Source organism: Agelaius phoeniceus, chromosome 9 (genome assembly GCF_051311805.1).
Source record: "Agelaius phoeniceus isolate bAgePho1 chromosome 9, bAgePho1.hap1, whole genome shotgun sequence".
In the NCBI taxonomy this organism is placed as follows: Eukaryota; Metazoa; Chordata; class Aves; order Passeriformes; family Icteridae; genus Agelaius; species Agelaius phoeniceus.
In genome coordinates this window covers 27648083-27792261 of record NC_135273.1, presented here as the reverse complement: position 1 = coordinate 27792261, position 144179 = coordinate 27648083, and the positions used below count along the sequence as shown (strand labels likewise).

Below are 144179 nucleotides of genomic sequence, written 5' to 3'. Positions count from 1 at the left end.
CCCTGCTCTGGGCACTGACCGCAGGGTCCTGAGGATGACACCAGAGGAGAGAAACAGCCCCTCCCAAGAGCATCCCAGGGCCTGAGCTCGGAGCTCCAGCTCCTCTGGTGCCTTTCCAAGCAGCTCCATCCCTGTGTGGGCTCCTTGGGTGCCTTTCCAACAGCTCCATCCCTGTGTTGGTTCCTCTGGTGCCTCTCCAAGAGCTCCATCCCTGTCTGGGCTCCTCTGGCTGCCTTTCCAAGCAGCTCCATCCCTGTGGGTGCCTTTCCAAGAGCTCCATCCCTGTGTTGGCAGCAGCTGGAGCCTCCAGTGTGAAGTGCCCCGTGTGGTGCCTCGCTCTACAAACAAAGCAAACCCCTCTCACCTTCCATTTGCTCCTCTGCTTCCATTTTGGCCAAGGTCAAGCAAAAATTTGATGAGCAAAGGATATGCTGCTGGCTTTCTTCTCTCATATCTGATGGAAATATTTATCTGAAGGTTTCTTACTTAGATCTCTACAGCAATGTCTTTAATCCATTATTTTTAAGTCCATCACTAACAAAGGGTTTACAAAGACCTCCATCTTTCCAACAAACTTCCTGCCCCCAGGCTGCTAAAAATGCTGCTGCTCTGCCAATAAATTCAGTTCTCTGCATTTTCATTATTCTCTACTGCTGTCTTTAAGACATTTAAAGACATTTAAAACACTCCCCCAGTGGGAGTGCTTCTTTGTATTTTCACTTTTTTGTGTTTTGTTTTAGTTAAAAGTCTTGACAGCTTTAGGCCAGATGTCTTCAATATTTTTCATTTAAAATGTGACCCCCTAGTAGATAGCTTGTGCTGTTTTTCCCCCTACTTGACTCAGTTCCTGCAAAGATTACATACTGTACCTAAAGAAAACTATCCAAGATATGTTACCTATTGACTGAAGTGTCATGACAATGCTGAGACTTTACCATGAAAGTGTTTCTGCTACAGATCCCAAATGGAATTTAGTTTGTCCAGGGTCCAAGCATGCCTGGTTAATGTGTATACTTTTTTGGTTTTTTTTCTTTAAACAGTTAATAATGCTCATGTCCTCTGTGTTTTTTAATTCAAACTGGGATTAGAAACAGAACTGCTGTGATGCACAGAATGTAATTTAAATCTTGAAGTTTCAGGGTGTCCCAGATGGTCATATTTAGCTCTTGGAGCCATCACCATGAGTGATGTACTTTTGTACTGAGTCTCTTGGCTGCAGGGCTCATGACCTGTGGAACAGGTACCTCAGGGAGGGAGTGAGCAGCCTCCCTCTGCCCTACTGAAAAAGCATCTGCAAACCAAGGCAGTGCTGCTCTCAATCCTCCCAGCTGGGGACAGATGCTTAAGAAGAGCCAAAGCTCTGCAGAAAATAATTTCTTTGTGTTATGTGAAATAATTTCTGGAAAAGAAATAGAAGCAGAGGACAAACCCCTCAGCTGATCAGTCCACCCCTGCCTTGTCTCTGTGATTCTCCTTTTCATAATTGTGTTTAGTCAAAGTACATTCAGCCACACAGGATGTGAAAACTAAATTTTTTGGTGTCTGGGAGCTGGATGTGCAGCTCAGAGCTAATCAGCTCAGAGGAAGTTCAGCCTCCCATTCCTCATGTCTGAGGTCAGAAGGAAATGGCTTGGTGAGTTTTGTTCTTACGGAGTTGAGTAGTCCTGGGGTAGACATTTTTGGGTCTCTTTTTGGGTTGTGCATTGGAAGTCCTCAGCTGTTATTTATTTGTGTGTCACTGCTCCTTTTTGAATCCCTGAGTCACAGCTGGGGACTTGGGCAGAGGCAGCACTGCCTGTATTTATGACTTGGCAGTAAGTTAGCACTTTCTATGCAAGAATATTCTAGTGCTTTGCAAACATTAATTACATTTTACAGACCCTCTGAGGAAAGATGGAAAGCTAACTCTGCTTTTGGAAGACATGCTGATTTTGTTGATTGACTATATGCTGAAAGAAATGTAAAATCAACCTTTATGTTGCCCAAATATATAACCAATGTAAAGTTAAAAGAAAAAGCAGCAAGATTCCAAACCCTGCCGCTCTAGCGCCAGAGAGGAAAAAATGAAAATCAGTTTGTGACTAGAAAAGAGTACTTTGATAACTGGGGATATCACTTTGCATATGCTACCTGATGGGTCTCTTTTTTGTCCATATATATGACACTTTTTTGTCTAATTATTCCTGACATTTCTTTTGAGCTTTAGTTTTGTTTTGTGTATACATATTGGAGAAGAAAGGTCTGCCAGTCCCTGGGAATCATGTATAATTCAGAATAGCTATTATCCCTTTGATGGATAGAAGGCATATTTAAAACATAGGTACAGAGCAGCAAGAAAAATAAGAAGCGGGGGAAAAAGAAATGCAATTAATGTGCTCAGCATATCACATACAGATCCATGTTCTCATGTTCAATAACTGCCTGAAAGCATTAAAGATGCACTGGGAACTGCCCAGCATGAGGGAGAGGAGGAAGCTCGCAGGAATCCCTTCAGGGAAGTGTGAGGTAGCACAGATCTCACAGCCTCCTCTGTCCAGTTTGTGCTGTGGAAGCCAGCACTGAGCTCCTGCCCCTCTTCCCTGTGAGCTGAGCCTGGAGCAGCTCAGTCCTTGCCTGTTGTCAGGACCCCCCCTCCCAGCCTGCCCAAGCCAGAGACACTCTGCTCTTCAGGTTCCAAACACAACAGGGGAATTGGCAGATGTTATTAAAACAGAAGCAGCTTTTAAATGGCACGTCTGTTTAGTTGTTCTTTTACTACATTTTACTACATTTGTGACACATTGTTCCCTTATTATAGCTTAGGCATTTCTTCTAATGACAATAGAATCCTTCTGGGTTTTCAACACCTGTGCAAAGGATGTGGTTACTAATTTGGAATAAGAGTCAAGCTGCTGGAAAACATCTCACTGGAGGGTAGATCCATGTTGTGGTTTTACAGAAAGAAACAGCTCTTGGTACTTTTATGCTTTTTACTCATAGGAAAAAAGATGTTACAGAGCCAATGTACTCTGATTTTACTCATTTAATTAGAGATGGAATAGTGCATTGGACTAACTAAATTCTATAAACTGAATTAGTGAAACAGGTGCTTCAGATGGTACAAACACCAGTGTAACACAATACATGATCACTCTAAATGGGGAGCCTGCCAAACAAAATCATATTTTTGAGATGGTTGTGGAATGAGAAAGTTATAAGAGAAATTTCTTGCTCAGTTTGTGACTACATTTTTTTGGTGGAAGGATGGGTGATTGAGCTTTGGTTGGGCCAATAATGTATGTGTGGCATGGGGCAGCAATCTGTGGAGGCATTTGCTTTGTACTGGGAAACATTACAGTGGCCATAACTGACAAATGTATTCCTGTTGGTCTGACTCCTGAAAATTCCTGCATGGCACTCAGAGAGACTTGGCATTAATACCCTGAGCAAGCTCTAGCACTGCAGCATTTGAAGCAAGAAATTCTTTGTGAAGTACAAGGTGTGTAGAGTAATATATGATAAGTTATTACATCAGCTTCCTTGGGAATTTAGCCATTTCTAAATTGTTAAATTGGAATGAGTTCCTGTGTTTGTAAGCATGGCCTGAAGTTGGGAGTTCAGGCCCCTTCAGACTGGGCTTGTGAACTTCTCATCACCTGCCAGCCCTGGCCTGATCCAGGTTGAGTTCCATGCAGATTTTATTGTGCCTTTATGTAGGTCCCAGAAGGAAGGGGAAACATCTTCACACATTAAGGTTAGAGTAATGAGATGTTTTTGTTTTACAAGGAGCAGACTGAGTTCATGCAGTGGCTGAACATGACTGTGCAGCCTTGATGATTTGCTGTGGCTTAGCTGTCCTATCACCAGCTTTTGTGAGTCCTCATCCCGTGGCCTCCAACTGCACTGCTCTTCACAGGACATAGAGCTCTTCTTGCTTCAGCCTCTGAAGCAAGAACTCTTGATTTTGAGTGTTTGTGAACCATGGAATGGAGTGATTGTGAGGCTGAGAGTGCAAACCGTGGGCTCTCCCTGCTGCAATCTCTGTTATTGAAGCGCACAACTCAGCAGTGGTTTTCATAAAGTCAAAGCAGGCAGGGGATAGCTGCATGTTCTACAGAACAGCAGTCTCTCCCAACTTATTTGTAAGGCTGGAGATGATAATTAATGAAGAGAGTAACACTGAATTTTAATTGGGCTGTAATTATAATACAGCAATTTATAAAGTGAGACTTTCAAGACTGTTCATCCCCTACAGCATTTTGTTCCTCAGCTAACTATAAAAGTTAGAGGGAGATAAATAATGGGTTCTGAAATGTACTTATCACAAGTGGGTCAAGTGTATTTGTGTGCATGGGCACCATTTATTATGATTTATGTGGAGGAATCACCTCCATGTCAGATCTGATAGCCTGAAGACCAGGCATTTGCTAATAAAGAGGCAGAGCTGACACTGGAGCAGCACTGGACTTATCAGAAGTCAGGAGACTTCCAGCTGATCCATGCCCTGAGACTCATGGAGAATCTCAAATATGACCCCCAAAATTGCCAAGAACATGAGTGGGATAGATGCAGGGATTTCCTTCCCCAAAATATTACAAGCTCCATCTAAAGGAAACTTCAGTGCACCTAAATTTGGATTGGTTGAGAGAGAAAACAATGAACCTGATGTAGCTCCACAGATAGTGGTGGTCTTAATTGAGCTTTAGATGTCAAGGAACTGCAGATCAAATCTCTTCCCCTTATTTGGATTTTTGTGTTAGCAGCATGAACAGTGGTGGCTTTTACTGCTGCAGGAAGGTGTCAGAACTTATGAAAGGGAAAATCAAAAAATGTCCACTGCTGGGCTAGCTCAAGAGATAAGATGTTTATTTCAAATACCAAACCATTTGAACATCTTGATCTTAGCTTCTCCTGTGAGATCTCTAATTTTTCTTGCCTCCAACTGGGCTAGAAGTGTTAGAAGGGTAGATTTTCCTGTGGTGTGGAAGAAAGATGCAAGAATGGTGCTATTACTTGTTTCTGCCTTTATTTGTAATATCCCATCTGCAAACTCTGCTTTTTCTCAAGTAAAGGCAGTCTCTAGGAGAAAAAGATGGAAAGATGGCCAGCTGGTCACAGTAGGGGTCAGCATTAAGGATTCCTGCAGGAGGAAGGTAAAAAGAATTACCTGTTCTCAGGTAGAAAATATCCCAAGAAAAATTGTGATAGCAAAGTCCATAATCCAAATTGAAATATGAAACAGGTCAGGTCTAGAAGGCTGTAAAGACCCCTGCCTTCAGCTAACTCATTAACAAGCCTCCCATCTCCCACAGGAAATTTCTCTTGTTTACTGAGTTTTCAACCCTGAGATTACAAATAATGGAGAAAAGTAAATACCCAAGCATGTTGGAGCAGGCTTTTAAACCTGAGCTTGTAAAAGCAAGTTGAGGAGCTGGAGTCCCATCACTGCAGATTTTCAGGAGAAGTTTGGAAAAAAATCTGGATTGGAATAGCAGATATCCCATGGGAGATACCTAGAGTTGGTAAATTATAGAGGACATTAACAGACCTACTTCTCTATGATTTGTGGTTAACCAAAATTTTCCCATTTCTTGGGCTGTATTTTAAGATCTTAACATAATTTTCCAGCAATTGATAATGAAGGGATTACCAACTGAGTTTTTCTGGAAACTGCTGTGGTTTAGTTTTAGTAATGTCTCGAAAGGAGTGAGGAGAAAAAGAAAATATCTACAAATGCCTCAAGCTGAATAAAAAATGTAATTTTAAATTGTTGGCCTGATAGGAATACAAGAGACCTTCATGAAAGACCTCCCTCTCTCTTCACTCACACACACATACAAACTTCCACCACTAATTCTGCATCAGCCACTTCTGCTTCACACAAGGAAATATCCCACTGGGAATCTTTGCATATAGCAAAAAATAAAGCTATGGATACACAGAAAGCAATATAGGTGGTTATTGCAACTGGTATTTGGTATGGTTGCATTTTTTGTTACTCCCATAGAAATTAATCATTTCAGTACAATGTGGAGTCAGAGGCATCTTTTCTGTGCAGGAATTGAGAATATCTGAAGTGACTGACACTTGGTGGAAGGAAAAAAGAACAGAATATAAATCTCTCAGAGCTGAAGCCTTCTACTCAATAAAGTAAACTGCTTTTAGGAAAGAAAAACATGTTTCTTTGGTGATGCTTGATTATGATTTTCTTTCTTGTCAGCTGGCAGAGGGGGGTTGATGTGTATTGTTTTGTCTGGGAAGGGGTTCTGCCTCTTCTCTACCCGCAAGAGCAAAAGTGAGAATTATCTCAATTTACCATGGAGAACTTAATGAATTCAAATGGCACAAACGTGTAATTTCCAGCAAGGGCTTGTGTTTATTTCCTTGGTTCATGGTGTCATGAAGCTGTGTCTATTCTGGAAACTATCAAGGCTATGCAATTTGGCTGCTGATAGAAAAATTTCCTTCCGTCATGTTTCCTTTCTCTCATGTAGAAGCATTTAAAGTTATTGAAATTAGTAAAAATGCTTCAGTTTGTTTCTTCAGATGTGTCAGTTAGCAACAACTCAATTTGCAGCTGCCACTCATGTTTAACCAAGCAAGTGAGCCAAGGAAACAAAATTGTGGTTGTTTGTGCTGACTGGTTAAAATTTGTGTTCCTGGTGCAGTTTCCATTCTTTCAACTTCTACAGGAATTAGTCAGGCATGGACACTGTCACATCTAGATGGGCTTTCCACAAAGAGGAAAAGCTTAATTAGGCTGCAAGTAGGAGCAGAATGTATCCCACAGTCCCTGAACCACTCTGAGGCACTGGGTGAAAATTGGGATAAATTTGAGCTCACACTGTCTTTTATGGTAAGCACTTAATAAGTACACACTAAACACAGCCAGGTTTATCACATCCTCCCTTGCTGAGGCTTCCAAAAATGATATCCAAGAATTGGACTAGGTTGGATGCTCTGATCTCAGTTAGTGCTGGGGAAAGCATTAGCTCCCTGAAATGCCCCAGGACAGGCTCTCTGCCTGTGTGCTGCCAGGCTCAGGGGTGCTCTGTGAGTCTGCAGCCCCTGAAGACCAAATCCGTGATTGGCATGATAAAACAAGATAACAGCATTGCCAGGAGATATTATTGAGAAATCCAAAAATACTGCCTGCAGGTGGTGTAAAATCAAGCTTTAGAAAATGTTGGGCTGTGGTTAAGTCAGACTGATGAGGATAAAGACCCTTTGTACAGAGGGAAAGCTAGGACAGGAAAGGCAAATATGATTTGGAGTTGAAGAGTGGGTGTCTGATGTCAGACTGCTGCTAACACAGCCTTGATCTTCCAGCTCTCCATATCTCCCTGCTTTTGATCACTTCTAGCATAAAAAGGTCAAAATGTTGCACTATTGAAGTCTGCAGTGCCTATAAACATGGGACAACTGTTACTTGTAAGCAATAATCATTTTGGTTATTGCAGAATAATACTGAACACCTTTCAAAATGCATATACACGTAAATCTGGCATGCATATGCATATTTGAAATCATTGCTAATCAGTTTTAATTGCTCAGGTCTGTGCTTTTAGGGTGTTTCTTAATGTTGCTTCTTATTCTTTAAAATTCTACAACAATTTGTTGGAATGCTATCGTCATCTTTGACTAGTTTAATGAGCATAGCCCATATGGAGAATCTAATATTCTGCACGTTCATGCAGGAGACAAAAGCCAGCAGTAAAACCCAACACCATGGCAACTTTTTAGCAACAGAATATCAGCAAGAATTTTCCAGGACTTTCTAGGACTCTGAAATGGTTAGTTAAGGAAAAAATGACAATGAGATTTTTTTTCTGTTTCCCACAGATGTAATTTCTTTCTAAATTATTGATTTTGTCTGAAAGGATTTATTTTTTTTGACAACTAGACTATGAGAAAGTGATAGTCTACCTATTCTTACTAAAACAATATGGGGTACTGGATTTATTTTAGTCTGGAAACATGAATAAAATGAAATTAATCTCTGGGGTTTTTAGTAACAATATTTTAAATATCTTTCTTTCTACTATTACTTTCGCAGAAAATATTTAGTGTCAATTTATTGAGGGCTTTGACATCTTCAAGAGAAGTTATTTTAAAAATGCAAGTAAGGAAGGTTTAGACATAGGAATTGGCTTATAATAGATTATTTGTTAACATACTGAAGCTACTCTAGAGGAAAGATTATAATCACCCTGTTAATTTAGAAATTTTAAAAGTTTCCTACTTTTTAAAATTGTTCAGATTGCTACCATGAGGTATTTGTGTTTGTGTGAGTGTGCTTTTCTTTTTACTTTTTTGATTTTCTGTTGATTTTGTAATAAAGGCAAGATCATTTTGCAGCAATTGCTTGACAGTGGTAATAAGTGCCGATAGTGGTTTGCCACAGATGTAAAGGAAGGATTTGTGTTTCTAGAATTGGAAACCTTAATATGCAGATCACATACAAGCTTAGAAGTCCTTGAGAATGGAAATAATCATGTAAAACTGAAGTTATTAAAGAAAAGATACAAAGGCATGCATGAGGAAAACAAATTTTAAAGCTTTCCTCAGAGCAATGTTTTTGTCAGAAGACTTTCTTGCTGTGCCAGGCCATGCTAAAAGTCAAGAAGAATTTGTGTCAAAACCATGGTGGAAAAATGTTTTGATAATAGAAGATTAGCTTTGTCTTGTTCTTTTGCTGAAGAAGGGCCAAAATGATTTGTAATAATGTGAAGGGCAGATCAGAATCAGAGCTGGTGACAGGATCAGAGGCCATGTGATTCACAGCCTGCCAGGCTGTTACAGATTTCCCAGATCTGGCTGGGGGGCTCTGTGTTACAGGAACCTGGGGAGCCTCTTGGATGCTGCTGTTTCACTGGGCTGGCTGATAGAGTCTGCAAATTAATTAAGGGTACAACTGGATTGGCACTGAGTTGGAATCCTCACAGGAAAACAGTCAACTTCCAACCAGATTGATTCTGCCTCCAGAAGCTCTGTTTCCAGGTACAGCCCAGAAGTCAGCATATTTGCTTAGGAAATGATTTTATTTTTGAGTAGTTGTCACAAGGAACTTGCTATAAAATTCTGCTGGGAGTTAATATTCTTGGGATTTAGTTTAAGACGCTGGTCTTGGCAGAAACTTGTTATGCAAATAATATCCTCCAGATGTGAGGTGTACTATGGAAAATACTAAAGAATGCATCTCTATGAGTGCAGCAAGAATGTGCAAAGTAATCTATGCAATGTCTTTTTATAACAAGAAACATAAAATAGAAACACACATTGAAACCCAAAAATGTATATTATATAGGTCTCACAAAGCTTTGACACAGATCAAATTTTGAACAGGGATTTTTCCTGATACTTTTCCCAGAATTAGTTCCTTATAAAACAGTGTAAATTACTCAGGGATGGATTCACCTATAGAATCCATGCACTCTTACTAGGTGGGCACAAGAAATGAAGAAAGACAGACCTGGATAGAAAAGAGCTCTTGATGTAGTGTTGGCTTGGTATTATCCCATGGTAAGTCAGAGAGGTGTGAAAGTCAAGAAAATAGCAATGAGATCTTCTCCGTTTCAAGATGATTTTTATATAATTTGGACACTGAAAAAGGAAACTCTGATTATTTGTTTATCCTGAAAGAGCAGTGCATTCCTCAGGGACAGGTTTTGTCTTGAAGCAGAGTGGCAAGGACCCTGAAAATATATCCAACATAGCAGTCAGCTTTGAAATCTTCAGAGCTCCTGTTGCAACATGTGAAAACTTTGATCACTTTTTGCAGCAATTCTAATACTTTAGGAAAACAAGTAAAATAGCCCTACACTGTAATAGGGCTTAAGGCTCAATCATGCTTCAGAAATTGTGGTGATTTCCACCCTTTGCTGTGCCACAAAGCCCCATCTCAGGTCAGGATGTGTAAGAGCCTAAATGAGGGATGCAGGACTCCAGGCACTCTCCAAAATGCAGTTTATTCCATTCAAGAGCTTCCAGCAGCCCAGGGTGGTGGATGACAGAGCCTGTGCCTACAGCTGTCAGCCCCAGCTGCAGGCAGCCCTGGAGACCCTTTGGTTTTGGTTACATTGCATTATAGACTTTTCTTTGTTGAGCATCTTCATGCAGTAGAACCAATCTATACCTTAACTCTTATCTATAGCCTATCATAACTACTGTAATTACCATATTCCTGTTATTACTGTTCTCCAATCACTAAGAGTTAGTGCATTACAGTTTAAGCTAGAAGTTGTTTTTCAGTTTTCTTGCAGTGGAAAATTCTGAGGCCTTTATTCTACTTGCCACATCAGCAGGCTTGTTTGCCTGTGCTATCTTGCTGCTTGGTAAAAACATCTTCTTGTTTGGGGTGGGTTTATCCTTTGCTCTAAGCCATAAAAACCCCTTCTAACTAACACACCCTTTGCCTCCTTGGTTATCCAATAAGACTGGCTCAGCAATTCTTTTCTTCTAGATCAAAACTTGCTTTTATCTCTATTCCTTCATCAGACTCTACATTTAAAAATCTTTGTGCTAAGCACACATATCTGTGAGACTTTCTTGTCAAACTTTCATCCTTCCCAACAAGGATGTAGTTGTTAGGGAGGAGGAATGAACATGGTAGAGGCTGCCAGGACAGAGCAGAAGTGAAAGGAAGAGTTCAGTGGGGAATGCTCAGTCCCAGCTCACAGCTTGTTTAACAAACACCAGCTCTGCCATGCCCAGGGCTGCCCCAGCAGGGTGGGGATCCTCACCACCACCTCTGCAGCCTCAGCCTCAAAGGTCATGACTGAGAAACCTTTTTAAGAAGGCTGATGAGATTATGTCAGAAATAGTCCAAGTCCAAAACTGTTTATCAGCAATATTTTGCAGTTTTTCCACGTCCTTCAGTGGATCTCTAAATTGGTCCTACACTTAACCAGAACTCATGATGCACTTTATACAAAATTCTGGCCAAACCTGCTCATAAACCATTACCTAGAATATACCCTTATCTACCTTAAGAGGGTTTTGTTCCTCTCTACATCATAATTTAAGCATCTCCATTTTTTTCATCCTGTTTTTTTATTATTTTAGCACAAAAAGGAAGGTAGTTGTAACTCAGTAAACACGTTTTTATGCAAAGCTTTTATATCTATCCTATAAAGCTCTCATTTGTTTCTTTCTTCTGCAGGCATAAAAGTTTGCTTATTAAATATAATAATAATAATAATAGAGTAGACATAAGCTCTTTCTCAGCTGGCATTACTTCAGATTCCAGTGTATTTTTCCCCAGCCTCACTTCATTATAGCTCCATTTCCCAGTGCATAACCAGCATGTGTCACACTGGATGAAGTCTGGCTTCAGAATAACATGTCAGTAAGATGATTGCTCTTGGAACACACAGTGACCTTATTCTATAATTAAATGCAAAACCTGTGTGGAAAAAATTGACGTTAAAAGTCTTAACTTATGCTCACCAGAGACTGGTAGTGCAGAGACAAATGCTGACATATTAACCTCAGTTGTTTAGTTTTGGCACCAGAGGACTCCTGCCAGGGGTTGGGAAACCATGGGCTGAAGTGGGGGTGGATCCTGTCCTACAGAATATGTAATGGATAGAGCCTTATTTGACAAAACTTTTGTAATTTAATGATCATAAAGGATATCAAACCTTAGAATGCCTATAGAATGGCATTTTGAGATAAGTTCACTGGGGGGAAGTTTTTCTGAGATAAGGAAAAAAAAAGGAGGGGACTGTGCCATGATTTCTGGGTTCCAGAGCACATCCTTAGTTCTTTCATATTTCAATCATGATGGAAGATATCCTAACAGAATCAGTCCAGTTTTAAGCTAAATGCAGAATATATTGCAATATTCCCCAGAAGTAAAATGTGTTTTAGGAAAGTTTGGAATTTCTTGTAATTTCTTTAGAATCACCTGAAAAAGTCTGAAATTAGATAAATAATTTTAAATAGTAGTTTCTAACCCAACTTTTTTAGTCAATACTTCATGAACATTTAGGTAAGTGAACTGGCTTTCTGCAAGGTGAACACGAATGAATGAAATTATTTTTAAAGCCATTTAAAATGTATCATGTTTTTCAATTTCCCTTTGCTGTCCCCTGACCTTCTTAGTAGAAGTGAACAAAGTTTGTATTCATCTGGGACAGCTTGTAGACTTCCAGACCTGAAGTTTCTGCCTTTCTTAATCTGTAATGATCTAATTTTTATCTTGTAAGGTTACCTTCTTCCCTTCCATTTACTCAGTTCCCACATCAGCCGTAGCCACATCACCCTTCAAATCTGCCCATCATTTCAAGGCTGTGAGGTGCAAGCTCCTGAGACAGCCCCAGGATCTGATTGTCTGATACCCTCTGTGTGCTCCTCTCTTGAGCTGGCTCCCTCACTCCCACAGCCACATTTTCGTTCTGTCTCCCGAGACAAGACATTCACTTTTGATCTCATCTCTGTCTTCTTTATTCACACACAACTTTGGGTTTTCAGAAAGGTCATCTCAGCCACCTGGCATTTGGAGGAGCTCACCTGATTTCCTTTTTGACCTAGAGTTACACAGTAAAATAGCAAACAGCAAAACAAGTCACCTCAGTCACCAACTCAGTCAAGACCACGGTCCTCTGAGATATTCAGTGAGAGTTGTAGGGTTTTTTCTCCCACTACCCTTTCAAATCCTTAATTTCTGCTCTTTGACTGTTTTAGGTTGAGGAAGCCTAGTTTTGTAGCAGGTTCAGCTTAGAATGCTGTATGTTGCTGAGCACAGTCAGTAGGAAGTGAATGGCTTTAGTCAACAGGTATTTTGGGCAACCAAAATAACAATGAAAAAAGAAGCATGAAGCTTGGCTGAGCCTCACTGCTATCAGAGTTCATTTTGGTTTTGACATCAAAATGCTCTAAATGACCAAGAAAATGATCTAGGAGACACCAAGAAAATGCTATGAAATTTTCTGTGACCTTGCAAGCTCCTTTCACTCCCTTCCCTCCCATCTCAGCAGAAATCTGAAGCTGTATCAATGGCTGAACTCTGAGAGTCCTCTGGGGCAGCTTAGGTAAGCCTGGAGGGTGAGATTTTGACTGGTTCTTAAACTGCTTCTCACCAGTAGCAAATACTGCATTTGGTATTCTTTTAAAACCCTAGGAAAGATTCTATGTTTTTTATTTTTTACTGCCACTTCAGGCTATCAGCCCGGGGTCTCCTTGTCCTCCCTTGAGCAGGACACTGGCTGAATAGAGGAGGTCACCCTGAGGGAGGGACACTGTTGTCACCCTGCCTTGCTCTGGGGCATTCCCTGAGCATTGAACCCTCAGGTACTACAAAGCCCAGCTGGTGTAAACCATACTGCAAAAGGTTTTAATTGGGCTTTCAGTAAAGGAGCTGGGCATGCAGCCCTGCCCTGAAAGTCAGCTGGCTTCTGTGTGATCAGACCTCTCAGGAGTGAGTTTCTCAGCTTGCAGGCACAGTCAGGGTTTGATTGGCCACTTGAAGTTCCCTTGGGTTAAAACTTTGCCTCTCCCTATCCAGCCAGCAGCCAGTAGGGAGCAATATTGCACACACATGAAAAATCAGTTCACTAAACTGTATTAGTCAAAGGGGAATTAGCCACTATAATTATTGTTTTCCTTCTCAGTACTGCTGTAATAACTAAGCTATACATAAAGGGGTTTAAGCTTTGCTAATTTTTTCATTCTTCTCAATACTTGCTTTTTAGCTGTGTGTAGTCAATGGCTTGTCAAACCTGAAGCTGGCTTATTTGGTCTTACATATTTGAAATTATTTATTCACTAAGAACCCACTAATGGGATGTAACACATAAAAATTAGATTAAAGAAAAAATCCTTTAATCATCTAGTTGAATAAAGCTTTCTGCTTCTATGATGAATTTATATACGCTCCCTATTTTTTTATAAACTAATATTATTTTCAGAATTCAGTTTGGATTAGTTACCACAAAGGAGTCACAAAATTGTAATGCATGTACATATTACATTAGTACTTCAAGATCTCCTTCAACTCGTGTTTTTGCCATCTCCTTTATCAAATTCAGTCCAAATTTTTCCCTGATGTAATATTTATGATATAAATATACATGTATATATATATATATGCACATATATAAATATATATATAAATATGTATATAAAAATCTACGAGGTGACTCAATTTCTAAAATAAAACAACTTATACTATAATGCTTGTCCATAAAGGCAGTTTTCAATCTGGAGCCTTTCAAGTAAAGAATGGATGATCCAAATTTATTAATTTATCCAATATATCCTGAAGTCTCTGAACATGGGAAAGGAAAAAAAAAACCAAAACTGGCTACACACTAAATGTGTCTATATAGTTTTATAATTTACTATCTGTTTGAGTCACCCTTAATAAAAAATAAAAATCCCAGACCATAAACCACCAGTGGTCTGTTCTGGAGCAGAAATGATTCTGGAGCAGAAATGCCAACATCTCTGCTGGTTTGTGTCCAGACTGTGGACATGCCCTCTGTCTCCCTGAGAAGTATTTCAGGTCTAGCTTTAGGATGTGAGCATCTGCAGCAGGGGCTGGAAGCTCATCCCTCTCCTGACAGGAATACACTCACTGGAATAAAAGAGCAGTAAGATCAGCTACATTACTCAAGATTATTACTTTCTGCCACATTGTGTATTCATACTATAATTTACCACCACAGGAGATCCAAGGAACAAACTCAGGGTTTCACAAAGGCCTTTGTGGAGTTGTGGCTGTAATCAGAGGCAGCTACACCATAATGAGGGCAATCAAATCCCACACTCCAGCATGCCTGGGGCCTGCACAGGGGACTGGAGGGACTTCCCTCCTCTTCCCCACCCACCCAGGAGACACTGCACAGCTGGTTGGGACTTACATGGATTTAGGATTTCATTCATGTGTCAAGAGCCAGGGGCTCCTGAAGGCTAAGGAAAAGATGAATGGGATAAATGTCCATCAAATCCATGACAAAATTTCCTTTGCTTTGGGAATTCCTCACAAATTGTTGAAGGTGTATTGATTAACTGATCATCTACCAGAGAAAACATAGGAGTGGCCTTTGAAGCAGAGAGAGATACTGCAGAAGGGGAAAAGCAAATGTGGAAAAGAGCAAATTATGTCAGCAGAAATAGACATTATCATGTTTTTGCTCTTCCCGTGGGAATCTTTCACTGACTTCCAAGGCATGCAGCTTTCTATCTCCAAATTTCAGGTGATTCCTTTCACCTTCCACATGTTAACTCTTATGTTGGTGTACAGTGCTGCTATCAGCTTTGGGATATCATCATAAAGCTCACATATCCAAGAGCATCTGGCTTGCTGGGAGTGGAGGAAGATGTTTGGGCAAGCTGCACTGAATCCATAACAAACAAAGGCTTGCAGGGTCATAGATGTGCACAACTGGCTGAAAAGAGCAGGGTGTCCTTGTTTGAATCCTCAGAGCTGGGCAGCAAAGCTCAGCTCTCTATAATGACTTCCCCTGCTGCCCCCATGCCTGTTGGCCACCCCCCCAGGGCAGCACATCTGTTCCTTCAGTGTGCCTTGTGGTCAGCCATCTCTGTCATATTCTGTGATGTTCCTGAATAAAGGCAGCTCAGTCTTTTGCTCTATTTGCTCTATTATGCAGGATTTTCTTTTTTAGGCACTGATCTTTATTAAATTTTAATCTTCTGAGACATGATTGATACAATGACTGGAGAAAATAAAAGAAGACTGCAGGGCTTCCTCCTCAGGTCAAAAAGCTGTGAAAGGATGGCTGGGTAACGTGAAGCAGAAAAGAGCTAACAAATCTCACTCGCTCATTTCTCCTGTCTGATGAAATCCTTGCAAAAACTCATTAGCTAAGCCCAGATTCTTATTGTCTTCATCAGCCTACCTAGGTAAAGGCCAGGGAGAGCCCCAGGAGGGTGTGCTGGCCAGCAGAGTTTGGGATGCAGGGTCTGCTGGAATGAGGCTCTGCCATCTGCTAACGTGTGTGACAGCAGCATTTCCCAGGAGGCTGTGGGAGCTGGGAGGTGTCTGTGCAGTGCCTACACAGGGGAAAAAATGAAACCTGAAGTGTCCTCAGTGTTTTATTCTCAAAGTGAACCTTTTTGTAATGAGGGGTCCTGGCTTCTACCTCTTTCTCAACATTTCCTTCTATCAAAAAGAAAGAAATATGGCAGAGAAGTATTTTCAATATATAGCAAGACAAACGTGAATAGGAAAAGAAATCAAGGGGCATCTGGCCAACTTCTCTCCTACTCCCACTGCAGAATTCTGGCTTTTCTCTCTTTTTAAAATGGTTTCACTATATTGTTCAGGAGAGGGATGATGAACCACTGAAAATAATTTGGGATGACTTTCTAATAAATCAGATTTATGAAGAGATCTAAGAGTAAATTAGTATGAATTTTTCAGGGAAAATTAATCTTGAAAAAAACTGTGGAAAAATGTACCTTTCTGAACTTTTTGAGATTTTCTTCCAACAACAACCTTTTGTTTGTCCTAGGTTCCATCCAGACTATTAGTTAACTTTAAAAAGTAATAAAATAAGCATCTTGAAAAATTCCTTCAGCCAAGCCTGGTTTACGATATATAGGTATGGAGATGCTTTTATTTGAGGAAAGGTCAGGTCCTGTGGGCTTTGAGCACTCCCAATTCAAACTTCTTTCAGAGGAAGTGAAGGGTTCTGAGAACCAAAGAAAAGCCACCAGCACTCTCAGGAACCTTCCCTCCGTTTAACATCATCTCTTGACATTAGCATGGCCTCACTTTGCAGCCTGGAGACTCCATTCTCCACTCCAGCCTGTTTTCAAACAGGTGTTTGCACTCAGGCTGAATTTGTTGGGGTTCCAGATAGATGCCCTTGTGACTGAGAGTTTGACACTCATAATGAATTCATGGAAGGGGAGATGGATGTTCCATGACAGGGTGGGCATCAGCTGTGTTTTTCTGGCCTGCTTGCAATGCCTCCTGTGTCATGGATGTCTCCCAGCAAACCTTCCCACCCACTCTGTGCTGCTCAGGCACACTGGGATGGCTGTGTGCACCCATAAAGGCACAGAATTAGCTCACAATGCTCAGTTTAAAATAAATTGCTGTGCAAGAAGTCAGTCAGGCTCTGACCAGAGTCCAGGACCTGCTTTGACAAGACAGCAAAGCAAGCAGCAGAAATACACTTGTTTCCTTCATGTTCTTGAGTCCTTTCTCCTTTGTATGGTTTTTGAATTGTGTTTAACAGTGGAACTGCATCATGCTATAGCTTCTCTTTGCCTCTGAGGAAAGCTCCAGAGGCTTTACTTGGACAAAAGCTAAAGATTTGTACCGTGAGGTCTAGGGAGAGATTCAGGGGACTGAAGTTGACACTAAGCACCTGGAGAGGTGAGAGAAACAAAGCTTGAGTGGCAGAGAACATCCTCAGCATAAAAAGAATGAGAAAAAAAAGAGAGATATTGTCCCCAGCAGGGATGATATGGGGATATGCTGGGTCAGGTAGAGAGGCAATCCTGAGCTAATTTCTCCTTTTAGCTTGTGGTATTATAAAAGGTTCTTTTGAAATTTTTTTTCAGATTTACGGTAGTTTATCTAACCAAGCTGGTTGAATAAATAGAACTGTGCTGCTTCATTTACTGAACTAAAAAATATCCCCAGCCTACTGTGGTGCTCACCTCCTTATTGGTGTAATAATCACTCACAATTAAAATCATAACCCCAATACCTAATCCATGTTAGCTGGCATTTATTTTTCTCACGCCCCCCTCTCAGGGTCAGCAGTGCTCTGGGCCAAAGCTGTGTGTGTGTGAGTGTCCCAGAGCCCAGAGGGTGGCAGGGTTCTGTCTGCAGGGCAGCCCAGCTCTGTCCCTGTGCTCTCCCTCGCTGTCAGCACGGGACATTGCTTCTCTACCTTGTGCATCCTTACTCCCAGGCTGCCATGGTGATTCCACAACGTCAGCTCAGAGCCTTAATGCAATGAGAAGAGAAAGAAAAATAGATGTTACTGCTGTCTGAAAGTTCAGAACAGCCACGTTATTTTAACTTAGCAGCACTATGAAGTCAGAAGCCACTTGGATTGCAAAACAATCCATGGGCTGGTACATGTTTCTGATGTACTTCATGCACAGCCTTTATGTATAGCACAGATACATTATAAAATGACAAAATAGTTTGACACAGTGAATAGGCAAATGTAGAGGAATTTCACATCGATTCCATTCCATTTACAGCTCATAAATTCACTTAACATTTCCACACACTTCTGGCTTTGCCAGTGCACGGCATGAATGTTCTGATTCTGAGGAGATGCTCACAGGCTCTCCCCTCAGCCTGCAGTTGAGGCAGTGGGGATGTGTCACTGTCGTATTTTCTGAAAAATCCCTTTGCCCAGGATTTTTCTCATGGGAAGCTGAGAAGCCTCAGAGAGAAATTAAAACAATATTATCTCCTTTGCTTCTCCTGTGTTCTGCTGCTTGGGAATGGGCTTTCTTTGGAGATTGTTTATCCAACATGTGAATTGTTTTTACTTAATGACCAATCACCATCCAGCTGTGTTGGGATTCTGAGCTAATTTCTCCTTTTAGCTTGTGGTGTTATAAAAGGTTATTTTGAAGTTTTATTTTGGATTTACGGTAGTTTATCTAACCAAACTGCTTGAATAAATAGAACTGTGCTGCTTCCTTTACTGAACTAAAAAGTCTTCCCTGTTTAAGGAGGAGTCAGTCACGAGGTTTTCATTAGTATCTTGTTAAGCTTTTTCTAAGTATCCTTTCTCTATTCTTTAGTATAGCTTTAGTATAGCATAATATAATATAATATAATAATAAATTAGCCTTCTAAGAACATGGAGTCATATTCTCAATACCTCCTTCATCCTGAGGACCCAGGGAAAATACCAGAAAATACCTGAGGACCCCAGAAAATACCACAGGGATGGAAATATGTAAATGGCTTTAATGCCTTTTCTGGAGACCCAGAAAATACCCCAGGGATGGAAATATATAAATGGCTTTAATGCCTTCTGTTTGGTCAGCAGAGCCCAGAGCTCAGGCAGGGAGCCCCCAGGGACACAACCGAGGGACAGTGCAGCCACCCCTGTGTCAGTGGTAACAGATGGGGGCTGCAGTGGGTGCTCTCCTGTCCTGGGAGCAGGAGTGGCATGTGCAGCCCCCATGCTGGAGTGCAGCCTGGGCCCCCAAGGAGAGCCCCTGCCCTTGCAGTGAGCCATGGGCTGTGTTTGGCACCCTGTGCTGCCAGGTGTCTCGGTGCAGGGCCGTACAAGCCGGGCTCCTGTTTTGGGAATGCCATTATCATTATCAGTGCTCTGGAAATGTGTAAGCTGCATATGTACAGCCAGCTCAAAGCCAGACCAAGCAAAGGTTAATTGGATAAAGCTGTTAGTGGCCGTCGTGCAAGGCAGACAGGAATGTCAGGTTTCAGTACGTGCATGTTCCCCTCAGCAGATGCAGAGGCTGGTCCTACCACTTCTGGCTAATAGCTCATCTTGTTTCTTGTAGGAAGCATAACCCTGTCTTCCATTTAACAGCAAGGATGGAAATTGCTGGAGTGAGAGAAAAAAACCACCACTATTTTGATGTTTTCTTTAGGAGGAAAATATAATTGTATGAATGCACTAATTTATACAGAATTCTGTGCGTAAGGACAGTAGCAAAAATCAGATACATTTTCCTAAAACTATGGAGAGCAGCACATTATTGAGTTAATATGGAATAACCCATAGAATAATCTGTGAAACCTATTTGTGTTTATTTTAAATGTCTCTTGCTTGATATATAAAATCAAAATGCATCCTATACCACAATGTGAATGTTACATATCATTATATTTTAATTAGTTAGAAAGGTTTACTTTAGAAAAAAATAGTTTGATGAAATAAACCCATGTGATGGTTTTACATTGCAAATACATTTTGCTGTTTTATTAGGCCTGTAAATTCATCTCAGTGGCAGCTAAACAAACAAAAGTTACATGTTTATAGCTTCCAGAGCCAGTAATTTAGAATAAGAAAGTTTTAAGCTCCTTATGTGGATGTAGTGAAGGCCATGATATTTCAAGGTGATTTTGAGGGCAAACACTTTTATAAAGATTTTGAAATGCCTTGATAGGCTAATCCAGCTCATGGGTGTTGCATATCAAAAATAATCCCTTTCCTTGGAGCTGTGTTCCTCCCACAGCTGGCATCCTTGCTGCACCTCCCTGCTAGGTCACTTTTGCAAAGAACCAATGTGAAGATAAAACTTTTCCACCTTCAGAGCTGTTTCTTACAGGTCAAAGCTAAAGGATTTTATTGAAATGTTATGATGAAAAGCACACTACATGCTATGTAAATTCTTAGGTGTGGATAAGCAGAGGTTATCACAGCTACTGCTGTGAATCTGGCACCTTTTAAAGGAATATTTCTTTTTTAAAAGAAAAAAGCAAGAATTACAGTTAATTCTGTCCTGTACATTGCACTGGGAGTGATATATGAGTCTTATTAGTACATACAGATTTATGAGAGACCATACAGCCCTTGAGAAGAAAAATCTCCCAAATTATTGCATTTTACCTCTCTAACCTTTGCTTTTATGCAAGGTTAGACTGCATATTTAAAAAGAGTACTTGTCACATGCTTTCTTTAAAGATTAAGACTGCTGAAGGCTGGGCTGAATTTGCCACCCTAAGCACCTTCAACACTGCAAGGAACATGAAGAGTTTGTCTGGTCATGATTCCAATTTGCCTGAGAGAGGAGAAATGATTGCATTCTCTGGTACTCACATCCTCATTCAGGCAAAGACAAACTTTTCCAGAGATGTTATTTAAAACATTTAAGCAAACTTTTCTTAACCATTTGGTTAAGTAGCAAAGAAATGGAAGCAGCAAAGAAAGAGTTAAATAATTGTTTATTGTACTGGTGGAAGAAGAAATTAAGTGTAGAGCTACTGAAGAAAAGGAGACAGTGGAGCAAAAGGGAAAGGTAGAAGGTGAGAGGAATTGAACTGAATTTCTTATTTTACTCTCAGTAATTCTTCTGTTCAGCATAAAATTTTGAAGTGTATTGAAAGTCATCAACTATGGATGTGGGGAGATTCAATAAAACTAAGTTCTTATTGGCAGATAAAGAGAAACTTTCTGAATCCTCAGGAAGGTTGTTAGGGGAGTGTGTCAAAAGACAAGGTTTACCTAAAGCCTGATCATGAACAAATTTAGGCAACTGGAGGTTTAATGAATAGGATTGCTTTTAAAATTTAGCTTTTCATAATAATTTTCATAAAGAAATGCTCAGGCATCCTCCTTAGCAGCGAAATCAGTCCTTCCCATTGTTATGTTTGCCCAATTATCCCATCATAAAAAAACCAAACAATATTTGAGAAAGCAGCAATTTTACTTGAATAGCTTAGAAAATATATATTGACAATATAATTTGATTAAAAATAAGGGATAATTTGGTTCCAATAATAGCACATAAGCAAAGGATAACCGTGGGGTACAGAGTGCAGGGCTCTGGACCCTGGCCACCCCACGTACGAGCTTGCCAAGTGGAGATTCCCCCCTTTATGCCATGTGTCAATGCCATCTCCTCCCATTTTCGATTCATCACACTTCTACCTTCATCATCACCTTTACCCTGCATGCGCCACCACTCGGTTGGGTGGTCACACCACTCTTTGGGGGTCGTTTTTGATGAAGGCCTCTCCTCTTCCTCGATGTCCTTTAACTCACCTTTGGGTTACACTTGCGCTCCAAGCCAGTACAATGTAAGCCAAGACCAACCTATTACTACATTTAAGCATCAAAGTAATAAATCTCTTGTAGGTGGCATTTTCCTGGGACCCAAACAGATTTTCCCTTCTTTCTGTTAATTTTTAGTAACTGTTGTCTCTTGCTTTTTCCTGTCCTTGAACATCTGCAGGAAAGGGGGGGAGTGGAACCCCTCCCCTCCCTTTCTTTCCGTGGCATTACAACTTTTAACTGTTTTATTATTTCCAAATATTAATTACTGAATCAATATTGATTACTGTTTCAATTTTGTCAGCACGAATCATACCTATTTACCACCCCATCCAGTGAGAGCAATGGCAGCAGTGCTGCTGGCTCCTGGGCCAGGCTGCTGCAGGGCTCACTGCCCACAGGAGAGGTTTGGTAAGGACCCAAGCACAGGGGAATTAGTGATTTAGCCGAGATGACTCCATGATTCCTAGGAAACAGCAACTCATTTCAAGGAGTACAAATGAAGAAAGCTATTTCTTATAAGATTGGTTAGTGCTTCTCTTTAATGATCAATTCATACTAAGGTTAGAACTAGACAGAAGGAAATTCAAGCTTAATCTCATCTTGACACAGAGTAATTAGGCAGTCCTCAAGAGCAGATGGTTTTGTATTGTAATTATAATGCCCTCAGATAATCACTAAAACAATACTCACAATTACTCTGTGATGTGTCTTGACAGATTCATGAACTGAAGAAAACTTTCCTAGGTCCCTTACTTCTGCTGTGTTCCTAAGTTTCATTTAGAAAATGCACTTGTGTGTATGTGTGAATGACTTCTCCTGTTTGAATTCAGTTACTAGAAGTGACTGAAAGAGTAAAATCTTAGATTTGTCCTGTATGCAGGCACCTGGGCCTGCAAAGGCAGTGTGCAGAGGATTATGTGCACAGGGCACAGTGCTCTGCTTTCCAAGAAGACACACACATCCTCCTTGGGGCAACAGAGACCTTGACAGAGTGAGAGTGGCTACAACAGTCCTCTGTTTATCATTTCCTTTCTGATTGGGAGCACAGAGCCAGAGCCTGGTAGCTTTCTAGAGCCTGCCCCCTGGCAGGTATGAGCTGTCAGCCTTGACCATCTGAGTTATTTCTGTCAAAGAGCAACTCATGTGGGGGCTCCTGGAGTGATAAAAACCATCCAGGTGTTGGTCACCAGTAACATGCAATGATTCAGGTGCTGTTTCCCCTCTCTGCTGGTCACCCATGGCTGGCAGTGATGGGGCTCCTGTGCCACCCACCTGCTTCCAGATGGAATAATCTCCAGCTGGACATGGCAGGGCTCAGATTAGGGAGGCAATGCTGGGCCCTGCCATCAACAATCAGAATTATACCCCAGTGCAGACACTGACTTGAAAGTAGCAAAAGCTTGTGGTGGAAATTCCCCGGATGAGTGCTGGAAGTGGACTTAGAATAATCTCACTGAAAATTAAATAGAAGTGCTGTCTAGACACCTTGTTCTAAAATAATCTTTTATTCTGTTGACAATTTAAGTGGATTTTCTAGTCAAATTGCATTAAGCCTGAATTTAACTCTGTGCCTGTGAACATATATATGAAATAAGGCACCAGGCTGGAAAAATCAGTGTTTCAAATTGTATCCAGCAGAGATAGAGCATAACAACCCTATGTCTTAATGGCTTCAGTGACAAGCCATACTAAGGTAAAGTGGAAGTTTTTTTATTCCTCCTGAAAAAGTGAAGTTATTTGTAGGTTATTTTGGTAGGTGTTCTGAATGGAGTGCACAAAACTGCAGTGATGTAGCTGACAGGTAATAGGAGGCAGATATGGACTATAAAAGCAATCACATTTCCATCACAAGGTAGGTTGTAAAATCTGGGTTTTTTCTCACACTGTTAATTCAAGCAGCACCATCCCCTGGATCAGATCAGAAAGTAGCTGTAAAATACACATTCACTATCAGGTGCTGCTTTTAACTCCTTGGATGTAAGATGTCTCAGCTTATCCATTCTTGTTGCCCTCCAGAATCCAGCTGTAAATAATGTGGATAGTCATGTTTTTGGTTTTTTTTATTGTCTGTCAATAATAATGTATTTATTAAATGATTTATAAGAAGCCAGACCTTTCAAATGCATGGTTTTAGTAGAGAAGGTGAGCATAATAACTCAATTTCTTTTATGTGCTCAGATGACAGTGCTGTGAATTCTCTTATCTCTCAGCTTAATTCAAAGGTAATTTTCACAACTTGATTTAGGCTGGCACCTTCTCCAGATGTGTTCATTGAGGTAATAGATGGGCAAAGAAAAACAAATCAATGCTCACATCATAGTACATGCTATATTTGGCTCAGGTTAAATTATATGTAGTATGCTAAGTGCATCTTTCTTGCCCTGAAGAAAAATAAGTGGGAAAGACAACCCTTTTGGGGTTGAGTAATTGCATGGAGCATTTTCTGTAGGACATTCTGCAGCTTCTTTTAAAACTCCACAGAAATTACTGTAGAGGAAAATCTACACATAGAATGAAAATGTGAGAGTGCAAGGGAATGAAAGGCTCTTCTGATTAATGGGGCTTGTGGGTGAATATTGGTGTGGTGTGTTCAGATGGCACTCAGCAGCCCAAGTACAGGCTGTGTGCAGCAGGGATGTTGGGGAGGCACTCCAGTGCTGCACTGTTTGTGGTTGATGCTGCCTGCCAGGAGCCTGGCAGTAAATGCAGGGGGCATTTCTAATGCAGCAGTGGGTAAATGTCCTCAGGGACAGACAGGCAATGCCCTGACAGAGGTGTGTGAGCAGTGCAGGAGGGGAATGGGACAGAGGAGCAAAGTGAACTTTCTGAATGAAGCACAGCAGAGCAGGATTTTATTTTGCAGAGCTCGTGTTCCTTTTGTAAACACACTGAGGCAGCTGAGCATGGTGAGAAACCCCAGAGCAGTTATTATTCTGTGTTTTACAAACCTGCTGGTTTGGAATGCATATGGTCATTTCAAAACCATGGCTTTGGCAGAGCACTGTGGCCACAGGAGGATGATCATTATTACATTTGCTGTTGTTACCATGCCAGTGTGGGACTGCATGAGACACAAATCCCAATGCAAATCTTTTATAGCCATATTGGAACAGCTAAATAAAAGGATTTTTTGAACATACTGAACATTACTGTTCCAAGGTATTTTGATAGAAAATGTCTCCTGACCACGTGAAACATATCACAACTACAGGTTGATTCCCTCAGAATTTCATTGAGAAAAAGGGTAATATTCCAGCAAGACAAAACATTACACTTAAGCATTGCAAAACAAACCTCTTCAAATATAATTTAAAATGGGATAAAAATGAAATATAATAGGGAGGGGAAAAGGCAACATCAGAAGGAAAAGGAAAGTGGGATGTTTGGATGAGATGCAAACATTCCCTCATCACTGTCCTTGCTCCCTTCATTGGGAAACATCCTTATATCTGACCTGATTTTAGAAGAGAATGAGAAGTTACATATTCTAGCAAAAAACCCTAAAAACCGAAAAACAAAATCCCAAAAAAAACCAACCAAAAAAAAAACCAAAAAAAGGAAAACAAAACCAAAAAAGCACACATGTTTATCTTTAACAAGAGGATGATATTTCTTTCAGTGTTTTTCAAAATGATGTCGGTAGTCTAATCTCTGCAGATAGTTCATGGAGCCCTTGAACAGGATTACTCACTGTGCTTGTTTCCAGTCTCATCCTCATGGGTGAAGGTGAGCAGTGAACATCAGGTTGAGGTCATGTCACTGCAGTTGGGTATTAACCCTTTCCAGGCAGCTGTCCATGGAGAGCTGCACCTCCTGACCAGCAGGGCTCTGAGCCAGGACTGGATGGGTGTCCTGCCATGGAGCAGCTGGGAGGGGGCCAGAGACAGTCCCCTGGGCAGAGGCAGAGGGCACAGGGCAGGGCCAGCAGGGCACAGGGCACAGGACAGGGCCAGCAGGGCACAGGGCACAGGGCAGGACCAGCAGGGCACAGGGCAGGGCACAGGGTACAGGGCACAGGACAGGGCCAGCAGGGCACAGGGTACAGGGCACAGGGCAGGGCACAGGGCAGGGCCAGCAGGGCACAGGGCACAGGACAGGGCCAGCAGGGCACAGGGTACAGGGCACAGGGCAGGGCACAGGGCAGGGCCAGCAGGGCACAGGGCACAGGACAGGGCCAGCAGGGCACAGGGTACAGGGCACAGGACAGGGCCAGCAGGGCACAGGGCAGGACCAGCAGGGCACAGGGCGCAGGGCACAGGGCAGGGCCAGCAGGGCACAGGGCCAGCAGGGCGCAGGGCAGGGCCAGCAGGGCACAGGGGAGTGCCGGCAGGGCACAGAGCCAGCAGGGCACAGAGCCAGCAGGGCACAGGGCCAGCAGGGCACAGGGCACAGGGCAGGGCCAGCAGGGCACAGGACCAGCAGGGCACAGGGCCAGCAGGGCACAGGGCACAGAGCCAGCAGGGCACAGGGCCAGCAGGGCACAGGGCAGGGCCAGCAGGGCACAGGGCACAGAGCCAGCAGGGCACAGGGCCAGCAGGGCACAGGGCAGGGCCAGCAGGGCACAGGGCCAGCAGGGCACAGGGCACAGGGCCAGCAGGGCACAGGGCACAGGGCCAGCAGGGCACAGGGCACAGGGCCAGCAGGGCACAGGGCCAGCAGGGCACAGGGCAGGGCCAGCAGGGCACAGGGCACAGGGCCAGCAGGGCACAGGGGACAGGGCACAGGGCCAGCAGGGCACAGGGCACAGGGCACAGGACAGGGCCAGCAGGGCACAGGGCACAGGGCCAGCAGGGCACAGGACAGGGCCAGCAGGGCACAGGGCACAGGGCCAGCAGGGCACAGGGCCAGCAGGGCACAGGACAGGGCCAGCAGGGCACAGGGCACAGGGCCAGCAGGGCACAGGGCCAGCAGGGCACAGGACAGGGCCAGCAGGGCAGGGCCAGCAGGGCACAGGGGACAGGACCGGCAGGGCCGGCAGGGCCAGCAGGGCACAGGGCCAGCAGGGCACAGGGGACAGGACCGGCAGGGCCGGCAGGGCCAGCAGGGCACAGGGCCAGCAGGGCACAGGGCAGCCTCTCCCAGAGGGCAGGGACTGCACTACAGCAGTGAGTTCTGAGAGCCATCCCTGGTGTGCAGAGTTAATCAAGTTCTGGCCCAATTAAACCACGCTGCTGCTGTTATGTCTTTGTGCCCATGGTGTCCAAGACAATAAGCTGCAATAAAGGGGGGCTGGCAGTGTGGTTTTATGCATCTCTTAGCAGGTCAGATAACTGAGGTATATGAGTGCTGATCATGCAGAGAGACAAAAGACTAAGATTTGTTAACTTTATCCTTCCTGCCAAGTTAAATTTGGTACCTGTTTGACAGTGCTAATTAAACCATATTTCATTCTTTTCCATTCCATACTAAATAAATACTTACAAACAGAACTATTGAACAGCTGAATCCTATCTAAAATTACTTCTTTGTCATATATAAAATTTTGTGATGTGTAAAATACTGTAAGTCAAAAGAAAAGTTTCTCTTTAAAAGAGACTAGAATGTATTTATGCTGTCAGTCTCTGAGATCTCTAATGATCACCTAAACACACTGAACTAGGCTTTATTTGTACTTCTGGCATTGTGTGAAATTCAGTAGTGTTCAACGACACATGTAAAATTTTCCCTCAATGCCTTTCACAGTACTCTAGAAATAACCATACTAAGTTGTAAACAAGAACTGTAACAACATAAAAATATTTAAGAAAGTGATGTAGTTTTGGACAAAGATAGAACTGAAAGGCAGAAATCATTGTTAAATAATACTTAATTCCTAGTTTATTCCTATTGAAATAAAATCCAGAGCTGACTTTAATTTTTCTCTTTATTATGAGAGAGAGCAAGGGTGTTATGATGGCATATTGTACAATTTTCTTGTGATTTTTCCATACTGCTATTTCTTTGTAAGTTCAGAATTCATCCAGAACCCCAGTTTGGCTTTCTTTTTGGGTTGATTTTGGGTTTTGTTTTCAGTGTTTTCTTTTGTTTTGTTTTCCACGCAAGTTTTCAGCTTGCTAAAGGAAAGAACTTGTAAACCAATTCTAATAATTCATCAGGTCATAAACTAAAGAATGAAAAGACTTTGGACTATAATCACTTTTTAGTACTGTGATCTCATGCTTCACAAATAATCTTGTTCATGAATTGTTGCTATTTACATTTACCAGTGTAACACATTCAGTGCAAGGCTAGATTATTGCTCTCTGCTTGGAATTCTTTTCCAGTTTTGCACCCAAAATGATCTTAGAAAAAAATAGAAATGCTTTTAAAAGTGGACCAAATAATGGTGTTGTAATAAGGCCATTCAGGTACAATTAGTCTAAAAGCAAGAGAACAAAAATTTTATTAGCTCTTATGAGATCATAATGTGGCTCTTTGTTTTTATTCTGTCTGTGGTATGCATAGTAAGTAATTCCTTATTTATGTAGTGCATTTTTTTAGTAACCACTATTACCTCCTAATTCTTACATCAAACACCATAACATCTGCTTACTAAAATCATTCTGATTTTCCCCCTAAGCTACTCTCCCCTTTCTTAGGAGAGCATCACAAAAAAAACCAAAACAAACCCAAAGCAGAACTGAATGGCCTAATTTTTTTATCTGAGAGTGCTGAGAATTTATATTTGTTCTTAGTCTCACAAGGAGCAGTGCACCCCTTTAAATTCTCTTACTGCTGGAACCACAAAGCAGAACCAGCTGCCAGCACAGAGTGGCAGGAGATTTCTGGTTACTTCCACTTTGGGCTTCTGAGCCCTGGAGATTCCTGAGGGTTTTGTCTTTCACTCTGCAGCTGCTCAATACTTTGGGGACCTGAAAAACACCTACCAAGAATCTGAAACCTTGATACCTGAAAATAGGTACCCTCTGAGAAATGGGAACCCAGAACTGAAGGCTACCTAAATCAAGAGTCCCTTTTCCACAGCTCAGAATCCATTCAGCTGCTTTAAACCTTTTGCCCTGGCAAGTCCATCTTTAATTTGTCCACAGATTTAGAAACACAATGCATAAGTGAGAGTCCCTTGCAGGGTCACCATAACTGAAAACTGATTTCACTGGTGAAAGCAGTGAAACCTCCTTGTGGAAGGGTCCATATTGGCTCCCCCTGAGCAGTTTGGACACCAGGGAATGTCTAGAATCTCTTTCTTGGTTCTGCAGCATTCCCCTAAATTTGTGTCATAGAAATGCTGCTCTCCATATCTCAACATTGAACTGCTCTGAATCCAGCACCTAAAGTGCACGAAGTACCCAGATGAGGGAGGGAGGGCAGGAAGAGAGATGGAATTTTGTTAATAACAATAACAGATTCCCATTAAAAAATCACATTTTATGTTTGTTGAAACTATTGGAAGAGTATTGGTTTCTAATGAAAATACTTTGATTGATTAAACAGAGAATAATTGGAATATTTTTTGACCATCTAACTAGGCAGAAGGAGAGGCCACCAGATGTTGAGGAAGCAATCTGCTAATGGGAAGGATTTGCATTAAAAGGTGCCTGAGTGACAGAGTGGTGGAGAAACTGTATATGCAAGTCCTGACAATTTAGCAGGTTAGCTCTGTGTATTCATGTGACATGTATAATTTAGAAAGAAACATTTTATATCCATTGCTAACTGGTTTTATGATGATTTGCTAAAGAAATCTGCCATCTCTAGTTACACTAGAGGTCCATTCACCTGCCTGACAACTTCTCTGTGAACCTGGTTAGCCTGACAGTGGGAGAGACCTCAGAAAACTCTTTTACTATCAATGTACACAAAAATATGTGCCCAAATAATTTCTAATAGAGGGAAGTTCAATATCAGTTCAGCCCTGCTGGGAGATTCCAGAGAACCAGCTCTGGAGAAACCTGTGGAAGAGAAGCCACTGTGAATGCTGCTAATTGTGCTAAACCTGCCTTTTCCTTGTCCAGTTTGCTGTCACTGATTAGCAGAAATGCACTCATCTCAGACTTGGGTGTTTTACTAAGAAAGGGAGAAGGAAAATCAAAACCAATTGACCTCTCTGTTATTTAGGTTATGACATCAAGAGGTTTCCAAGGCTTGGCACGTTTGCCATGCCAGCTGTAGGCACATTTTGATCAGATTGGTGGCTATCCTGACAAGTCATGCAAACCTTACAATGACACAAGGGACTGGATATGTGTTGTCAGATGCTATTTTCTGTTCTATTTTCTCCCCTCTTACCCTGGTCCCTTCTCTCACTTCCAGGATTTTACAACATCTGAAATGACAATGTCAGAAATTGCACAAAACTGCATCACACAGGATGTTGCCACCGCAGGAAAAGATGACTGAGGCAAGCTCAGGCTGTCTGAACATCTACAGGAGCACTGTCATGTCTCATTCATTCCCTGATCACAGCTGCAGGACCAATGATTTTTCCTAGCAGTGTGCTTTATTTCTTGAGAGGAGGCTTATTTGAATGAAAATACTAATACAAGCAAATTAGTTTTGGGCATGCTGAACTGAGATAGAACCTTTTTGCTTTCTGATTTATTTTCTGTTCAGTAATTCAGGAGATTTATATGCATTCTGTCTCTGATGGGACTCACAGGAGTGTGCATTTAGAATGGGTAGCCTCCTGTAGCCCTGAAACTCAATTTCTCACACCAGGGTGCTGATGTGCTGAAACCAGACACAATGAGGCTCCTCTGCTCTCTCCTCTCCTCTGCAGAGTCTCTGGCATGGGCCAGAAAGACAGGAATCACCTTTCTGACCATGCAGCCTGACCTCAGGCATCCCACAAAGCTCTTGTCTTCCCACAGTATCCTTTCTCTCCCATGAGCTGTATTTGTTGCATTGTCTCCTTGTTCTGTAACACATTTTCTCTCTGTCCTTTATCAGCTGTGGTTGTTGTGGCCTTTCATGGGCTACAGGAAAAAGAACACAATAGACACCAAGAGAGGTGTCCTGGAGCTTCCACACATTCATTCTCAGCACATTTCTGAGCCAGAGGTGGGCAAAGGGCCATGATCTGTACAGAAAATGCATATGGCAGGGGAGTGTCACTGCAGCTGCCAGACTCAATAGCATTTACTCAGGGAACATTTATGCATTAAGTGGATCACTGCATGCAATCTACAAGGGTACACGTCTCAGGGGTGAAAGGAACACTGCTGTTAGGGTCATTGTGTTGGTTTCCTTATCCAGAAAAGACACAGCAAGTGTACAGTGTTGAAGGGGCAGAGGAAGTCCAGTAAATGTGGAATAATAGGTGTCTGGAAGTATTAGATCAAGTCAACCCACTGGACAAGTTTTATAGTTATTTCTTATTCCTTGAGTTTACTGCTTCTGAAAATAGTTCAAGTCCTGTATCACACAAGGCAAGAGGCTGCTGTCATCTTAAATAGCCCAAGGAAATGTGAGAATTACAAAAATAAAAATTAAATTAGAAAAAGAAAGACTAAGTAAGACAAGCTTGCATTCAGATCAGGGGTTTTTGCTTCCCTCTAGCTCTGACTGGGGAATAGCTCCAAGTGAAGTCAAGATATTGATAAAATTAAAGGAAGAAGGGGAGATTGAGTAATTTAATTTCATTTTCTAATTAAATATGTTCTTCTTTGGAGGTAAAATATGTTAGTGGTTAAAAGAATAACAGGAAAACTAACCCTGAGGTAATAGAAAGGTGTTGAAGACCACATCATGATTCCAGCAAGTCTGGACAGTGGGTGACAAGGCCAGCAGTCTGTTGTAGGAGCTGGAACATGGGAGCACCCCTGCTCCTCCCTGCTCCCAAAGATGCAGTCAGAGCCAGATTCTGGCCAGCTATTTGTCTAACAATGCTTTTCTTTCTTCCTCCATCCACCAGCCTTCATCTGGTGAAGTTTCCATGGTTTCATTGTTGAAGATTGAAGGCTGCTATATGGCTGCCATAAATCAGAAGTAAATGTGTTTACAGTGATGCAGAAATTTTAGTGAGTGCCTCTGCAGACAACACTCCAGAAACACAGGAAAAAGAAATTATATAACTTAAAAATGGTTTTAAAAGAATTTATAAGAAGACTTGTATGCAAAATTTTAAACAATCATTCCTTAAGCAGGAAAAAACCATCAGAGGCATTTATAACGAATCGTGAAAGATGTGGAGGAATGGTTTTTGGTGTTGGCCAAGTTTCTACTGGCAAACAGTAGACACTTGGCCAAACAAGTTGAAAATGGCTTTTCAAGGGCTTGAATGAGTTAAACATGTGGTATCTAAGTCTGATGCCTTGGCTAAGGTTACCCAAACACTGGTTTTTGGCTGATAGAAGATATTCTATAATCTAGCAGATATGCTTTCATGTGTGCTCATACCTGTTGTGCCTCTAATCCTATTTTGTGTTCTCCCTTTGGTTTTTTAGCTAATGTCTCCATTGGTTACTGAGGGAATATTGTGAGGCTTCTTGGCTTGTTCCTGACTTCTACAGGATAAATCTACACTGACTTTCCTCCAGAAGGTAAGTGATTTTTTTTCTGTTTGACACAGTTGCCAACTAATATTTTTAGGGACTAGATATATTTGAAAGTTACCTCTGTTGAATTTGAATTGAAATTGCCCACTTGCCAGAAATTGTTAGTGAATGGGCTGGAACAGACACACGTAGATACCGACAGTGCAAGTCCTGGTTTAGCTGGAAACCAGAATGCAAATGAAGTAAAAAAAGATATCACTTCAAAGAAGGGTCATCTTGGGAGCTGCTGACTGTCTTTTCCCATGTGTTGCAAGTCAGGGCTTGCTTGTCCAAGAAAGAGAGACAGGTTGTTAAAGAGTTGGCTTTATCTTGCTCATCACATATCGGTTGTAGCGAGGGACTGAGATGAAATATTCAAGGCGCCAGGCCAGCAGCAGGAGTGCTGGCAGCGCGTTCCCCAGCAGGATTCCCCAGCGCCGCACAGTGAGACACGCGGAGCGGCTGCTGAGCCGCGGGGCCAGGGGGCTGCAGGACACACTGCTGCCTCCCGAAAGGCTGCAGGGACCTGCTGCAAGATGTGCTCCTCATTTGGCTGTGCCTCTCCTTAAATAATACATGTGATCGCTGCTTTTTCCTGCCCTACATGGCTGGGAGCGCTGGGCTTTCCTGTGAGTTGGGGATTTGAGCAGGCTGAGCTGGGGTTGATTGCAGTGAGAGCTTTGTGATCACCTGCTATGCTTATTCACATTATCATGATGATCTGACATCTTCCAAAGCCTGTATTTTAAATAAAATCATGGTACGCATTTTTTCGTCAAGGAAAAAAGTATATGCTTTCAGGAATAATTTTTAAAAATCAAATTTATAATTTATCTCCTTTTTGTTGCCAATCATTTTGAAATGGATGTAATACAGTTATTCTAACTATAGGTTGAGTTGCTCCCATGAATAATTCTTGGCTTAGGGTTTATTTCTTCTGTGAAATTCAAACAGACCAGGTAATTTTCTGTTCTCTGTCCAGCTAAAGTCTTCAGAATGATCCTTCTGGCAAGTCCAGGAGAAAGTTCAAACTCCTCTTTCTTTGAGCTCATGATGAATTTAATTCACTAAGAAAAAATACACGAGTTCACACAGGAGAACCAAACACAGTAGAAATAAACTAAAATCTGACTGCCATCAGCAGCTATTAGGATGTAAATTATTGTTAAAATAGTCAAATCAAGAACTGGATGATTTAGGGGAGATATTGCTGAGCTAAATACAAGATACTGGGCTCTCTAAAATATTAACTTGGCTAAATTAGGTCAGATCATTAGCTGATTCAGTGCTGTCTCTTTATTTAAAATCTCTTGATAGAGCTGTGGTACAGGAATGATATACACCTGCATATCTGAGCTGTGTCTTGCACTGCACTTCCCAATGGTACTTCAGCATTAAGGGGAAAAAAGCAGCTACATTTTAAAAAGGTTTCTACCATAAGGAGTGGACATATCTATGCAGACTTGCAGGATGTCTATGTAGTACCTGTATCTGTAGGTACCAACATTCCTTGTGTTGAAGGTAAGAGAATAATTTCATGGCCTGCCATGATAAGGAAAAAAACCCTGAAATTTGAAGATACTTCAAGATATGGAGCATTAGCTTTAGTCCTGGGAGAGAAGGATTGCAATAAGGCAATTAGAAATGCATACTAAATTAATTAATCCCACAGCTTTATCACACAGCTGATATTTTTGAGAAATAATTTGCAGGAAAATGTTTCCTCATGTTCACCCACATGTGGGATTTTCTGTTCAGCAGCATTGCTGAACGGGGGGGTTCTGAGTGTGCTCAATACCATGACAGGCGTGTACCAGAGATGGAAAGCCACATGAATAGCCAGCCTGGTATTCTACAATTCCATGCTATGTTTTGCTTAATGTCATGGATACAGAAGATTAAATTCTGGGGTAAAATCTTATCTATTTCTACACTTTAACTTATATTTTATTTTATAACTCTAAATGACGAAAGGCTTTTTTTTTTTTTATTTCAATGGAGCTTATACTTTCTTTTGATTGCAAATGACCACAGAAAATAGACTTTAAAATTGACAGTTTTCTCTCTATAAAGCTAGCATGTTTAGATATATTTGTGGTTCTTTGCTGTGAAGTTACACAAAACTTCAACTCAAATGACATTAGGCATCCAAATGGTAAGCATTTAATCCAGCCAAATGTAAGATGTGTAATTCTCAGTTAGCTGCCTAGCAGGGAGATGGGAATGGCCCAAGCATCCCCTGTTTTCCACAGGGGGAGATGAGCCCCTCCTGTGATATTTGTGTTCTTCACTGGCTTGGAGGGAAGCCTAGAGGAACTCCCTCAGGTAGAAATCTGCCCCAGCTGAGGGAAAAGGATAGCTCACATTAAAGCTATTAAACTTCCTTCCCCCAGGGAGAAAAGGAAACCGCAGGATCATTTATGAGTCCTGTGTATGCATATTTGCAGAGAGGCACACATGTGCCTCTGATGTTTGCCAGGCTCTGAACCAATTTACAATAATTGCACTTTACAGAGTGGCAGGGCTGGGCTGGTACTTGGGGTTATGGCATACTGGCACTTCTCCCAGCCTGTCAACATGTACAATTGAATCTTATTTTTCATTCCTGCTCCTGCTGTGAAAAATAAGCCTTAAAAACGTTTATTGAAGTGCAGAGTGATGCAGCAGTGTCCGCCCACATTTGCAACCTGAGCCAGAGCCAGTGAGAGATGAGAGCTGGCCCTTCCATTTCCACCCTTATTGTGGGGGTTATGTGACAGCAGCACAGGAGTCAATATTAAGTGCTACTTTGCAAAAGAGTGGGGAGGAATCACAGCAGGAAGATTTACACATCCATCTCTGAGTGGCCCTTCATTGCCATGCAGATGGAGCTGGGTAACAGTACATCTCCCTCTTCTTGGAGCCATAAATAGCATCCCTGCATGCCACTGCATATCCCACTCATCTTACACTTAATTTTTAGCTTATAAATAGATGGAAAGCCCGGATTTATGGTTTGTTACACTGTTAATATCATTTCTGTATCTGCTTAATTTGAACAACATTTTTACTACCTTTTGTGCTAGATTTTCTCCTAGCAGAAACTTATCTTTACTGTGTTCTAAATTAAACTTTCATGCCTTTTCAGCCTGCACACATTTTTTTAGTCAAGGATTATACTGGAAATATTAAGGAGTTATTAGAAATTATGATTAATCAATTTTATTACAATAGCACTTAGAAGTCCCTGCTGAGACAGGAGACCTATTGCACTGGGCACTGTAGGGACACATAAAAGACTGAGTTTCTGCTTCAAAGAGCTGAAAATTGGACCAGAAAAGACATGTTTCTCTTGGCTTCAAGGGAAACTGAATAAGGGATTTTGCAGTATTCTTGAGCAAGCTGGAAGCCCCATGTTTCATTGAAGCCTTTTCTTTTTAATTCCACTGTTTCATAAAAAATATATAATGAATGAAGCTGTATTGAATTTTTAGTTAAAAGAATCTCAGTCTATCTCTGCTCTGTCCCCCCACAGCCTGCTCCTTTTGCTCTCTTCATTCTTCCTGTGCAGGAGCTGTACAACAGCCCTGTGTTCTCTGTTCAGCAAACCTTTTCAAACAGCTGCATTTGTGTCTTCTCATCACATTTCTAATATTGAATTTTCACGTTTCAAAAGCCATTTTACTTCTCATTCTTGTTAGCTCTGTAGTTATGGGAAAATAGTCAAAACTTTCAAAGTAGCAAAGAAAAGGAGCAAGAAGGGAATGTCCTCCCCTCTGTCATTCTCCTCTCTATCAGCTCTGTTAGCAGAGGAGTTATCAAAATGCTGTGTGAGAACTGCAATGGTTAAAGACTATGCTCTCTCTTACCACTAACCTTAAATCAGTTTTCTTCATTGTACACCAGGAGAAAAAAGGCAGGGTGCAGAGCTGCAGGTTATTGCCTCTGTTGATGCAAAGGCAGAGAGAAATCTACCTTGGGAGACAGAGTAGAATAGCCAAGTTCAAAAAGTAAATCCTCCTTTGTGCTTGGGTTTAGCCTGATGCTCCCAAGGCTCCTGCTCTGCGTCTGGTGAGTTGTCCCTCTAAGCTCTCTCCCACCACCCTCAGAAGCTGGGAAGGAGCTGAAATGAGAAGGTAAGGAGAGGGCTACCTGTGGGGGGCAGCCCCAGAGGGTGCCAGGCAAACTTTGAAGGGACTGATTAGTGCAGACAGTGACAGAGGAAGTTCCAACCAAGCATGATTGCTGCCAAGAAGAAACGACCTTGTTTTAATTTGACTATTGTTCCCTGATAATCTGTGAGACTGGAGTGGAATTCAAAGCAGCATTGGTCTGGGCATTAATCTGAGCACAGTGGTTCCTTGCAAGTTGCTCTGATCTCCAGTGCCTTTAATCTTGCAGTAAATTTTGATTTGATTTCTCACTATGATATACCTCCCCATGGAGGGGGACAAAGGAGAGCTGAGGGAAACTGCCCAGGCCAGTGAAGTATTGGAGGACCTGCTTGAAGCCATTGTGAAGAAAAAAAATACAGCTTCTCAGGCACTGTAATCTATTTTCTCTTATGAATAACAAGCTGAAGGCTTTAAATTGAGTAAAACAAGTGGCTAAATCACCTTCTGAAAATGAGCTACTGAACAGGAACGCAATCTCTCCCATGAATTTCCGCAGACAACAACCGAGCTCCCTGCAGTCTCTATGACACAAAAACCTGTTATTGTCTTTGTATGGAACCTGGTGAGTTATATTGGCTGTCTCAGAAACTCGATCAGGACTCTTTCTGTCTGTTTCTGGGCAGCTGGCTTTCAGGGAGTGACCAGCATCTCCCCTCTAAGTGTGAGTGTCTCAGTCCCAAGCTGGTTGCAAGGCCCATGATGCTCTCCCAGGCAGAGCAGGGCTGGGTTACCCAAACCCAGGCAGCAGGACTGGGAGCCAGCTCCTTCCCCACATTCCTTGCTGTCAACATTTTCCTGCTTCTCCAGGGGGAGGAAAGCTGCAGCCTTCCACGTGCAGCTGTGCCAGGCTCTGGCAGAACTTTGTTCCAGGAGGGGTAGCCCAGCTTGCCCTCAGCTGGCAGAAATGTGGTTGTGCCCCTCTTCCCTTCAATGCAGCACATGCTGTTAACAGCCTTGTCTTTTACTCAGTCTAGTGAAAACTTGGGATCAGTTGGGTTCTGCCACTTCAGTGCTTTCTTGGGAAGTACAACCAGGCAGCCTCTTGCCAGCTGCTCAACTACAGAGCCAAATGGAGCCTCTGAAAAGATTTTAGACTGTGTATGTTTCTTCCCCATCCACAAATTCTTGGAAGGTTAAAAAAAAAATTTAAAACCTTTGTAAATTGAATGATGCTGCTGTGATAATTTTGTAACCTTCTATTCTCATTCTGTACAATTTCCAAACAATGAGCAATTCTTTAATGGAAAATTAATTGCAATCTTTCAACACTTTTAAAATGCTTTCACTCTTTTTCTCCCTCCTGTATCAGGAATTTTATTATAATTGATATTTCCCACTTGTGTTGGGTGAATTCACATCTCTTTTTCAAAAAAATTAAACCAAAATGAGTGGGATTATTTCTTAGTGATAATCGTGCCTGAGGTGAACCTGTTACTATTATGCTTATGGATTATTTAGGAACTAGCACAACAGGAAGATGGACTGCTCTCAGCCACTCAGTCAAACTGGCAGCAGCTGAGGCTCACAGAGGAGCCCTTGGTGCCAGGGTCCTGGGCAGGAGCTGGAGAGCCATTTCTGTGCCCTGGACACCAGCTGCAGCTCTGCTCTCCTGTCCTGGGCCACATCAAGGCACTCCAGGCAGCTGAACTGTCAGGAATGGGATATTCAACCCCAAGTTTTAATAAACAGGGTAGCTCAAGACAGATGTCTGGATTAAACCTGAAGCCCAGGTGAAAGCAGGAGGTGCCTTCCAGGCACAGGTGCAGGAGATTTACAGAGGAAGAAAGGATAGTAAGCATAATAGGAGGAGTGGATTATTTTGTTCATTTATTTGATGCCTTAGAGTCTCTGTGTTCTGCTGTTTGCAGGTTCTTGGTGCATGCCTCCAGGTAAATTTTCATGGTACTCCTCTCCCCACTTAGCCCTGCTGTGTTTCTTTGCCCTGTAGCACCAGGCAACAAAACTTAATAATGGAACAAACACAGCAATCACTTTAAACTAATGCTGCCCCTCTTTCATTATTCAGTGAGTTACATCCTGGGCTGCTGATAAGGGTGATCTTGGAAATAAGTTCAAATGCATATTTACATTAAATCCACACTCTGTGTGTGTATTTAAGTTAGTCATTTCAGTGCCCTTCTGTGCACTCAGTTCTCCTCTTAGGAGAAAAAAAATCCTCATTCAGTGAGGACATGAATAAAAGGAAGAGGGAACAGGCACAAACATGAATTCTTGAAGGAGAATTTTATACACATAATGTGCATCTTTAAGCTCAGCTTCTTCCATTTTGGAAGGTTTGCATCAGCCTTATGCCTAATATTGTCTTAATTTACAGCTGCAATTTGTAATATTATCCTACCTTCAAAAACAAAGTATCTTGAGGATAAGTTAAATCAAGATAGTGCTATTATTGTTTGGTGAAATATTTATAATTAGTTGGTGTCATGACTTAAGAAAATAGCAAGGCAATCCTAGTATTCTTTTCTTTCTTCCCACAAATGTTGGGAGAATGAGTGTGAATGGCAGAATTGGCAAAATATTGAGCTTTCAATGAAGACAGTAATGAAATAAATAGGCAAGCTGATCACAGTATGAAGACATACTGATCATTCCCTTGGCATGTCTGGATTTAGTACTAATTATTTATGATACTTCATACTGTGATAATGAATGTTCTTTGCTATGCTTTGGAAAGCTAATGAAGTTCTACTGCCAGATTCTGACACCTTTCTTTTTAATTATCTAGCAGTTGTCATGTGCATGGCCTCCATGATTTAAGAAGGAGAACCATGTCTCTCAACATGGAAAAGAGGGAAAAAAAAACTTTGGCCATTCAAAAAAATTGGACAAATACATGACATGGGACAATCTGGTTCAAAAAAAGGGTTTGCACTGATGTTCTGTGAAAGCAAGGAATAGACCTATTTTGATTCAAGAGAAGTCTTTCTGGAAGAGTTAATCAAAAAGAGCTCCAGCAGAGGACACAAAAGCATTTAGAAGAGGCACAATGAATTTTGACTGCCTTTGAATCTATTTATCAAAGCCAGAGCTGTTCCCATTTCAACGCAGGTGGAACAATAATAAATATCGAACAAAGCAACTCAATCTGTATTCAGAGCATTTCAATGCATGGAAAGTTAACTGCAAAAAGAAAGCAAGCTTGCAGAGTCAGACCTATTGACTCCTGCTACTTCTATTTCTCATTGAAAATGAGTGGTGAATGGCACACAGAGATCTGCAAGATATTTACATTATTGCCATTAACATATAACAAGAAGCACATTCAGTAATGTTACTTTATTATTTAACAGAATCAATAATCTTGTACATCATAGGAACCTAATTCAGCTGTAAACCTTGTCACTTTCTTTCATTCTGAGTGACTAACTTTACATGTCAAATTTCAGGCTCAGTAGGGCCATGTTATTTTCCTACCTGGCACTTATCCCTCTAGGAGGGACTTTTTTGCCATGAACCCTGTACGATTAGAAACTGCTTCTTCTGTGGAGGACAGGCAGCAGGAAGACTCCAGTTTCAAGTGGGAAGTGCTGGCTGACAGAGGTACCATCCCCTGTGAGTAGGCAAGTGTGGCACCAGTGACTCTTCCTGGCAGTCCTCATTCACAATCTTTTTAAGACCACAGTGTCTGTACACCCTTCCTCCCTTGGATTTTTCTCCCACTGTCACTATAATAGATACTTATAGAAAATCACTGGAGAGAATTCCACCTGCCTCGGGCAAGGCACAGCTGAGGCTGATGCCTGCCAGGTACTCAGCAGAGATTGTCCTAAAAACTCTCCTTTAGAGGCAGCCTGGGGTCTGCATAATCCCTACTTCAGCCACAAATCCAAAGCAAGTCCTTGATGACATAAAGGGAAAGCAAATGAACAAAACCTGGATGTATTGGGTCATTATAAAATGCAGTTAAACACCTAAAGGACACTATCAGATCACTGACAAAAATAACTAATGCTCAGCAGTTTACTGCTGCTGCTGTCTGGACAAAATCCAAACCACAACTTCTCTCGCCCCACCTCTCCAAAAAAAGCCCAAACCAAAATACACTACCTGCCCCTCAAGAGAACTTAATCCAAATATGTAGTGTGTATGTCTTCTGGCCAGATCCAAAGTGCTCTGAGACCGATAGCAGAAACTTCATTGCCTTCAATGCCTCCTCTGGCTTTTGGGTCAAGTCAGCCAGTCTAAATGAGTCCTTTATCTCCATGATTAGTGCCTTGCAGCAGATGATAAAAATTCAGTCTCTCTCTTTTGTCTTGAAATTTCCAAGGCTTATCGGTTTTGTCTGATTTCACCTGAGTGTTCAGCAAACAGCTTGGCACATCACCGTTTGCTTGTGGTGATTTGATCTGTCCTTTGGGCAGCCACTCAGGCACTTTTTCATTTCAGATGTCCTCACTCACAGCGCGCTGCAGCATTCCTCAAAGCTGGTTCAGACCCTGAGAGCAAAGCAAAGCAGCGGATTTTAATTTTGAGTTGCAGCTGCTGTTGTCAAAGTTCACTGCATTAAGCGTGGATTTCATTTTTACTGCTCTCTCACAACACCAGGAACTACATTAACTACAAAACACATGTGCTTAAAGTAAGTAAAGTAATGGAGAAATATATTGTTCTGGTTATTTGAAATGTTGCACAAGATCTTGGGCTCATTTCAGTAGCACAATGAAACCAAGCTGCAGTTGCCACAAAGGCATAGTTAGGGATGCTTAAAGTGAATAGATTAAATGTTCTTTTGGGTTTTTTTGTTGTTGCTTCACAGCAGCACAGCAAACAACTGCCTCCATGTTGTAGCTATGAAGTTATGAAGCATTTTCTTGCTACCTTCCATTTTGTGGGAGTTCAGGAGAGAGGATGTGATGATCCCCTGCCTTGTTTGCAGCCATATCCCCTCTATTCAAATTGACCAGCTCTGTATCCTCCTCTACTCATGTATTTTCTCAGCTCAAAAGCCATTACACTGCAGCTAACTACCATATTAAACTGTAACTTGAATAAAACAGGAAATGGGAAATGGAATGGGTTGGAGAAGAGCCCACAGTCTCTGTAAAGGATGGCTTGGACACCAAATGTACAAATGTTAAGGTGTAAGTTCTCCAGCTGGCTACCTCGGAAAGAAAGGGCTGCGCAGCCTTGTGGGGCTGTCGTGAGTAGGGGTGTGCAGGCTGTAATCTCAGCCTCTGCTCCTTCCCAGCCTTCCCCAAATGCTTCTGTTCCCATGGGCAATGTTTTTCATCTTCCCTGCTCTGCTTTTGGAGGCCTTTTCTCACTCTTTTCATTCCCAAGCTGTGTCATTGAATAGGTGAGACAATGCCCAAGACAGCCTCAGTGCCTGGCTGTCAGACAGGAAAAGAGAAGATTGGTGTTGCTATGGAGCAATGTGAAGGTTACTTCAATCCCTTTATATCATTTTGGCTACAAAAGTGTTGCAGGGGAAATCTGCAATAATCCTATAAGTTCTTCTATTTTTTTCAACCTTTGACTTAAAAAAATTAGTTCTCTAGAAAAAAACCAAAACATTACAGAACAATAATGTAAAGTGTTGTAAAGCTCATCCTGTGTATTTGATTGCTCTATTCCACAGACATACTCAGTACATCTCTTTCTGTGACCATCTCTACAACCAGAGTTGTAATACACATCAAAAGTTGTTCAGCTCAACCCATCTCTAGGCCCCATATTTAAGAGATGAATATCATGGAAACCATTTTCAAGTTTGAGGTGTCATCCTGAGCATTTCAGCTCTGGGATCTCATGTGATTACTTATCTAAATCTTGTTAGTGGTCGATTCCTATCTTGCCAAAAATAAAAAAATCCAAACCCAAACAAACACTATTTGAACTGCTGGCTACAAATGATGAATTGATATTATCATATTACCAAGCAGAGATATGTAATACAATGATAGTTCTTTTTACATAGTTCATTTTTTATAGTTCCTTTTCTTCTTGTTAAAGAGGATTTTAAGGCATCAAAGCAGTTCCTAATAGGCAGATGTTCATGATGCAAGAGAGAAAAAAACATTTTTGTTCTTGTCACCCTTATTGGAAGTCTCAGCCCAAAAGGCAAGGAATGAATAGAGAAGGCAGAACCATACCAGTGGCACTGTGGCACTCACTATTTCCTCCAACATTTCTGAACTAAGTTTACAACCTCTGCTGCCTCTGCAAGAAGTTTCCTTGGTTGCAGTGGAGACTTCACCACCATGCCCTGTGCAGCTCAGGACTTGTTCTGTCAAACAGGCACCACAAACCAGCCTGAGAGATCACTCACTAATCAATTAACTCAATGATAAGTTAAATAAGATACAAAGGTTGGCCAAATATGAAACAGCCCTGTGTTCCCATTTACTGACCTCTCATCTGCACTTATTGACCTGATTGTGTGAAGTACAGAAACCATCCTTCAGATTTCAAGGAACCAAAGAGATGAGTCTCTTCCTTGCAGCAGATTTTGAATGCCTTTGCCATGGGGTTGAGTTCTTGATGTTTTCATGTACATCTCTTCCAAATATGAAGGTTTATTCTCTCCTTGAGGGTTTGAAAACTTTTGTTTTGAAAGCCCCCATTTTCATATATTTATTTAGTTTTTCCTTTTTTTTGCCTTTTTTTTCCCTCTGTTTCTGAAGTCTTTCAGAATCACGGTAAACCAAAAAGCACTTGAAGGCCATAACTGACTATAAACTGCCCTCAGCAGTATATGGACTTCCCTTGAGCTGACTGCAGGAGAGCTTTCAATGAATGATCTCATCACCCTTCACTAGCCTTTACATCCTTTTCCAGAGATGGAATTCTGAATGCTTTACTTTTAATCTGTTCCTGGGATTTCCTTTAATTCTGTCTGTGTGCACCCTGTGGGAGTCTGTCAGTGTGCAGATCTTTTCCACCCTCCTGCCACCTATTACAGACAATCCCAACTAGAAACTCATTTAGGTGACTTGAAACTGCAGAGATGTGAGTAGCAACTGAGATGTGTCCCATATTTGCTGTGAACTGGTCTGGCTGAAATGCAGATGCAAGCAATTAGAAAAAGATGTACAGGCTTAACATCCTGCTTTGCAGAGTTACAGAGCACAGACAGACACATATGAAATATGAAGGATGTATCCTTGCCAACTTCTGAATAAATTATTAGTTACTCAACCAAATGATTGGTTTGATGCAATTTTGGATTAGTGTCTCATGACATGTTAGGTCAAAACTTAAAGTCTGAAGCCCCAAAGTACTGATGTTCAGGTTTTCAATACAGCCCAAGGCAGAAGTTGACAGACTTTTCAACTCTGAAATTTGGTACCTTGGGATTGGGAGGTTTGTTTTATACAAGACAGGCTTTGGAAGCCTGAATTAACAAGTAATGATATACCCAGAAAATGCCAGGGAGTTAAACTATTCCAGAGTAGGTTTTCCATAGAATTAATAGCAGAAAATCACATTTGTGGTATGATGCAATTGTCTCAACTAGAATCCCTCAGTGTGAGACAGATGCATGGAGAGAGTTGGGAACTGCATAATGCATGAGTTGAGAAAGAATAGTTTTTGCTTAAATGTAAGGCTGAGAAAAACCGCACAAAATTTAAGAGATAATGAAACAAGCCAAAGCTGGTTTTTAAGGCTTTACGTTTTACATATTTCCTAACCAAGTTAATATCCAGACACAAGTACAGACAGTGTAACATGGAGCCACTGTGCATTATGAAACCTGGCAAAAATGATGGCAATTCATCACTTCATGCTTCATGGCATTTCCCAGCTCAGACTGACATTTCACATCACTGACAGAAGCTGCTGTGCTCTCTGCCTGAAAAATCTAGAAGTCTGTCCTCATAGATGAGGAAGGACTTTTGCTTCAGCTGCACACGTAACATGAGCACGCAGGGTCAACTGTGCCTACCAAGTAACATTTCTGTGTTATGGAAGGACAATCCAGGCCATACATTGAAGTATAAGCATTGCTTTTTTTGTTGCTGTTTTTTTCCCTTCACATTTAGGGTCATTGTTTTATTATTGAATCTTTGCTTTTCACTGTGATAAGTAACACCATTAGTAAAAAGTTGAACATGCAGCTGTTGCCATAAATGGGTCACTATATTGCTACTAGGAAAATATGACAGACTTAAAAGCTGAGGGTGGGGAAACACAAAATAAAACATCAGATGATTCCAAAGGCTTTTGCTATGTTGGCCACTCTTTCAAACACCATATGTTCAATATCATCTGTACCCACAAAAATTTCTGCTATTTCAAAAGCTGTCTGCAAGCTTTGCAGCACAGATGCTGTATTTTCCCTTGGTATTACCATGGAAATGGATAAGTTTGAAGGCAGAGTAGCAGCTCAAAATCTCAGCAAACTTGGATAGTCTTTTCCCTTTCCCTTCTTACTTTTTCCCAGTCAAGAATTGGAATTTGTTCTCCTGCTGCTGAATCTGTAGCAAAGGAAATCTTAGATGGAGACCAAGAGAATGTATTTCCTTGAGATCTCCTTGACAAGGACAGTGACGGACCTGATCACACTGCCCATAAAATCTGAAAAACTTCATGAGTTAATCATATAACTGTCATGAAATATTTAACTGGCAGTCCACAGACTGCATTCATTATCCCAGAAATAGTTGGACAAAGAGGTTACTATTCATGTGTTTGAATTTTGGGACAGTCCTGTGCTGTTATAATTTATTTTATAAATAAATTATGTGTAGACAGTGCCACACAATGATGGCAAATATGTAGTAGTAACCTTGGTAACACAGTTTGTAAAAGCACATCTTCCAATAGTAATGGTGTGCATGTGTGTATGAAGAAAGAAGTTTTGGGGTGAAGGAAAGATGTCAGGGAGTTAATGAACACTTTTCCAATTCAAGTCAAAAGACAGTAATTCTAGACGTGGATGATAAACAGGTTTCCACAGCAATAAGTTATCCCACTCTTACTCTTTCATCACCTGAACTCTGCAAAACTGCAAGTGGCACAGGAGGTTTATATGGTAATATATGTGAGAAAAATCCTGACTGAGCAATCTGCCCTGAGTGGAGCCATAAATGCTCTGTTGCTGTGTAGTCTGCCATAATAATTCAACATTTTTCTTCACAGTTATGACTGTTCCTTTAGCAATGCAATAATTTTTTATTCCATCATAAATGCAGTTTTGATAAGGCAAAATACTGAAAGTGTATTCATATTTATTCTACACCTTACAAGCTCTATTGGAATTATTTTGGTTTTAGATTCATCTCTTGCTCATGTATTCCAGAGCTTTCTTTATGGCACCAAACTTAGAAGGGACTTTTTCCTTGGGTTTCTTTCTGCTTTATGCCACTCACCAAGTCATCAAAATTGAGCATGAATGACTATGAATCCCCTCACTCCATCCCATATGGCTCAAAATAAGTAGAATTTTTATGAGTCATTTACAACTGGGAAAACAGAAAAAAAAGAGGAAATATTAAGCCTGTGATCACAGAGTGAATGATGGGGTTTGGAATAAAACTCTAATTTTTCAAATCTGCAAGAAGACTTAATGAGTTCAGGGCTGTGTTGTGTAGACATGACATAACCACTGTGCTGGAGTGGGCACTTGTGGCAGGGCAGGCTTTCATCAGCATTAGACCTCCTCTCTAATGCACAATCCCTGTGTTTGACCCAGTATTGGATAACAAACACTCTAACTCATCTCCCATGCCTTGCCCACTTGTAGGAATTTTACAAAATATGTTTATACTATGAATAATATTTGCAGAGCTGGTTACAGAATAGGCAAGCATTAAAACTGCTAGGTAAAATAGAGGGATAAATGTGGGGGTGAAAAGGAAAGAAAATTAAATGGTTGGGAGAAGGTTATTTTTTGAAAAGAAATTTAGATGTTTTAGTTACATTTGTTATTGTTAGTCTTGGCCAGCATAGGTATCTATACATACTTCATGCTTAGAACTGAGAACACCAGTGCCCCTCTCTGTGATGATTTAAGGTCTGCCAATATTTGCCTTCATGCATGAACAAACTCAGCCAAAATGGGCTATCTGGAAGAGGATGTTTAATCTCACTTGAGATATTACCTTTGGGAAAGCAGAAAAGAAAGGTATGGCCCAGCTGAGTCAGATCTGATAGGGACATGGAAGAAAATGATGGAAGGTGTCTTTATTCAGGGCTTTCTCACACAGGCATACATTAAAAATAACAAAATAAGAGAGGGAGATTGGTCTAAAACAAGAGGGAGCAATGGAAGAGGAAATAGTCCAGTGCTTTCCACTTGAATCCTGCTATGGTCAGGACTCATAAGAAGTATATCCTTGGTCATTAACTTTTATGAAGTGCTGATTTCCCTTTTGGCTTCCACCCGTCCATCAGCCCTGCAGCAAGGGCTGCCATTCTCACGCAGCTGAGCCAAGCAATTGCTCAGTGTGATCCTCCAGTACAACATTTTCTCTCTACCAGCCTCTCCCCTCTCCCTAACAGCCCTGAGACAGCCGTGCTCTGTCTGACTGAATGGCCACTAATGGCCCAACTGCTCTTAGCAAGACTTGGCAGGTTTGTGTGCCAGGACTTTAAATGTTGCTGTTGTGTTTAGCACTGTTGGGTATGCAGTGCAGTGGAAAGGGGCACAAAGCAGCTGGGTGCTCTCGAGCACTTTCCCTTCCTGGTGTATGTACCCTGTAAATCACCTGAGGCTTGTGTATACAGCACTCTGCAAGGTGCAGGTCAGGGCTGGTGCAGGTCTCTAGGGCCATTTAGAACAGCTTCTGTGTTGGTTTTCAGAAAACAAAACAGTTCTGAGATGAGAAAACTTCGACCATCCCATGTTAGGTGTTTTCTGCTTTTTACAGAAGGGAACAGGTGGGTCTGAAGCCTAAGCTGCAGTGGCATAAATCATAATTTCCTTCATAACCTCACCATTTTTCCACAATTCACACAGTTTAAAGTATCAGACCAAAAAAGCCTCATGCTATGTGTTTTGTAAACATTCAGGGAAAGAAAAAGATATCCCTATAAACTGTATTCTATACAGAAGGGGTTTTGACACTCCTCCTAAATGACTAAGGAACAGGGAAACAAAATTACATGTTAGAAATAGTCAAGGGATTCTATTAAAAAAAAAAAAAAAAACCAAAACAAAATCCTGCCCAAACTAAAATGGCTCTCATCTGATGACTGGTGGAGGGAATGTGGATCTGTGTGTGGGACCTTGTATTCACAAACTGGTCATGCAAGGGAGTGTCCAAGGAAAGCAGACATTCCTAAGAAAGGAAGTCTGGGATTGTTCAAAGTACCTGTATATCCTTAAATGACTCTCAGACAGTCACCAGACCTTTTATTGTCTTTGTTTTTGTCACACCAGGAGGTTTAAAATCACACTTGCATGGCAACCAGAAGGATAATGGGTAGAAGCAGACTGGGAGTTGAAAATAAGGCAGCCATCCTCAATGGCCAGAGTGTACACAAGTGTTGCTAATATTCAGCAACTAAAAACAGAACTTTGAACAATTTTCTCTCAGAAAAACAGTCAGTAGTTTTTCATCAAACCTTGTAAAGAAACACAGACTAAAAAATAGGAACAGCAAATAGAGAGATAGTTTTATAAAAAGGCATTTTTATTTGTCTGCCCTAGAACAAACTGGGAGAAACAGTAGGAGGATATGTTTTCATACTACAGAAATCAAATGAAACCCATGGAAGAGATTAGGTTTTTAAAGATTTAAATACATGTCATCTCTCATACATTTTTCTCTCAAAAAAACCCAAAGAAAACACTTTAATTAGGTATTTTTTTTCAGATTCTCCTTCTTAAATAAGAAAGTCTCCCTTTTTAGACAGAACTATTTTTGCATCTTAAGTGATAAATTGGCTTCTGTAGCCTGAATTCTAAATCTCTGCACTGAAAATCCAGATTTGTTTTGGGTTTTATGAATTCAAGAAATGAGTAAAATAAAAAAGTAGTGCATTAAGACTTAAATAAACTAAACACTTTGTCCAGTGATACATTATATGGAGCCATTTGTGATACTTAAGACATAATATGAGCCAGTTTATACTCATTCTGCACCATTGGAGTGTGTCATTTCTGGGTCACTTCATTGCTAGGTGCCACTGTATATGACCATCACATCACCCTCACTTTCCCCTTTAACAGTGTCTTTAACATGCCTCTGTGTGTTTGTGCACAGTATGGTGTGCAGTAAATTTGCCTTTCTTCCTGAGAAGATATTTCTCCCGGCTGTACCAGTCTGATTTTTAGGAAGGAAATAATTAACCTCATGCTTCTAGTGAAGACCTCAGTGGCCCTGTGTGGAGGAGGGGGTGCTTCTGTCACCCACCTCATCAGGAAACCCAGCACCTCTTTTTTTCCTCTTTGCAGCTCTGTTCTTACAGTGCACATGTGTAAGTTTGCAAAGGACAAACTTCCCAGAGAGTCACTGTCAAGGAGTAGCAGCCACAAAAGGCCTTCCCTGAGAAATCTGGCAGTAGGTTGTTGGAACAGAGAAGGAAGTCAGTGATGCTAATAATCCTCCTGCAGCAGGCAGAAGCTGATATTTTAATAAACATTGCCTTTTAATATGAACTTTTTCCCTCTCATGTTAAGAGAATTGTTTATATATAATAAGGGAAAAAAATCCAATTCCCATGTTGCAAAAAAAAATTTTCTTCTGTGGGTCATTGGAGCTGAAAATAAACCAAGCTGGCTTCCTCTTGGAATTTATTGAACTTCAAGTGCCCATGACTTATTCCATGATTACAAAAAGCAGAATAACTTTCAAATTTGCTACATGACAGACTGAAACAAGGTCCTCAATGCTGTTGCATGCTGGAGAGAGGAAAAATGGAAAGACCATATCAACTCTAGTACAGAACATGGCTCTGTTTTACTTCCCTAGCATGCAGTGCCCACTGGAGCCAGTGGAAAAAGGCTTAAAAAATTATATCTGATTTAAAGAGGAGGGATTTAAAAGTAGCTGTGCATGCACTTCACAAGGCCCACTATCAGAAAGCAGATTAACTCTTTGTGCATTGAGTGTAGTGGATGCAGAAACAAAGATGTTGTCAAGAAGTGTTTTTTTGAATACATAAAGCCCAAAATGTATGGCAGGACTCTTTCATCCTGATTCTGTTGAGGGTGGAAGAGAAAAATCATTGCTGCAAAGAGAGTGCAAATTTAATAATACTCTGGGATCATTTCCAAATGTAATGATAAAAAGTTCTCAGAAACAAGGAATTATAATAGTTCATTATAATATAATGTTAACTTTTGCAGAAATAGCTGTAGTTGTGAAATAATAACTAATGCTTTTATTTTTGTCGCTAACTGGCAATAGTTAAAATATATCAGACATATGAAGTATGTCTATCCTCCTATCTGAAGTAGGTGATGTTGATTTAGAGTACTTGAGGTTAACTTGCAATAACTGAAGTAACCCAAGTGCCTGCATGGTCAGGTAACATCTGAGGAATGGGTGTGACCCCTGCTACTGACACTTGGACTGTCACCTGCTGAAAGCACAGAACAGGGGCTCTTGTGAGGAGGTGAAAACCTCAAAACCACAACCAAGATTGCTGCACAGGACCTAAAAAGGCAGATCAGAGGAGGGGCCATGCTAAGAAGTTCCTGAAACACTTAAATGAGTTAAAAAATGATTGAATATGTGTAATGGTTTATGTTTTGACTGGTACAACAGAAAGAAGAGTTGTTATTGTTATCTGGGGTCCTTCTGGCTACAGCTGCACACCCAGTGCTGTGACTTCTGCTTTATTGATTTTGTCCTCTATTGTCCTTTCTTAAATTTTTAGAAATTCAGCTGTGGACTGGGCTTCATTTCTCACAAGTGATGACGTTCTTCAGCTGCTTGGAAGCTGCAGGTGAATTCTGTAAGTACCTCCTAACTGTTCATAACTCTGCAGGCCATAGATGGAGCACTGCAACACCTCATTTACACCCCAGACACTGGAAATGGGGGGCGCATCTACAAGAGAGTGGGAGAGTGCTGCAGCTTGAGAAGAGGACAAATCAGGGAAGGAGAGCAATGTATTTGTCCATGGGGCAGCCCATACCCCTCAGCAGGGGGAGGAGTCTGGTGACCAAGGCCTGTAGCTTCTCTTGTGAATGTCTCTGTGGTTGCTCACACATGAGATGGTCCCTGTATAAATTTCAAAGTCTAAAAATCAATGCATTGGTAAAAAGGACAATGGAGGCTAAGGCTGCTTTCATCCAGTCCCTGTTCCACCAGTCTTACTTCATTTGTTGCACCTTAATGAAAAAGCTGAGAGTTAAGTGAAAAAAAATGGGGGGTATCACACTAATGATATTCTTCTTCAAGAATGAAGATGAAAAAGAATGGCTGATATTTTATACTCTTTTTATGCATTTTTGTCTTTCTGGGAGAATCATGAAGATGGATTACTCACAATCAGTTCTTAAGGGCATTAATAATTAATTAGTAGCATGATGCCCATCTGTTTCTGTATTTGGTGGCTGCGTGCCAACAGTGCCAACCTCTGCAGTGATGCCCTACAAACAGAACAGTGAAATTGGGGTTGCTGGCCCTGGACGAGTGGGGCCAGTGGGGGAAGGTGCTGATAAGGCTCCTGGCCTGCTCAGGTGTGAGAGCTGGTGGGTGGCTTAGCTCAAGAGCTGGCTCTGGGAGCACAGGTGAACGTGGCTCCCTTCAAAAGAGGCTCCAGTGACTCCTCTTCTGTGTAGTCACAGCTGTAAAGTGATTTGGCTTCCCTGTGCAACCCTGGACTTGTTAAAATAAAATAGAGAGGGAAATGGAACATTTACAGAGTGGGAAGAGATGTTAGTGGTAATAGTCTGAGTTTCTTGCCTTTTCCTTTTTTTTTTTTTTTAAGTGTTCTTGATTGCTAAATTGCTGTGCTTGATGGGGAGGAAGGGGAAGAATTTGCTTCCTGCTCCTTCTGCTAGAAAGAATTTAGAGGAACGGGAAAGGAGTCAAGAGCAGGGAGCCAAATCTTCTGTCTAGTGAAGGTGGTAGTGTCCATGATTGTGGGTGTCTATAAAAGACTGTTCAAGGAAGATGGGAAGGACTGAAAGAAAAAAGGAATAGGTGGAGGTGTTAGAACTGAAGTATCATCTTTCTCTGCCCAGTTAGTGAAAATCTGACTTTTAACTTTAGCTTCTCTTCTGTGTCCTTATTTTGAAAACCTCACCTCTAATAGAAGATGTGATACAGTTTGCTAATGGTTGCTCCATGGATTGATTGCTCCTTCATGCAGTCAGATCTCTCACACATGCCAGTCTGCACTGAACACAGCAACTTTGGGAAAAGCACTCCCCAGAAAGCAAAATGTCTGGCTTCCCTCTGAAGACATTAGGAGTTGTCTACTCATTCTCTGAGTAATCTCATTTCTAACCTAAATAAGAGCTGCAGAATTGGCTGTGTAAGACACTGTGCATCTGGTGTTGGTAAGAAATCCCAGTTTCTGTACAATTTCAGAATAAAATGCAGAGTAGTGTGAAGAGTAGACTGAAAAAAATAATTAAATGGAATTAAGATTCAGGTCTAGCTTTTTCCACACTTATTTCAAAGTCTGTTGTCATAGCTACTGCAGCATAAGGCTGGCTTAGTTTGTTCACTTTTTCTTTAAGACATGTTCACCTTTTTAAGAAAATTGAAGTAACTAAGCAAATACCTGGAGAGAAAAAATCAAAGTTGTCCTTTGTGCAACCATAATTTTATCATGATTTATTATTTGGATCAGGGATATTCAGCCTTTATCAGATAGGAGCCCTTTGTTCCTCAGGCCACAAAGCCAGAAAATAGTTCAATGAATATTAAAGTACTCTGTAGAGCAAAACAGTTGCAAACTTCAAAAGGGTCAAAATTCAGCATGGCTATGTCCCCTCAGTCTCACTTGCTAACATAAGTTATAAGTTATCTAAATATATTATTATCTAACATAAGTTATCTAAATATATTATTATGGCCTCAAACTTTTGGCTTCCAGGAACAAAATAACATTTTTATTTCTGGACTCAGGAGGTACCCAAGGTTTAGACATATCTGAAAACATTAACCTTTTAAATTTTGCTTAAACTATGGCAGATACATGGCATTACTTAGCTCTTTATTTATACTGCTCATCTTATATCAATCTTTTACTCTAGAATTAATTTTTACATCCCATTATTGGACATTTAAGATGAAGCATTTTTGCTTAGGTAAGATTGTGGTCTTTAGGTTGGACTGGAAGTTGGAGGTCAATGATTATTTTATGGCAGGTCAGGCATAATTTCTGTCCCCTGTCTGAGTCAGCTCTGTTCCTGGCCTGAGAGCTTGCTGCTGTCCCCTTTGCCTCTCCTTTGGCCCTGTCCCTGTGCATGGCTCATTTCTTGGGCCAGGTTCCTCAAGCCCAGGGCACTTGGGCCCTGAGCTGAGCTGGATCCTGGCTTAGCACATCTGGGGAATTCCCTCTGGCCAAGAATTGCTTTTTATATACAATATGTCAAATAATGGGCACTGGCAGAGATCTTATCTAACATTGCTGTAATGATCTGACTGATGAGTGTCTTATCTCAAGAAAAGATGGAGCAAGGAATGTCTTGCGGTGCAGATAGGGAATATCTCTAAACCCCATGTGTCTGTCATCCACAACTTGATAACTTTGTTTCTGCTTTGCCTAGTGGGAAATAGTTTTTCCTTGTCCAGTGTTTTTGAACTATTGTGTAAATACTTTGAATCATAATTTAGTCAGATTTTTAAATGTTCCTCAATCTATAATTTCATATATGTGGTTTCCTAAAGTCTGCAGTGGCAATAGCTGTTTTATTCTTTTACAGGGAAACTGTTTTCTATAAAAGTGAGTGAGAAATGAGGAGGGATCAAATAGGGTGTTAACCAGCTTCAAGACAGTTTTCTAGAACTTTCAACTAGGCATCTCTCTGACAAGAGGCAAAGCATTGATGGTGCAAAATGCTTGAGCTTGCAGATAATCCTGAACCTATGAGATATCATTTGTAAGAACTGAAATCCCTGCCATGTTTAGCTTTCTGCTCTCTTTCAACATGGTTATTTAACTTGTTTGCTGTCCATAGGCTCTCTTGCTGGCTTAGAGATATGTATATACTTCACTGGATCTGGACCTAATTAAGCAAATTCCATCTGGTTTTGCCCCTGGCTTTTCTGGCTGATAGTGATGCAGTAATTCATGGGGACTTTATTTTCCCAGTTTTTACTCAGTTCTAAAAAAATGAGATTGTTAACTGTGTTTTCTTGTGCACTCTTTCAAGGCACAGAGTGGTTCTTCACACAATATACAGAGAAATAAATAAAGGTTTAATGCAGTATTTTACATATGGCAATAGTTACATGCTGTATATTGCTCGCTATGAAATTACCGACTCCAAGTGAAAGTTCTTTCATTTTCTTAATTGTAATGTTCTCCTGTTCTGGAGCTTGGCTCCCCTTAAGCACAATTCTGGAAACAAACACACTGTTGGTTAACTGGCTAGGCTGTGCTCCTGCTATTTTGAGGTTTTTTTGTCCATTATAAAGCTGAATATGGCCTTGCTTGATATTTTATGTTTTAAAAAATGAAGATTCCTATGGCAATAACAACAAGCATGGGTGGGTATGTGTGTTTTGGTGTAAGGGTTGGTTGCTGAAATGCCTAATGATCAAGCTTTAAGAGAATTATGTGCTGAGCTGGGGTTGGGAGGAGCAATATGCAAATACAGGTAAGCAAGCATGCAATTACCTATTGATGTCAAAGTGAAATTTGGTAGAAAAATCAGAGTTCTTGTCGAGCAATCACTTTTTAAAGAAACTAATTGAGCCATGTTTTGATGTGAGGCTAAAAATACTAAATGTACACCTGCTCTTTCTTCCTCCTAGACACTTTTTGTGCCTAGCATAGCACGGATGGCTTGGTTTCCCTTACACCTGGCTGCTTGAGGGGTGGGCAGGGAGATGGATTTAGCAGTGCCTATCCCCCTTCGTGTTGGACAGCATCTCTGTAGTGTTTAAGGAGCTGTTTCAGCTTTTCCTGAGCCCCCTGTGGCTGGCTGGCAGGCTCTGCTGGCAGACTGAGCTGCAGTGTGAGTGAGGGCCACGCTGTGCTCCCGGGACGATGGGGTTATGGGCAGCCCAGCCCATGCAGAGGGCAGCTCCATGTACACACCTGTGCAGCACAAAGGGCTTTCCCCTGCCCTGCTCGTGGGGCTGTGTGTGCTTGACTGTGCAGATGACACTGGCAAGAGAGACAAATGTGCACCAGGGGCCCCCTGGGCACAGCACAAGCAGCCTCCTCTCCTTCTGCACCAGGCAGGGCAAGCCACAGTCAGCAACACTGCTGTGCTCCAAGGGTCCTAATTCAGCATCTCATACCAACCTGCACTTCACAAAAACTCTAATTTCGCTGAAAAAAAGCTTTGGAGTCAACTGTAATGAGAAATTTTGCTTCTCAGCTGTCTCTGTGCTGCTATGATGTTAATATGGCCAGATATAAAGAACTGCTTGGCAGCTGATCAGATCTGGAAAGACAAATTTTGGATCTGTCTCCCTTTTCTTTCTCTGAGGAGTCAGTGTCCCCCATTGCTGCTCCAAGAAGGCTCCTAGGAACATCTCCAGCAGATTGGTCCATGAGATGAAGAAATCCCTCTTGACAGTGTAGATCTTAATGGTGGTATGACACTAGGATAGATTTCTACTATTTTATGTATTTTCCCTCTCTGCCATAACAGGATGACCAGAGAAAATTTGGGCTGCAGCATCATGGCCAATATTTTGCTCAAGCTGTCCTTTAAGCAAAATAGAATTGCTGCAATAGCTTCTGTACCCTGTCTGATTTAGTAGAACTAAAAGTGCTTGGTTTTATGAGAATAAATGAGTAGTCTGGAGTAGATTTGGAAGGAGCAAGACAAAGCTGTCTTTGCTAGTAACAGAACTGGATGAAACATGCAGCATTTGAAGTTTTAGACGATTCCTGGAGTCCTGGCAATGACACTTTAGGCAGTTGAACTGTATTTTTCTGGTCAGATTTGTAGATATTGAAGGCTTAATATTTCATTTGACCATTTAGCTTTAAAAAACAATCTACCTCCCAATGAACATGACTTTTCTTTGGTAGCAAAAAAATCTAGCTGCTTTCTCCTCACTTTGAAAGCTCAGTCATGGTCTAGCATTTATGAGGAAAATTCTTAGTTGGCCAAGGAGGAGGGGAGGTCTAAAATAATCTATCAAGTACCAAGAAGGAGGAACAAGAAGATTTCAAACTCTGTTTAAAATATCCCATTAAAACTAGAAAAATCATAAGTCCAGAGTCTTAAACTAAGTTAATATTTCTGTTTTGGAACTTTTATTAAGATGTTGAAAACAAAATATCTTCATATGGCCAGCTGTAACTGGTTTTTATAAGCTGCTGTGCCCTCTTGGAGGGGAAAAAAGGTGAGAAAGTTAGTTAAATGGCAAATCTACCAGTAAAGCAATAATATCAATCATCATGAAGGTGGTTAATGATGAACTTTTACAGGATAAAACTCAAAATTTCTGGTTCGTTGGTGACAAAGACTCAGCTTTTATCTGAGGTGTTCTGAATGACCACTTGGCAAACATCCCTGAGAGCACAGAGTGTAGGCTGGTGGCTTAGGTGCATGAGTTAAACAGCACCACCTCAGCAAATGCTCCTTGAATTTTTTCAACAATAAAATATTTGGCTGATTTTATGTGGGATGTTTTTCAGGTAAAGTGACTTGTTCTGTCACAGAAATGTCCCAGTAGGTGCTCATCAATTTTAAGAGATATTTCTAACTTTATTAATATTTTGTGTGGTTGTTCCCATAAATTCAAATTCCTTTTCCAAATGACATGTCTCATCCTTTTCATTTTTAATCCTTGAATATTTTGTCAAGACATTGTGTTTTGACCTTTTGCCCCCATTAAACACTGAGAGCAATTATCACAGGTGGGAATCTTCACCTGCTGTGATCCCTGAGCAGTGTAAAGCACTTGTTCAGGATCATTGCTCGTGTCTCTCTTTCATCTGCACGTGTTGGCACACCTACTCTTTCAAACAGAGCAATAGTGCTCCATCTGTAGCTCAGCAAATCCCACCTCTGTGTCCCCAAGCTGATTTCAGTTCAGCAGTTCCCACCTCAAGGTGCCCAAGGGTGGGGGCTGCAGGCAATCCAATGAACCATCTCAATGACATAAATTCAATTCAATAAATTCAAAATAAATTCAATGACATAAATTCAAACGTTACTCAGGTGTGTGCCAGCCCCTGCACTGGCATTTTGCTTCTTTAACAGATAAAAAGGTTTCACAGCTTGGGCACTCTCTAGGTGGGCAATGAGCAGTATGGATGACAAAGAATTCTTTAAGAAGGTTGTAAGAAAAGTCAGCTTGGATCATCCCATCCTCTGTTAATTTCTAGTGTGGCAGGTATCTAAATCAAAATGTGCTATGAGGAGGAAAAGGAGACTGTGGCATTCACAAAATGAGGCAGAGGAGGGCAGGCTGTGGGTGTTTAACCAAAAGCACTGCAGAGAGCAGAGACATGCAGAAGGACCCCATCCTCAGGCAGCTGGGCAGGCTCCTGAAGAAATCTGCTCAGTTTCTAAACTAATTGGAAGGGAGGAAAAGGGTAGATACAGAACATGGGCGCTTTGTGGCACTCTCATGTGAACAGGAGAAAAACAGATAAGTTGTTGATTACTTGAGCTTATTTTTTCTTTCTAAAGAATAATAGCTTCACAGAAAATCAATTTTCCCAAGGAAGCAGCCAAGGGATATCCAAGACAACAAATAAGTGTACAGCCATAAAAAATGTGTTTTGCAGGTAGAATTAGCAGACTGGGGGATGGGATCTTAATGGGAAATTTAAGGTTAGGAAAAAAGCCCATCAGAATAGCTGAAGAAAATATGTGAAGAAGGCAGATATAAAGAAGTTCTATAAAAAGCAGTTTGGACATAGATGGTAATCCCAAAGACCTGCAAATAGGGAACCAACCAACCCTACTGCTTCTGGGTGCAGGGAAAGCCAGGTGTGCTGTTCAGACAAGCTCAAAGAGATAAAAAATTAAAAAATTAATTTCTTACTGGTCTATAAAATCCTCAGCTAAGGTCAAGGCAAAATTAAACTGCATGGCAGATGTGAAGGAGAGGGACAGTTCAGCTTGTGGCACAAATATCTGTTTGAGATGGGGTGGAGAAGCTGTTTCCTCTGCACAGCAGGGAACAGCACTGATATGCACAAGGGAAAATGTTACCAGCCAGGTGCTGTGTGGCACATACACCACAAAATAGGCAGTGGGGGGGAAATAACCCTGTGTTTCTTCTAGATGTGTGTTTACTCAGGGCAGTCTGCTTGCCCACTGCAAAAGCTTCAAGCACAAAGCTGACTCCCATTAGGAGTAATGCCAAAAGTGATGGATGATAATGAAATGAAGGAATTTTTGCCAGGTGATGTGTGGCTATTTTAAGAAATGATAGATGTGACCAAGACATGTGAAAATCATCAAAAGGAAGATACAGAAATTACCCAATTTATCCAAACAAATGGAAACTCTTTTGTGCTGGCTTTGGACAGGATAGAGTTTTTCCTTCAGTGCAGCCAGTACAAAACTGTGTTTTGGATTTGTGCTGGAAACAATGTTGATAAAACAGAAATATTTTCATTAATCCTGGTCAGCACTTACAGCCAGGGCCTTTTTTTCTCCTCACCCCACCAGTGAGGGGCTGGGAGGGGACACAGCCAGGACAGCTGATGCCAAGTGACCCAAAGGATAGCTCATATTCCATATGACATCATGCCCAGCTCATAAAGCTGGAGAAAGAAAGAAAGGAAGAATATTTGGGATATTTGGAGTGATGGTATTTGTCTTTTCAAGTGAGCACTGGGCATGATGGAGCCCAGATTGCCTGGGGGTGGCTGAAGCCCTGGCTGCCCATGGGAAGTGGGGAATGAGTTCCTTGTTTTCCTTTGCTTGCATGCATGGCTTTTGCTTGTTAAACTGCCTTCAACATAACCCTTGTGTTTTCTCCCTTTTACCCTTTGGATTCCTTTCCCCATACCATCCAGGGTGAGTGAATGAGTGGCTGGGTCATGCTTAGTTTTTAAACCACGACTTTTGTACAAAACTGTAAAAATACGTTTATGCTAGACTTGGTTAGATAACTGGGAGTCTACCATTTCATTTGGTTCAGCTGGGCAAAAAACAAAGATAATTTATTGCTTTCAAAGCTCCATTTGGTTGATATTTCAAGAGCTGTCTGTTCAGCAAAAGAGAGATTCCAGTGATGATACCATGTAGATTTTGCATATGGCGGGATGTGAGAAAAGGACAGGATAAAACTACTTGCATGGCTAAAAAAGGAAGGGAACTCAAATGTTGAAAGTGATCAGAACAAGAGTTCTTTCTACCTCTTCTTTCTGACCTTTGGAAATGAGCCTAGGAGTGATTAGACACTGCTGATGTAACTCCAGCTAAGGAGGAAACAAAGCACTTGTGCAACACATCAGGGACATGTTGGGTGTATCTCTAAGGAGCAACTGAGACATAGAGAAGATTTTCTGAAGATGGCTAAGCTTAGAAAGCAGAATGCTAACAATCAGGTGTTGTAGATGAGAAGTTATTATTGCAGAAAACCTCTCTGGTGGGGTTTGGCTCATGGCTGGAGAGGTGAGCTCTGCTGTCCTTAGCTCTTGTCACTGGCTGTAATAAACATATCAGGGTGCTGCAGGAGGAGTGTGCATGTGGAGGTGAAGTATATGACAAAATACAAAAAAAGGTGTTCTCAGCATGGCTGCAGCTTTTGCATTGCTGAGGTTGCTGTGGTTGATCTCGAGCCCACAAAGGTGAAGCCTAAGGTGCAATATTGTCCTGGAAAGAATTTCCAGTGGCTAATCAGTTCCTGCACTGTTTCAGAGAGATTGAAATAAAGCCAACAAGAACAAAAGACAAAACGTGGAAGACTCAAAGGAACAAGTGAATGAAATACAATAACTGTTCTGTATAAAGATGTCAGAAATAACAAAAAAAAGGGTGAATGTTTATGTAATTGTCCTGAAAGCAGCAACACAAGCAAGATTTCCTGTAATGCATTCAGGACAAGGTAATATCCACCTGATGCTGTGCCATCTTCACTGTGATTAGTGGATCTGCATGTGCTCCTGAAAAATTTCAGTGGATTTCACTTCTTCTTCTTCTTCTATGGGCAGGCAGAAAAAAATCCCATGGCCTAGTAAAGCCAGTGAGCAGAGCTGGTGGAGAGGCTCCATTCAAACATCACCTTTGTGGCCAGAGTTTCACCCTGCAATTTGCCATCATGAGCATGGTGCTGTAGTAAATAACCCCTGCAAGCATCTCTCCTGATCCCCAGCATTACCAGCCATGGCAAAAAGAAAGATGTTTGTATGGAGGAAGGCAGCAATAATAATAATAATAATGTTATAATAAAGTGCCATAGGTTGGGAATATCTGAAAAGAAACTTCATAGCAGGAATGGGAAGCTTGTGAGGGGACACAGTATGGGTCATGTAGAATGTAATCTTAGCCACCAACGAGTTGTAGCTGAACCCTATTACTAAAGATTAGGAGCAGGCTGGATGATAACAGGCAGCACCTGTAACCAATAAGAACAAGTGGTACAAAAGAGGAGTCAGAGGAGTCAGATGGCTGCTGCAAGGACCAAGAACAGTCAGTGCTTAGAGGAGCTGCCTACAGAAAACATCAAGGAGGTATGAGACTCTGAATATACGAAATCCTTGCCCTATAATGGTAATAGAACTGTTGTAATATATAAGATAACAGAAGCTGATACATCTGGGGTTCAGTAGCAAGTGACTGAGTCCATGTGAATTTAGGGAGTAAGCATCTGTCTAAGTGACAGGTCAGACACCTGAGGGTGGCTCCTTTTAGTGCAGCCACACCCAATGATGGAAACACTGGCCTGAGGTGAGGAGAGCCCTCTCTGGGATCCTGAGAAACCATTGCCAAGCACCCAGTGGGCAGAGAGGACACCCTGCAGCTGCCAGCACAGGGCCCTTGCACACTGCTAATGGCCATGTGCTGCCTGCTCAAGGAGGGAAAGGCTCGTGGTGCTGCTGCACAAGATGAACATGCAGCTTTGTTAGTGATGACACCTCCTTCCTGCCTGTGTGCCTGGACTGGGTATACTGTACTTATGCCCACAGTGCCCAAATTAATGTAATCAGGTCCTTGTTCTTCTGTCCCTGCTTCAGGTCACTATTGCATTCAGTACTCTGACATCAGCTCACTAACAATGCTTAAGAATCCTGTGGGCTCCCACACAGCTATTTAAAAGAAAAATAAATCAAAACTAATCCTTACCTGCAGATGGCAATGGTTGATTCTGTGGGAGGAAGGCAATCCATGGCTCAGGAAGAGATCAAAACATCTGCACGTCATTGGTGACAAGCTCTGTGCATTGAGTGTCCTTCCCAGTCCCTTGGAAATTCCTGGAAAGCATTTCTGCAATGCTTTCAAGTCAGTAAAAATTGCAGGGCAAATGTGGTAAAATGGGAAGAAAATGGACATAATGCTGAAGAGAGCATAGTAATCCAAATAGTGAAAATGCTACTATTGAAAAGAATAAGAAAAGATGAGGGTTTTTTTTTTTTTTTTTTGTAAAGTTGAAGAAATTTCATTCAAAAGGTGGTTGCGTGTATTAATGTTTGCCTGATATTTCACAGGACATGTAATGCAGTTTTTCAGTAGTGATGGCCAGGAAAGCAAATGCTGTCATTAGGGATAGCTTGGGTGGAGAGTAGATAAAAGTATTGAATTATGAAAATTTAGAATTTTTGAAGATCTCAGAGATTAAATTAATAGTTTCATGAATATTTGTTCACAGCCTAATAGATAAAATCAGCATTTAGCTGCTGTGCTATGGGAAATTTAATTTGAAAGATTCTCTTCCTTCTTTCCTGCGGGCATTCATTTTCCTGTACTGAAATCAACTTCCCACCCCATAAATAAGCAGGTAAATAACAGGGCTTTCCACATAAACAGAGGGGGCTGTTGGCAGAGATACTGTGAGCAAAGGGGAAAGGACACTTTAGAGACAAAAGCCACCTTCTCCAAGTCTGAGTGCAGGGAGAGAGGACTGGCCAGCTCATGCTGAGAAGTTCAAAAACAAGGTTGCAAGGAGAAGGGAAATGTTGAGATGCTGGTGGGGAAGTGGCCTGGAGTGGCTGAGGGGTGACAGCTGGACCCACATGAGAGAGACCAGCCCCAGCTGTATCTGCTGCAGGTTTTGGGTCTCTCTGTGCTGTGACCAAGTGCTCTGCTCCTGATGGGCTGCCCTGCTGAGACATGTCAGACTCACTCTGTCCTGTTCCTTGCCTGCCTTTGAAGAGAGCCCTCATCACTACTAAAATGCCTCTGGACACAGCAGCCCCTTTTCTCAAGCTAGGGCCTACAAAATTTTCAGGACTGTGTGCTCTGTAAACAGCAAGGTGATTTGGGCATGGAAATTAAGGCATCTCTATCACACACAGGAGTGGATTGCAATTCTGACTTGGGATGTTATAACTTGACTTTGTCTTTTCACTGTACTTAATGCATTTATTTCATACTCACACTTATTTCACCCTCTCCATTTTTCTGCTAGAAAATCATTTGTTGTCTCAGTTGCAGTTCTGTAATTCCTCAAAGCCAAGGAAGTTTTCTTCCTTCAGTGCCTTCTTCTATCCAGCCCATGTTGTGTATCTGAGCTAGTGAGTTGCACAGAAGCTGAGTTAACTGCTTTGTGTCACTTTATTTAAGCTCTAATACTTTACACACAAACTGAGTATGATATTGGAGGCAATCAACCTGAAGATAACAGCAGCAGTTTCAAATAAGCACCCTATTAAGAAGAGTTTTTAGCAGTGTCCTGGTATTTGTTCTGAGATCAGGACAGGGGAGCCTTTGTGTTAGAAAGTGATTGTCTTGGTTTCAGTTCTGTCTTTTCTCAGGGCTCAGTTATCTTAGTTTTGTGGTTGGTTTGTTTGGTTTTTTCCTTTCTCTTTTCTTGTTTGGTTGGTTTTGTTTTGTTTTTCTTTCTAGCTAAGTCTTTTCCAGCTCATTACCTGCACGTCTCCCTTTCTAAATGTGAGGTAGAGCAGCAGAACTCTCATCTGATGTTACAAGTGCTTTCAACCATTGTTTCCCCTTAGCATCCACCATGGAATCCTTTTCATTGAGTCTCTGGGCTGGGGGTATTCACTGCACAGGCTGCTGCCATTTGTGCACATCTTTACTTTGAGCTTTGTAGGTGACTTCTGGCAATCTCTTTGGAAAGACTTAACTGAGTCCTGTGCTCATGGCTGAGAAGTTGTTTCATTCTAACAGTACAGACAATTTTCTTAGGGATTTGTGTAGGTTCCCAAATTCATAAGATGGTTTTCTGAACCCTAAATCAACTATATGTTTGAAAAACCCCAAGATAGGCAAACACTTCTCCTCTTCCCCCCCAAAAAACAAACCAGCCCCTCTTGTCTCTTTTGTGTGCACAGTCAGTAGTCCCCAGATGTGGTAGTACAATGTGTTAGGCCCCTAACACTCTAAGAGGTCAAATCCTTAAAGGTACATGATGTTCCTTTTCTCTGCCATGAAATCTGCACTTCAGCTTTGTCAGAGGGCTTTAACCTTTTAACCTTCTCCACTCATGGTTCTCACTGATGAAAATCTTGTCTCTTGTTGTCTTTCTCTCTTTGTTGTTTTTTTTTTTTTTTAGTGTTTTTTCCCCAGCCCCCACCACCTCCTCCTCCTCTGTTTTTTTCCCAGCTTTGCCTGAGCTGTTGACTGTTCTGAGGGGTTTTTCATATTTGTTTCCATTTTGGAATGCTTTTCCCTGTCACACTCCCAGTATAGAGCCAAGGTGCCCACTGGGTCTGCTCCACCCAGTGCCTGCTCAGCAATGCCCAAATGTCCCTGTTTAAAACACCAGCATTCCCAGCTGCCTTTTGCCAGGGCTGTTTAAAACACAGCTCTCTGCAGCTGGCATGGAGAGTTTGGTAAAGAGGCAAAGCCAAGCCCTAAGGGAGTGAGGGGAACTGGGAGCTTTTACACAGACAAGCAGCAATTTTGCTTGGCAAACTCTGGAGCTGATGGACTGTGTGGGAAGCTTGTGGGCCCTGCAGCAGTTAGTGGCCATACAGACTCATCACTTTTTTGGTCACCTGAAGTCATTTATCAGCTTAGCATTTCATTGCAGCCTATTTAGGCTGACAGTGATTTAGCTCGATAACTAAAATTAGCCAGTGTCACTGTCACCAATATCTTGATACTTGCAGCCTCTCAGAATTTAAAAAGACACCTTTCTTACCCTACCAGGAAGCCTTGTTCTCCTGACAGACTCCTGAGTTTCTGAGAACCAGGATCCCAAGCCTGGCATGAAGCCAAAGCAGTGAATTACATCTCAGGTGACCACAACTCCTCAGGTGCCTCCTCTAAAGGCACCCTTGTGCTTTGATCTTGAGTACAGGTCTCAAAGTACTGAAAACAGCTTGTTTTATGATGGGGAGTAAAAATATCAGTACCTGAAGCCAAAGAGCCAAGGATTGAATTACCATCAATATGATTTGCCTTCCAGAGAAGGGCTGAGGCACATTGGCAAGAGAGTGTGCAGAGACCTGGCTTGCAGTCTCCCAGCTTGGCTTGTGCACTGCTTGAAGTGCATGCCCACTTCACATTTAGCACTCTCTCATCTGCCAAATGCTGCTATTAGATTTTTTTTCTTTAATTTTTTCCTCTTAAAGCTGCTATCAGTTTATATGTTCCAGTCTGTAGCCTGAACCTCAGCTGATCACACTACAGATTGCTTCTTGTTGATGGTATCAATTGTACCTTTCCTAGCTCACAACCTGGAAAGGATTGGAGCCAGTGCCCTCAGGCCAACCCTTAGAAAGCAACTGTTTTGCAATAGAGTTTTAACTGGACTCTTCAGACAAAAACAATGCTTTTATTGCCACAAGGATCCCTTAGCTAGTGCTGAAAGTTTTCTTCTGTCTCTTTGCATTGTTTTGTCTCACTCTAATGGGAAAAAAGGAAATGCTTGTTTTCTTTGTTAGGAAGGGACAAACATTAAAAAATCATATTGTTGTATAACATCTTAAAATATTTTACATTTAACAATATTTACAAAGAATAATATTATCAATTGCATATTTCTGAAGAGCATAATTACTTGTGCATGTTTGATGAAAAATCAAACAGGAATATATAGTGATTTAACCAAATAAGCATTCAAGCATCATTGGATACACATAGGATTAATAATAACGTAGAAAAAAATTTCTCTTAGGGAAACTGTGCAAAGCTGCAGCATTGTTTCCTCTTCCTATTTTTACTTCCTGAAACACTAAACTCTTCCAGTTCTGCTTTGCAAGAAGACACATTACACTTGGAATCTGCATGCAGTCAGAGGGAAAACCCTGATGGGAGACAAGCACTTGCCATAAATTAGCAGCTTTATGAATATTTGAGTTGGTTGCACTCCTGGAGCATCCTAGTGGGTCAGCTGTGCTGTGGCTGCACAAATGTGCTTCTCTGTGGTGTGCAAGCACTGTGAGAAATGGATCCAGGCTGACTGGAGGCAGGCTCTCTCTGCACTGATTAACATCTGAGCATGATGTAGGGGAAGATTAAAATGAGGATAAAGGGTATTTTCTGTTAAATTATAAAAGAAGAACATGCTGTATGCATTGCTCTCCTGTAGTTTTCATTGTGTGTGTATGTAATGAGATAATGCATGTTAATCCTCATTAATCAACCAGGAATATGTTAAAAAAAAGTTTACCTCATTTCTTCCTCTTGTGGGTGGCATTTCTAAAGATTCCAAATACCCTGGACTTGCTTCTTTCAAGTAAAACTTGAAAGTGTAATAGCTGAGAACTCAACAGTGTTGAGTTTCACCTCATAAGCTCTGAGTAATTTACAAGCAGCCTATTCCTAAGGTGTGAAAGTGTTACTACATCACCTAGAACTACATGAGGAACCAGCAAGGCACACTGGTCACTATCTGTTTTTTGTTGTTGTTTCCTATTGTGTAGACAGAAGTCTTTGGGTTTAGAATGAGAGAGATAACCTGAGAAAGTCAGTGTAAGAAGTCAGTGTCAAGTTCCAGGGAACAAGGGTAATTAATAGAAGATTGATTAAGTAATGAAGGGCTAAAGCTCTGTGCAGAGGGGCTTGGATGACATCATAAACTTGAAATGCAGAACAGCAGAGTTGCTTTCATTTTATTAGATGCAAGAGCCCTGACTTACAATTTTCCTTAACATTGAATTTTTACTAATAAAGCATTAGAGTGTGTAGGCAGCCTGTTCCTGCCTCCATTGTTATGCTGTGCTGAAAATGCAGCAAGTCCCAGGGCTGATGATGTTGGTGAAAGGAGCTGTTGTGAGAGAATTGTGTATCTTTTGGTCACACTTCTAACAAAATAGCTGCTACCTTTGTAAAACTTTTAAGTCTGGCAGATGTTTTTACCCTTCCTCCCCAAAGTTGCTTTGGTTGCATCCTCTTTATTAGGTAGAGACATATATCATTCAAAAGACATAATTAGAAAATTGAATATAAACACTCGGTGATAGCTGTATTATGAATGCTGGGACTGTTATTGTAACTACATGAAGCTGCATTCAGTTTGCTTTTCAATGTTGGTGGTTTAAACAAGAGAAATGGGCTGCCTAACTTTAAAACCTGGTCAGATCTGGGGCTTCACATGCCATCAGCTGAGAGCAGTGTTGCAGCCCACTTCTGGTAGACATTTACAGGCAGCTCTCTAAAGAGGGAGGAGAAAAAGCCAAAATACACAGAATTGCTACCATGATTTTCTTAAAAGGAAGCAGGTATAAGTTTATGAAACACACAGGTATTTGCTTTTTGGAAGAGGTTTTCTTGTTAGACGCTTTCCCCACCCTTTAAAGCTCTCAGATTAATCCTGATGCAAAATAGCACAACCTATTAATTATCAACAAAACCCTTCACAGGATGGAAAACTCATTTTACATAAATCCTTATTAGCCATATCTCCTCAGTGTAGCAGAACTTTACTTTTCATGTCTCTTGACAGCTCCCAGTTTGACAAAGGAAGCTTAGCTTCACTAAAAAAAGCAAATCCATTTTTTTGGGATTCCAATTAACACATTGACATTGTGTTATAGAGCTGGAGGTGTATGAAATTATTCCCTGGGAGTTTACCACCACTGGGAAAGGTGATTGATTCTGCTACCTGGAGGAAGTAATAGATAATGTATTAAGTAACACAGGGATGGTTTGTTTTGTTCCCCCTAAGCAAAAGATAAATTCCATCTTCATTTTAATTTTTACATGAGAGGCAGCACCACACAGAGGCACAGCTGCAAAGCTCAAACTTCTGCTGCTCCATATTGGGACCCCAGTGAAGCAGAACATTAATCTGTACAGCAAACAAATGACTATCATTTACATAATTACATTTAGTCACAATTTATAACATATTCATAGGAGCATGAGTGAGAATGATGCATTTGCTGTGTGAGGGATGGAAATTGTGGATCGGCCTGGGCTTTGCCAGGACAGGAGGAGTAACAAAAGAAGTGATTTTCCAGTGTGTTAGAAAATTCACACTTGTGATTTGGAGTCCAGCTGTCCTTACCTGTCCTTTCTGGTCTTTTTGTCCTGAGGGGTTTTATTTCTGTGAGTGACTGTGGGCTGAGGCTCTTTTGTGTAAACCTATGGTAATTCTTACAGTAACCTCTAGGAAAAAGGGCACAACTATGTTTTTCTCCAGAAATGTGTCCTTTAACAACTCATGATTTACTTGAAAGTGAAAAAGAGTAATTAGAAATCAAAGGGACTTCCCATAAATGTCTTTTATCTTTGACTATGGCCCTTATGACTACCATAGTTGCACTACATGAGAAATTATAGAGCAGAGAGTCAAGCTTTCATCAAGTTTAAGCAAGTCCTCTTTCCCTAGAAGAGTATCAAATAATAATCTTAGGCAGCACTTTTATCCCTACCAATGTTTGCTTTCTCCACTCTTACTTTTTTTTCTTATTTTTCTTGGTTTTGCCTTTTTTTTCTGCTTAACTCTCCATTTTTTTCCCTCTTGATTTTTACAAGTCAAAAGGGGAGCAATCATACCACCACATTATAGAACAGGTGGGAATACTGTAAGAGTTGCTTGTATCTCAGTCTCCATATTTCACACGTTTTCCTGTAATTCTGCCACTTTTTGAGCAATTGAAAAACTATTTCTGAGATTTTTTTGTTTTGTTTTGAACTTCAAATATTTCTCTGAGTTTTAGATTTCTCACATAAATGCGTCACTCTGTAATTCTGAATAACATACAATTACAACTCAGATTTTGGTGAAAACAGAAAATTAGATTATATAAAAAGCATCTCATCTGATAGAATCAATTAAAACAAAAAGGCAACATTCCACTAAAACTAATCTTTTGTTTTCTCATGGAAATTAGAGCCGTGTCAGATAACTCTCTGTCCAGAAAGAATCAGTCTCCTAATCAGTATTTTTGTGTGTGTGGTGGGGTTTTTGGATGTTGGTTTGCTTTGGTTTTTTTCCACCCAGCAACTTGCTGAGGGGATTATCACCCACTCAGAGCAGATCAATAGCACGGCCAGGAGCAGCAGGTTTGAGAGTTTGCTCCCTTCTCCTGCCTTTGCCAGGACACTTGGCTCACAGGGTGCTCAGAGGTTGCATCTCCAGCTCTGGGGGTCGGAAGGGTTCAGCAGCAAAGAAAAGGATGGGATCACAAAGGGGTGACCCTTTAGTGAATGGAACTACTGCTCTGGGATGAAGAAAAATGCCTTGGTTTAGGCTGTACATGATTTCACTTGTCCACTTTGCAAAGCAGCAAAGAGCCTTGGATGCAAATCTATCCCCTGTGAGCAGTGCTGCATTTAAACACAAGGTGAGCAGGAGGGCTGACAGTTTTGCTTTTGAATCAAACCCTTAGTCTAAATTCAGCTTTGGGAAGGTAGCCTGCCAGGAGTGCTAATATTCCTACAACTCCAGGTTACTCATATCTTTTCAGACTGTTGTGTAGGGAAGAGATGCAGTCAAAGAAATCCCGAAGAGAGCTTTTAAATGCAATAGCACTGCTCATTTCCAACTCCCACACATTTTATAAAAAATTATATGTAATAGTTTCTAGAGTAATTTTCATGCAAATCTATTGCATTCTTCATAAAATCCAAACACAATGCATCTCAGTTGCACTTCACATGACCTCTCTGTTTTCAGAGATTTAAAATCCCCAAATCCCATAACTCTTCAAGCATTCCTTAGCACTGGTTCTGGTTGGGGCTTTTTTTTTTTGTTGTGGGAGCGGGTTTTGTGGTGGTAATATTTTCTTTTTTTTTTTTGTAAAAAAAAGGTATACTGTGAGAAGAAAAACTGCTCCTCAATCTTTTTTTTTTTTTTGTTTCTTTTTTCTTCTTTTAAATCATCCTGGAAACTTAAGTTAGTAAATTGAAAAGACATATCTTGGAAATGAATTTGCAATTGATGTACATTTCAGCTATTGATACTGTGGGCTTCTAATCCATGTAGTTAATCTGTGGGGGAATATGAGAAAAGTTCTGTGACCTCTGGACTATTTCTGACTTCAGCCCTTTTTGCTTTAATGAATCTTTTGCCTTTGTGCAACACTTATTAACTCTCTGGTAGTTGCCATGATATAATGTCACTTTTTGCCAAGCAGGACATTATTTTTCCTGTCAGTGGGATATCTTGTATTGGTTTCTCTTGTGGTTAATCTCTGGCCAAAGGCAAGGAAGGAGGTGGTTCCACACCGTGTTACTGCAGGTAACCTCATTTATCTCTGCTGTAAATGAGGTTCCATTGAAGGATGTGGTACTTGCCTCTGGGGTTTTTGTAGGGTGCTCCTGTCTATCCTTTTGTTTCATTCTGATCTTGGGAATTGCAGCCTTTCCTTTTGACTGGCCACCTGGCTGTATGACTGACCAGGACAGCTGAAATTTGAACCATGAGAGAAAAATAAAGGTCATGAAAATTCAGACCAATCTTTGAAGGCATGTTTTCCTTATTTAGCTCTCAATGAGAGGTCAGATGACTCCTGGCTTTCCTTTCTTGAATATTGTCCCAAGAAGCCTCAGGCAAATACTTCTAGAAGTCCAAACTTGGTTAAAGCTCATCATGAAATGCATTGCAAAACATCTATTCTCTCTGGACTCAGTCCTTTCAGTCATATGTGACTGACACTTGATACAGAGGAAATAAACATTACAGAGATCTCAGGGAACCAAAGGAAAATGTCAGGATTTAGAAAACAATACTCAGACAAGGGAAGAAAATGAAAATGAGGTAATGAAGGGTAAGAATAGACAATGAAGAAGGCTGAAGGAGTGGGGAAGACAGAACATTACAAATATATAAAAGGCTTCTCTATATGGAGAAAAAAATCTGTGGAGAGAAGAGTTATATATTGTGGGAATTGTCTGAAGGAAATGGTAGAAATTTCATCTCTGAAAATCTCTTTAGGGAGGGTTAGTAGCAACTAACAAGGTTTTGAAATGACAATCCTACGATTCAGTCTGTTATGGACCCCTTTACCCCACTGCAGCAATTTCTTTTCTTTTGTCCTTGATTCAGGTGCTGCATCTCTGTCTGGGCTGAGCTTGGTCTCAGAGTTGTGGTGAAATAGGACTCACCATTCTGAGAGGGGGAGGGATTACTGTAAATTCCATAAGCAATAGGAAAGGATCTAATGGGAATTAGTAAAATTTAAAATTAGTAAAATTAAAATGGAAGTTCCCCTCAGTCCTGCTCTACTGTGAAATGTTTCTTTCAGAGACTCTTAGAACCATAGATTAAATAATTATATGTAATTTTTCGTCTTACTAAGTAAAATTTAAAAGCTAGGTAAATACTTTTTTGGTGGGCATAGTAGAAATGAGATATAATAGAGACATATTCCAAATGATCAGTAATGTTATAGCTCAATATTGGGTAGTGAATTGTTTTACTACATGTAGTAATGTGTTATTGGAAAATAGAGATGCCTTTCAGCATATGCTTGTGTCAATGAAATTGTATAGAGATCCCTAATGCCAATCAGCCTGATCATTTAGTGCTAATAAAAAGCTATCTTCTCGTTTTTATTCACTCTGCAATTACTGAGCTGTGTTTCAATAGCAAGCTGACAAGCCCCTTGGAAGCAATAAAATAGAGAGGTTCTTGGAGATCACAGTCCAACCCAGCCTTCTATGTCTCTATAACCTTTAACAGGTTTTAGATCCTATGGGATTTCTAACTGACTCTCATAAAATTGATCCACAGTTGTGAGGATTAAATAACACTCAGGAAGAAACCTGTTCTCAATCCAAAAATGACCAGATCAGGAATAGTGGTCATATCTGTCGAAGAAATAAGAGGAAAAAGTGTAGTGAAAACTTCTTTTCTAGCCATTATGAAAGCTCTCCATGCTGAAGAGACAGCATCTGTACTGCACAAGACAAATCCAGGCTCATAATTTCCTTCTGTGCATCAGCTCTGCCAAGAGCCCAGTTGTGGCTCTTTGGGAGGATAAGAGTGAGAGCAGGAAGGAGAACACAGTTTATAAGACTGCTTAAGAGGATTTAGTCTTCATTTCCTGATGACAAGATAAATATTGTCTTGGGCAATTGCTAAAACTTAAAGTTTCTTGAAGTATCCCAGCCCACTGATAACCAACTCACAGCTGTAACAAATACTGTGGGATGGCTTTGGGTTTTGTTTGTGGAATCTGGGACCTGGCAAAAAATAATTAAATCCCCCTAAATGTGAAAATGACTAGGAAAGGCTTACAGCTTCCTGTGGTAGACATGGTGGAGCAGAGAAAAAGAATGAATTTTCCACACAGTAGAGTGATTAATAATATCATGATTCAGTCATAATTTATGCAAGTGCTGTGGCAACTCCTTGCCTCAGAGATTTGTGAATGCAGTCCAAGCTCAGCAAGGGAAGTGAGCTGCTCATCAGTCAGTGCAGAGTGAGTTTCAGCTTTATCAAATCTCTGGGAGTCATATGGCAATTCTATAATCCAGTCCAATGTGCTGCATGATGGCATCCAAGAGGCATTCTAGGAGGTTGCCTAGGCCTCTCTTTCTTGTAGCTTTGAGGAAGAACAATCTGTTTTGCATATTTCTCTGTTGCAGTTGTACTTTTTGATGTGGATATGGTGCCCATGTCAAAATCCAGGGTCCTTTTTTCTCCAATTTTGCATAAGTGGTTCAGATATGCTTACTGTACAGCAACCCTTGTTTCCTTACCCCTATTCCACAGTTATATTCTAGCAAATAGAGGGCTATGGAAAATGAGTAGAACTTCAAAATTTACCTAGTATTCAAGTGCTGTCTATCTGTCCTACAATGACCCACGAAGAGACCAGGGCCTGATGATTGTTCCTTTCAAAGTAACACAGCTCAGAGCGTATCTGCTTCCCCTCAAAATGAAGCTACAATGTGATTGTTGTGCTTGATAGCAGTCTGAAATTAATCTGCAAGAAATCCTGCCTTGATGTGCTGTGCAGCTGCAGTTGAGCCCTGGCCTGGCAGAGCTTGGCCTCTGACTGTTTCTGTTTGTCCATCCAGTCTGTGCCCACCTCAGACACAGCACAAAATCCAACGTGTTCATCTCAGGATCAGTTTCCCTTTGTTGTCTTTTGACTTCAGGCTGTGCCCGTATCCTGCTCTCTATATTGAAATATTTCCATTTCTGATCTTAGTACTGAGAAGGACATGAATTATTCAAGGAACAAGTGTATGCAGTTGGAGTAATCACAAAACTCTTCAGAACTGGAATACCTTTTTATTTTTTTGAGTTTCAGTAAACTCTAAAAAAGATCTTTTCTAACAAGCTGGCATAAATGTATGCATCATTGAAAGAAAGCAGTAATTCAGCAACAGTATGATAATACAAATTATAAGCTTTCTTTCATAGTACATTACTGTAAATTATGAACTTTAAAGGTCACATGGCAGACAGATGGAAGCTGATATAGTAAATCAAGTAAATGTTTACTGCTCTGGAAGCTCACATCTCTTCTCATCTCTGAGGCTTTCTTCAGCCCCAACGCACAGTAATTACCATTTTCACAAAGTCCAGTTTATTAGAGTATCTGAATGTGTCAGGGCAATGGAGGGCACATTGCAGCTGAAAGATCAGTGAGAAAACAGCTTCCCAGGAAAAGTACCCTGTAATTGAAAAGAATGCCTAGTTACAAATTAATAATTTGCCACCCCTGGAAATTACTGGGTGTGATTACACTTCAGGCCTGTAGTCATTCCACTTGCTGTTGGCCAACATTTAGTGTTAGCGCACCATGATCCCATTAAACCAGAAAGAAGCTGACAGCAGACTCCTGTGGTGCTACTTGGTGTGCTTTTCAGAGAGGGGATGGCCAGGCTGATAGGGAAATCAGTTTTTAATATTGGAAAAAGATTGATCCACCATGGCTCACCATGTTATTTTTGCATGTGGGCAGTAAATTAAATCAGTAACAAACATGTCTGAGGCAGTGTGCCTGTGTGAGTGTCAGGATGAGCTGAGCACATTACAGTTCCACTTGAGTTCCACACAAGTGGAAAAGCAGACAGGTTTCCTTGGGGCATTGCCTGGAGGCTCTGTGAAACTTTTGCCAAGTCTCCACAGCACTGGGCAGTTTGAGATGCTCTCTTTAAGGCACTCATCAAATCTTTTACATTCTGAAGCTCCATCTCCATCTCTGTTTTGTTGCCAGAGGTCTGGAGGCAGACATGGTACAGTTTACTGAGCAACTTTCCAGCCTTGAAGCTGTTATCCTAAGCCCTCCCCCTCATTCCCAAACCTTCAGTGCCTTTTGTAAGACACCACTATGAGCTGCAATAAATATACTTTGCTGTTCAGCAGACTTTGGGAAAACTCAGCAGTGAAGGTGCAGTCCTTGAAGCAGATGCTGCCTTTAGTATGGAAAGGATATGAAAGCTTCCATTGGGTATTTGTTTCCTTGCTTTTCCCATAGGGCACCAAGCCCCCTGCCAACACAAGGGAATTAGAAATAGAGAAGGTGGATTAAAGGCTCCTACACACGTTCTACAGGAACTTCTTCAGGCCTTAGTTTGCACCAATGGAAATCCCAGTAGTCCAATGACAGTTCAGTACGGTTGGCATACTTAACTGACATTATGAACTCTCTTTATAGAGGTTTTTATTACCAAGAATTGTAATTGCATTTAAATTTACTAATGCATGTTAGGTGGTAAAACCAGTATTATAAACTTCAGGGCCTGCAAGCTGAAAGGAAATTCCAAGTAGAAGCAATTTCAATCAAAGAGGCGTTTTTCTTGGGAGTCCCTGCACAAAGGAGGAGGCAGAAATTCTCTTTCTTAAAGTTTCTGAACAAGAGAGGAAGAAAAGCTTTAGCTGATTAGAGGCTGTTCTGCTCACTGTGGGAGCAAAATCTGCCTCAGACTGATGTTTAGTTGCAAGGACAGGGTGACCCAGTCCAATCTCAAGTCTATAAACCTTTTATCTGTTCAAGAATGCTTGCTGCTGAATCATAGAAAAATAGAGTGGTTTGGGTTGGAAGGGAACTTAAAGATCATCTGATTCCAGCCCTGCTGTCATGGGCAGGGGACATTCCACAAGCATCACTGCCAAGGGAGATAAGGAATGCCCGAAGAATTGACCAACCAGTGCTGGTGTGTAGGGCCAGGGAACCCTCGTTTGTCAGGTGAGCTTTCATTGACTGAGCAGAGTCCAAATCCCCTCAGGATTTTGTTCAACAGTGCTTGAAAACATAGCTCCAAACACTGCACTGAGCTTCCTGTGGAGCTGAGTGCAGAACCTGTGCCCCCTTGCCTCTGCCGTGCTGGGAGCACGGCCAACCAGGCAGGGAGGCATTCAGTTTAAATATGCCTCTGCAAACTAGATTCATTAAAAATGCTTCTCAAAGCACCTTCCCCTGATTGCCTTGCTGCAGCTGAAGCCATCAAACTGCTGCATCAAGCCTGTGGCACAGCCAAAACTCTCATTCAAAGCTCTGTTGGCCTGGCACTGAGCATGGATTTCAATTGCTACCTACCCAGTGGTGCTGCCTTACATCCCACCTGCTTCCCAGGAGGACTTTGCATGACCTCTGCACCACCTTCCTGCAGGCATCAGCACAGGAACTGACTGATTTTCCTCAGATTTATATTTTTGAGGAATAAGAGGGGAATATTGCAATGTGGCTTGAGTACCTGGGCAGTCAACAGTGCTTCTCAGCCCTGTGCAGACAAACCTCTGAAGGAACCCATGTGGGTGCTGCCTGTCTGCTCATCTTCTGTTGGAAAATTGGGTGAAAGCTCTTGGCTGTGACTTGGAGCACATCAGAGTCAGAGTGAGCTCTCCCTAGAGTGCCTTACCCTTATGCACACAGCTGTACATGAAATGCACAGATATTTCAGCACTGTCACCAGCTTCTGTCCCTACCCCACCAAAAAGCTTTTGCTTAAGGAACTTGCTGTTTCTCTTCCCTCCACGACAAGCAAAGCTCAAGGATATGCAATAAGGGGAAATCTATCTGAAGTAATAGCAGAACCTCTATTGAAGCTGGTTCTTTCCTTCATTACCTTCTGCTGAAGCTGTGATGAGTAGGACTTAACTCATACTCTATCACAGCTCTGTGTTTTTTCCTTTTTTCCCCCTTTTCAGCTATCTATCACATTGAACTGAAGCTTTGCTGAAATTTATCTTGGGGGAAAACTGTTTAATATTTCTATAGTTTTCACTAGATGTGAAGGGATTCAAAAGGTTAACAATATAGTTTATTACTTTAGATCATTCCTGTTCCTAATGGTTTTCTTTTTGTCCTCAGCATCCCAAATTCAATGCTTTATAAATTCTTTATTAGATATCCAACTGTATTATGTGTTATAGTACATTAATTTCACATTTTTAACCAGTAACCTGCTAATTAACTAAGTACATCTTATAAAAAGCATAGAAATGTGTCTGGTATAGCACTAATAAACAGGCATATTCTATTGAGCAGCACCCAATCCCTGTGTACACAGTCCTTTCTTTCAGACCTGGGCAAACTTTAGGACTTTGGAGCTGTGTTGTGATGCAGACTTCTAGTATCTTTTTTGTGGTTTTGAGATCATTATTTCCTCTTGAAAGCTTTTCCCTGCTTATCTATTTATCCATTCTTTTTTTTTTATTTATTTTTTAATACTGTATTTATTCAGTTGCCAAGCCATATTTATTATTTTGGTTCTGTTTTCATTATTTACTACATTAGCAACTGCTTGGTTAAAATCTTCCCACACATCAAAGTGCAAGTCAAAATATTCAAGTGAAAATGCAGCTCGAATTTTTTTCTATTTATGTTATGAAGAATTAAGCCTTGAAGGCAGGAGGTAAATTATATGAGTAGGTTACTTAATCATTGCCTCCTAAATATAACTAAGATTAACATGGTAGTTAACTTCCATGGTCAGTTTTTAGTGCTAGAAGATCAGTGTTCCACAACTGGAGCTTTTTCTTGCAAAATGTCTGTTATTGTATCTTCCCACTGTTCTTATGCTCAAGAAACCAAGTTTGAGCCAGATGACCAGATAAAATAATACAGACTTCCTTACTGGACACCTTAGGAAGATATAGTGAGTGATTACAAATATTTATTGTTGAAATTTCTCCTGACCTTCTGTTGATCACTCTCTGCAATCATTCTAACACAGATAAAATCTCTACTGTCCCTGTGCAATTTGAGTGATAAAGCAGACTCCCCTTGCCTGCAGGGTACACCGTGGATATTATTTCTGGGATTTCTTTCTAATCACATTTTAGTTTTCTTTCACACTCTTAGCTTGCATTGTGTTAAACTCTACCGAGAAATGCTTTGAAAACAAACAAAAGTCCTCTGCCTTTCTTTTACCAATATATATACATATATATGTATATATGTACACATATTTTAACTGGGTAGACTGCTCACATAGGAGACTTCAGTGTTTTTATAGTTTCTGGAAGGGAAAGCCACCCATTCTGTGTGGTTACACATTTTTATAGAGCATTATAGGCTTTCTGTTAATACAATTTAAAGGCTCAATGGTTTGCTTTTGGAAGTAAGTACTTTGGGTAAACACTACTCACCCTTGTAAGTTTTCCATTCCTTTGACAAACCAGACACAATTAATAGGAAGGAAATTTTTCTTCAAGTGAAGGGGGAAAATACATTCTATACAGTTTTTAAATCAGTAGAAGGGAATTTGTCAAAACAATAGAACAATTTTTTGTTGTTTTTTTTAGAAAAAAAAAGAGTAAAGAAGCCCAAACCTGTATGCTCTGCAGTTTTTTATTATAAATAAATCATAAATTCTGTGCTAGAATACTACAATTTTTTCATGCAGTTGTCCCTTCAGCTGTCATTGTGGATTTTGCCTTATGATTGCACAGTGTTGATAGCCCTGTCCCCTGTATTTGCATCGATTTATTTTCACATGTTCTGAGATAACATGTGAAACTTCTCCTACTTTTTTACTTAGTTGGCAAATACAGTGCTCTAGAATTCAAATAAGTAACACCTCTCCTCTGACAGCTTTCCAGTTCACTGCAAGTACCCACCACTGCAGAAATGAGAGCACAGGGGGCTTGGTTTGTTTGCTTTTACATAAAGCTGAGAGTTCTATGTATATATCCTGTGCATAACCCTGCCAGTTAGAAACAACAGCCTGCTTGTCATTTGTCATTTGTTTGCTTCTTCCAGAAAGTGGAAAATGCTGAAAGAGTGGCCTCTTCCCCCAGGTCAGAGGGGTGGGGGACAGCCTTTCCCTGCCCCATCAGTGGCCACAAAGACATGGTTCTGTCTGCCCCTTGGGTGACCTCAGAGCACAGGGGCTTTGGGCAGCAAGGTGGAATGTGTCTCTTGTTCCTTCCTAGGTGAAGTCCAAGAGGTGGCACAGGTTGGAGTGAGGGGACCCAGGAGTGAAATCCAGATAGAAACAGGGCTCAGGTACCCACTGGCTGGGGAGCAATGCAGTTCCCCCAGCAGAGTCAACATTTCTGTGCTGCAGCACACAAACTCTTCCTGTGTCGCCTCTGAGTGACTCATAAATGAAGAAGTTCTGTCAATGTTCAGTGGATAGGGTTGAAAATAAAAAAAAAAGAGAATACGTGCAACTCTCTTGGAATGGAGGCTTGTGTCTGATTCCAGCAGTTTCCCTCCAGATTGTGATGGGACAGGGTGGGTGAAATCTGCACTGCCTTTGTTCAGCTGGTTCAGGGGGTGCTGCAGAATACCAAAAGTGTGAGTTTTGGAGCTGCCCCCTCACTAAATTCACCTTTTCATTGTCCAGATGTGCAACACTGTTGAACAAAAGACAGTTGGATTTTTTTTTTTATATTTAACATAGAGGTATGGAGAGAGAGAAGGAAAATTTTGTTTTCAAAGGAAAAAAAATACATAGGGGAGTGTTTCTCAGCTTGGTGAGATTTGCACATATACAGAGACACGTATATGCACAAGATAGTCCATACTTTGCACTCCTTTGTGACACAACACTGCATCATCTGAGAACCTATAAAAGATATTTTTATTACAGTAAACTTGTTAAAGAGCTTTTTCATTCACTTGGGGAAGTGAGGATGGAAACACTGAGGGACACACATCTCCTATAGTATTAAGGCAATCCTGTTACTCTCCTTTCATGTACTTTGTTTTTAGCAGCAATTTCTTTGGTTTAATGGGAGGTTAATGTTGATTTCTTTGTTTGGCATTTTTTTAAATAATAGAAAGGAATTTAATTTTCAGAGCTTGAAATTGAGAGATTAAACTCCATGGACATTTGCACTTTAAAGATCTATCTGCAGCTGACAAACTAATTCTGCAATAAAAGGTGGGGGTTTGTGCATCTCTTATGTTAATCCTGTCTAAAATTTAGTTTCTCAGTTTATGGAACCTGAAGGCAGGTGGAGGTGTGCAATGCAGTGTGAGAGGATTGCTGGTCAGGGTGGAATTCATTCTGGGTTTATGTCCTTTCTCCATCTATGTAACCCCTTTGATTGCAGCAGTCGTGGCAGCATGTGACTAGAGGAGCATGTTTGTATAAATTGGATTATGTAAAGTAAGAATACTGGGGCATGAATTTGTATGGATTATTGCCAGAGTGAGATCAAAAACTCCCACTCTTGTACCTCCCTGTGTTCTTATAGGAAGTGTAATTTTGGCAGTACTGGATATATAGGATAACATAAAATGTGTATTTTTATAAAAGCGCTGTACATTCTTGTGGGTTCAGCCTGTTGCATGGCCCTGGCAAACAGATTTATTTCAGATTTGTTCTGGAAAGTCTGTAGCTGGAAGAGGGCTCTGCAGTGTGGTCTTGGCCCATTTGTCACAGCTCCTGAGGATAAGTGACTGTCACAGCCTCTCGTGGACACCTGCCTCTGGCTCCTCACCAGGGTCATCCCATGTGTCATTCCAAAGAAACCCTTCCTGTGACACTGTCACAAGAGAGGGGATGGCACTTTGGACAGGCACTCACATCTGGGATAGCACCCAAAATTTTTGGTTGTAAGTGCATTGACAGGGCAGTGGATGTCTCTGAATGATGCTAAATTTTTATTCTATTTTGTTAACTACGCACAGCCTACATAAACTTATGGGAAAAAATATTTTTTATTTAACAAAGTGGGAGTTTGCCTTTTTCATTCCATAGAGAAGCAGATGTGGGTGGATTTCAATATGTGGGCAGATTTCAAGAGTAATAGAGGCACCAGAAGTGAAGCAGGGAAGATAAGGACACCACCAGTCCATCCTCATCCAAGCAGTTTTGACCATGCCATGGTGGCCACAGCACCTGGGTTTGAGTAGAGGGCAGTGAGCTCCTTGTTTCACCACATTGCTAATTATTCCTTATATATTCTGTGCCAGCTTCAGTACCTGATGGATATCAGACTTTTCACTTACAAACTTGTTAGATCACCCTGAATTATATTTTATCATAGCCCTGGGGAATAATAATCACCATTTTATTACATTTGTCTGAAGAAGCTGGAATTCATTATTGTAGTTTTCAGCTAAACATTATGGAGCAACAATGAGGTTGAACTAACATATACTTACTAATTAGCACTAATGGTAATTAGGAGGAGAGAAAAAGAATTGCCAGTAATAGATTTTCCCATATGATTAGGAACAGGGTAGCACAGAGCCATCTGAACTACCTTACTTTTAATACTTTCTAAAAATCATTGCTCAGCATTTCAGAAGTGCAAGTTCTTTCCTTGTGAAATACAGGTCAGATTGTATTAGACCGGGATCTAATTTAATGTAGCTCCTACTACTCCCTTAATTTCCCAAAGCACTTTACAAAGCAATAACAGGAACTAGTACTGTGATACAGAAGCAGGTAAATCTATAACTTATTTGCAGTTGGCCAGTTCCAGCCTTGTTTTTAGCTTGTGTAGTTCCACTACCTGTGGTGTGAGACTGATTTACACTAGTTAGGATTTGGTCCAAAGCCAAAGGTGTGTACATAAAATGGCAAAGCATATGAAGAGCTATTTTAAAGAAAAATGAATGGTTAGCCAGGAGAACCCATTTATTCCTATTATTTTTTAGAGCCTTGTGATCCAACACCCACAGAATTTAATAAGAGGTTTTGGCTCAGGTCCCATGTGAGCAATAAGATCCTAGATTTTTCTCTGAAGGGCACTAGCAAAGGAGATTTCATTAAATGTCCTATCCACTACAAGCCACTTTTGTAAGTGAAAGTGTGTTGCAGGTACAGAAAATCATGTGGAAGAACATGTGTGATTGTGTGCTCAGAAGAGAAAGAGGAAAACAGAGTATTGTTTCTAAAATGATTTATTGTTTGTCACTGGCACTTTGCACTCTAAGTGAGAAGCAAATTTGAGGACAAGAAGCTGATGTACCCAGGTAGCTGTCTGAAGTACTTGCAGAGTATCTGTAGTCTCGCTGTCTTTGCACACTCTCCCTTGACAGAGATCAAGGCTTGAATGAGGAGTTGTTCTTGACACCACAATTAATTTTATTTTTTTGCCTCTCTCTTTTTCAAACTCCTTTTTCCAAGGAGGGCAGCAGCTGCACATCTTTACATCAGGTGCCATTGGTGTGTACAATCCCAGGGCTCCAGCTTGTTTATTTTTTTTTTTTAAATTCTCTTACCTTTTTCACTGAATGAAAGGCTCACAGAGCTCAACTCTGCCTTCTAATCTTAAAGCAAATCCAGTGGTTGCTGCAGGTAAACTGGAGTTAATGAATTACTTGTACATTCTTTTGGCCATTAGATATGTCAGGTCTGTTTGCTTCTTACCTTCTGAAAATCTTGTCCTTGACCCCTGGTGCTGTTGATATCTGAATCAAATGCCTTCCTTTTACTGTTTGCACATTTTATTTCTTGATGGGACAGCATGACCATAAGTGTACCACAGGAAGGAAATGTGAGCCTTGTTTAGGGATTATGCATGAAATTTGTTTTGTCATGGATTTCTTCAGTATTATGTGTACATAAGAATCTCCCTTCAGCTGTACTTGAGTTTGACCTTTCTGGTTTGAAAATAAGGTTGATATTATTTCATTGTACAATTCATATTTTGCTTTTTCATGTTTTAAATTTCTTGGGAAGGGGAATTGCTTTTTCTGGTGTTTTTGTCCTAATAGTATTGTTCGTTTTCTACACTAAAGCATTGACTCAAAAACATCTGTCTCTTTTAGAAGAACAAATATTTTCATTACTTTTCCCATTCATATATGCAAAATCTGCTTTATAATACTTTGTCCAGCTTTCCAAGAGTGTTCTCTCAGCACCTATCTTTAGCAAATTGGAAAACCTGACTGACTCTTCCCACGTTTCAGCTGGAGGCTTTGAGATTTTTGGAAGTACTGATTATTTCAGCCTCAGTTTTATCAAAGTGTCTATACCTTCAGTCAAAAAATATGCAGCACTGGGATCTACAACACTGTTAGGTCTCCAGAGAAATGGGAAGGGAAGGAAAGGAATCTCCTGTGGGAATTCTTCATGAGCAGACAACAGCAGCATGTCAGCTATTTTAGCTACTTCTTTGCAGACATTTTGACAATCTGTTGCAAGTTATACCCCAAAATGCAGCCTTCTTTCTCTGCTTTTCTTCAAGTGATGATGTCTCCAGATATCTAGCTCTAAAACATATTCCCCTTCGATCCACTTCAAAAGACACTTCTTGTGTGATGAGCTTTCTGCAGATGCCCACTGATCAGCAGGATGGCTCCAAATCCTATTATAATCTGCCAGGTAGAAATAGATAAATCTGTTAGCCCAGACTGGGCTTGTTTCATCATTGTGACAGCTTCCCATGAGCCTGCATTCATCAGATTCCCTCAAAACAGCCAGCTTCCACATCATCTGACAGTTACATTCTCATGACTGGACTCTGGCTTCCTACATCTTTAATCTGCATTTATTTACTCATTAATAATCCAGGTACTTATCTACCCCCACTCCCTCTTTTTTTTTTTTCCTTTTTTTCCATTTTAAATTGATTACTGGATACCAAACTAAATGGCTAAAATTGCTGCCATTATTTTTTTCTGTAAACTTTCTGAATATTTTGTCAATCAAAATAAAATGAGCAGCTGAACACCTTTTGCTGCTTACCATAAGACACTGAGCAATCTAGGTAATCTAGGACCAGGTTTTTGTTTAACAAAGGTGTCAGGAATATTGCCAAGCTGCTGTCCATGCTGCCACAGCCACTCTGGAGATCACATCAAACACATGGATAAGCACTCTCTCTGCAGACTTACTGCAGTTTTGCCTCCTCTGTTAAAAGAAGGAAAAATAAAAAGGTCAGAAAACAATGAGGCGGAAAATATTACTTATAACTGAATAATTGGCATGTTGTCAGAATTTTACTTGGTAAAATACATAAATTACCTGTATCCCAATGTGTTGTGTGTGGGACATGAAACTTTGATTCAGTCATGTGAGGGGACAAGTGACACAAGTCAGGTTTCTGCATGGCATCCATGAGAGCTTTCCTGGCACCCAGCACTTGCAGCCTGCCCTGTGTATTTCACTGAGATGTGTAGCAGCTTTAATAATGCCAATTCCTTATTAGTCCTTCATAACTTTCTGTCTCACCCAAGTCAGAGTCATGAGCCATTTTCTGCCTCCTTTTCTACTATTCTGGTCACTGGGCTTCATTTTGTACCTTCAAATCACTCTGTTGAATAATTATAAAAGCTAAAATAAAAAGAGTTCCTTTAGTTCTTTGCAGATGGAAAATGAGAGGCACTGCTGACCAGAGCATTGCTGTGGCTCTTCTCTAGAAATGTGTGTTTAGTGGAGTGGCTTTGATCCCACAGCCAACAGCAGCCCCAGTGGGTTCTGCCACAGAAAATCCCCATGGCTGTGTGTCAGCTCTGTGCACATCTGTGTGGCTGCAAATCTGTTAATAATGACACGAGGTGATTGCATCAGGCTAGCTTGAAAGTATATCAAGGCAAGAAATTTTACCTCCTGCAGAAGAGAGCAGCAGATATCTAAGAGTCATATTTCCAAGGTATGCTCTCCAAAACTCCTCTGAGTTGCAGTTTAGACCTTGATATGTGTAGAGAGCCTGCATGGAGATGTCTCAGTGGGTTTTTTCCCGGTATGTTGCTCCCAGAACTCACATAAACTTTTAGCATCTCCAGCATCCTGTGGTAATGAGCTTCACAGCTTTAATTGCATTTTCTGTGAACTTTTTAATATGCTTTCTAAAATCTGTGATCTCTTCATTTAACTCCCCTTAATCCTTGCATTAAAAGAAAAGTGAATAATTGTCTTCTGTGCACTTTTCCATTGCTCCATTGATTTTATAGATCTGTGTCATTTCTTCCTCACTTATCTGTACTCCAAATTGAAAAGTCTTAATCTGCTTATCCCTTCCTCATATAGAAGAGCTGTTCTTTACTCTGGTAAGGTAAGACCACCATCTTAGCTAGTTTTGTATTAAAAATAGGCATTACAATAAGTCTAAACCATTGAAAGATTTTAAATTTTTTTTTCTATGTTGGCTGTAAAGTTATACAAGAGGTAACAGCTCTGTAGTAAATATTTGTCTTGAAAGATTTTTCAGTAATCATTGCCTCTTAATTTTTTTTCACGGTGAAGGGAAGTAGTGCTCCTAGTCTCCAGCTGCTGCATAAATATTTTTCAGCCCCAGGATCCTGAACTGATTGAAGGTATAGCTCAGTGCCTGTTGCTCTCTATATTAATCCACAGATCTCATCAGCTATCACAGTCCTCAGGCAGGAGACTTCCATGGAAGGCAGAGGATGTGGAAGAAGCGTTGTAGCTAATTAGCTGAATGACAAGAATATCAATTACTTCATTATTAGAGCCCACTGTTTCTTCATAGCAGCAGAGGGAACTGCCTCATGAGCAGCAAAACCTGATTCATGGTTTCTGGCTTTCATCCTCCCTTCCACCCTCCCAGGCCAGCAGATCCTTCAGCTGTGCTTGGTCTCCTCAGGGCAGCTTCTTGGTTGAAGTTCATCCTCTCTGTAAGTCTCCAGAAAGTTATTTGGTCCTTTTGAGCCACACTGTCTTTAAATGAGGTCTACACACCTTCCAAAATGCAAACTTTGCTCATTCAGAGGTTTTCTGATCTGTTCCAAGGGAAGGTGTGATTCTGACACACAACAGCATTCCTCACACTTGTAGCCCACCATAAACATGGGACAATAATTGTGGGTTTTGAACCCAAATTCGCAGGTCTGTGTGGGAATCCATCTACTGGGAGCAACAGGGTTGCACCAGCTTTCCAGGCAGTCACTACACAGCAAAATTTTTGTAAATCTTCATTCAGATTGTGAATTGCCTCCACTGTGTGGAGGCAAAGATGACACCAAAACCATGGCTCCACAGGAAGGTGCAGAGCAATCCTCTCCAGCATGGAGCTCCTGGGCTGGAGCAGCATTGCTCCAATGGACAGGAGTTTTCCCCAGCTGTCATGTATTCCCAAATGTTGGACACACAGGCACTGAGCTGTTAAAGCACTGGGTGCTCTCTGATTTTTGTTTCTTGAGGAAATTTCCAGCGAATTCCCCTTCCTGTGCTTGGCATGTGAGGACATTGAGGAGCAGAGAGGGGCAGGGATGAGCAGCGTGGCAGGGAAAAGGTACTCGCAGGCAGTCACACACAGGGTGTCACACATGGCAGCTTGCAAGTGCATAAACAGACACTGATAAAAAAAGCAAAGTTAGCTTTCTCTATTGATCTGAGTCACAGAAGGAGTCTCTCCAATATCTTCACAGGACACTTTTTTTTTTTTTTCTCTTAGTTTGAGGGATTGAGTTCTGATTAAAATAAAAGATGGCTGAAGAGAAAACAAACAAACAAATAAACCAAACACCAATCAAACGAGACAAACATGAAACTGATTGTTCAGACTTTAAAAAAATGAAAGAAAAAAGAAAATATGAAGGATTTATATCAGCCCAGCAATGGGGGCAGTACTTTGAGATACGCTGTCCATATTTGATCACCTTACCTTGGACTTCTCCTTGGTGGCTCCCCAGGTGTCCACTAGAACAGCCCAGTGCTGATATGAAATGCCAAAGAAGACTGAAATGCTGGGTGCTCCCCTCTGTTGATCATACTCTTGGTGAGGAGCACATTTAGTGACTAAAGCGTCTGCACTCATTTTCACTTGTGACTCGAGTTGGAATATTCAATTTAAATCTTTAAAATCTGGCAGTTCAAAGCTGTCAGTAATTGATTCACTACTCAGAATGGTTTCCCTTTAATTTCCAAGCAAGGGTTCAGATTGATTTTTATTTTTAAATCCACATCACCGTGTCTGCCTTTATGAATTACAAAGAACCTCCTTGGCTGGTTTCAATCCATTCTAATCTGTCAGTCTTTGGAAGAGACTACAACCATACACAGTTGAAATTAGGTTAATTTATAGTAAGAAGAAAAGAAATTGCTGTTTAATGTTAGCATCTGTGTCAGAACTTGGCTTTCTGAGCACCACTCAGGTACGGAGTTGCCACTCTCACACCTCTGGGCCAGCACTGACCATCAGTGCCACAAATTTACCCCACCTCAGGTCATATCTGACTAACAGCAGGGTTGGGTCAATGCATTTTGCTCTGTGGTTAATGGCTGTGTCAATATTTACCAGTTACCATCTACTGAGCACTGCACGGGCAGCAGTGCAGCTGCCTGGGCTCTCTGTGGCTCTCAGGGTGCTGCTGCTGCTGCTGAGCACAGGATTGGACTGTGGGGTTTGATCCTGCTCTGGGCAGCCTTTGATGGTGCTCCCCAGCCCCTTGCCCTGAGAGCACCCATTGCCAGCCATCCCTGTCTCCTTGTGGGCTACCTGGGCTGTGACCCTGAAAGTCTTTGCCTTTTGTCACCCGTGGTTTGTGGTGGGACGTGTGGCTCTGCTCTGGATACCTAAATCACATGGTTTGTGCTCTTCTTATGCTGCCTGGTAAATCTCTCAGTTTTAAATCTCTGACTGCTCAATCAAGGGAACAAAGGAGAAAATGCTGACTGCATTGTAAAACTCTCTGGGCTGTGAGGCTCATAGATCAGCTTTATTTGAGCAGTAACACTTTTTGGAAACGCTACTGGCAGCATGTCCCTGGCTTAGATGTGTGTTGAATGTATAATTTCCTCTCTACCTCTTCCAAAAGGATGCAGATAGAATAGCAACCCAACACTGTTAATAAGCCCTTTCTTCTGTAAAGACAAGTTGTTCTCTTCCTCATGCTGGAGAGTGGCTTTTTTGTACTGGTGTCCCTTTCAGCTTCAAGAGGATTTCTGGGAGTGAAAGGCACAAATAGGTAGTGCAACAGAAATTAGCTTAGAGATGGCAAAGGTTATGTGCCTGGTCAGAGGCCAAATTAATTACCTTCATATTTCACGTTTCGCCAGCTTTTCTGCTCACCTTCAGGTTAAGCTGGCATGGCATATATTTAAAAATATATATATAAGAAAAATAAAAGCAGAAAATAAAACTGAAGCATGAAGTTGTGTGCAAATTCATTCATTTGCCTCTGTAGGAGATTCTCACACCTGCTTGATGACAGGCAGCCATCAGAAGGAAAATCAATATATCTGAATCTATTTTTTTTCATATGACTGGACCTGTGAAATACAGGGAGGAAAGCTGAGCAGAAAGGTGGCAAGCCAAACTAAATTATTTCTGGATGAAAACTAGTTTTCTGTGAACAAGTGAAAATAATCCCTTTAGCCCTTTCTCACTGGAAATGATGGTCATTCAGGTTAAGGCACTGCTGTAAATTGGGGTTCTACTGAAGTTTAAGGTAGTAGGAGCTAAGAGCTAACTGGAACAGTCTTCATAACCTAGCAATAAAGAGTTCTATCTAAATAAGATTTTTGCTATTATTAAACTTAATTCTCACAATATGAGGTAGATTTCATATAGTGGGAGAAAATGTCAGGAAAATTTTAATGGGGTCTGTTTATGTTTCACTCCTATTAGACATTTCATATCCATAAAAATCATTATGCAGTGTTCTTTCCATGGTCTAGGATGTGGAAGAACATTTATGGCTCACAGAGAACAGGAAAAAAAAATCTCTGCTATTCGTTAGGTAGCTGTTTTTCTGCATGGCACATTTGGGAAATATGAGGTAATCATTTAGGAGCAAAAAGTTTTTACAAGTATTTTACTACTTGCTGAATTTCACTGCTGCATCCAAGTAGTCCATTTAATAAATATTTACTGAACAGTAAAGTACATTCAGAGTGAGTTCAAAATAAAGAACTGCATTGAAACCTGAAGCAGATGAGCATGCTAGGGGTTGATCAAGTCCTGGACCTGTATGAGTTCTTTGTTTAAGCACAGCAGAAGAGAATTTGCATTAGTGAAATGCAAAATAGAGAAATTAATCAGGAAACATATTTTCTGAATAATGTTCTACCAGCTCAACTCATGATGGATTTGTTGTTGACAATAACGTAAGATTAGCATAGGCAACAATTCCACCTCCCTGTAACAGCTCCATGAAGGGCTGGAGCAGGAGCATCTGGCAGGGAAGAGTCTGTAGCAAATCAGGAGGGTGCAATTACTGGGAAGCTGTTTGAGTAGAGGTGGACCCTAACATGCACATCAATCAGGGAACTCTGGAGATGAAAACACTGTCTTGGGAAAAGCCTGAGTGAATCTCCGTCAACATCTTGGATAAAGATGGATTTATAATTTCAGGGCTTTACATCTCAATGAGTTCTATTTCTGTGATATTTATGAAGCACAATGAAAAGTGGAAATCAAAGTGGTTTTTTTTAAATACACTGTTATCAAAAGATCCCTGCAACTCTTCTTTTCTTACCTTGACAACCCCATTTCTCTCTCCAGATAGTGGGCCTTGTGACTCTTTCTTCTTGTTAGACAAAAGTGCCATGCTGAAAATAAATTACTAAACACCTCTCATTGGCACCTGCAGGTTCAATTAACTTTCTGATTATTATTCAAGTTGGTGACATCACTTCATATTTTGCCTACCTCCCGTTGTGGATCAATTCTGATCCAAAGAGTTTTGGCTTACTTAGACCAGCAGTGCTGCAGCTCATGTTCTGCATGTTCTGCACTCTGCTCTCACCAACTGGAACATTTAGAAAAAACAAAGAAAAAAAAAAAAAAAGAGGAAAAAATCCATGACAATGAATTTCCAAAGAGACCCTGGGAAAGTATTCTGGCTAGAGAAAATACAATGGAAGGATCAGAGTATAATCCCAATTGTTGGTTGTATCAGCAAGGCTGAATTTTTCCAAGAACATCTTGTGCTCTATTTTCCATGCTGGTGTTATGCTTTGGCCATATTTTTAAAATTTTGAATATTAGTTATTTATTTTGCAGATAAGCACTAAAAATACCAATTCTGGGCACTACTGTCAGGTTATGCATGTACCAGTGGTGGTCATCAGTGGGGAAATGGATGTCCACCTTTAGCTGCATGGAAGTCTAAGTCACCTCACCCAAAATAAGTGTTACCCTTTGTCTCAGCTGTTCCTGTGGGCAGTGGCAGAAGGGAGGTGCCCAGAAGGGACTTTGATACCCCCAGGGAATGGGTGTGACAGCAGGCACTGACTTTAGACAGATATTTAGCTTTCCAAGAGGTAAGATTAGCCCTTCTTCAGATATGCAAGGGCTGGCAAGCAGCCTCAGAGTGCCTCTCCTGAGTATTTTTATTCAAGTGAGGGGAGACATAACATCCTCAAATCCTGCAGCAGAAGGGATTCCTGTTAGAAAGCAGAGCTAACAGCGGCTGTAATCTTTTCCTAGTGAAATTAATCCCCACAAAGAACTCCAGCAAAGTTCTATTCACAACCTGTACTTTTCTCACATCCTCTCAACAGGATTGAGCAGACATTGAGTGGTGCTCTCTCCAGCAGTTTGGCTGGCATCCTTGGCACGTCAATAATTTCAGCAGTAAACTGAAGCATCTTGTGGTTTCTGTAGAATCCAGAGCACAAGGAGGTGAAGTGTGGAAAGCTGAGACTGCTAATCAGAAAGAGTCTGTGATGAGATAAGGAAGAAGCAGTTTGTGGCCTGCAGGGTGGTAAGAAGGTGCTCCTTGGCTTTTGGTGTATCTTCTTGGATTAGTGTTCCATCACCTTAATGTGGGTTAGATCCATTGAAACCTGAGAGAAAACAGCAGCAGTTCCTGACTGTCCACAGATGGTCCCTGTGACACTTGTAGCACAAGGGCTGCTGGTTATGCACAGAAATATGTGAGGTTTTACCTCACAGTAAATTCATAAATTCTGAATGAAACTGCAGTGAAGGCAGAATCCTGCCTCCTTTCCTTTCCTTTCCTTTCCTTTCCTTTCCTTTCCTTTCCTTTCCTTTCCTTTCCTTTCCTTTCCTTTCCGTTCCGTTCCGTTCCGTTCCGTTCCGTTCCGTTTTCCTTTTCCCCCTTTCTTCCTCCCTTTCTTTCCTTTCTCTTTTTTCCTTTCTTTTTCTCTTTGCCTTCCTGCTCTGTTTTTTTCAGCTACTCTGGTCTCCCCGTGTCAGACCTCATACAAGAGAGGCAGTGGACATGATAGGGATAAATGAAGCCAATAATTCCAGAGACAGGAAAACAGTCCCACACACATCAGTCATATGCTCCAAAGCAGCAAAGAATTGACTGCACTAAGACAAAGAGACAATCTAAGATTAATAAGTCAAAAGTTAGAAATAGAATGTAAACACTCAGTTTAAAGATAAAAACATCTGGAGTCAAATCATGCATGTTGATTGGGATGCGTGCATTTTTAGACTTTTTGGGAAAAAAACCCCAGAATTTTATAAAATATAAAGTAACTTTCCTACTTTGTCTTACAAAACTCATTATTTTGACTCTGTGGTTCATAAAAGGAGACAAAAAAATGCACTAAAGATAAAGCAAGACAAAGTGAGCCTCCAGCCCATGATGTGCTCTTTCAGCCATGACACCAAGGTGTCCAGCTAAACACATCTTCACTTCCTCCGATGCACCTGAATTTTCTTCAGGTTTTCTGGGAATGCAGAAATGAATTTTTCAGATGATAGGGTATTCTTCACATGATGCAAATTGGAGACTGCACTGAGATGACTTTCTAACCAAAATCATCTGACTGGAAGGTCAAAGCATAGGCTGCAAAACATTGCTTGCTCAACTTGTTACCTAAAGGCCTAAAAAAAAGGTCAGAGACAGTTCAGCTACACATAGAGAAGGTGTATGCCCCAGGCAGCAGCAAAATCTTTTATTTTTCATGCTAGAGAAAAAATAATTACATTATATATATAATTTTTACCTTGTAACAAGTTGGGGCTTTTTTTTTTTCTGTATCTTTTTCTTTACTATACCTTTAGAATGTCAATTAAGTAATTAAATGTATTTAAAAGTAAAAGTGATCCCCTATTAGCCAGACATTTTCTAATAAAAATGAAACTATCTCCTACTGAGTATCACACAAATACACCTGCTTTGTCTGGGAAAATTTACATTAATATAGATAATTCTATCTTGACTTGAGGTAAAAAATGAAAGAATATTTTCAGCTTCTGATAACTATCTTTTTCAAATTTTAATAGGTAGGAAAGAGAAAGGTGTAGTTATAAACTCTTATCCCAAATGAAAAATAGATGAGACTGCACTGAAATTTGAAACCCTGAAATCTACATGAGGAAAATTATCATAGACTCTTGAAATCATAATAAAACTTGGATTTTAAGTGCAAATACCAGTAAATTCAATTCAGAAATATTAATATTTAATTCCCAACTGCTGTTAATATTGTCTAAAATGGAATATTCAGAGATTACACAAGCAGAATCTAAGTTATTTTTCCTCTCTCTAGGGACATTGAAGATTTAACTGTAACAGAGACACATTTTACTTGCAACAAAATAATGAGGAGTGCCTTGATTTTCATTATATAGCTCTTACTGTAACCCAGTTATTCTTTCTGTCCTTTCTCTTCTATTATAATGTAATTCCAGATTCTTCAAATGGCATTCATAAAGGTTGTCCAGAGAAGCTGTGGATGCCCCATCCCTGGGAGTGTCCAAGGCCAGGCTGGATGGGGCTCTGAGTAACCTGGGATGGTGGAAGGTGTCAGAGGCATTCAAACCCATGGCAGAGGGTTTGAATTAAAGGATCTTTAATGTCCCTTCCAAGCCAAACATTTCTATAATTCTGTGATAACACCAGTGTCACTTCATGTTCAGATGGAGTGCAAAACCTCCAATCTTAAAAAGAAGGAACATCACAAAATTGAAATGAAGGGAGGGAGCACTTTTGAAAGAGTTGGTTTGTGATTAGTGAGATTCAGGGTGCACACAGTGTATGTGCAGAGGTTTCCAGGTGTGAGACACCTGTATCTCTCCTCTTGAGGGGTTTCTGGGACATCACTGGAGTCCTCTCTTCACTTCTACTCTATTGCAGTAAAAGTGTGCAGCAACAGTGACACAAACATTATACACACTTGGTATTTCACTCTGCCTTGTGTAGTGACTGTCCCACTGCAGTTCAGGGAAATCCTGGCTCTCTAATTACTCATGTTAGCCTTTTGTCATAAAATTGTGGCTTCCCCTTTGGAAATTCATCTAGCTACAGCATTGTAAAAAACTTAAAAAAACATAGTTTTGAAAACAAGTGGCTATGGATTTTTTTTAAAGACTCTTCAATAGTTTATATAGATCTAAACCATAAAAATAGCATTATTTTATTACTAGCAATATGGCAACAGAAGTTCTAAAAGGGACTGGGGAAGGGGGAGAGAAGAAATGTGTACTGAATGACAGGAAGCTGCACACTTTTAATGCTGCCTAGCAGCCACCTTCTGTGGTTGTGCAGCACTCGAGTTGGAAGTTCAAAGATTGATTAATCATCTCTCAGATGCACCATAAACTTTTAGAGTTTTTCCCTGGGTAGATGTCTGGAACATGTGGGGAAAAAAAAAAAAAAAGAAAAAGTAGGCAATTTACAAACAAGGACAAGGAAAACCTGAATAGCTGTTATGATTTAAAACCAAGCATTTACTGATAAAAGCTGCCTACTCACTTTCAAGTACTTTGATCACAGAGAATTGAAGGAGTTGACTGCAGTATGTCCTGCCTCACTGAAGACTTCTCTAAACTGGGGCATGCCAGTGCTGTGAGCCATTAAGAGTTTCTTGGCATGATGTGTAATTTCAGGATGTGTTGATTTAGTAAATGATGCACTTTCATATTCAAGAGTGCTAAGAAAAAAGAAATTAAAAAAAAAAAGCACAAAAGGGAGAAATTAGACCTATGCTAATTCAGGCTAAAGCAACACAACTGAAAAGCTGCAGGAGGGTATTTTGAGGAAGTTATATGCTATTGTTGTGCTGTCAGTAAGGACAATTTTCAGGTTTTAGGAAGAACTGCAATAGATCTGTGCTCTTGAGTCCCAGACATCACTGTCCTGAAGGCCAGCATCTGAACATTGGTCATAATCATCCTCTCCATCCTCTTGTTCACTGGGAATCTTACATGGGAAATCTAATTGTAAGTGCATCCTTGACATTTTCTCCCTCAACAATAATTTGACATTTTCCACATCTTACTACTTATGAAACCTGACATCATGTCAGTCTTCTAGCATGAACCTTCAGCCACTGCAGTTTTCCTCCTACTTAATTACAGCCATGATTGAAGGAAAGTTGTTAGCTGCTCTTGTACAGCATGCACACTTATGGGTAAATGATGACATTTCCAGATCATTCTTCTAGATTTATTAGCATATTAATGCAATAATGAAAATATATGTATATTTTTGTGTGTATTCAGCTGTGCATGCATACACGCTTATCTGAATGTTTTGCAGCATACACATCTTTGACAGTGAAAAACTGTTCTATTTTCTTGTTAGGGTAAACACTTCCAAAGCCATCTACATCAGCACTTTGCAAACACCTCTGCTGCTCAGTTCCCACAGGTTACCTGTGGCTTGGTTACCCCTTGCAGGCAAGGATTTACCCAAAAGAAAGCTGCCCAAAATAGAAGTGAAAGCAGTGTGACTAATTTACAAGAGATCCTTTTAACTGTTGTGCTCTGATACAGCATTATCAGAAAGACACAACAAGCCCCTCTCTTGTGGCTGTGTGATATCTAGGATTTCAGTCTTTGCACCTGCAGCTTTTGGTGTGGCTTGTGGCTGTTTGGAAAGCATTAAGTAGTAATGAATTTAAAGACATCTTTTCTGACTTGTTTTTTACATGAAGCAGAACTTCCATAAATGAGCTGATAGTGAGGCAGTGATGAGAAACATATATGGAGTGAAAATTCCTACTGCATCTCTGTAGAAAAAGCCAGGAAATTCAGGAGTTTCCCAGGGATGAATGTCTGCGGCCAGAGGCTCCCTGATGGGCCGTGGTGGCTGAGCCACGCTCAGGGCCAGGACAGCAAATCCTGTCCTCACCCTGCTGCTCCCAGGGCTGCTGAAGGCTTTGGCACAGCTTGGCTGAGCTGCCCAGCGTGGCTGGAGAAGCAGCAGTTTTGTCACTTTGTGCCCCTTTCCCTGACTCCAAAACTCCTCTGCTTCCTAACGCTGGTGTGAAGCCTCTGGCAGATCACAGGTAGCACATAACACTGCATGTAGCTTATTCTCCTGTTTTGCTTTCCCAGAAAATCCAAACCCTGGTGGATTTACCTCCCAGAACTGATATTTTATTCTGCTGATTGAGGGATTTGAAAAGTTTACTCATGCTCCATATTCAGGCAGCAACACATCCCCACTAGCCAGAGGTGAAACAACACATGCTGCTCAAGCATTTTGGGATGGGGAGCTGGCAAGGGAGTCCCAAACTTCAGGGACAGGCTGGCTGGCTGGCATGGCTGTGCTCTTACCCATCTGCTGAAGTGGCAGAGTGCCTGCTTAAAAATTACTCAGCTCTGCAAAAGTGCATTGTGCACTGCAGGTGAAAATGGCAACTTAAACATTGCTATTTGTCTTGTGTTTCTCAGGAATTTTCAGCTGAATTCCTTTACATGTCTGTATGTGGGTGCAGATATATATATTTATGTTACACATCATGCATGTGTGCACACAGAGATATGTGTCTCTTGTTTCTTCCAAGGACAGAATCATTCCAACATTCATCTCCTTAAAATTTTAGATTCCTGTTTCTCTGCCCCTCGCATGCACCTCAGTGCAGAGAGTGAGGAATGCTCCATTCCACAGCCAGCCAGGCTCCCACCTTAGCTGGGAAAGGCACCTCTCCCCCTCCCCTCTTTCTCCCAGCTGGTTACTGAAATCTGTACTGCACTGTTACCACAGTGTGCAAAACAAATCCTTTGAAGCTGTTGAGCTCCAGGATCCAACTCTCATATGGGCATAGTAATTGAGGAGTTTGGGGTTTTCATGCTTGCAGCTCTGCTCTCCCTGCTGATTGAACAGAAGCAGCTGAGACTGATTTCCTTCCCTCACTACCATCACTCACTTTTCATCTAAAAATGTCAGCTGAGTTTCAGGGTGAAGTCTGGATTCATCTGGTCAAATTAACCTTCTCAATAGTCTAAAAGGGAGAGCTGACCTTTGCTGAGGTATAACTTATGTCTAAGGCTTTAAGGAAATCTTTACAACTTACAGATGGTTCTGTGAGTGAGCTGCTGTCTTGAAATTAGGAACACTATTTGTTATATACAGAACTTTTGTCAAAACAAAACACAAAAAAACCCCTAATATTTTTCTTTACATCTTGAAACAACCCTTAAATGGAGCATCAGTTTCCACTGTAACAAAAAATTTTAAACTGTGAACTTGTTTTTTCATCTTATATGATTGATATAATATGCAGTAGATTTTAATTTGAGGCATATCATTTTCACCTCTGTTGATGAAGAATTAATTTTGAGTATTATCTTATTTCTTGACTTTATTTTGGGAGGAAAAGGAAACCTGAGAGGTATCTCTGTGTGCCCCAGAACAGGGAAAGGAAAAAATCTATAACTGACATCCATGGCTTTTGCAAGCTTACTGTTGGATTGTATTTTATATAGCAAAAGAAAATGGGAAAAAGTACTGGTGGAAATGAAAGAAAAGCTAAATTTGATACAAGTGTGTCAGGGGTTTAGATTTGGGGTGTTTTTCTGGTCCTTACAATACCCAGGGCAGCATGCTATGTGTCCCGAGTCACTGCCTGTTCAATGGCAATTTGCTGCTTTGCCCTTTTGGGTTTGGAATCTGACTCAATGTTGACTCTTGACTTACCTTGATCAGTATCTTATATTACAGGGGAGTGTAAGGAAAACATACCCAGGGTTAGCTGCAAAAATTCAGATTAAACCTTGTACATGACACATTTTTTTTTACAAGCATGAATTGCAGGAGTTGCAGGTTCTCTGCTGTTCACAAACATCTGTCCCACTTTTCTTTCCAAACTACAAGGAACTGCTTAAAAAGGTCCAGGGGCACAGAAGTGAATCTCTGAGCTCAAAAGTGTTCTTGGCATTTTCCTTTTACTGCAAAACTTGAAGAGATGGTTATTTCAGCAACTTAAAACCAGGGGGATGATGTTGAAGTTGTCCCTGTGACAGCTTCAGCTGGGAGTGAAGTCACAAAGCAGAAATAGAAAATAATATGAGAAAACTAGAAGATTGTATTTCCATGCATTAATCAAAGAAACTTTACTGCAAGTGCAAAGCTGCCTTGGGAAGTGGATAGTGGCAAGAAGGAGTTATTAGTAGCAGGTTTTGGTATCAGCTTGAAATTTAGGTTCCACAGAGATGGACAGAGAATCACAAAGAAATGAGCATCTGTTCAGCTTCCAGTGATGCTAAGCAATCTTATTCCTCTGGCACAGATTTATTTATATGAAGTGAGGCACTGAAACAAAACGTTGGCTTAGCCTCAATCTGTTTTATATTTTTAATTTTTTTCCCAGTCCAGTGTCATGAAAACCATTTTGTTTTGCTGCAATTGTAAGTTATGTTTCCATTTTCATTTTTGGCATTGTGGAAAATTGCTCTTGCCAGGTAAATATTGACAACTTAAAAACTCTCACATGAAAAGTGAATGGAAATTGTGTGGTAGTTCAGGGGCCGTGCTTAATTTATAAACTTTTCCTGCCACAATCCTCTAGGAAAATAATATGGAGCTACACTTGCATTTTCAAGTGTTTCTGTATGTGAACTCAAAAGCCCAAGGTATATTTCAAATGCATAGTTTTTGGTCAACTTAGAAATTGAAAAGCAGCTGTGTTTCAGATCAAATAAGTCCCCCAAGGTAAAATACTTGGTTTAAAAGTAGGTTGTTTTGGATCTGCCTATAGCCTAAGGATTTCAACAGAAAGATTCAAAGGTCTTAATGAAAATTTGATCATTGTCTCCTGAGAGAGCCAGGTTTTGTGTGAGAATTCAGCCTGTCTGCTTGGCTTGGAACAGCCCTTACAGCTGCGTTTCAGCACCTAGCCAGAACAAAAATGAACACATAACTTACTTTTTCTGCAGCCTCATTAAAATTGAACTAATTTTTGAGAACATTATGCCGTAGTTCCATACTTCATAATAAACTGTTTATTTTTTTCCCATATAAATGAGTGTGAACCATTAAGCTTTCAACAACAGCACCTAAATAATGAGGAGGAACACATTTTTATAATGAGGATAATTGTAATTGCAGAACTTTCCAAGTGATGCAGTAAATTTTCTCTCAGCTGTAAGATTGGTCTTTCTGTAAAATAAATGCTTTAGTTTATCTTTAAGTTATTAAGCTCATTACAGAAACGACTGTATAAAGTTTGCTGGCCTAAATTTTCCAGAACAAACTGACTAAAGTTTATCCTGTGCTTAAAATCTTTGAGTCTTTGGAAGTATCATTTACCTCATCATTGAAATCCAATGCATTTTTGCCATTTTTGACACACAGATTTTTCTCTGCTGCCTGCCACGTTATTGCTAATTAATATACATTAAGATTATTTATAATGGCAAACAAGAATCAAATTTTTTTGCACAGGAAAAAAGCCCCTGGTGTCCAGGAAATGCTAACCCACTCTCACTAGCTGCTATCTCATCAGGGATTCCCTGCTGCATTCCCTATTTCCAGCCACATCAAATGTCAAAACTCAGGTTTCTCTGGGGTGTGGGATAAAAGTCACATAACTGCAATTGAGTTGTTACTTGGAACAACCTTTTCTTTCCTGCTTTTTTTACCTCATAGCCACAGGGTTAGAGGCAGCCAATTAGACAGAGTCTGTTCTGGTTCCTCATGAAGAGGGGAAGACAATTAGTGAGAACACCTTCCTGCCCACTCCTGCCACACAGGAGTCACATTGACTCCTTTCTTTAGGATTTGGGTCATAAAGGCTTGAGAAAAGCTCCAGTTCTCCCTCACCACCCATTGTCCTTTGAGTTACTCAGCAGAGCTCCACAGAATACGTGGGTGGTTATCCTCACAGGTGAAATGGATGTGACTTCTTCTATTTGTTTCTAAGGATATATTTGATTTCCCTTTTGAGGTCAAGGCACATAAGTGATCATACAGCATTTGGTGCTTCCAATTAGCAGCCTTTCTGGTCCAAAATCCAATATCAGAACCTAATGAATGGCCCTTCAGGGTTTAACTCAATTGCCAGAAAAAAAGGAACAAATCTTCTTCCTGCACTCTACGAGGAATTTATTTTCTGTCCCCTTCTTTTTTCCAAAGCTTTCAGGAGCACAGATGCATAGGGCTTAGCTGCTCAAAGTAGCAGACAGATTGATTTGTTCATGTGCCACCTTAACAAAACAAACTGAATGGACAACCAGAGAAGAAATATCAGAGGGAGCTGAAGAGATGATGAAAAACACTAAGTGATGATACACAGAATGATATGACTATTTATCTAAGGGCTTTCACCCCCCAAATACCATCTACCCACTGCAGTTCAAACAGGTTTTTCCTTTGAATCAGTTCATCATATAAAATATGAATCAAGATCCAGTGAAACACTTATTTAATTAACTGTCACCAGGCTGAGACAAAAAGGAAAAGTCTATCCTATCAAAATATGCTAAAAATAAGGATGGCAGCACAACAAAGTGATTGTCTCGAGGATCTGAGCTTTCGTGCAGAGCTCTCCTGAATATCGGTTTGCTGTTTCTGTTTGACTGCTTTACTGTGGCGTTGAGCAGTCAAAGTGCAGCCCCAAGGCCCGAGGCAATGGATGTTCATTTTCACCAGACACCCAGCCCAGCTCTGTGATTAGCACCTCCAGACTGAGGCTTTAGCAATTTGGGCTGCTTACACCCTTTGGGGCTGCCAGCTCTGATATGGGCATTAGTCTGTGCATCGTCCCCTTTAATGTCATTTTTAAATGTTTAATAATCTGATTGGGATAAATGGTCTGCATATTTATCTCCTTCCTCTCAGAGAGAGATCCCATTAGTGAATTCAATAATTTCAAGAGGGTCAGGCTTGCTTGCCAGAGGCTCAGGTTGAATTTAGCACAGGATTCATTTCTTTCCATGCTCCCACCAGAGGTATCATAGGGGTCCATTTTTTCACCATAAAATGGAGTGCAAGCTGCCAAATGTCAGTGAAAAAACCAGTCCTGCTGAAAGGATGCCCAGCAACCCTGAGGCCCTTCAGCCCAGCTAACCCTTTGTTTCCCCTGGCACTCTGGATGTTTGAGCATTGATTTACTTGTTCCTGGCTAGGAGACAAATGCATCTTTTTCCTCAGGAGGACACCTATTTCTGCTTGTCTCATGGAAGAGAAGTTCCATTTAAGTCAACAGAGAGATTTCAAATACAACAGAATGCAGCTAATAGACTTTTCTTGTAAGGTACCACTGCAAAAAAACTAAAAAAAGCTTTGTTGGTTATGTAAAAAGTGCTAAATTACTTTTGTACTATGTGACTCTTCTTGCCATCCATCCATTTGTCCTAAAAATAAAATTTGGCACATGTTTAGATTACAATTAAATCACTCTCAACTATTTATTGCTCATGCCAAAGCAGTAGCTCTAGGTTTGAAAAATTTTTCTGAGGTAGGCAAGTTTTGAAAGTTCCTCCTCAGACTGCCAGCACACACTTCACTGAATCACATTGATTTAGCCTAAAGAAATTCCCATTTGCAGGAGGCTTGGGGCCCACTGGCCCTCTCCAAGTGCAGTTTTAATGAGTTACTTGGATTTGATTATGGTGAGTCAGAGATCATTAAGAGGGTGAGGAACTGCCAGGCCATATCCTGGACCAAAACTAAGATATCATGAGGACTCTGTGTCCCAGGCTTGTTGTGACATCTGCCTTCTGCTGTCAGTTTTCTTGTACTGCTAAATCAGTCTTCTAATACTGATCTGTCTTGCACATTTTAGTCAGTGGATATAAGTTTAATATCACTGACTTTTAGCTAGGTGTTTTTATTCTTTTGCACACAGTAAATTCATACAATGAAATCCTTCTGGAGCATTGGGTTGTGTCCTAGATTTCCCCCTCTGCTGATGTTATTTTCCCCTCTGCTGATGTTAAGAAAGTATGAATGGTCCCCATCATTTTTCTTTTTGTGGACAGGAATGGTATTAAAATGTAATGTAGAAAATGATTGACAAAGCAGGAGTAATGAATGACAGCTTTTGTCTGCTCTGATATTTACCATGTGGTTATAAACTCATCAATGTATCACAGACGAATATTTTGCCCCATGTGCACATACACGTTCAATTTTATTTTTTTCCTGGTGCCTGTCATGAGGAGGGGCTGTAAATTTCCAAGGAGAGAGAGAGACCCTGTGAGGAATGAAATCAGATGTTTAATGCAGTACCCTGGGCTCTCTCCTAAACAGAAAAAGCCTTGCAGAAGACACTGAACACGGTACATGATAAAGACAAACTCTCTCATGGAGGAAAGGCCAATGGGAGAAGATAGGTTTCTTTATGCCAATAGTGCTTGTGTTTTCATGAGGCAGATGCCTCATTCACATAAACACAAGGAAGAGCCCAGCCTCTCTAGTTGTAAGGTTAGAAACATCAACTTGGACAAAAAGAGCAAGGCAAATGTTTCCAGCTGCATCTCCACAGCACTTCCCTCTGGCAGCCTGCAGAGTGCCTGAAAGCTGGCACTGCTGAGGAAGCACATCCCTGCTGCTCTGAGTGCCACAGGGAGGCAACACTAAAGAAAATGGGGTTTTGCTTCCTCCCTCCCCAGAGGGCAGAGTGGGCAGCACCCTCCCCTTCCCTCCCCTTCCCTCCCCTTCCCTTCCCTTCCCTTCCCTTCCCTTCCCTTCCCTTCCCTTCCCTTCCCTTCCCTTCCCTTCCCTTCCCTTCCCTTCCCTTCCCTTCCCTTCCCTTCCCTTCCCTTCCCTTCCCTTCCCTTCCCTTCCCTTCCCTTCCCTTCCCTTCCCTTCCCTTCCCTTCCCTTCCCTTCCCTTCCCTTCCCTTCCCTTCCCTTCCCTTCCCTTCCCTTCCCTTGGCACAGCCACAGGGCACAATCCCTGCTGCAAACAGCAGAGCTGCTCTCTTGGCTCCCTGGCAGCCCAGCCAGTGGGACTGACATCCTGGAAATCACCATGTGAGAGCACAGACAGGCAGGCAGGGAATCAAGACAGACAACACTAGACATAACTTGGTTCCCCTAGGATATTCAGGGTACAAGTTGGATCCACAGAGGCTTTTTTTAGCTATGACCATCTTTCTGTGCTGAAAGTTGCCTGGTTCTTTTTCCTTTCTCTTTTTTTTTTTTCCTACCCTGCAGATAGACACAGGTTCAAAGACATTTACAAAATAGATCTGAACTAATGTAATGCTTATTATTATGGACAAGCACAGTCTTACATCTGGGAAGTGTTTAGCCCAAAGGACTTGCATTTTCCCTCTGCTATTCCTGAAATTGAAACACATACAGCAATGCAAGTTATCTTCCACCAGTGTGCAAATTCTGACTCCATTTCAACTTCAAGTCTGAGAGCTGCTGAAGGCACTCAGTGAACCTTGTTCCTGGAATTTATCATGCCTATCTTAAGGCATCTTGTTGAGCTGTCTCAGTACCTTGGGTTCCTTCTCTGGGTGGTGGGTCTTTGCTTGGTTTCTATTCCTAGCTTTTCCTACTCTCTTGTCACAGAACTGAAGGCTTAAGTGACTCTTAAAGAAATCTAGGCCTTTTTACATGTTTATTTTTAGATGGTGGACAGAGATTTGTGCCATTTTGGAATGTTTTGTTGTTTTCCTAGTTTGTACGCTGCCGACATCTGTGCTTCTATCTGATTTGAGTTTTTTATGGGGCTGTGACCACCCTCATTTTCTTCTTTCCTATTAGAAAATGATGACTGAGCCTTTTAGAAGCCTGTGCTGAACAGTCACCCCAAATGCTCTCACTAGGATGAGTTGTTTCCTGTTAGAAAGTGTTAGCAACTCCTGCAGGGGAGTTTCCTCTCTTTTTTTTTTTAAAGAAACCTTTGATGTTTTACTCAGCTCCAAGTTATCATCATCTACAACACCACATGTCTCACATGTACCAAAAAAGTGATGCAGGTGTCCTATATAAAGAAAATATTTCTGAGGTGAAGGGATGATTTCTTGACATCAGGGAAGCATCCTCCAGTTACAATTTTACTTAAAATAGAGGGAGCACCCTTTATAACCCATTGAAGCAGCTGCAGAATATCTTCATTTGTTGAAACAGCCTGGATTTTTTTCATGGGAAGGCAATAAGGGGTGCAGTGTGAGTCCGTGTGCCTTATCTCAGATATGGACCTTGGTATCCACCACACTTAAATTGTCTTGGTCTAGGGGAAAAAACCCATGAAATAAAAAGGAGTTAGGAGAAGAGTGCCCTGGCTCCCAGTGCACCCTGTGCCCCAGAGCACAGGCAGGCTCAGGGGTGGCAGGGGAGGTGACAGCTCCCTCAGCAGCCCCTGGGCCACATCCCTGTGGAGGAGAAACAGTGGCAGGGAATGGGTGTAAATATCCTCTGTGTTAAATGGTGCTGGTTTGAGTCAAAAGTACATTTATTTCATCACCCACAGTTTTTTCTTTCTTAAACGAGTACAAGTGGCAATGCCATTCATCTTTTAAACAAAAGTATAACCAGGTAATTCCTTAGAAATGGAAACATTTGTGTTAGATGTGTGTGTTCATGAACACATAGGCAGTTACTGTGAGCCTAGAGAAGCCATTCCCATTTCATGTCAGTTTTATGTAGGTTTTATAAGTCTGTTTAACTCTCCTGTTTCCCCCAAATGATTGTTACCTTAGCAACTGCCGAGTTGCATACACCAGCTTGCTGGGAGAAGCAGAGCTTAACAACTTAAAGTATCAGTGTTAAAGGAGTCATCAGGTACACTGTGTTTATTGTGGGGCTTTTAACTCTCATATACACTCACCTACATAGGTGGTGCATTCTTTCATTTTGAGTTTTCCAAAACTTGAAATTAAAAAAAAAATAAAAATACACCACCACCTCCCAAACCTCTTAGCAGCTAGTCAGCCATAGCATCAATTTTGTCCTTTCCTCTTCTTTCAGCTCCCCAGCTCTTTTCAAAAACTAATATTTCATTCATAAGAAGGGTGATCAAGCCTGCAAGGTCAGTAATGTGTGAATTGGGTAAAACAGGAGGCAAAGCTCTGTGTGCCAGGTGATTCATGTTCACTTCTTGTGTCCATCCCATCCACATTTTGATCCACATACAGACTATGACATTTAGCATGGAGGAACACGTTGCCATAAATTCAAATTAATTTTGAATTTTTTACCAACCACTTAAATCTAATTATTATTTTGTACGATTTGAAAAAAATAAGTTAGAAAATCATCTTTTGCTGTCTTATCCTCTGCCCTGTTTAATTTAAATGTGCAGGAACTTCAACCTTTTATGCAGTAAATGTTGCAGATGCATTTTACATCTGTCATGTTGGGTTATTCTTCCCTTTCCCCCACATGGTACCTATTAGGAAATCCTCCATCTAAAGAAATACTTGTCCTGTCACAGGACCACATCTCAGTTTGTTCCAAGCAGCTTGTTAGAGAGGCCAGGCCTTTTTGCTTGTTTTCCAGCTGATTTCCTGAGGTGTAATCAGACAAGTGATTTATCCCAGGTTGTACACCAAGTCATTGGCTAAGCCAGGACTGTGAGATCCTGGAATTCTTCTCTTTCACACACTCTTGTTTTCCTTACTTCTGCCACAACGCTCCATTGCTGTGCTGAAGTCCCAAGACAGTGATCTTAGAATTGAATATTATTAATATCAATGAAGTTTTTTCAATCCAGAGTCATCAGGGTTGGCTGTTTTTGGTTTATTTGGTGGTTGTTTTGCAGAAATTGTCTTCCTAGGTTTGCTTTTAGCTCAACACTTGAATGGAAAAAATCAATTCCTTCAATTTGAATATCCTGCTGAACACACAATTTGGAAGATATTTCTTACTTTATTTTGCTCTGAATCCAATAGAGACCACTTCTGTGGGACATTATACCTGTAATACAAAGCATGAGCCACTAAGGCACCAGGAAATTACACCAAGTGTAATGACTTTAATTTGAAATCTATTTCAAATTGGTTTTCCTATACAATGACTGAAGATCATCAATTCAAGTCAGTTTTCTGGAGGAGTCACATAGCCCCACACCATTGGTACTCTCAGACAACCTGTTCCTGGGACTAGGGAGGCTTTTATGGATAGAGCTACGTGGGGAAATAAAGGGGCAGGCAAGGCTAAACCTTTTAATTCTGTACAAGCCTTTTAACTTTGTATGTGCCTGAGTCACAGTCATCCAATTCTATGTTGGCCAAGGGAGGGGAGAAAAACAGGAAGGGAAAAGAAGAGGGAGAGATTAAAATTCAAAGCTTCACTGCCTTATTACTCTCTCTTACAGATTGCCCCATCATAGGCAAAAAGTCAAAATCAGCACTTTAATGAAGTGCAATAGGAAGAATTTGTTTCCCTTTCCTGCAGGTGAAACAGAACTGACTCCTCCATTTATCACAGCACCTCAACATTCCAACACGGTTTCAACCAGAGTTTTATTTTATTGGAACATAGTTTCAAAGTTAGGGCATTTCTTTTATATCCTGTTCTCTTTCAGTCTTCCAGCTCTGGTCTTTTTGCAAATATTTATATCAAAATCTTTTGTGTGGTTGAACATTCTAATCATGCCTCTTGGCCCTGTGTACTTTTTTTCTGAGCAGGCTGTAAAGGAGTGTAGGACCTCAGAGCTCAACATTGAAATGGGCTAGGTGGGAATACAGTCATTCTCTTGAAAAAAATTCTTTAACAAAAGAAAAGGAAAAAAGTAAAGAAAAAAATAGATTTAAGTCTGATACCACTGATGGTTTGCATTGCAGGGTACTGCAATTCTTTCAGCCTGTCATAAATCTGTTTAGGGTGTCAGGGGGTGAAGTACCTGTGCAAAGATGTCACAGAACTAAAGCCAGAGGAGAATAAAACAGCAAAGAATTGTGTATTTCCATTAAATGTGAGAAAAGAAGTAAAAAAGGCCTAACTTGACAGCCTGCAACCAAAAATATTATCAGACAGTGAGCAGAGAGCAATAAACTGCAGCTGGAGTTGGTGCAAAACAAGGTGTCCAGCCATGTTGTTTCAAGGAAAAAGTTAATTGAAAAATGATGAAAAATATGTCAGCATAAATCATTATTTGGAAATTTTCTTTTGTTTCTGATCTCTCTCCCCAGTTCTCAAAAATATCATTAGCATTACTAAATACATGAATCAACACTTTAAATTATTTTTCTGTCTTTGCGAATGGTCTCTAAAATGTGACTTATCAAGTATGAGGTCAAAGGTGAAAGTGAAAAGGTGAAAAAAAAAAGAAATCCCCAGGTAAAGTGAAAAGGTGAAAAAAAAAAGAAATCCCCAGGTAACTGAGTTGGATAACAGCAGAAGCTTGAGTACTGTACTGATGTAATGATGAATCTCACTAATGAAGTAATTAGCCTGCCTGCACACACTGTTGTTCCTCAGTGCTGTATCTGATAAAGACATTTGAAAATAAAAGAATTGTCATGGGACAGAAGAGCACCAATCCTCTGTTGCTTGCCAAGCTCCAGTTCAGCAGTAGTTTGCCTCACTTAGATTTTCCTTTTATTCTGCCACACAGAAACAATTCTGGTTTGTGTTTTCTACCTTCAGTTTTTCATTACTTCCTGAAAGTCAAGAAAAGATAATGGTTATCAGGAAGGACAATAAGCTAAAAAGTATCTGAGATCTCAGTGAGAAACTTGTGAATAAATTATTATATTTGGCATTCACATTCTTCACAGGTATGATAACATTTTCCAGACTTGGATATGAGTAAGGGTTAACATTTGTCAAACTTTTAAAAATACTTAAATACAAGCTATGCTGAAGCTGAAGAATAATATTTTATTGTTATTAATGTAAATAATGGATGAACTAACCACTGTGACAGTAGCTCTGTGTTAGCAAAATTTGAATACGTATGAGTGGAATATATATTTACTTAAAGTACATTTAAATAGTAGCTGATAGCTTATGAAATGAGAGGTGCTAGTCAGAAATTAATAATCTCAGCACTGAAAAACTTCTTTTAGCATACTTAGCTTCTGGAGGGGGTACACAGATCTACATGGTCTAATTCATAAAAAAGGGCCTGCATTAGATTGAATCCAGAAAAGCTCAGTTTCCACCTCTTCATATGTGCTTCACTGCTAAATCTATTAAATCTTCTGGCCCAAATGCAGCAGCTGTCATTTGGGAAATGGGCTTGAAGAAAGTCTCTGTGGATCTAAGGATCCATTTGAATGCCTCTTCCTGAAAAAAGGAAGTAGATCTTCTGAAGTGTCATAGGTGATCTTCCTATCTCATGTCTTTGAGGTCATTATAGTTTATGTGGAAGAAAAGAAATGAAAGTAGAGCAAGATTTTAGCCCAAGCCCACAGCAGAGTTCGCTTCAGATCCAGTTGTCATAAATGAAACCTTTTTTTGATGTTGGGGTAAATCACACATTCCTTTGGTTCCACTGCCAAATCATTGAGGATTTGAGGTATAAAAGATCTATATTCAGCCCAGCTTCACTCCCACTGCCACCCCAAACTTCCCTATTTTTGTGCTCTGGGCCACCAGTGCCCAAGGGTGTGGATCAACAGCTCTCTGCCATTCGACAGAGTTGGTGCCACTTTTGAACTGCAATCCTTTGTGCAGCCAAAATGCAACAAAACCATCATCCCAAATAGTGAAAAGGCAGAGGGGAAACTCGACTTTGTATTTCTGAAGTGTCAGAAGAGCTGCAGGGTAATAAAGAGGCTCTTTGGAGAGCAAAGCATCTTTAAATTCATTGGTTCCTCTTCAGTTGAAGGCGCACAGGCTGAGCAGCAGCCGCTCTAGCTCAGACAGCAGAAATCTGCCAATCAATCATCCCATAATACTGAGTGCAGCACTAGCAGAACATTTTGTCAGATCACTGCTAAGGCAAGTGGGGATTAAAAAAGTTTAAAGTAATATGGGGCTTGAGGGCTTTTTCCAGAGCCCACTGTTTCCAGAGAAAGACAGGTTTAAGCTGACTTCAGGATAGTGATGATGTCATATCTCATGTCAGATGTGACTATTGTATCTGATCCTTTTTATACTGTGCTTTTAAAAGTTGGAGTTTTTTCACTTTCTGGTACCATACTGAAAGAGAAAAACCCAAGCACTATATAAGTAAGGAAGGGGAAAAGTAAGGAGTAGGAGTGTGATTCGAAGCAAAGAGGGCTAGCATGTCAAAATAGGATTTATTAACTGAGTCAGCTGATGCAAATAACCTTTGGTGGTTTTCTCTTCCTTCCTAAAGCCTTGACTAAAAAAATTAAGACAACTCAAATGATCTTCCCAGCCTTTTCCTGAGGAAGGTGTAAAGTTTGAGGTATAAAGTTACAGAAGAGTGTGAAACCCAACGCACTGGAAGCAGTGAGACTTCCCCACAAAATGGGACAAATGACCCAAGAAGTTCTGCCTCTCCAGAGAGAGTTCCTGTGGTTCCCAAATCCCTCCCTCTGCTCTCCAACATCTTCCCTGGGCAGCTGAGAGATGGAATAAGCAGCTCCTGGAAGCAGAGTCAGAGCAGTGCAACAGGGAGGTGGAGGTGATGCTGGCAGTGCCGAGCGTTTCCTTCATTGCCAGATGTTGGAACAACAGGTTTCCAAAGGAAAGGGGGACAGAGAAAGGAACAAAGTAATTATCCCCACCAATGACTACAGCAGGGATGGAAACAAGCAGAATCTAACACCTTATTACAGTCTAAACTGCTACTGTGTGCCAATAGAACACTGCACGTAAGGCCAAAACAAAGCTATGTAAATTGAGGGAAATCCATATGATGAGCTCTGTGGGGAGGTCAGAAAATCCAGGAGAAATTCCTACTGTGCAAATGGCTGGAAAAACTTGTGGCAGTTGGGGGGAGTGAGGATTATTGCTGCTGCTTTACTTAGAAATCCCCTTGTCTGCACCACATTTTAACAAAGAAAAGTGAACAAGATCACTTCTTAGCCAAGGGTTTATTTTGTACATACACATCCATGCATTGCAATCCTCTAAACATTTCAGTTTTTGCTCTTCTTTCTAAATCTTCCAGGTTACAGATATGACAGGCAAGGTATGATTATTGTATTTTTCCTCTATTGCCTTCTCTCAAAAGCCCTATGAAATGAAACATTACATAGGTAAGCTATCTGCATGCTTGATAATTTCACTCTATAAATGGAAAAAGGAAAATAAAGCAGAGGAAATTGTGATTCATGGAATGCCTTTGTTCTGATGATCTTCTTATTCCTTGAGTAGTTCTTCTCTCAGTTCAGGGGAAAAATCACTTCTCATTCTGTTTCTTCAAGTATGCAGCTATTTTTCTGCAGCAGAGAGATATCCCTTGGAAGCTGGTGATTTTTCCAGCTCCCAAATCTAGTTAGTGTATACTGCTGTTAGTGTCTGGGCAATTCTCAAGAACCACACCACCTCTTTTCACAATTATTTGAGATTTTTTTTCCCTATCTGCTTCTGTTTGATCATCAGGGTTGTAGTGGAGAAGAGGAGCAGATGATGTGCTGGAGGGAGGGGGTTGGACTGGATTGCCCGAAGAAGAATTATGGAAATGTAGTAATGATGGACCAAACATCAAGTTTTTCTCTTTCAAAATATTTTCCATGATAAGTGTTCAGCCAGGTATATCCAAGAATTACTACTCAGCTAAGAAACACTGCATTAAATACCTTTTTTACAAAAACTATATTGATATTTATATTCTACCTTATAATGAAAACTTAATTCAAAATTAATATTCTTTCCCTTTAATTTTTTATTTTGTTAACTATTAATTTATGTAGCCATACTTACGATCATACTTGTATCTCTCTGAACTATGCCTCATTTCTGTTCAAGTATTTTTCAATTAAGACATCTGAAGTTAGAAATCACCTACACCAGGCTTCTGTGGCAGGTGAGAGTGTGATGCCAGGATTTTGCCCACTTGCAAGTTTACATTCATTGTCAAGGGCAATGTGTGATAATCCAGCACTGAAGGGCTCACAGTTTCTTCTCATAAGAACTTCCTCCAAAAACCATCCAAACATGAACACGTTTAGCAATAAATTAAAGTTATGAGAGCCCTTTGGGGGAATCATTTTGTCCTATGAGCCTGAGCCATCATTTCTGCCTCACTCTTAACTAGAATGGGAAGCCTTATTTCCTAGGAGCTGCTGGAGGTGTGGAGTGATGCTGTGGGTTTGTTTTTTTTTTGTGTGTGGGGCTATTCTTACATCAATCACTGTTCCTCTGAGACAAGGCAAGGCCAGTCCTGTGAAAAAGTTCTGCCTGTTCCCTCCTTAGGTTTGCTCACCTTTTGTGGAGTTGAGTGACCCGCTCATTGCTCATAAAAGTGAACAAAAGTACTTTAGCATTTGCAATACAGTAAGGATTGATCAGTGGGTGATGGAAAGTCACCTCTATCTTTTCTTGCACTCTAAGATAGAATCTGCCTTACATTAATTTTCTGCCTTTTCACCTGTTTAAATCTGCACATCTCTAAACAGTGCTCATTCAGGTGTTTCATGAAACTATGTTTATTAAATTTAGGGAAACAATTCCCCAAAGCATTTCTATCAACAGCTAGGATGCTGATAAATATCTGTAGTACCTGACAATTTATGGATGTTTAAGGGAACTCAATTACATCATACAGGACAAAATGAACAGTACTCATAACCAAAATATTTATCATGACAGCACTGAAATACTTTCCTGGTCTAGCAGATAATGGTGGATGTTTTAATGACAAAGCATGAGTGGTTCTGAACATTTCAAAGTGGCAGAACAAGCAGCTGCAGTATTTCTTATTTTGGAGGATGATAAACAGAGCTTTTGTGTTATGAACCCTTCTCCTTCTGATGGAAAAAATTTGTTTCTACTAAGGCTGCTGCTTCCATCACCTCAGTAGGAAAAAAATAAAAAGAAATGTTCTCAGTTAATCCTGAAGTCTTTCAAGATGAAAGTCAGCAAGATGAATGAGCACAGAAAAACCACCTAATATGTGGGCTTACTTTTTCCATACTGTAAAATGGAAATTAATCCCTGCCCTGAGTATTGGGAGATGACCATGTAAAGGGTGAAAGAGAGGTTAGAAATGTGGGATTTTCAAAAATTTTATTTATGTATGAATTATTCAGATATGCACTTTCATAATAGGAGAGCTGTGGAAGAGTTACTGCAGGTCTTTGTCCAGAACATGTTTTTTCCCAGACACATCCATATTTTCCTGAAGAACAAATTCAGCAACAAATTCTGAAATGCACAGAGCCCCTCTCCATGATGCCTCATGTTTGCTTTTACTGCTGGGCCTTTTAGTTCTCTTATAAATATCACCTCTGAGAGTAGATCAGGTGGTTTAAAAATAAATAAAAATTACCATGAGGAAAAGGTTATCATGAATAAGAGGAGCAAGGAGAGACTCAAAATGCTGCTGTGATATACAGCCCAGACCCCAGGGTGGAGGTCACTTTGCCATTGAACTGTGAGGATAAAAGAGGAATAATAAAAAGAGAAAGCTTAGACCTAGAAAATACCAGAGGACATTTAGGAAATTGTACTAATGTGTGTGTGTGTATATATATATATATATGTATATAAACGAACTGTGAAGAAACAATTGTCTGTATTATTGAGGTTTAATTTGGTCTTGAGCAAGGTTTCAAAGGGAAGAGAAGGGGATGGAAATGGGAGGTGAGAAGAAATCAGTCTTGGAGTACCTGGCTGTTGTTCTGGAAGTGGAAAGCAAACAGTAGGAACACCATGAGCTAGAGGGTTGGCTCTCCTCTATCCATTTGAGATAGTCTGGAAGTGTTTTAGAAGCCTAACCTTCAGAAACTTGATGTGGGTCACAAATTGGTCTCCCTAGGACAAATCACTGGTACAGATCTGCAAGGATATGTTATGTGAGTTAGGAGGAAAGTGACAAGATATAAATCTCTTGGAGACAACCATTAGAGATAATTGAGAAATGGGTGATACAAGGAATGATGAACTCACAAGCTGATACTGAATTCACATTCATCTGTCTCATCAAGATCTATAATTATACAAAATTACAAATTAAGTGTACTTTCATTAGGCTCACACGTAAAAGGAAATGGCTTTTCTAATGATACGAGTAAATCTGCACTGGGGGCCCCTCAGTGCCAGAGCCAAATCTTTTCTGGCAGCTTAGAAGGGCCCCATTACCTTTTTAAGGTGAGCTGGAAGAGCTGAACCCCACACTAAATTTGGAAGTACATTAAGCATAACTAATTACACTGAAACCTCCCCTCAGCCTATCTCCTGTTTTGTCTCTGCTGCTGGGGCTCTTGTGTCTCATTTGAGAAGTAAATTAAGGCCATTGTTCTGAGACCACTTGTTTCACCTTTTGAGTTCAGTCTTGTGTAAAAACACCGCAGACTAAAATTTAAATAAATAAATGGGATTGTTTTGTCTCTGGTTTTGTATAATAATATTGTAATTCTCTGTGGAACACTTATTCTCCTGTCCCCCAGTCTCAATATTATTTAGCCAAATAGTATAAAGAGAAGAGAAAGGAGAGTAACAAAAGTATTCCTCTGAGTTACCTGGATCCTTTTCTTAGTGTGAAATAGGTGCAAGACCCTTATTTGGTTGCCAAATCCATCAATTACATTTAACACAGAACTAATTGCAGTCAGTTTGAGTTTGTGTTTGGTGTTCCCACAGACATTCTTAGTGGGAAATCCTTTGGAAATCCCTTACCTGGATCAGCCTGCTGTCTAAAAAGACACCAGGGCTGGGCTCAGCTGGATTGGCATGGATGTGTTATCTGCCTGTTGGAATGGCTGGAGTCAGGCAGCCTTCAAATACTCCTAAAACAGCTTTCCTTAGATCTTAATGGAAATCAATGGCAGCTCTAGCAAAACTTCCATGTTGCAGAAGCAAACATCTGAATCCAGAGAAGTGACAAAGTTAATAAAAGCAGCAACCACTCTGGGGCCTTGCCAAGTGCCTCGTCAGAAGCTTTTCCTTGTGTGTCCCCACAAACTGCAGTCATGGGGACCCATCCAGCAGGACAAGCCCTTCGTGGAGAGCTGTCCAGTGGGACACCACACTTCCTCTGTTAGCTGTATGCAGAGCATGAGGAAAGCTGAGAAAAAGTGCCTGAGTCAGTGCTGAGGCTATTAAAGTATTACTGAGAGAGATGGGAAATTAAGGGATTGTAATTTTCCCTCTGTCTTCACCAGAGTCAAGATCTCAACCAGGATATCCAAGTCAATTTAAATATAACTAGAGTCTATAGTGAATTTAAATAATTATATTAAAACATAAATTATGCCAATGAGATCACCATAGATTTAAAAGAAACATAAATTCTGATAAAATATGTGAGTCTCATGTATAAGGAAAGTTCAGCTCTTCCTTAGATATTGCAACTGTAGGCTGCAATGATGAGTAAAAAGAAAAAAAAAAAAGAAAGGGGATATTTATAAAGCCTTATAATCAGTATTTTCTGATTTCTTGACATCTTTTCACAGCTCTAAAATATCCTACTTTCCCATGGAATTTACCCTGAAATAAAACAAATGTCATAGCTGCAGCATCCTTTTGAGCACAGAGTTATCATAGGCAGGCAAGGGTCTCTAAGAGGTTGCTGAAATCAAATATGTATCAGACATCTCTCTAATCCCATTAAAATAGAGCTTTAGAAAAGATGGCTTTAAAATGATCCCTCTGGATCAATTTGCAGCAAGCCCCCTTTTGCCACACCCTCCACAGGTTGGGTTACGCTGCTCATTTTCTTCCTGTAATCCTACCAGCCTCCTGTGTGCTGCAGATCAAACAAAATGGAGAATTAAGAAAGCAAGGAGATAAAACTAAATAGACAATTTGCAAATGTGTACTAAATCAGGGACAGCATATTGCTTCAACTGAGGAAATATTAATTTTCCTTGCTTCTTAAATGGACAGAAGTATAGTGAAGAAAAACAAAATTCAGGTAGGAAAGGGCGAAGGGACAATAAAGAATGTGTCCCTTTACTCCTCGTTCAGAACACAAGAAATACTGTCAATATTTAAACCCTCTTCTTCTTATTGCTGGGAACAGAGTGCTATCAGCAGCTGATCTGGAAAGAAAGCATTTCATTTTCAGCAGAAACCCAAATTTTCCCCTTCCTAAGTGCCAGAGAAGGCCTGTGCAAACACTCTTTGCTCTCAGCAGAGCACAGATGAGCAGCAGGCAGCTCCCTGCCTCTGTGTCCCGTGGCTCACAAAGTCATCATTTATTAACAGCTCTGTTGACAGAGTCACCTGGAGCCCCTTAAATCCAGATTTGCCCAATGGTGCCTACAATTAGAGAACCAAACCTGGATTCTAGCCTTTTCCTAAGGATTCATGTCTAGGGCTCACATTTTTGCAGCTTCTCCACAGCAGTATTAGTTTTGTTTTTCCCCTCCAGAAAGACCTCATGTCTATTTTCCATCTGAGGAGAGGAAGGATCAGGCCATTCCATTGGCAGAGAGCACATTCCTCTTTTTAGGGCTGGAGCAGGGTGGACAAGGGTGCAGTGGTCACCCTTCTCTTGTAAGGGGCTGCAATTCTGCCTCTGCTGAGAGTTCAGAGATGCTGGCTGGCAAAAAGGAGAAAAGCCCATCTGACTGCTTCTGTTGGAAAATAAGAAAGAGGTAAGGTGTGGAAGGGCTTCTCCAGTGCTTTAAAAAATTTAGGGGTGTAAATTTCATCAGATGAAGTGTGTTCAAAGCCGAAATATTCTAAAAAAACATTTTAAATTCGCATCTAAGTTCGTAACGTAGAGGAGGCTGATGAGTAATAGCTTTTACATAGTTAGAAAATCTAACTATAGGTTTCAACAGGCACATATGTTTTAATTGCTCACACTTATATGGGAGAGGAATGTTGAAAAACTTTTTTTTTCACCTGTCTGCCAGGGAGTTTGCCCTACCTGGATATCAAGGACAAATCAGTCCTTGAAGAATTTCCTTGAAGGAAAAAAGAATTTGACAACTTTTTCCTTTGCCTTTTTTTCTCTATCTGAACCATCTACATTATAGCCAGTGGTTTTAGTAATCTTTTTATCATGCAAGAAAAATGGCAGCACAGTTTTACAGCTACACCTGTTTCTTTAAATGCTGGCAAGCTGTCCAGGGCTCTTTTCATACCTGTGTGATCTTGGGATCACCATTTGCATGACTGATCCTTCAATACCCAGTCTGCTTTCTGTTATCTTGATATCTTCACATTTATAAACAGAAACGGTACCCCAAGCAGGAAAAATGTTATGGAAAAAGATGTGTTAAGAAATTAATATTACCTTTCCATATTGTGATGTCTTCAGTGAGAAATATCATTCTATGTGTACACCTGAGGGAAGTTTCAGATCAGATTTTGGGTGTTGGGTTGACAGAAATTTAGATGCAACTGATTGCTAAAAAATGAATGTGAAAATGTTTGTTTTAAATGAGCTTTTTTTCCTTTGAAACCAAGCTCAGACTTCCAAAAGGATTGAATTTTACTGCCAGTTAATTTTCAAATAGTCTATATTGAATAACCCTAAAGGCAAAAAGAAGAACTAAGTCCTGGAGAGTCAATGAGAAACTGATTTTTCAGTTCTTCTCTTCTGCTGATTCATCCAATAGCTATTGAGATTTATATGGTATTGGAGAGAGACAGGAAAGAGCATTGATCCATTTGTACATGCATCAGGCACCCCTGCCAACTGCAGTTAACTCCTTCACTCTGCTTTTACAGCCTTAACCTCATTCAGGGCAGTTCTCACCTGGTTAAATGCTCCATGGATTTCAGTCAAACTGAGCAGCAGGCCAAGTTCCAATTTTATTTCTTCAGCCAACGAATACCACATTCCATTATCTCTTCTGGAACTGATGCTTCTCACTGAAGATACTCTGCTCCCTCAGTGCTTTCTTACCACTGTCAATATCTCCTCTGTTATCCAAAATCTGCATTGAACTCTGGGGCTTTATAGTCCAGTGTATCACCAGCACTTGTGCATTGAACTTAACATCATACATCTGCTAAGCATGGCTGGGTTATCTCACATATTTAATTTCTTCTCTTTGTCTCCATCTCCTTCTTGTGCCTTTTTAAGTTGTGCATTAAAATAAATCAATATCCTGTTTCACAGGAACTATCACAAAATGCAAATAAACTGCAGGGAAAGGATTCAGGAGGAGAATTAAGATGAGAGAAACCCTCAGGTTATGACAACATCTTATTTTTATCACAGTCCCTTTAAAAAAAAAAAGAAAAAAAAAAAGAAAAACCATGAACTTTCCTGTGGCTGGGGGGAAACTTGCACTTGATTTTTCTATGAGAATTTCCCTAAGACTGTTCCTCTCAAGCACACAAATTTGTACTGAGAAAGTTGTGTGGATTCTGTCTTTTGCCACCAGCTTCTCAATGGCTTCCTGATTTTCATGTGACACCTCAGTTTTTTTAAAGCTATCCTCAATGCTGGAAAAACTGGCTGCTTTGCCCTGCCCCAAACAGAAGGACAAGAAACAACTCACATTGCTCCTCCTTTGTCTTGGCCACTGAGATGAAATGCTGACTGGGCACAGAATTGTCTTGGGCAGAGTTGTTATGTCTGGTTTCCTCTGATATTGGACTTGTGCTGTAAGCTGAGAGGTCTTCTCCCCACAGGAGGCTGTATTGCAAAGGGATGCTGGTACAGCCCTCAGGGTTTTCATTTCTGAGCAGCTCAGAGGCTGGGGGGGTTCCTCAGGGGTCCCCTGGACGGGGGCACCCCAGCAGTGCCCCCTGCTCCCAGCCAGGTGTGGGCACCTTCCAGACATGAGGATGCCTGGGGGGCTGCCCCCAATCCTCATGCTGGTGTTACCATGCTGATAACAGCACTGTGAGCACAGCAAGGTGTTACAGAGCCCCAGGGTGCCCCCAGTGACACCATAAACTTTGGTGATCAATGTCTCCACCTTCCCTAGGCTTTCCTCAAGGAAAAGGAGCTGAATGAAGACATAAGAAACATGGCAGACATAAGAAACAGGTGAAGCCAAGCATGTGCTTTCTGTGCTTATGGCAATTGCAGCTGGCTCTGGCAATAGGAAAGGCAAAAGTGTTTAAATTAATATTTATGAAGAACTCTGAATTAAGTTTTGGCTTTCTTTTTCAGTGCTTTATTATTACATACAGCTAAAGCACAGTATATAAAGACACATTGGGAAGAATTATCAAACCATGGATTCATGAGAATCATTTAAAAAATCTTGAGAGAAAAATGTCAAGATACAGAAGCTGAAGTATGGTGGCAGTGGGAAAACTAAAGTTTTAGACTGTGGTTAAAAGGAAAGCCAAGAAATCAATCACAATTGTTAAAAGTTGCTGCAAGAAAGCACTGCGTATGACAAAAGAAAGGGCACACTCAGAATATATCAAAGAAAAGAAAAGCATGATCAAGACATCTTACAGGGGATGTGATGTCCTCCAATTCTTATTCTACTGCAGAGCAGAAATAAAGAGATGACAAATGGGGAGCATTTAGTTCACCTCAAGCATGTACAAAAAAAATTTAAAAAGAGAAATAAAAAAAATTAAATATGATCTGTATCACAATTAGAGCTGAACAAATGACAAAATAAAGTTACACATCATAGTAGTAAAATGCCTTTCACAATGGCATGACCCTTAGGGATAAAATTGAAATGCTCTAGATATTTCACTGTTTTCTGACCAGCCAGTAATGATGAAGAAAATCACTCCCATGAGAAAAAATAAGGAAAAAAACAAATGAGAAAGAGAAAAGAGAAATTAAATTTCAACTTTCTCATGAAAGGCTTTTTATGTTTAGATGTATGCCTTGGCCACAGTTAAAATTTCCCCTCTGTAGCTCTGACTCCTTCTGTGCCAGATGGAGCACTGAACTCCCTCAGCTGGGTTTCTGCAGAGCAGAAATGACATCCAGTGACTTTCTGTGAGTTTGATCTGGGCAGGCAGCCCACCTGTTGCTGCTTTTCAGCTGAATTTCTTCTTTCTCAGCTGAATTTCCTCATCCCAGACCAATGCTCATAAATACAAAATGCTCAAAGAAAAAAAGCTCATCAATGTGTGTCCCTTGCTTTGATACATCTGTCTCCTCTTCTGTGGCCTCCCTCCCTTCTGCAGTAGTTTTGCTCCTTTTAATTCCTTCTGTTCCAATTCAAGCCCTTGTCCATGTGCATTTCAGGACTTTGTGCATCAAGTATTCAAGATTACACTGGCTGCTTAGAATGACATAATTGCTGCCATGTGCTGCAGGGGTGAGGGTGGCAGAGTCATCTCCCAGTCACACACATTGATTTGCTTTGTGGATGCTAACAAGAGTTTTAAGGAATTCAAGGGGGAGCTCACAGAGCTGAGGTGATCAGAGGAGGTGATGATGCAGGTGTCAGCTGGGGAGAATGAAAATGCAAGAGCAACTGCAGAGCAAGGAGTCATGTGAAGGAAGCCCTGTCACAGGCAGTGACTCAGCAAAGGTGTCAGCTCTGAGCACTGGGGGCAATGGAGCAGAGCCATCCTGGTTATTGACAATATATGCTTCTCTGTTCCAGTGAAGGATGCTCCTGTGAACAAAACAAATTCAACTGCAATGTTCTCCCCACAGAAAACCATATGGCAGCAGAGCTAGAAAGCCTTGAGGAATGATTACTGGAATAGCACAGGAACTTGTAGAGACAAACTCATTTGATGTTGTCTCTAAACAAGTTCTGTTTGCTTTAGTGAGAACTATGCATGTGAAGTGTTTTAGAAAACAGTTGTATATGTTGGTAAACATGGATTTATTACTATTGAAAAGATGATGCATATTTGGACAGCTGGATGAGTGTTCTCATTTAAGTGTCTGCATTTTAATCTTACTGTCTTTATCAAGAACACTTACAGGTGAAAAACGTTAATAGGAGCTGTCTCACAACCTACAAAACAGAGAGTATTCAGGCATTTGATCTTTAAATTTAGATTACAGATATTTAGATCTTTAAATTTAGATAACATATATTTAGATCTTTAGATCACATATATTTCTTTCTATTTCAGGCAAACAATACTGAACTATGAAATTTCAGCCAGAAGTTTCTGCGTGCAAGTTGACTGTGACAGCTGTAATGATTTGAGAGGTACATTTACAAGAAGTACTGACTAATAATAAGAATAATAATAAGAAACTGTGATTTAATATAGATGCTGGAGCACACAGCTGTATGTATGGGGATTGTACTCTAGTGCAGTACTGATATGGACATTCAAACAAATCAAGAAATTAAACTCAAGCCATCTTACTGCATTATATTCCTTGCCTCAAGACATTAATAAGGCAAGCAGTGAAGTTTTTTTAAAAACACTAGATATGTATCTGAATATGAAAAAAAGAGCAGCCTGGCTGTGTTGTGCTCAGATGATATTCTGTAAGTTTCTTAACTTTTAAGAAACTTACATAGCAACTTAATAATATCTCAAGGCAGTAATGAATGCCTTGATTCAAGTCAAGTTGAAATCAATGATAAAGTCAATGTAACTCCAGTGAATATTCAGTCAGGTTCAAAATTCTGGCAGGTAATTGCTCCTGAACAAACTGCTGGATAATGTTATCTTTATTCTGATTTACTTCATAAAGTAAACACATACTGAAATGCACCTAGGGAGCTGTAGTTTTAATTCAATCAAAACTACTTGGACTGAAAGGGGGGGAAGACTCTTCAAAACTCATGCATCCCTTGACCACGCTTAGTCATCAGAATAATCATCTCTCTCACTGACTCACTCATTTACAAACAATCTGCCCATCTCTCAATGGGGTATGCTCATGTAAAAATCAGCTAGCCAAAAACAAAGGACATTTTCAGAAGATTAATTATACTTTATGAATTTCAGCCAAAGATTTTGTGCTTCAGCCCGTGTGAAAGATAACTCCATCAGGTAAGGAAGACTTCTTTCAGGTCGAAAGTGTTGCAGATTTCGTTTTGGAATTTGTTCCATTTATTTAAGGTAGCACATGCCTTAGAAATTAAAGAGCACAGTGTATAGTGCAGAGTTGAGAGCACTTCTTTGTGCAGCAGGGGGATACAAGAGAAGAGATCTGCCTATTATAATTGAAGCTCCAGCAGTATCTCTGAAAGAAAAACAAAGAAAACAAAAAAGGAGTGAAGAAAGATTAGAATCATAACACTATACTTGTACAATTTCTTGTTCCTTCGAAATTAGCAGAAGCCAGAGTAAAAGATAAATGATCATGTTACAATTATATCTTTGAACTGTAACAACTCACTAAGACAATGAAAGAAAGCAGCTTATTTGGGTAGATATTCCCACACTGGCTTTGCAGTTGAAGGTGATTTTCTTTTTGCTGATGTTTATGACATTACCAGGGACATAATGAAATAGTCAGAGTTTCAGAGGAGATTCTGGAGAAGGAACCTAGAAGAGGTTGTGATTACAACTATGCCAGCAGGAATTCAGTTTCAGAGGAGAGGGTTGGTTGACCTAAACAACTTATGCAGAGCTGCTATCTATTGGTATTTTTGCATTTCTTGGGGGAAATTGAGAGATAATCTGGTCCTGGAGCATAACTGCCTGTAGGGTTTATGGTTTGAAGCGTTGTGCAAGAAAGAAGCATTGGGGATGCGCTGAGAGAGCCTTGGTGAGGCAACAGGGCCTCCTGGGCTGTGTGACTTGTGACACAGAGCCACCACAGGGCTCCTTCCACAAGGAATCCACCCTGGGAGCACCAGGGCACTCCCAGAACTGAGCCAAAGGCCTGCCAGGGCTTTCCCTTCACAGCTGCCCACTGGTCTTCAGCAAACCACTTGTTTGAGCATAGCCAGGAATCCCCCAGTCTGTCTTTGGACACTGCAGGGATTTGTAATTTTCCATAAATAATGGCATAATAGGGCATTTTGATGCAAATTAGTTTTGAGCATCTCTGCAGAACAATGATAAAAGGAAAAGAAATAAAGCAACTGAGTGGGAAGTAACAGGGAATCTGTCTAGAAATGTCACTAATAGGTTTCACATTATTAAATAGAACTGGAGTTAGCAGTGAGATAACACAGAAAGAGCCAGCCCTGCATGTCACACCTCAAAGCAATGCCAACAGTACTGCTCACAGTAGCTCTGTGTTCCAGTTCTTGATTTTTATCTCATTTATCCCAGTGGACCAGCATGGGGCAGAGTTGTAGGAATCTTTATTTCCACCAGCATTAGTAAGACCCGGACCTTATTTGCAAATGAGGGAAATCTGACATTTGGAGCTCTGCAAAGAGCAGTCAGTTGGCTTGTGCTTTCTGTCAGCTTTTATATGTGCACCTAATGAAGGGTGGAAAATGATTACACTGGGGGCATGGAAGTAAGCATGGGTGCTATAGCAATAAATATGAGCTGATATAAATCAGTGGCATTTTTTTTCGACTTCAGTTCTGCTGGTCTGATTTAAATCAAAAATGAATTTGGCCCTAGGGCCTTGCAGAGGAATCTCTGGGACTGAATCCTGCTGTCTTGGCTCAGATAATCTTTTCCTAAATTTCAGTGAGAGTCATGGTTGAACAAGGATCTTGGGATTCTGCTGTCACATGACACAAAAAACAGCTCTCATCAGCAGCTCATTTGAAATGTATCTAAATGTTTTATGGAAATTATAAGCTTTAAAATCATTCCCTTTGTGTTTTTAATGCTGAGGCATTTCTACTCAGAAATATAAGTCACATTCTCCAGTTTAAAAAAATCAGAAGCATTTATAAAAAAGAACTCCAAACAAAAGAACTCCAAACAAAATAAATTACTTTTGGGGTTTTTTTTGGTGTTTTATCTAAAATGTAGAATTTGCATATTGAATAGAAACAAGTAAAATAGCAGTGGACTCATAGGCACACTGCACTGTAGGTGGGGAAGCTAAGTAATATGAGGTTTATTCATTTTCCTTTCTTGTTGCTTTTCTTTTGGTGTTTTCAATGCACACCCATCAACTTTACAGGACTGTCAGACTCTAAACAGAACCACATGTTAAGATAATTACTAATTATGGAGAAAGGAAAAAGGCATGAAAACAACATGAATTTTTTAAGAGACCTGGTCGTCCCCAGGTTTTCTACTACCCAAGAAAAAGCAATTAAATTGCTTTTCAAACCTAAGGCCTGAGTATAATTCCATATTGCTGTAAATCAGATCTACATTTTCATGATCTTCTGCCTCATTTCCAGGAGGCCACTCCTGTCTGTGTGTAAGAAAAGGCTCAAAATCTGCAACACCCTTAACCCAACCTCCAGCATGGGAACACACAACCCTGGCAGGGCAGAGGAGCTGCCCCCACACCTGGGCCTTGTGAGCCCTAATGAGGCTCAGCTGCAGAGCACCAATCAACCCTAACGAGGAACAAGGTGTGAGGGCAGCAGGGACATAAATGCCTGAGCCTCCAGCTGCTCTGCTTTGCCGTGTTGGGGCTCCTCTCTTTGCTGCAAGGAAGGTTATTTCTCTCCAGAGCGAGGCAGAAAAGGTATTGTCCCATTTGGTTTATGGAATATAGGCTGTGAATAGGCATTTGAGGGTGGTGGGGTTGGGTTGTTTTTGTCAGAGTTTGCTCAGAAGGGAAATACAGTTCAGGTTAAATAAGAGTGAAATTTCTCTTTGTTTTATTCTCTGGGAGGGGTGGAGAGAAAGGAGAAAGACAACCACTGCAAATAACTGGCCAGTTTAATATAATCCCCAAATAAGCCTTTTATTTTCTGTGGGGGCAGGAGATTGTGTTAAAAAATAAGCTTGGGTGAATTCCATAACAAAAATTGTTACTTCCCTAAGAGAAGAGCAGAGACTTTAAGCAATTGCCTTGTTTCCTTGCTGTCTTGATCTGTTGAAATTCCTTGACCAGTTATTGTAGATTTGCATATTAAATCAGGCAGATGTGTGTGAGAGGTCTTTTTAATACAAAGAAAGTAGTCTCCTGTAATATGTTCCTGTTTCTTCTTCAAAGCATGTATAAAAAATTCTCAATTTGATCTTTGACTGGAAAAGGGGCTCTGAAGAGGTCTGAGTGCCCAGTTTCCATTGAAGCCACACTCAGCATTCTGAGGGCATGTAGCATTTCCCAGCTCCTGCTGAAACCCTTGTATGTGTTTTAGCTGCTCCCATAACTGTGTGGCTCTGAAATGTCTGTCCCACTCCAGAGTGTGCTGCTTCCATGGCTGTGAGCAAATTGTCTGCTTTTATATGGCAATATCTGTAGGCAGTGCTCTTTTTTTCTAGTAGATAGCTTTGAAGTTGGGGTCAGGAGTGAGTAGCTCAAGGAAAATGGTGAGAATATTTAAGAGGCTGTGAAGGGGTCCCTCTCAGTCAGAAACCTGGCCTTTTGTGAGTGGTGATGTGCTGTCCTCACCCAAGCTTTGCCAGGGAAAATTTGTCTATCTTTTGAGATGTGGCTATTCAAACTTTGAATAGAAAGAAAGCAAAGAGAAAGAGAAAACCCCCGTTTAATTTACTTTAAATGTGATAGAAAACTATGAAGACTATGACACAATTCCCCCCAGGGCTAAGCCATGTCCCTCAGGCTGGTTGTTCTCAGAGCAGCTCCCTTCCCTCAGCCCAGGTTGCCCCTTTCCCTCACCTGTTGGCTGCTCTCAGCTCCCATCCCTGGCTCTGCAGAGGGGTCAGTGTGGAGCTGCCCGTGAGCAAGGGCAGTGATGCTGAGGATGGAGGCAGTTTTGGCTGGCAGACCTTGCTCCCCAGCAGGTTCCAAAACCTGTGCTTTGTGTCACCTTCACTGCCTGCACCTGCCAGTTCTGAAAAGCACAAACTTTGCCCAGGGAGTGTTTCAGGTGGTTTGTTGCTGTGTTTAGAAAGACAGGTTGTGTTATTTTTTCTTTAAGAGGTTGTAAAATCATGATATAGTTAATGGAGAATTGAAAGTAACTGTCGAAGAAATAAATCTGTGGTAATTGGTTTGTTTTCTTCAATTCCATTGGAATTTTTGTATAATATCCTTGGAGTTTCAGAGTGCCCTTTATCTGCCAGATAAAGCTATCCTTGGCTGTTACCATTTGCTTGGCCCTTGAGTAAAAACATGTTGAAGAAATGAGCAAAAGTCAGTGACATTTATAAGAGTGGAATGATTAATCCTGAATGATGTGGCTTAGGCACGGATATACATGAGTAATGTTGCAGCTGAGAGAGAGGGGAAAAGCTAAGCCAGTCTAAACTGCCCAGGAGAAGCAGTAGGTTGTGCAGGGAGAGGATATTTTTGCTAAGTGGGGTAAAGCAGCTTTAGGAACAAACATGAGAGCAGAAGAGGATTCTACAAAACCAACTGGTAAAAGAAAGAGCCTACACACAGAAATAAATTCCATGTGATGGTGGTCTGCCTGTTTCCTTCAGCTTTGAAACAAATATCTTTAGTTGCTGCAGTGTCTGGGTGAAGGTGGGATGATGGTGAAGCTGTAGCTGTGTCTGTGATCTCTGCCCAGTTGTTGCAGATGAGGGAGGTGCACATTTCCATGTGTGTGGATGATTGAGCTGTAGCAAACCTCAGACTCTGCTGAGAATGATCCATGTGCTAAGCCTGAGAGGCCCTGAGATGCCCATTTCTGTGACATTTCTGTTACTTCAGTAACAGAAGCCTTTGGATTACACATCGCTCCTGATTTACAGCCACGTACCTCCATTGTGAGAATACATAATATTCATCAATAATAAAGAGTTAGAACACTTATCTAAAACCCCAACTGTGAGCTGGGGAGAAGCTTCTGATGTCAGTGTGAGTAGTTAAAAAATGCTGGGGGTTTGGGTGTTTTAAACCTTAGTACACAACTGCACTTCAGTGTTCTTTGAGCCACTCTTTCTGTATTCTCCAAGGGAAAACATACAATGATCTATGGACAACAAATCACTCTCTTGAAGAATATTTAAATGTTTTTAATGACAGGAATAGTGAGGGACTGTTCTTGCTGAAAAATTTATCCTCCTGACACCCTCCAGCTCCCTGGGATGGGAAGGTGGGACAATGCTTTGGGGTACAGCAGGCACATGAGAAATGTGTGACGGTCCCACAGGAGGCAGAAGGATGCTCTGGATTGCAATGGGATGGGAGATACCTAGGCAAGCACAGAGGATACTGAGAAAATGTGGAGGTCAGCATGAGATGCCAGATCAATGCCCCTTAGCTGGGTGGATTAAATATCTTAAGGACAGGGTCTAAGGTGAAAGTGGCAGTGAGGAAGAAGGCATCCTTCCCTTGGCATGCAGAATTTAGTGCAGAGCCATGTTCAGTGTGCTCCAAGCACAGGATCATGTCAGCTCTGGTGACAGCAGCCACCTGGCTGCTGCAAGGTGATGCAGGGACACCAGCTTTTGATTTTTGTATTGTCTTGATGCTTTTTGATAAGTCAGGTCTGTTTCTCTTAAGGGCCATAATCTGCTGTTAAAATGGAAAACTTTATTAATTTTTTCCTGCAGTGGGACTGCTGCCAGGTGAGTGTGGCTCTTTACATTTAGAGCTGCAAAGTTCTGATGTCACTGCCATGGGTTTGTTAATCTGCATGCACATGAGATAACCCCATCTGAGCTTAGGGAAATTTCATTCAGCAACTGAACTGGGTTATGTTGGCACCAGGGCTCTGAAGAGCTCACTGATGGGTTTTGAATGGTTTTGTATTTATCAATCTCAGCCATGATTTATTGTAAAAGCTTTCCTGTTAATGTCTGTTTTCTGGGATGTGTGAACTCTGAAAAATGAAGAGTTAAAAAAACCTGCATTTATCACTCAGCATTTTTAACAGTTTATAAAGCTCTGAAAGATCTAAAAGTTGTCCTCAGTTTCAGTTCCAAGCAGCCCTAGAAGATGTCAGACAATAGCTTTTAAAGAAAACACTGACAAATTTACTATCCCTTTGTTTTATGCTAAAATCACAAACACATATAATATTTAAAGTAGTCTTACTGTAGGTTTAGCTACCAATATGGGCAAGCAGATGAAGAAATGTCCCTGCAAGAGCAGTCTGAGAGTGTCTCCTTTTAGCAAGCCACACTTGGAGTGCTGACCAGGCTGCCTCCAGCTGAAGTGTGCCACTGCTGTTGTACAGGAATGAAATATAGGGGGAAAAAAGGACAAGACCCACAACAAGAAATCCTGTCACTTACAATATTTACATGTGCAGGGTTTTCACTTTCTTTTCAGCATAGTTTTGCAAATAGATTGAAATTTGTGTTAGTTTTGTTTTGTTGGACTAATGCTCCTTGTGTTTTGGGTTTTTTTTTAATTTACATTGAAGTAAAAAATTCAAAGCAAGTTAAGACCTAAAGAAAATACCACTTCAAAACTGTATTTTGTGATTAGTATTAAGAAAGATAATTGTGGAAACAACAAGGAGGTACTGATGTTAATGTTTGAGCCTTTGTTTAACATGCCTCAAGAGACTAAATTTTCTGCTTAAATTGATATGAGAAGAGATAGAATAATTAAATAATAGTATTTGGAAATTAGGCTGAAGATATTTCATGGATTTAGTTGGTTTAAAGTTAATGCTATTTGAATATGGTTATTGTTAATTAAATTTAATTTCTGCTACTGAGTAAGCTAGAACCTCTGAATACATCCCTTTGCATCACAGCTCTGCTTTTTAAACCCTCTCCCTTATCCTTCATAAGATTTGAACAGTGGGAGTTTCATCTCCTGTGTTTCTGCTTCTGCACCAGCTGAAAGGCGCAGACCAGTGTCACAAAGCCTTGTGGAAAATCCCATCAGTCCTCCCTGCAGACTTTGCATTCTCTGCAGAGCCTCGTGGAGTGAGGAGAGACAGGGAATAATCATGGCCAGCAGCTGGTGGGAGCTTCCCCTGAGCTGGGCAGGGACAGCTTGTCCAGAGGTGATTGTTTCCACAGCAGGTTTACCAGGTTAAGTGATGCCTGGGGGCTGTGAGCATCTGTGTTATCCCCTGTGTCCCTCCAGGAGCCAGGGAGGCTGGGATGTCCCCTACCTGCTCCAGTGTGCACCTGCCAAGGCCCTGCAGCTTCCCACAGCACAGCCCAGGGCTCTCCAGCCCATCCTTGTTCTCCCAGCAGCCCACCATCCTCCCCATCTGCCTCTGTGCTGCAGATAAATCCCCTGACCTGCTCTCCTCAGAGGCTCTCCCAGGTGTGAGCAATCCCAAATGCACGATGTGACCCTTAATGCTGCAGCTTCCCTGGTTTTACCTCTTTGGCTGTGTTGTTAATATGCTAGCCTATTCTGGGGACTTGGAAGAAGTGCCTAAAGGTAATTTTGGTAATTTAATTGATATTTTCACTGCCTCGTGGGTTGGTTATGGTGAGATTGGAGGCAGATAAGATTGCTAGCACAGAGAGTGACTTCAGCTATTCCACAGCTAAGTCAGCTCTTTCATCTAGCCAGTGGGAGGTTACATTTAAAACTCATGGAGATAACCCTGAAAAGACTAGATTAGTTCTGATGTGTTATTCCAGCCTTTACCCATTATACAAGCAGCAGATGGTTCATCATGTTATATTTTATTGACCTACAGGAAGTGAGAGAAGAGGTGTTTTTGTCACTCCTACTTGCTACAAAGCCTACAAAAGTTGCTTTTAGCTGTTAACCAGCGACTTCAAATTGGGTATCTGTCTTGTTTAATGAGGAGAGGAAAGAGTAAAAAAAAAAAAAAAAAAATCAATGAAAGTAGGGTTTGTAAATATATTATCTGAATCCCCTGGGCTTATTAGGTAGGATAAGCTTGTAGACAGCAAGATCCATATGGAAATCCTTGAGGTAATTTCATGCAGTGTTGTTCCATACTTGTAATTCTTTGGCTGTGCAGATGATTTCCTATCTGACCAGACTAAGTAAGTCGGGTGAGTCACCCATTAAGAGGATTAAATGCTTCTGGCTAGAAGAAAGCAGAGACCAAGCTTTCATGTGTGGCGTGCAATCGAGCTGCTGTGATAAAAGGAATGCAAAAAACAATCTAATTTTCATTTCTGACATGCTTAGATAACAGAAGAATTTGTAGCTGCTCTATTTTAAATGGGAAACATAAATGGTTTACAAAGGACCATTCAGGGGTAAATCAAGTTCAGAATATAAACTAGATGCCTAAAAGCAACCTTAGTAACTTTTCTGGGAGTTATTCTCCTGAAACAAATGACAGTCTGGAGCTGTCAGTCTCTTGAATGTTTTATAGCCTTAAAAAGTTATGTCAAAAATCTGTGCTTTGACAAAACTCTGACCTTAGGGCATAGGAACTCCGCTTTTTTAACTTGCACAGAGAAGTGGCTCTGTCCAAGCCAAATTTGGACAAATGGAGACTGGGAGATGTGTAGGCAAAACCCATCAGAAGTGCAAGTGGCACAGTTAGTAAAGTCTACAGATCAGCCATAAAGCTGGAAGGAATTTATGGATATATTGATTTCAATCAGCAGGGCACAGGTGGCATTTACATGTCAAGGATTGAAGCCACAGGGATGAACAGACAGAAAAGGGACTCACAACTGCTAACAATCCTGATTCATATCCAGCTTTGATCTGTTGGGATGCCTGGAACCTTCAGTGGGAAGTTGCATATATTTAATGTTAGTAATTTCTGAATGATGAAGACTCATAAGGGTGGCTCTACTCTGCAATTTGCTTGATAGGTTATATCCCCAAGGAAAATTCTGGAAAGCAAGGAGCTCTGAAGTATTTAATGTCCTTGGGGTGGGTTTTGGGAGCCTGTCTTGGAGCCAGTGGCTCTCCAGCTCTGCTGTTCCTTGATATGTACTACCTTGAATGGGTCACCTTGGTGTGCTCCCTGCTCCAAACCTGACAGTTGGCAGGAGCACTGCTGGTGATGACTTGTGCTTGCTTCCTGTAGTAAACAAGTCAGGTGCTCTCATTCCACATGTGAGCACATTTCAACAAGCCAGAAAAGACAGCTCATTTGAAAATCCTCTTGAATTATGGTTGGTATTTAGGGCAAGATGCCTTGAAAGCAGGCAGATGTGGTGGGAGGCCAAGGCAAATGTGGGCCTGTTGGAGACCTCATGGCTCGGTCTCTCATCTCCACTGTGAAGAGGCACGGTGGCTTCCTGATGGAATAGACTCACTCAGTGAGTTTCCACTGGCACTCAGGGTGTTTTTCAGCTGGGAAATTTCTTGTCAGCTCTGTAGCAGCTTTCATTGACTGAGCAGAGAAGTCCAACCCAGTCAAAGACAATGAAGCAAAAAATAATTGACTTAGAGTAATGCCCATGTCTTGCGAAAGCCTGCTGTAGTAGAGAAAATCTTCTTAAACATTTTTCCTACTTAAGTACATTTTGAGTTGCTGAAGAAATGTAAACAAACAGCAATAAATCAGGGACTGAATGAAACGTGCATTTGAGCCAATTTTCCTGTGCATCCCAGCAGCTTTACTAAAACAGTTTGGCATCTATCTCTTTCATCCAACAAAGCTTTGCCTTCTACATTTTTTTTTTTTAACAAACTGAATAAATCACTCTATGTCAAGATTTTTCTCTAGCAAATCCAGTTGGTCTGTTAAAAAAGCAGCTTATTGTACATCCCATGATGCAGGCTTGGATAGGGAGCAGAATGAAGCCCTCCTCTGCTGTCGTGGCACCTTTGTGCCACCCTTTGCTCAGAGAAACTGTGGATACCCCATCCCTGGAAGTGTTCAGGGCTAGGCTGGATGGGGCTTTGAGCAACCTGATCAAGTGAGTGGCAAACGACTGAACAAAATGACAAAAATCTGGTGGTCAGAGACCAAATTGCAGTTTCTTGGGGCAGGGAGTTATTCCTGTTAGGAAATCCAGCCTGCTTGGGTTGTATTTCTTCTCATACACTGCAGCCACATCCCAGAGTCCTTGAAGTGGATCCCCTTGCAGCTAGCCCCATTCCATCTGCCTTGCCTGCAGCAGTGGGGGTGATGCCCAGCCCATTGGGCTCTGGTGTGGTGTGTGCTGGGAGTTATTCACAGCCCCACTGACCTCGATACAGGAATGGAGAGATTCCAGCTCAGAAAGTGTCCATAAATGTGTTATCTGGTACTCTTAGAGAAAAGCCCTGCAGAGCTGTGGGTGTGCTGAGTTCAAGCCAGTCATGTTTTTATTTTTTTTTAACTGTGGGGTTAACTGCCAAGCTGTGTGAAGTCACCCTGCACTCATGAGCAGTGGCTCGAGGCCTGAGAGCTCAGGGCCTGGCTGGCTGGTGCCAGCTCCCTCCAAGCTGTCCTGCTCCATTTTCCCTTCTCAGCAGGTAGGTCCCAGCCACCTTATTCACTGAATGACAGCTTGGGACAAACCATGGCAATTCTCTCTATGAGCTTTGCTTTGAGCAAGCTGTACATGCCACAGAAAATACCTGCATTGCCCAAGTGTTTTTCCTAAATTGTAAGCATGCAGCCATATTGAGAGCCTTTTTGAGAGCTGGATATGCATATGAGTGGTTTGGCAAATGTGTTCTGAATAATGTACAAACAGCTGAAAGACCCAGTGTACATTGGCCACACACACGGAGCACTGGTATGGTATGTGAGCCATGGGATTTTTTACAGATTTTTCAACCAGATCTAAAATATTTTCTCTCCTTGTCTTGAGGGGAGACCAGGGAACATGTTCTACTGTGTATTTCTGTTTGATTTCTTCTCTTGACTGAACTGGGTTTCCATTTGAAAATTATCTACTGCAGATAAACTTTATGAAAATGGCCCATTCCCTGCCATTATTTTTCTCTCTCCTTATAGTATCCCTTTTTTTTACCCAACCTTCGAAGAGTAGAATAGAATTTCCAAATTCCCAAGCTACAACACATTACCCTAGGAGCCTCTCACAGCCAGAGCTCTGCAAGGTGAGGCATGGAGGGGAATTCCCACTGCTGTTGGAGCACAACAGATAGAAAAGTTTCTGTGCTGTTGTTTTAAACAGCTGTGTCTTCTCTTCACTGAAGTTAATAGACCTGTACAGGATCCACTTCAGTGAAAAGGTGTTTTCTTCACTCTATTATTGCTAGAAAAATGTTATTCTTTTCTCTTTTTGAATTAATGGCTTTAAATCCTTTCCTCCCTGAGCAGTGAGAGCTGGGGAAGTAGAGAATAGTGCACCTTGAAGGTTGTCAGAATAAGGATTTGCTCATCTCTTGGTGCTGAACACTCAGTGGCACTGAGCTGTGCTCCATCCAGCTGTTGGCAGAGCCCTCAGAGCCCATGCAGGGCATGAGTTGAGTTCCTTCAACTCCAGAACTCAGATGATTCAGCAGCATTTGCTCTTTCTGGTAGCTCTGCACTCAACAGCAAGAGCTGAACCTCAAAACGAGCTGCTGCCATAAAGGTGCCTGTATGGGCAGAGTGTGGTTGTTTGTCAGGTGGCACAAGGAGCAGAGTGTGTGGTTATTTTTCAGGTGGCACAAGGAGCAGAGTGTGTGGTTATTTGCCAGGTGGCCATGGAGCAGAGTGTGTGGTTATTTGTCAGGTGGCCATGGAGCAGAGTGTGTGGTTATTTGTCAGGTGGCCATGGAGCAGAGTGTGTGGTTATTTGCCAGGTGGAGATGGAGCAGTTTGTGTGGTTATTTTTCAGGTGGCACAAGGAGCAGTTTGTGTGGTTATTTGCCAGGTGGCACAAGGAGCAGAGTGTGTGGGAGTGCTGGAATGGATTTGGAGGCCAGCAGAGCTGTGCCCATCTCCTGCCCTGGCTTTGGAGGAGAAGGCCAAGCAACCACCTTGGTTTGGTAGCTGGAAACAACAGCAGGGACCACCCCAAGCTCCTTGCACAAGTGGTGACGCTTCTGTGCTCCACTCACCTTCCCCCCAGGTGCTTGAGGCTGTTACTGTTTTGAGGTATTTCAATCAGATGATTCTTGTGTTTATTCTTTTGAGTGCTTCCTCCCCCCCTCTTTTTTTGGTGTGGCTTTCTCAACATGATATTTGAAATTATATCTTGAGGTGCTTCAATATTGAATGCTTTCCTTGCAGGAAACCTTAGCAAGGCACAGGCACGAATATAAACATTTTCTATTTTGATGTTGTGTGCAGTAAGTGATATCTATGCTTCCTCATTGCTTATTTTTATCCACTTACCCATTTTCATCCTCTGTTGCTACATTGCAGCTTTCCTAACCCTTCTCCCTTTCTGTAGCAAAAAAGGACATTCAGATGAAGAGATCTTTTTCAGCTTTTGGAAAGTTTACATTTTTTGGTTATCCTTTTCAAAAGTGAGATTACTAAAGGTAAAAAAAAAAAGAGAAAAGCATGAATGATTCTATTACATGCAGTGAAAACTTGAAAGTGTAGGTTTTTAAGCTCTCTGCTGTGGTATTTTCTGGTGGGGGGAGTGGGAGTGTATTAAAAAAAAAGCTATTGCAGAAATGAACTGTTAAAGAAATTTGCTGTTAAAGATATAACTGAGAATTCAGTGTTCCCCAGCACCAGCATTTGGATGATCAGCAAGGAAACAGTTTGAGTATTCTTGTGAATACCATAAAGGTGATCAGGCAGAATTTGGCTTATAGATACTTCTGGAATTACCTAAACTCAATTCCTATTGCACAGATTGCAAACTAACTGCACTTAGTTTGAGGTCAGAGGTTACCAAGGATCAGGAACAATCAGCACACTGGGATTCTTGCTTTCCAGAGCTGGCTTTTTACCTTGGGCAGGCATTAATTTCTCATGTTGTTGGGTAGGAGACATTTTATTGTTTGCTGAGTCATTCAGCAGCTGAAGGTCTGAGCCAAATGTGTCCACCCCACCTCACCCATGGAGGAAAAGAGGTGTTCAGCTCTGTGGCTCTCTGTGACAAGAAAGGCTTATGTTCCTGCTGAAACTGGGGATCTTTGGCCTTGCAGGAGCTGCTGAGGTTGCTGAGGAATGGTTTGCTCCTCCAAAGGCAGGGCAGTTTCATGGGATGAAGTCAAGCTCACAGCAAGGATTTTTTGTGCAGGTTTTCATATCGCAGCACCCCAGCACGCTGCTTTGTACCTGTGTCTCCATCTGCTCCCCCCTGCAGACTGAGCCAGCTAGGTGAAACAATGCAGCATTTTCATTTTGTGCTGTAGGGCTTGAGAAATTCATGACCAGGTACTGATGCTTATTTATATTTGGATGTAAACACTATATCAAATGTGCTTTTATTGCCATTTGTTCCAATAAAAAGGTAAAAATGCATAATCTAAATGTAAATTTGTCAGTGAATAAAAGCAGGCCACAAAAAATAGCAAGAAAGTTATCAGTCTTGCTGAACATGAAATAGTATGGAAAAAATCATAAATGCATATAGAAGAAGAAATGGAGGAAAATACATTTATTTTGGAAAAAAAAATTGCAAAGAAGGAGACAATTGTACTCTATTCTGTCAGAGCATATTATAATAAGCTCTCTTGATTCTTCAGGGAAGACTTTCAAGGTAATTTTCTGTTGCTTTTAAAACAGAAAATAATAAAAAACTAAGAATGAAACATGGATTGCTCCTCTCAGGAGTGCCTGCAACTTTAGGCTTTCTCAAAACCCTTGTCAGAAGAACTTCTTGGCCATTATGTTAGGAGCAAAAAATGTGTTTTCCATTAAGATCAGAAGAGCAAAGCAAGGCACTAAGATACTTGAAAGGAAAGGTGGCTTTTCAGCAGCATAGAGTGTTCCAGCATGCTGCTTCTAAAGGTCTGCATGGCTGCTGTGCAGACCAGAACTTACCTACCAATAAATTCATTCAGAACTTCAAAAAGGAGCCCACAAAACCTGTGTGTTAAAGCTGTACAGTCCTTTGCTGTGCTGATACAGGCTGGATGGTGCTGCAGGTGTCTGTTCTGCTGCATGTGCAGAGACCCTGGGTAACTCCAGAGGAATGGGTCTCCCCTGCTCCCAGAGGGAACTCCTGAGCAAGCACAACAAATGAAACTGCTTTCTTCTTGACTTGTGCCACTTGGGTCAATGCATTTTTAAACTCTGTTCTAGATGGAGAGTTTTGCTGATTCTGCACACACCAAAATGATTTCTAAGCTTTTTCCCCTTGAAGCCTTTCCCCTTTTCCCCACACTATTTGGCAGGATTCACCTGCAGAAAACAGCTGTGGCTGTTTTCCATCATCTGGGGTGTGTAAGGTGCCAGCCTTTGTTCTTTAACTCCTTGTTTGTGTAAAAAGTGAATTCCTGACCTTTGAGAGGCAGGAAATATGGGCATGGTTCATGTAGCATTTTTGTGTGGCTCCTGTACCAACAAAATCCCTTGCCTTTTTCCTGCTCCTGCAGGGGATAGCAAGTGGGCTCAGTAGGAATTTGAGGATTTGCAGTTTGGGTGTATCTGAGTGTCCTGTGTGCCAGGTGAGTTGCATCTCAGAAATAAACTCAGGGAACTGTACCTTGTCAGTCCCAGGCCAGCACTTTGCAAAAGCACAAGCCTTTGTCTCTGATGGGCCTTAAAGGGACTATTTTTCAACTTTGAAATCATTAATAACTGGGAGTTATAGGGTGCCTCAAGAGCTGCTTTCTAGAAGCTTTCATGACACCTGGAAATCCACCTCTGTACTTAACCCCCGTGTAAGGGGACAAACCAGGCTTGATTCAGGGGGTTTTATATGCAGTAGTATTAATTTTGGAGGGTGAAAGTTCTCACAATCTAATCTGAGAATAAAGTATTTATCCTATCTGCTTGCATTTCAGAGTGGGTTTTGGTCCTTAGCACATGGTGGTAGTTGTGCTGCTCCAGTGTAGGTTAGGGGATAGTGCTCAGATTAAAAAGTTCTGAGCTGTTTGAAGATGCAGGTTATAATAATGACAAAAATTATTTTATTTTAGATTGGAACAGCAGATTAGAACAATGCTTTAATAGTAATTTATTATAAATACATGGCTTTTATTGTGGCATTTATATTTTCTGAAAAATCTCTTGCCCAGGATTTTCTCCTGGGAAGCTGAGAAGCCTCAGAGGAAAGAAAAACAATTCTTATCTCATTTGCTTCTCCTGTGTTGTGCTCACATGTGGAATGTGTTTGGAGATTGTTTGCCCACAGGTGATTGTTTCATTGGATTTTGGTGTGAGTTGTTTTGATTGGCCAATCAGGGCCAAGCTGTGTCAGGACTCTGGAGAGAGTCAGGAGTTTTCATTATTATCTTTTAGCCTTCTGTAAGTATCCTTTCTGTATTCTTTAGTACAGTTTAGTATTCTTTAGTACAGTTTAGTATTCTTTTATATTATATAGCATCATAAAATAATAAATTAGCCTTCTAAGAACATGGAGTCGGATTCATCATTCCTTCCTGCCACGGGGCACCCTGCAAATACAATACTTTTATTACTTGTAAAAATAGTCAGAGGATGCACCAAAGACTTTAGAACAGAACAAATATCAAAGCCAAAAGGGAGGTCTAGCTGATAGAGTTAGTGTTACATTTGAGTAAAAATCCTTTGGTTTACACCAGTTGTTCATGTTCTTGGTTTTATGTTGCAAGCCTTGTATTTGGATAAGTGACCTTTCCTTCCTCCGTAAGGTTTGTTTCTAAATTCTCCCTCGTCCGAGTGCAGAGCAGTGTGACCTGAGGTCCTGCCGTGTCAGAGGCAAATGTTTCCAGGATTTAGTCACTGCTGGCATGGCTGCTGCCCTCCCAGCCCCTCAGCCTCAGCTCTGGGAGAGCAAACACTTGCATGAATTGTGAGGGTGGCATTGAGACAATCAGGCAGGGTCAGACCAGGTTGCTGAATGTTATTGTCCCTTTTGTGCTGGCTGTTGTCCCTTCTTTTCCTGGGAAGATACTTACAGTGTCTTTCCTTCAAGGAGAGCATTTAATTTTGATTTGTGTGGAGCAGCGTGGAAATGGGATTGAAGGGACCAACCACTGCATTGTGTGTCCTTTACCTTTCATTAGAGGTGTTAGTTCACATCTTGATGAAGGATGTATTATGTTACCACAGAAATAGAACAGATTTAACTCTTTTTAAATGCCTTTTATCAATTTCCTCTTGCCATAAAGTGTGAATTATTGACAAACCCCAGGCCTTCAGTCACACCTACTGCTCTGGTTTAACAGCCCTCTCCTACATGCCCTTGTTGCCATGGTGCTCCATTTCACTGCTGCAGTGCCTTATACATTGTAATAAGTGACATATGAAGCCCAAAAAAGTCAGCACACTGGCAACTCATAACTTTGAATTCTTTACTCAAGCAAAAAAATTTGAGGGTGTAAGGCAACCAAAGGATTGACACTACTGAAAAAAGTGCTCAGGAGATAATAATTCCTATGCTACTTTCTTCTTGAAAATTCATTATGGGATGAGGGATTTGCGGAGAAGTGAGTAGAAAAGCAGTTTTCTCAGATATAGACTGTCATATTTTATTGACGTTTTTAGTTAAAAGCAAATAAACAAACCTATTTCCTATGCTGGTTTCCTTCTGTCTTCTGAGTAAATATTGGCAGGGAGAGTGATGATGTCTTTAATGTGTGTGAGATCTCAGATGTTTTTGTGTAGCAATTTGAAATGAAAAAATCTGGAATTTTTTTCAAATAGGAAAAAACTCCAAGAAATTTTTCATTACCTCTTTCCTTACCATAACGACTTTTATTCTGCACTTTATTTTGCACAGAACACCCAGGATTATTTTAAAAATAAGGAAAAAAAAAAAAAGAAAGCAAAATGCAAAATTTCTGTCTTGGGAATTGGATCTTTAGTGTAGTTCTGGGTAAGTTTTTGAGATGGTGCTACCCTTGTTTCAGAAGCATAGGCTGCTGTCCATTAGGACAGCTGTCCATCTAAAAAGCATCTTCAATTGCAATTATAGGAACATGCACATTCAGTGTAGTGCTAATGAAAAATTTAGTAAAGCCACGTTTATTCAGTGAATACGAAGGCTGTTAATAACAAAGTATGCATTATTAATGCAGAATAAAGTGAAAAAATATAAAGCAGAATTTGACAGGAACTTCATGAAGGTGTCAAAAAGAAATGGGTCCAGGTGTAAATCAATTCTTGCTATGTTAAAACACAGCTGTGAGGGGACTTTCTAGATGAGTATTAATGCTAACACCATGCTGAAGCAAAATATATTGCCCAATTTACTTTTTTTTTTAACCTTTAATATATAGACTATAAAATTGGGAAATAAGCACGATCTTAAAGATCCAGTTTTCACAAATGAATGGAACTGAAGCACAGCCCAGCAGTTCTGATGCTCAGCTGGGGATGGGCTGCCCACCCTGCTGGCTCCTCAATGGGAGCACTGGGCTTGAGGTGCCCTAGACACACTTTGGGTGAAGTGTTGAGCGCCCAGTCTTGGTGGACATGGAATTTTCTGGCAGCAGTGACTCCCCTGCAGAGCATAACCCACTGAGGGTATCCTCCAGAAGGAGGGGTTTGTGTCACACTTGCCAAGCCCTCCCATGCCTGTTTTTGAGCTTGAACTGCCCAGCCCTTCTGTGGTGCTTGTGCTGGCTCTCAGCTGCAGGCAGGTGGTGGCCCCGTGGTGCCCCAGGGTGACAATGCTGCTGCTGCTGCTGCCACTGTGCTGGCCAGGAGCTGTCCCCTGCTGCCAGCTCAGAAGGAAGCAGGCATCCGTGTCTCCCCTGCTTTTTCCCTTGTGTCAGCTCATGATGTTCAGCTGGTGAGCAAGAGTAACCTTAAAAATAACTCTGGGGAAGAAGTCTAACTCTGCCTTTGTTCTGTCTTTAACCTCAGGCAGACTGTGTCAGCAAGAGACTTTGAAATGTTTTTTTTCCCCTCACACCAGCTTTTTTCTAACAGAGCCCTGTACTGAGACCCAGAGACACAGAGTGTATTCCCAGCTCTGATGTTGTTGGTACCTCTCTTTATGCCTTTCCAAACCTTCCACCGTGTATCTGGCTTGTCATACACCACCCCTCTTGGGCATCAATTCTCTGCTCTTTGCTGCACAATTTTACACCACCTGCCAAGTCTCTGCTGGGGTCTTCTGGTTGCATGCAAGAGATAAATAACAAAACTAAAGGGAAATTGCTAATTGGACTTATCTCAATTTTTTTTTTCCAAAATATCCTACTGAAAAGCCTTAATAAAAGGCAAGAGGGGTAGACAGTGAGAAACACAAGCTTTATTTTAGCAAGAGTCAAAGTGATGTGTGTGCATGCACAGGAGTTGGCAGGCAGAACTTAATTCCATGAAAATTTCTGGTCTTTTAAAATGTGTTTTCAACCCAAAATGGGCAAAGGCTGCATTTTGAGAACCATAGAACTGAAATGTTTCTATTTTTTCATATGCTAGATCATTTTTCAGAGTACACAAGATAATTCCTTGCAGGGAAACAAAATAGAAATCTTTTTGGAATACGGTCAAGGCTCTATGATATAAACATCAAATAACATCTATTATTAAGCAGGCTGTGTAAATAACAATTGCCACTAAGTTCTTTCACTCATTAAATCATTGAATAATTTAGGTTAGAACACTGGGAGGGTTGAACAGTCTGAGGGGCTCACACAGCCCTGCCCTGCCCACCTTTGTGATGGAGGCTCCACAGGCATTTTGGACAACCTCTGTAGTGCTTAACCTTTTCATGCTGTTCTCTTTGGCTTTTTTCCCCCTCTCACCTTATACCCAGCTGTGATTTATGAACATTTCTTCAATCTTGTGCTGACCACTGCTGAGAAAGGTCAGACTCCATCTTCTCTGGCCGGCTCTCCAGGTGCAGAAGGCTGTGGCAGGTCCCCCTTTCTCCTCTCCTGGAGGCTGAGCAAACCCAGCTCCCTGAGCCCCTCCTGAGCTCCATCCTCCTCCATGGGGAGATCAAAATCCCTCTCCTGGGGAGGGACAGCAATCTGGGCACTGCACATGGGATCGAACCTTCCTGATGCCCAGTGGTGGGAAATCATTAATTTCCAGCCTGCTGGCTGCTCCCTTGCTAAAGCTGCCCAGGATGAGGGTGCAGGGCTTGCATTTGCCTTTGCTCAGCTCCTTGAGACATCCCTGGGTTTTTTCCCAGTTATTTGGTCCCTGGTGGAGGTGCCCCTGTATTGATTCCTTAGGATGTCACTGTTTTGAACCACTGCCCACCCAAACACTTCAGCCCCATCCAGACTTTTAATCATGCTCACAGATAAGTAATCATTACAGTGATTATAAGAATTATTCTTTCTAATTTAATTAAAAGTGGAGGCAAACAGAATGGAAATGGGAATGCTGGCATGTTTTCCAGAACTGAAATGGTGTTTCAGCATGCTTTAAACCTGGTGTAACTTATTTTGATATAGTCATCTTTCCTGTCCCTGCTTTTCATTTAAAATTCAGAGATTGCTAGAATCAACTTCTGAATTATTGAATTTTTAAACAAAATTAAGCAGGCACTGTCTTGGCTGTTCTGAAAGTAAAATTAAGACATAGGAATGATTATTTGAATTTTTAAAGGAGAATTTCAACATACATATATATATTATTTTTTTTAATTCAAGAAAAAGATATTGTTGACAGCTTGGATCTGAAATGATGAACACCGAAGGATAATACACTGTTGCTCAGTTTCCTGCTTTTTATTGGCTTGCTTGAGTGTTGTGGCTGCTGTAGGGTATCAGTTCTGCTGAGAATGTGTTTGACAGCAGCCAGACAGGTTCCCTCTGCAGGAGCAGCACGAGGCCGGCGCTGCCATTGCTCGGAATTGGGCAAGGCATCTCTCCAAAGCCGCTCCAAAGGTTCTGATGGCCAAGATTTATCTTGGTAATTTTAGTCTCGGCCCATTGGAAGTGTTTTTTAGCCTTCAGGCATGCTGCTGGTCAAAGCTTTCCAATGGGATGTGAGCCACAGACTTTCTCAGTCGTCATAGCTGAGTTATTTTGCTACTCAGCTATGCAGAAGCAGCAGGCCTTTAGGCTAATTAATAAATCATCAACGCATTTGTGGTGTGAAAAATGAAATATTTATGCTTGCCAGAGTAATGTTTCTGTCTTGCAGCCCCATGCTCTGTTGATGCCTGATGGAGGATGAAGTAAATACCAGCTGGTGTAGAATGAGCAGAATATAATTACTTTCTACAAAGTTAACTGAATATTAAAAATAGAATTCGGAGGAGCTGGCAAAAAGGGAAAAATATCTAGATACATGCCTGTAAGGCAGGACACAGCCAATACATGAAGGGAACACTTGCCTAACTGGAACCATGGGGCTGGGAAACCTGCAGGATCCATATTGTGTACAAATGTGTCACACAGAGGCCTTTTCAGAGAGCACTTAGTGGCCAGCTGGAGCAGTTAAAAGGCCTGAAGGGAAGCCAAGGATGCTCTGCTTTTCTGGTTGGTCATCATTAGGGGACCAGTGAAGGACTTAAGGCATCAGCTGTTGTTGCTTTTCAAAAATGTGTCCACTAATAAAAGAAAGAAAATATTACTTCTAGGTTTTAAGGCAACCAGGAGCTAGTTTTGTTCTTTGTGCTCTCACACAATAGCAGATTTACTGGGGCTGTGCTGGGTGTCATTTTTGCAATCACTGCCCTAGTCCTTCTCCACAGAGTGAATGTGTGAGCACCAGGCCAATCAAACCCCTTGAAGAAAAACATTATCATGTAACAGAAAGAGGATTTAACCCCTTATTTGAAGTGGAGCCTCTTTAAAATAATCAGCTGAAAGTGATTTACACAAGTGGCTGATTTTACGTGCTGGCAGTTGCAATCAGAGGGATTGAATTGGGTGAGCTATAAAAAAGGCTTTTCAGACAGGTGGAGGGCAGGCATCAGCCTTCCCCCATCTCCCACCTCTAATTTCAGGGCTGTTTTTTTTTTTCTTTTTCCCAGGCAATTTAGTCTGACTTTTCCCCCTTTGTTTTGTGTGTACAGTCTGAGGTTGCGGTAAAATCCCAGTGTTCAAAATCCAGGGAGAACATTCCATTCCTGTGGTTGTTTTCATTTGCAAGTCAGGGTGCTTTGTTCAGGGGTTCAATCCTGTTGTGCAAAGGAGCTTCTGAGCCCATCCAGGCCAAACTCAGTGCCAAACCCTTCAGACTGCTTGAATGTGTTTGAGTCTGATGATTTGTAGCTGAATCACTATGGAAGGAAGGACTTTTGGTGTGGATTATTGCCCTAGGTAGTGAATCATTTATTTTAAAATAGCAAAGAAACATACTTTTCCCTTTTGGTTGTGACATTTCTGAAAGCAGGCAATGGCTTGAGGTGAGCACACAAGACAATGGACAGCTCATCAAGCTGTTCCTCTTAAGGAGAGTGATTGGCATCAAGAGGAAGAAAAATGCTTTGTAATTTCTGGGGTTTGGTCTGGTGCTTGTTTTTTGTGGTTTTTGGTTTGGTTTTTTTTTTTTTTTCTTGCTAAAGATTTGTGGTAGAAAATCCTTACAGCAGCATCCCTGCAGCTGTTTACCAGTGCAGGTGCCCCTGCTGTCTCCTCAGGGCTGAGCTGTGATCCATTCCCATGGAATAAAGCTGTCCCTCCCTGCCCTCCAGCACCTTGCTGCAGGTCTTGTCCCTTTTCTGCCCATCTCTGTGAGAGTGTGAGCAGCAGGGCAGGCGTGCAGAGAGGGAAGGTGACACACAGGAAGCTGGAAATCCTCTTCCCATGAGGCAGCAACAAACAGGATGCAGCCAGGTCCCCTCCATCACCATCCCACTGCCTGCTAATTAGGGATTGAAGGAGCCAGTGGTACAGGAACAGAGAGGGATGAATGTACCCTTTTGCACTTGTCTGACAGAATAAAATCAACTGCATTCAAGGAATTTGAGAAAGATATAAATATTTCAGGAAGAAGTAAATTTGAGATCTTCAAATGCTGCTTTAAAAGGATGCTGGACCATTTGAGAATGCTCATTTTAAATAGAAGAATTACAGAGGCAGCAAATGATCTCTCTTCTCTATTTGCAGCAGGGATTAGAACTAAATGTCATATTTTAAGTCCATGCCTCATGTTTGCTTCTACAAGAACAGACAATTTAAATGTCAGTTATTATAGCTTGTCAATAAATTTCAGAATCTAAGCAAATCTGGAAAACATGACTGACAGCTACAAATTAATTTATCTTTGTTAAATAACCAGGCAGCACTTCACTGCTATTGCTGACATGCATCAGAGTATAACACTACTAATTCAGAGTGTGAGCTGGTGTTTTGTCATGAAGTACAAATTATGCAGATTCTACTCATCTCCTAGGAAGAGAGAAATTTCTGAAGCTGTGATGCCCTTCAGGAGAAGTAATCAGTTATCCCAAAAGTTCTGTGGTTTTACACTCACAGAGTAGTGGTATGGTTTAAAACAAAGCAGGCTCTCATCAGTGCATAAAATTATAACTACTAGTGTGGATGGTAAAAATTAGTATTTACTGCTTAGAAAGAAAAGAAATAGTGTGGAAATAAAGGCCTTCACAAAGTTAGAAGTGAGTTAAAAGCCAGCATGAGCTACTGCTAGGTAATCAGAACATTGAATATGAAGCCATTAATTTAAGCACTTAAATAAAGACACAAGCAGACTAAATACAGGGGGGTGTGTGTGAAACAACAGGTTCTATCCACACTGGGGTGTTGTACCTGAAAATAATACTGAGATTAATGCCAGTTGTTGGGGTTAGAATTGCCAGATGGTTTTGCTGCAGATTATACAAGAAACACTTTCCTTGACAGCAGTTCTTATAAGAAAAGAAACTGTGCCAGAAGGTGTTTTTTTCAGAGCCAGTGGCCAAACAGGGATGATCTAGAAAAGTGATCTAGAAATTCCCAAGTTGCTTCAGAGAGTCTTAGAGTGGTTGGGGTTGGAAGGGACATCAAAGACCATCAAGATCCCACCCCCAGCCATGGGCAGGGACACCTTTCTCTAGACTGGGATGCTCAGAGCTCCACCTGGCCTCCAACCCTTCCAGGGATGGGGCATCCATCGCTTCTCTGTGCCTGGAGCATCTTCTGGTGAAGACTCAGGCAGAAAAGTCATTGAGTCCCTCAGCTCTCTCTCTATGGCACTCTATGTGTGCTGCTCAAATTTCAACAAATACTTGACTTTTTCGGGTTTTCTTCAACTTTTTTCTATGTTTAGTTGGGTGAGCTTCTTTCATAATTTTTCACTGTTTAGCAAAATGTTATGAAGAAGAAAAAGAAATTCTGGTTGTGCTATCATGAAGCTACTTCTCCATCTGCAGAGGGATTCAGCCTGGTATGTCTTCCCCTATAGAAAGTCCTAAATCACTATCTACAGAAATTATAAAAAATGCTCTGTTATCTCAGCCAGCTGTTAACCCTGAGATGATGCAAATTTCAGCACTATTAATTATTTCATAGAGATGTCTAGAAATGTTTCTGTGATTTGAAGCCTTTTAAGAAGCCAGTCAACAAAAGTTAATTTGATCCTATAAAGGATCAAATAATAATCCAGTTAAAGATTTTTGTACTTCATTAGAAAGCCTGAAAGGAAAGCAGAGAGAGGTGTGATTTGTAAAGCTCAGAGGGGAAATAAAGATATTCTAGGAGACTGGATAATTTTAATGGTTGATTTTATTTAAAATAATTCCACCACAGTATGACTGCTGTATTCTATAATTTATGTGGACTTTAAGAGGTGTTGTGAGACCAGGTTTGAAAGCCCCTGAGCAATATTCTGAGGGGAGAACATGGCAAAGTGGATACAGTTTCTGTCTCTGCTCTCGGAGCTGACAGGTAATTTAGCAGTCATCATGTAATTTAGAGTAACCCTTTCTTGTTATTTGCCTTTTATCTGGCTCAGTCTGATTAGCATGGGTCTGTGCTACTTTGGATATACCTGGTGCTGAGCATTTTGAAAATCTTGCTGTTTCTTGAGGGCCCAAAATAAGGGGTGACCTTTGTTTTGGTGAAGTGACACTGCCATGTGCCACTCCTAGGCTGTGACATCCTTTCAAGTCAGGAAGCATTTTGAAAATTTCACTGCTTGCATAAGCCATTTTCCCTGGCTGTTGTCTTATAAATTCAAGTTTTCTATTACTGGCAGTGTTTTCAAGCTACAGGCATCCTTGTGATGTCTTGACCACTGGAGCCTTATCTCCTCATGCATTAAATGAATGTTTTATGACAAATAAGTCAATATTTAACACTGTGAACCTGTTGGGTTGGGAGGTTCAGAGCTTTGTCTCCTCTGTTCAAGGGCCCAGAGGTTCTGTTCATTTGATAATCACTGTAGTTAGCTGATCAAATTTGCATGCCATGAACATGTCAGGTTTGGCATTTTTTTGGTGTGGGTTTTTTGGTTTTTTTTTTCCCTCTCCTGTCAGTCCAGGGGAAAATAAAAAGGTGATATAAATAGAACATGTATTGAAATCAGTCTGAGTAGGAAACTCATCAATCTGGAACTCATAGGTGCTGCAAACCCAACAGGTAATAGATAAAAGGTCATCCTATTTCATGGACATTGCTTTAGATAAAATACCTGTTAGAGTTAATAATTCTCACAATAAATCTTGCTAACATAAAGAGCTCAGTTATACAACTGTAGTTATTTTTACATCAATGAATGTAATATGAATTAATTAATATGAACTGTTCACTGCACCAGATTTTGCTCTATCAACTGAGCGTGGAGGTCCCCAAAATGACCACTAGGGAATGGAGTCTGTATTACTGCAGTATTTAATTTGGTACCTTATAATCTGTGTTCCTTTAATTTACAGTGAACCATATCAGATGGATCAGTAATTAGGTTCAGCATCAAACACAACATTGGCAAGGAGCCATATAAAGCACAATCAGTTTGGAGTCACAGGCAGGTTTGGACTTCAGCTGACCTCAAAAAGAGGGTTTGGACATGGAAAAGGACCTCTGTAGGTTTTTCTGTGCTTTCAGATGATATAAGTTGGTCTAATGAGAGCTACCACCTCCCACTGTGAACCTGGCTTCCATATATCACACTCATTCAAGTTAAATTTGTTAGTTAAGCATAAAATTAGGCTTGAGTACATCTCTGGTCAATCCTTCAAAAGGGGTCATGTTTATTCTGCCTGCACTACTAAAGTTTTCAGGTCAAACATGACCTTTTCTCTCTCTGAACCGTAGAACCAGACTATGAGGAGGAGGGTAGCAAAGGGATGAGGTCAGTGTTTAGTTTGAATTTAAGTGGCTCTGGTACTGTGTTGTTTGTCAGCATAATGTGCAAATACAGAATGATATTGTGATTCATGGAAAGCTTGCTTTATATCTACGCTGTCTTGTGAAAGAGCTGGAAGTTTTCTGCTTCCACAGAGGGAAACTGAGAACCCCACTGGGGGATCAGGGGTTGAGTGTTGATATTTTGTCTTAGTAGGCCTCCAAAATGAGCTTGCTGGGGAACTAACCACAAATATAAAGCACGCCTCTGGCAAAAATTATCCATATCTTTTCCTGAAAACAAAAATGAGGGAATTACAGGGAAGATTTCAGGTAATCTCCAAGTTATTGCCTTGCTAGCTGTGACCTTGTTCTGGTATTTTACTTGTGTTTTCTGGTCAGAGATAAACCTTCCTTCCCTCTTTGGTCCCCAGCCTGGTTCATGGCATCAGACAGATCCTGCTCTGGGTGTCACAGAAGGTGTTTGTTCCAGGGCTGGCAAACACTTCTGCTGCTGTGTTTGTGAGAGAGAGGCAGATTTGGAATTAGTTTTTGAGGCTCCAGGACTTAGACTAATTGGTCAAGAGGTCTGATTCAAACTGCTGTAATTGTGCAAGCCAGCAAGTGTCCACCACATGTGTTTATTCTTTCCCACTTTCAGCCAGAGGGCTGAGATCAAGGTTCTTAATTAGTTTCTGAAAATAGGAAGAAACTGTTGTTCCATCACTTCCCACAGAAATGAGGCACACTGCATATGAAACAGGGCACTGGGCACAAAAGCTGCTAATGGATGAAGGACAAAGTATGTGCTCACTTAGGTATTGGCTGATAGTTGTGCTGCCAGTGATGGCTTCTGGGTGTGAAGATATAAATCAAGTTCTATTTTTGGGACCCTGTAATTTCTATTATTTTTTTGTTGTTGCTGTTCCAAGATAATTCTTGCTTTCTGACTAAAAAATAACAAGGAGAAAGGATTACAGTACATTACAGTAGGGTACTTATGTGCAAAGTACCTAAGAAGATTTTGTAATGAAAAGTAAATGAAAGATAACTTATAAAACATTCTT

The 144179-nt window shown here is 41.0% G+C and overlaps 1 long non-coding RNA gene across 1 annotated transcript; it reads left to right on the top strand.

The window, feature by feature from the left end:
* The first annotated feature begins 32080 nt into the window (after positions 1-32080).
* On the top strand, positions 32081-117306 carry LOC143694804 (uncharacterized). Its single transcript, XR_013183526.1, has 3 exons — positions 32081-32155; positions 50092-50169; positions 117228-117306. It is a non-coding gene; the product is annotated as an uncharacterized LOC143694804 (long non-coding RNA).
* Positions 117307-144179: the final 26873 nt, after the last annotated feature.